Genomic DNA, 144179 nt, shown 5'->3' on the forward strand with positions numbered 1-144179 from the left:
TCTCTCTCACCCCCTCCTGTCTCCTGCTTCCTTTGTTGTATGTTATATGTGTTAGCTATTAGATGAGCCTCGACCAAAACCTCGGTACCTCGGTACCTCGGTATACCAAAAAACAAGACCAAAACTCTAACTGGGTAGCTGGGATTGTAAAATATTATAAACCACAAACACATATGATTAGCTTTTTAAACAGTCGCTAATGCTATTTATAACATTAGACAAATAAATTTGGAGAAATCCCGACATCCGTGAGGTTTACAGAACTGAGCGAAGATCTACTGTTATCTATATACCCCACAAGGGTTGAAGGTGTGCTCATTTACCAAGCAGCTAGCTAGCGCCTGCCAAGCCAGCCGTTCCATGACGGTTTTGAATGGATTGCTTGCTCGAATGCTTAAACCACTTGGCGATCTCTCCACAAGAAACTTGGTAAATGAACACACACCCAATGTTCTTGAGACCCGACCATAGATATACTGTAATCTATATACCCCAAAGAGGAATGACCCTTTCTGCAGCTCCCGTATTGAGCGGGTGTACTTGTAAATTAAAATGTCGTTCGGTGGAGTCAGCCGTCGTAATGACATCATAGACGTAATGACGTAACAGACACAAAACTGCCGCTACTTTAATATGTAGAAGATGATATATTTTAACTTCCAGTCTGTTTGCAGTCACTACGAAGGAATTAGTGTTACGATAAAATTTACTATCATGTTAACGTTACGTTATCATTATTTCGAAAATGATATTACTATAAAAAAAACCGAGGTGAATTCCTTACTTCCTCGTTTATTAATATTAGTGCCGAACACCGCTCATCATTGATTCATGAACCATACACCACTTCAATCCATTAACTTTCCATTCACGACATTTGGATTAAAGTATTATGGTTATATTTACTGTATTATTATTATTATTATTATTACGAAAATGATACTACTGAAACGATACACTACTGTATTAACAAACCTGGGCTTAATTTGTCTGAAGCGGTCCAAAGATGAGGCATAAAGCCTAAGGCCGTATTGTATACGTACCGTATTGTTGGTAGAGACGTAACACCGATGCTTTCGATATTTGATGGTCATTTTAACAATCGGTTTTTTGTGCTTCACACTGAATGAAAAACAACGTAAAGGTAGAGCATGGTGATTGTGATATATGACAGGTTCGACGATATGTTCGGCATGAATGGCATATAAATCAAAATGGCGGCGTGTGGAGAGTCAGCTGCTGTACGCCGTAATGACAGCAGACGTAACCACATTACCCTGTCATGTGACCAAATCCTCAGCTTTGATTGGTATATGTTTGAGGGGACATACATACATACATACATACATACACACATACATACATACGGACGGACAAACACTGTTCTAGACGGCTCTGCCCTAAACACTGTTCTAGACGGCTTTACCACCGTAATAATAAAAAAGAGTGCCTCATTGAATTCGGAAAACAACTATTTTTAAGGTCAAAAGGTCAATTTCCGGCCTACTTCTCAAGGTCAAACTTATAAAAGCATCAATTTTCATCCTAGTAACAGGACAATCAAACAGCAATTACATGGTGCATTAATGAATTGGTCAACCAACTATTTTTGAGGTCAAAAGGTCAACTCAAACTTTTCATCCAAAACGGAAAAACAGAAAACTTCAAAAAATAAATCAATATTCATCCGATTGAACTGAGCTTTGATTAAGATCGTCAATTTTAATCTTAATGGAATGGACAAGTTTATGTATCTATGGCAAGCAACTTTGAGGGGGGGGGGGGCATATACATATAAATTTCACATATAAATATAATTATAAATTAATATAATATAAATTTCGTATATAAATATTTATAAATATAAATACATTTTGTTAAATTTCTACGATTTCCATGAAACTTGACCAAAACCTTCATTATCCATGTTGTACCAAAGTTTGTTCATGTCATAAAAAAATCATGGTCTATGATGGTCAGTGGAGTGAGGGGGGAGGAGGGTTTACCCCACAAAATAGGCATTTTCTCTCCTCTCCAAAACTACGAGTACATACATACACGAGTTTTATGAAACGTGTCCACAACCTTCATCACACGTGATGGATTGAACTTTCTTCACGGCATAAAAAGTCAGAGTCAAAAGGGGCTTAAGGGTGGTCTTATCCCCCCCCTCCCCCCCAAATAGGTATGTGCTTTCTTCTCTGAAACAAGGCATATGAAACTTTGTTCATGCAAAAACAGCCTTATTTTCTTAATAGAAGTGTTATTGACATGAAAGGTTGTTGTTTGTGCACGTTTTCTGTTGCAAGTAAATATTCTGGTTCAGAAACATATGTGTTTCATCGAATAGTGTGTATTTAACTTGTACATGTAAAACAATACATATTAAACAAGAAAAAATATTCATGCAAAAACAGCCTTATTTTCTTAATAGAAGTGTTATTGACATGAATGGTTGTTGTTTGTGCACGTTTTCTGTTGCAAGTAAATATTCTGGTTCAGAAACATGTGTGTTTCATCGAATAGTGTGTATTTTGCTTGTACATGTAAAACAATACATATTAAACAAGAAAATTATTCATGAAAAAACAGCCTTATTTTCTTAATAGAAGTGTTATTGACACAAAAGCTCGTTGTTTGTGCACGTTTTTTTGTTGCAATGAAACGTTTAACCAAACACTGCATTGGAGTCATCAGAAGGAACCTGGATAGGATCATCAGGAGGAACCTGGATAGGATTCGGGTTTCAGCTGCCACTCCGCTACCCTCAAACCCGTCCAGGTGCAGCCAAGTGAACCTTTCAGAAAAAGTTCTGCAATAATTCACTTCTCCTAAGACATACAGATAAAGAAAGGGAGAAATAAAGAAAAAGCAAAAATTAGAATGAATAAAGAGAAATATGAAAAAGTAGAAAGAAATGTGAAAGGAACAAAGCTGTTGGGAAGAACCCAGATAGATAGATTTCAGCAGTTCCTCCTCAGGCAAAAACGCAGGAAGTTACAAATTACCAGAGGACCACTTTGGTCACTTTTGTGCAGAAAAGTTGCTGTCTCCACCTTGTACACAGCAAAGCAAAACATATCACACAACAAACCTGATTCATGCAAAATAGTCGTTTTCTTAATCGAAGAGTTTTTGACACAAAAGCTGGTTGTTTCTGCACGTTTTCTGTTGCAAGTCACTATTTTAGTTAAAACAAGTACAAAAAGTTTTAATTAAAACAAAAGCCGCGTCGATGTTACACAATGCCTAGATGCAGCTGTGCCTATAACGTCGATGTTATAGGCACAGGACATTCCTATTGATTCGATTACTTGATGTTATTTTTGTGCAAAGTGAAAATATATCTCGGCAATTTCCCGTGTGTGGCGACGAATTTTTAATATATCTCGGCATTTTCCCGTCTGTTATTTCAGGCGGTGTATGACTGACCATGCCGTGATTTAAAAAAAAAAATCTCGGCAATTTCTCGTGTGTAGCGACACGTGAACGAAGCTATGCTCCTCTCTCCACATTATTGTGACGACGTATAAATTAAATATTTCATCGTGACGATTGTCATCAAATGGACGAATTTTTAATATATCTCGGCATTTTCCCGTCTGTTATTTTGGGCGGTGTATGACTGAGCATGCCGCGATTTAAACAAAATATATATATATATATCTCGGCATTTTCCCGTCTGTTATTTCGGGCGGTGTATGACTGATCATGCCGCGATTTAAAAAAAAAATCTCAATGGACTTGAAGTTACAGGCCTTTGAGAATTCATTTCGTTCTATAAAGGGCAACTTTCATTGGATTTTCTTCCCCTTTTTTTTCAACCGAGTCTAAAACTATGTTAGCGACTGTGAAAAATGAAATGATATATCGAATTTGATTTTAAATAAAACTGTGTGAGAGAGGAAGACACCACGGGCCTACAAAACAGGCCTCAAAGCTATGCGAGTTAATAAAATGGTGGATATTTGTTTATATGAAGCCTCTCCCAGAATGGGCGGAGCTATGGTTCCCAGAATGGGTGGAGCTTTGAGGTTTTGTCTTCTCTGCAAGAACAGGCAGAAGAAGAAGAAGAAGAAGAAGAACAGCAGAGGGCACTCTATGAGCAGCGTCTGCGACGCGGCTAAAAAAACATGTGTGTTTCATCAAATAATGTGCATATAGCTTGTAATCAATGAAACAACACATATTGCAGAAGAAACCTTATTCATGGTGTTACGTGGTCCCCTCGGTGAATACCTGGTCTCGGTGACCCCCGGACCGTGAGAGGAACTCCGCCAGCAAGCTGTACTATATATGCGCTTTCGCCACGCAACCCCTATGAATTTCACCCCGGAGACAACTGATGTTCAAGGATATATTTCCAATGGTAATGATACCATACAATTCCAATGACACAACCACGGAGATTTTCCCCGAGCAATCAACAATACACAACCATCAACAATATTTCAAGGACACAATCAATTCCCTATGAGTAAGATGGCCATCTTATATATGGGTGTCCCGGTGAGTACTCACACCCCCTTTCGGTCTCTGCTCCTCACAATGTCTCTGGGCCCCTCCTGACCAAGATACTGGTCGGCGTCTCCGCACTCGGGCGGTTGAACGAACCCCGGGTGGACGTTTCTCCACCGGGCAGGTATCGTACCAGGCACCGTGGCTGCAGCCCCTCGTGGCCACGCGGAGCGGGTACGGTAGAGCAAGCCAAACCCCACGCCGCTTGCAAGGCGCGTTAGGCCCCAACGTGCGACCCGCACGCGTCTGTTTAGACGGTGCCGCGACGATACCAGACGCGGGGTCGATGCACGGCCCCACGTCACTTGACGTCTCCACCGGGCAGGTACACGTCCCGGTGACTCCTCTCGCCAGACAGGCTTCGGAACGCCGCTGTTTCACGCAGCGCAAGGTCGATCCCACCTTTTGTCGGAGCGGGGCGAAGAAGAAGAATACCCGTCCTTTTTCCTCGTGTCTTTTTCTCTTCCGTTTCCGGTCACTTCCGTTTCCGGCCACTCCCTCAGAAGGGCTCCTGACCCTCCAACCACAACAACTACACAACAACTTACTATACTACACCCGGATAAGCAAAGACCTGAATGGTAATTCACATACATTCACATAAATATGTAACACTCCCCCCCTTCAAGAAAGAAAGTTTGAACCCAGCGAAAACTTTCTTTGCCGGCCAATTTGGAGAAACAAACCAGATAACTCAACCCCCCCCCCCACATTATCCGTTCCCCCCGGGCACAGTTATCACTTTAAAATAAAGCAACCAAAATTTCACCACAACCCCTCCAGATTACTCCCTCTGGACTAAGTACCAACAACGACCTTGTCCCTGCCAAATCAAACTCCATCTCATGACCCTCTGACTTTGACCGTCAGTTGCTTGGGAATGAAGGTTAAGGGGTTGATCAAAGATCCAAAGTTAAGCAACTCGATAGCACTTTTTCCGGGAGGCCAAGCCGAGTATTCACTACATGGATGCCTTTAGGAACGCGGAGTTCACGGTTAGTCCGTGCAGGAAAGTTCTCTACATGGGCGCCTTGAGGAACGTGGAGTTCACGGTTAGTCCGTGCATGAAAGTTCACTACATGGACGCCTTTAGGAACGGCGTTCACGGTTAATTCGTGTAGGAATCTTGGCTCGGCGGCTCCGCCGCCTTCAGTGCTTCAACTTCTCAGAACTTCCCTAATAATTAGGGTGGGACCACTGGTCCCTGTAGTCCCATGAATAGCGGTCTCCTTCTCGGCCACTACCAAAACTACCGCCCAGTTGTCCTCTCCTGTAGACCTCTCGACGCCTACGAAATGCCTTCCCTACTGTTATGGTCCGACCCTCCAAATCCTTGCCATTCCAATTCTTCTCTGCCTCTCTGGCGTCTTTTGTGCTGGCAAACGTGACAAAGCCGAACCCTCTTGACTGTTGCGTTTCCCAGTCTCTTACCAACCGCACTTCCACCAGCGGCCCATATCTGTTTAAGACAGAGGTCAGAACTTCTTCCTCTGTTTTGAAGTTCAGTCCCCCTACAAATAACTTGGCACTTTTGTCGCCATCCCGAGCTGGTGTGGTGTTATTTTCCCTGCTGGGCTCTTTACCAACCCTCAGGTTACCATAAACTTGACCCCCGGCCAAATCATTCCCGATAACCACAGATACACCCTCTACAGGAAGCGTGGCTTGTAAGCCGACGGTGACCGGTCCTGACACCAAATCGGACTCCAACTGGATGACCTGAAGGGGAGCACTAACACCACCCCCGATCCCCTGTAAACGAACACTATCCCCCGTTGCCGTCTCCTCGGACCATGGCAAAATGCCTTCAAGCATTAAAGATTGATGGGCCCCTGTGTCCCTCAATATCCTAACCGGTCTCCGGTTAGTCGAGGCTCCCTCCAGTGACACAAACCCCTCTGAAATAAATGGTTGGTAACCCTTTTGATGGAGATTTCTTACGCTAGCCATCGCATTCGGAGTTGTAATAGTCGGACTCCGCTCTGGGTTGTCCCTTTTCATGAGGTAACAACTGGACATCAAGTGTCCAGGTTTCTTGCAAAACGCGCAAGTAGGCCCGGAGGAAAAACTCGGGGTCTGCCTCGGGCCCCCCGAACTATAAGTTTGTCTTGGGCCCGCATCCCTCTGATTTCGAACCGGTGGGGTATCATAGTTGTCCCCATAATCATCTCGCGGCCGCCGCCATGTATGGTCGTTCTCCGCACCTGCTGTTCCCCACCTCCCCTGCGGAGATCTAGGCGAGGAGTTAGGTTCGTGGACCCCTATTCGGTGGGTTAAGGCATAATCATCTGCCATGGTGGCTGCGTCCCACAACTTTGGTACCTTCTTTTCCTGCAGGTACACTTTGATGTCCTCGTGGACACACTGCTGGAATTCCTCCACCAGGATCAAGTCCCGCAATGTTTCGAAGTCTTTCCCGACTCCTTTTGACTCACACCACCGATCAAACATATTTTCTTTCACTCTGGCAAACTCCACATGGGTCTCACTCTCCCTCTTCCTGGCATTCCTGAATTTTTGCCTGTAAGCTTCCGGAACCAACTCATAGGCCTTGAGGATGTGCTTCTTCAGTACCTCATAATCTGCACATTGGTCCATTGGTAGCGCCGAATAAATTTCCTGAGCTTTCCCCACCAGCACACTTTGCACGAGTATGGTCCAGGCCTCCTCCGGCCAGTTTAATTGTCGAGCCACTTTCTCAAAGTGTGGAAAAAATTTCGCGACTTCTTTTTCACTGAACGGTGGAACCAGCCTCACATGTCTGCCCACATCCCAGGTTTTCTGGTTAGGTGTCGACCCCGTCAGCAAGGGTGGTGCCTCTCCCCGTTCTCTCATTAACTCCAGCTCCTTGAATTTGATTTCTTGCTGAAGCTCCATGTCACGTTCCTTTAATTCCCTTTCCGCTTTTCTCTCCTCTGCTTCGAGGTCCCTTGCAGCTCTCCTCTCCTCTGCTTTTCTCCCTTCTAACCTTTCCTGGAGTTCTCGTTCCACTCTCCTTTCCTCTGCTTGTTTCTCTTCTCTCCTCGCTTCTGCTTTCCTTTCTTCTTCTGCTAACCTTTCCTGGAGTTCTCGTTCCACTCTCCTTTCCTCTGCTTGTTTCTCTTCTCTCCTCGCTTCTGCTTTCCTTTCTTCTTCTGCTCTTTCCTTTTCTGCTTTCCTTTCTTCTTCTTTTAACCTTTCCTGGAGTTCTCGTTCCACTCTCCTTTCCTCTGCTTGTTTCTCTTCTCTCCTCGCTTCTGCTTTCCTTTCTTCTTCTGCTCTTTCCTTTTCTGCTTTCCTTTCTTCTTCTTTTAACCTTTCCTGGAGTTCTCGTTCCACTCTCCTTTCCTCTGCTTGCTTCTCTTCTCTCCTCTCTTCTGCTTTCCTTTCTTCTTCTGCTCTTTCCTTTTCTGCTTTCCTTTCTTCTTCTTTAATCCGTTCCTGGCTCCGTAATTGCAACTCCAGTTTCCGGAGCTCAACGTCTTCTGGTTCTTCGGGTAGCCACTCCCAGGCTAACTCGTCCCATGTTCCTAATCCCACCATAGATTGTATCACCGTGGCCTGCAACTCTGCCTTCCTCAAATTAGTTCGGACCTCCAAGTTAAAATGTTTGGCCAATTTCAAGAGGTCCGACTTTAGCAACGCTCGGAACTGTGCCTCACTCGGTGTTACCCCAAAGTTCTGTGCCACAAACGCCATGGTGCCTATCGTTAACACCTGTTAACCTTCACCCAAGACTTTACCCCAATTTCTCAAAAAATTTTTTTTTTACCAATTAATAATTAATTAATAAATTTTAATTAATAAAAAATATTATTATTTTATTATTTTATACAATTTTAAATCCCGGACGTAGACCCAATTGCGAAACCGCAAATCGTAATTTGGACGAGCCCCCAATTCTGTTACGTGGTCCCCTCGGTGAATACCTGGTCTCGGTGACCCCCGGACCGTGAGAGGAACTCCGCCAGCAAGCTGTACTATATATGCGCTTTCGCCACGCAACCCCTATGAATTTCACCCCGGAGACAACTGATATTCAAGGATATATTTCCAATGGTAATGATACCATACAATTCCAATGACACAACCACGGAGATTTTCCCCGAGCAATCAACAATACACAACCATCAACAATATTTCAAGGACACAATCAATTCCCTATGAGTAAGATGGCCATCTTATATATGGGTGTCCCGGTGAGTACTCACACCCCCTTTCGGTCTCTGCTCCTCACAATGTCTCTGGGCCCCTCCTGACCAAGATACTGGTCGGCGTCTCCGCACTCGGGCGGTTGAACGAACCCCGGGTGGACGTTTCTCCACCGGGCAGGTATCGTACCAGGCACCGTGGCTGCAGCCCCTCGTGGCCACGCGGAGCGGGTACGGTAGAGCAAGCCAAACCCCACGCCGCTTGCAAGGCGCGTTAGGCCCCAACGTGCGACCCGCACGCGTCTGTTTAGACGGTGCCGCGACGATACCAGATGCGGGGTCGATGCACGGCCCCACGTCACTTGACGTCTCCACCGGGCAGGTACACGTCCCGGTGACTCCTCTCGCCAGACAGGCTTCGGAACGCCGCTGTTTCACGCAGCGCAAGGTCGATCCCACCTTTTGTCGAAGCGGGGCGAAGAAGAAGAATACCCGTCCTTTTTCCTCGTGTCTTTTTCTCTTCCGTTTCCGGTCACTTCCGTTTCCGGCCACTCCCTCAGAAGGGCTCCTGACCCTCCAACCACAACAACTACACAACAACTTACTATACTACACCCGGATAAGCAAAGACCTGAATGGTAATTCACATACATTCACATAAATATGTAACACTCCCCCCCTTCAAGAAAGAAAGTTTGAACCCAGCGAAAACTTTCTTTGCCGGCCAATTTGGAGAAACAAACCAGATAACTCAACCCCCCCCCACATTATCCGTTCCCCCCGGGCACAGTTATCACTTTAAAATAAAGCAACCAAAATTTCACCACAACCCCTCCAGATTACTCCCTCTGGACTAAGTACCAACAACGACCTTGTCCCTGCCAAATCAAACTCCATCTCATGACCCTCTGACTTTGACCGTCAGTTGCTTGGGAATGAAGGTTAAGGGGTTGATCAAAGATCCAAAGTTAAGCAACTCGATAGCACTTTTTCCGGGAGGCCAAGCCGAGTATTCACTACATGGATGCCTTTAGGAACGCGGAGTTCACGGTTAGTCCGTGCAGGAAAGTTCTCTACATGGGCGCCTTGAGGAACGTGGAGTTCACGGTTAGTCCGTGCATGAAAGTTCACTACATGGACGCCTTTAGGAACGGCGTTCACGGTTAATTCGTGTAGGAATCTTGGCTCGGCGGCTCCGCCGCCTTCAGTGCTTCAACTTCTCAGAACTTCCCTAATAATTAGGGTGGGACCACTGGTCCCTGTAGTCCCATGAATAGCGGTCTCCTTCTCGGCCACTACCAAAACTACCGCCCAGTTGTCCTCTCCTGTAGACCTCTCGACGCCTACGAAATGCCTTCCCTACTGTTATGGTCCGACCCTCCAAATCCTTGCCATTCCAATTCTTCTCTGCCTCTCTGGCGTCTTTTGTGCTGGCAAACGTGACAAAGCCGAACCCTCTTGACTGTTGCGTTTCCCAGTCTCTTACCAACCGCACTTCCACCAGCGGCCCATATCTGTTTAAGACAGAGGTCAGAACTTCTTCCTCTGTTTTGAAGTTCAGTCCCCCTACAAATAACTTGGCACTTTTGTCGCCATCCCGAGCTGGTGTGGTGTTATTTTCCCTGCTGGGCTCTTTACCAACCCTCAGGTTACCATAAACTTGACCCCCGGCCAAATCATTCCCGATAACCACAGATACACCCTCTACAGGAAGCGTGGCTTGTAAGCCGACGGTGACCGGTCCTGACACCAAATCGGACTCCAACTGGATGACCTGAAGGGGAGCACTAACACCACCCCCGATCCCCTGTAAACGAACACTATCCCCCGTTGCCGTCTCCTCGGACCATGGCAAAATGCCTTCAAGCATTAAAGATTGATGGGCCCCTGTGTCCCTCAATATCCTAACCGGTCTCCGGTTAGTCGAGGCTCCCTCCAGTGACACAAACCCCTCTGAAATAAATGGTTGGTAACCCTTTTGATGGCGATTTCTTACGCTAGCCATCGCATTCGGAGTTGTAATAGTCGGACTCCGCTCTGGGTTGTCCCTTTTCATGAGGTAACAACTGGACATCAAGTGTCCAGGTTTCTTGCAAAACGCGCAAGTAGGCCCGGAGGAAAAACTCGGGGTCTGCCTCGGGCCCCCCGAACTATAAGTTTGTCTTGGGCCCGCATCCCTCTGATTTCGAACCGGTGGGGTATCATAGTTGTCCCCATAATCATCTCGCGGCCGCCGCCATGTATGGTCGTTCTCCGCACCTGCTGTTCCCCACCTCCCCTGCGGAGATCTAGGCGAGGAGTTAGGTTCGTGGACCCCTATTCGGTGGGTTAAGGCATAATCATCTGCCATGGTGGCTGCGTCCCACAACTTTGGTACCTTCTTTTCCTGCAGGTACACTTTGATGTCCTCGTGGACACACTGCTGGAATTCCTCCACCAGGATCAAGTCCCGCAATGTTTCGAAGTCTTTCCCGACTCCTTTTGACTCACACCACCGATCAAACATATTTTCTTTCACTCTGGCAAACTCCACATGGGTCTCACTCTCCCTCTTCCTGGCATTCCTGAATTTTTGCCTGTAAGCTTCCGGAACCAACTCATAGGCCTTGAGGATGTGCTTCTTCAGTACCTCATAATCTGCACATTGGTCCATTGGTAGCGCCGAATAAATTTCCTGAGCTTTCCCCACCAGCACACTTTGCACGAGTATGGTCCAGGCCTCCTCCGGCCAGTTTAATTGTCGAGCCACTTTCTCAAAGTGTGGAAAAAATTTCGCGACTTCTTTTTCACTGAACGGTGGAACCAGCCTCACATGTCTGCCCACATCCCAGGTTTTCTGGTTAGGTGTCGACCCCGTCAGCAAGGGTGGTGCCTCTCCCCGTTCTCTCATTAACTCCAGCTCCTTGAATTTGATTTCTTGCTGAAGCTCCATGTCACGTTCCTTTAATTCCCTTTCCGCTTTTCTCTCCTCTGCTTCGAGGTCCCTTGCAGCTCTCCTCTCCTCTGCTTTTCTCCCTTCTAACCTTTCCTGGAGTTCTCGTTCCACTCTCCTTTCCTCTGCTTGTTTCTCTTCTCTCCTCGCTTCTGCTTTCCTTTCTTCTTCTGCTAACCTTTCCTGGAGTTCTCGTTCCACTCTCCTTTCCTCTGCTTGTTTCTCTTCTCTCCTCGCTTCTGCTTTCCTTTCTTCTTCTGCTCTTTCCTTTTCTGCTTTCCTTTCTTCTTCTTTTAACCTTTCCTGGAGTTCTCGTTCCACTCTCCTTTCCTCTGCTTGTTTCTCTTCTCTCCTCGCTTCTGCTTTCCTTTCTTCTTCTGCTCTTTCCTTTTCTGCTTTCCTTTCTTCTTCTTTTAACCTTTCCTGGAGTTCTCGTTCCACTCTCCTTTCCTCTGCTTGCTTCTCTTCTCTCCTCTCTTCTGCTTTCCTTTCTTCTTCTGCTCTTTCCTTTTCTGCTTTCCTTTCTTCTTCTTTAATCCGTTCCTGGCTCCGTAATTGCAACTCCAGTTTCCGGAGCTCAACGTCTTCTGGTTCTTCGGGTAGCCACTCCCAGGCTAACTCGTCCCATGTTCCTAATCCCACCATAGATTGTATCACCGTGGCCTGCAACTCTGCCTTCCTCAAATTAGTTCGGACCTCCAAGTTAAAATGTTTGGTCAATTTCAAGAGGTCCGACTTTAGCAACGCTCGGAACTGTGCCTCACTCGGTGTTACCCCAAAGTTCTGTGCCACAAACGCCATGGTGCCTATCGTTAACACCTGTTAACCTTCACCCAAGACTTTACCCCAATTTCTCAAAAAAATTTTTTTTTACCAATTAATAATTAATTAATAAATTTTAATTAATAAAAAATATTATTATTTTATTATTTTATACAATTTTAAATCCCGGACGTAGACCCAATTGCGAAACCGCAAATCGTAATTTGGACGAGCCCCCAATTCTGTTACATGGTCCCCTCGGTGAATACCTGGTCTCGGTGACCCCCGGACCGTGAGAGGAACTCCGCCAGCAAGCTGTACTATATATGCGCTTTCGCCACGCAACCCCTATGAATTTCACCCCGGAGACAACTGATGTTCAAGGATATATTTCCAATGGTAATGATACCATACAATTCCAATGACACAACCACGGAGATTTTCCCCGAGCAATCAACAATACACAACCATCAACAATATTTCAAGGACACAATCAATTCCCTATGAGTAAGATGGCCATCTTATATATGGGTGTCCCGGTGAGTACTCACACCCCCTTTCGGTCTCTGCTCCTCACAATGTCTCTGGGCCCCTCCTGACCAAGATACTGGTCGGCGTCTCCGCACTCGGGCGGTTGAACGAACCCCGGGTGGACGTTTCTCCACCGGGCAGGTATCGTACCAGGCACCGTGGCTGCAGCCCCTCGTGGCCACGCGGAGCGGGTACGGTAGAGCAAGCCAAACCCCACGCCGCTTGCAAGGCGCGTTAGGCCCCAACGTGCGACCCGCACGCGTCTGTTTAGACGGTGCCGCGACGATACCAGACGCGGGGTCGATGCACGGCCCCACGTCACTTGACGTCTCCACCGGGCAGGTACACGTCCCGGTGACTCCTCTCGCCAGACATGCTTCGGAACGCCGCTGTTTCACGCAGCGCAAGGTCGATCCCACCTTTTGTCGGAGCGGGGCGAAGAAGAAGAATACCCGTCCTTTTTCCTCGTGTCTTTTTCTCTTCCGTTTCCGGTCACTTCCGTTTCCGGCCACTCCCTCAGAAGGGCTCCTGACCCTCCAACCACAACAACTACACAACAACTTACTATACTACACCCGGATAAGCAAAGACCTGAATGGTAATTCACATACATTCACATAAATATGTAACAATGGGAGTACAGCCTTGTTTTCTTAATGGAAGTGTTTTTTTGACAAAATGCTTGTTGTTTCTGCATGTTTTCTGTTGCAAGTCATTATTCTTTTTCAGAAACGTGTGTTTCATCAAATAGTGTGCATTTAGCTTGTACACCACACAATAACACATATTACACGAAAAAATATACATGCAAAAAGAGCCTTGTTTGCTTAACAGAAGATTTTTGGACTAAAAAAACTTGTTGTTTCTGCACGTTTTCTGTGGCCAGTCAATATTCTCATGCAGAAACATATGTGTTTCATCAAATAATGTATATTTAGCTTGTACACAGCAAAGCAACACCTATTACACAACAAACCTGATTCATGCAAAAACCGTCTTATTTTCTTAATAGAAGCATTTTTGACAAAAAGCTTGTTGTTTCTGCATGTTTTCTGTTGTAAGTCATTATTCTAGTTCAGAAACGTGTGTTTCATCAAATCGTGTGTATTTATTTAGCATGTACATTGCAAAATAAGACATTCAACAAGAAACCTTATTCATACAAAAACAGGCTTGTTTGCTAAACAAAATGGATTTTGACAAAATGTTGTTTCAGCACGTTTTCTGTTGCATTCACTATTCTTGTGCAAACAAGTGTGTGTCTTAAGCTTGTTGAACACAGCGAAATAATACATATTACCCAAGAAACCTTATTCGGGCAAAAACAGCCTTGTTTTCCTAATGGAATATTTTTTGACAAAAGCTTGTTGTTTCTGCACGTTTTCTCTTGCAAGTCACGATTATAGTGTGGAAACTTATGTGTATCCTTAAATAGTGTGTATTCAGCTTGTACATTGCAAAACAACAATATGACAAGAAAAATGATTCAGGCAAAAATAGTATTGTTTTCTTAATCAAATCATTGTTGACACAAAAGCTTGATGTTTGTGTACGTTTTTGATGCAAATCAATAATTATCTTATTGCATATTTAGAGTGCAGATTTATTGTCTTGTGTGCAGAAATGTGTGTTTCATAAAATAATGCGTATTTAGCTTGTACACAGGGTTACTTGAACACAGGCTTGTACATTTAGCTTGTACACAATACACATTACAAAAGAAACCTTATTTGTGCAAAAACAGCCTTATTTTCTTAATAGAAGCGTTTTTTTGACAAAAAGTTTGTTGTTTCTGCACGTTTTCTGTTGCAAGTAAATATTCTGGTTCAGAAACGTGTGTTTCCTCAATAGTGTGTGTTTAGATAGTGCACTTGTTGCAAAATAACACATGTTGCACAAGAACCCTTATTAAAGGTTATCTTTAATCTTATCAAAACTCTCTGCTCACCTTCACTCCTTAATAATAATAATAATAATACATTTATTTTATATAGCGCTTTTCAAGAAGCCCAAAGACGCTTTGACAGAGTACAAAAAAACAAGTGCAAAAAGACAAAAATCAACAGGTAAATAATCAAAGCAAAAGGAAGGAGAAGGAGAAGAGATAGTCAGGGGTTAAATGCTGTGGGTTAAATGTTGAATGCAGTGTTGAACAGGTGGGTCTTGAGTGATGTTTTGAATGTGGTGAGTGAGGAGGAGTCTCTGATGGTGTGAGGTAGTGAGTTCCAGAGGGTGGGAGCAGCGATGGAGAAGGCCCTGTCCCCCCAGGATCTGAATTTGGTCCGCATGGGGGAGGGGGGGGGGGGTGTCAGGAGGTTGGTACCAGCAGAGCGGAGGTTGCGGGTGGGAGTGTGTCTGGAGAGGAGGTCAGTCAGGTAGGATGGGGCCAGGTTATGGAGGGCTTTGTAGGTCAAGAGGAGGATTTTTTACTGGATTCTCTGGGGGATGGGGAGCCAGTGACGTTTGTAAAGGACGGGGGTGATGTGGTCACGGGTCCGGGAATGGGTGAGTAGACGGGCAGCGGAGTTCCTTCATTCCTCTTTTCTCCCGCCTCTGGAACAAACTCCCTCACTCTCTTCAATCCCACTCCTCCCTCCAGGTCTTTAAAACAGCTGTTCACCACCATCTCTTATCTTCCCCCATCCAAAACCTTGATCTTTTCTACCCCCACTAATTTCACCCCAAACCCACTTTTTTGAAATACCAACTTCTTTCCTGGAAGTCCTTGGTGTCCTTGTGTTTTAGACTTCTCCCATCCCCCTCCCCCTTGCCACGCCTCCTCCCCCCAAGCCCTCCCACACATCTCCCGATGTCCCTGCTCTCAAATGTTGTGTTTGTGTGCTTCCCCTTCTCTCCCCATCTTGTCTACCGCTCCCTCTTTTCATATATTTTGTTTGTCTGTTTGACAAACAGACAAACTTTGTTTTTGTCTGTTTGTCTGTTTTGTTTGTCTGTCTTTGTTTCTGTCTGTTTGATTTTTTTTTTGTGATAAATGTTAGCTCTTTCACGAGCCTCGATTCTGCATACAAAAAAAATAAAAAAATAAAAAATAGTTTTTGACAAAAATATTTTTACCGCCGCTACCAAAGGTGAATGTTTACCTGTTAAGTATTATTATTATTTATTTTGTTAAGTTTTGTTTACCCGTTAAGTTTTGTTTTCTTTTGTTTGTTTGTTTTTACCAAAGATGTTAAGTTTGGGTCTCACTATCAGCTTTTGGGTCTCACGTTCTGCCATGATCTTTCTTGGGAAAACCACATTTCCAAGCTGGCCTCCAAAGCCAGTCGCCAACTGGGCATCCTCCGTCGTGCGAAGTCCTTCCTTGGCACACCTGAGCTCCTCACCACATACATGGCTTTCATCCGCAGGTTAATGGAATACTGTTCCCCCCTCTGGTCTGGTGCTCCTGCCTCACACATAGCTTGGCTTAACGCTGTTGAAACCAAAGTTTTTCAGAATCATTGGAATCTCCTGCGATGAAGCTAACTCCGAGGGCCTTTCACTCACTCACCGCAGGCAGCTTGGTGGTCTTTCTGTCTTCCACCGATTCCTCTCCGGCCTTGCTCCCCCAGCTCTCTCTGTGCTCTGTCCCCCAAATATTCCTACAGGTCGCACAAGATCTGCCAGCAACCCTCTTATGGTTAAACTGCCAAAATCTAGGCTCTCTACTCACCTTCACTCTTTCATTCCCCGTTTCTCCCGCCTCTGTAACAAACTCCGCCACTCCCTTCAATCCCACTCCTCCCTCCAGGTCTTTAAAACAGCTGTCCACCACCATCTCTTATCTTGCCCCATCGAAAACCTTGATCTTTTCTACCCCCGCTAATTCACCCCAGATACACTTTTTTTGAAATTCCAACTTCTTTCCTGGAAGTCCTTGCAGTGGCCATATGTTTTATACCTCTCCCACCTCCCCCAAGCCCTCTCCCTCCCACAGTTCTCTCGATGTCCCTGCTCTCAAGTGTTGTGTTTGTGTCCTTCCCCCTCTCTCCCCATCTTGTCTACCGCTCCCCTTATTTTGTGTTTTATGTGTCGGTTTGACATTTTGTGTGATTAATGTTAGCTCTTTCACGAGCCTCGATCTTGTATACATAAAAAAAGAAGAAAAAAAGGTTTTCGCCCCGTCTGTCTTTGTTCGTTTGTTTGCTTGTGAACAAAATATCTCAAAAAGTAGTGGACAGATTCGAATGAAATTTGGCAGCGATGTAGCATTTGTGACAAGGACAAAATGATTAGATTTTGGTGAAGTTCTGGATTCGGATCCGGCTACTAGAATTTTTAAAGTGATACCGTACTTCACCATTGAGTGGTGTCGGATTGAGTGGTGGAGTGGTAAGTGATACTTCACCATTGAGTGGTGGAGTGGTAAGTGATACTCCACCTTTAGAGTCGGAGTTAAAAAAAATAACCGCACAAACACTGGTCCGTGAATTATAGTATGGATTTTTGGTGAAGATCCGAATTCAGGATGGAGAATTGGTTTAATTGATTTATTCACCATTGAGCGAATGCCTCGTCTTGGTCAGCCGGCTTAACATCTTCGGGTCTTGACTCGAGTTTGGGTCTCTGTTTACCGTTAAATTAACACCACGTGGGTTAACTCAGCCTTTCCTCCTTCCGAGGTCCGTAAACTGTAAAGTGAATACCAGCTCACTGGTAGCAGCGGCACTGCATCAGGGGCACAACCAGATCCATCAAGGGCACAACCTTCCAGAAAATGATGTAACCAGCAGCCCCTGCAGTCCACGAAACAACAACAACCATTGAGAGATAGGCCATAAGGCCAAAAACGATATATAGCACGATATTTCAAAAAGTAATTATTAAAAGTAATTAGGATGAAATTTTAGTTCAGGTTCGGAATCCAGATCCGGCAATATCAGTGGAATACAAAACGTCAACGTTCATCAAATCGTTCGTCCTGGTGGAGATATGCGTTTTCCAAGTGACGTTGAAGTATTTTATTTTGTGCCGAATGGATGGCCTCGCTTCACGAACACATTAAATATGTTTACTTCTCCTCTCAGACTTCTAATTGTTATTTTACTTCCATTGTTCTCGCTAGTTTCTATAGTGTTTTGTTATTTATCACTTGTGTTCTGAGTTCTGCGGCTTTCGTCATTCAAGAAACGGAGAAAAGTAACTGAGGTACATTCACTATTTCCTATTTAGCTTGGCTGGTTTCTCTCTCTCACACCCTTCAAAATTGTATCGAATAGTATATGGAGAATGCAGTATTATATAATATATTAGGCATATAGCTCTAATTTTAATGTTTTAAGGTACAGGATGTCATTCTCCTGGTAGATACAACCATTCCCCATGTCCTTTTTTTTGACTGTGGATTGACGTCATCTCTGCGGATATGACGTACATTTGTCAAGAAGAAGTGACAGGGTTTAGTGTACGTGTTCATGGTACGATATGACGTTGAAGGTGAGTTTTATCTTGGTTTGAGCTTATCTTGATCCTGATCGTAAGGCTGAGGCATTTTAAACGTTTAATTATGGTATGCCACCAATATACAAAAATGTGTGTGTGTGTGTATGTGTGTGTATGTGTATGTGTGTGTGTTTGTCTTTGTATATGTGTGTTTGTCTTTGTGTGTATGTGTTTGTCTTTGTGTGTGTGTGTTTGTCTTTGTGTGTGTGTTTGTCTTTGTGTGTGTGTTTGTCTTTGTGTGTATGTGTTTGTCTTTGTGGGTGTGTGTTTGTCTTTGTGTGTGTGTGTGTGTGTGTGTGTTTGTCTTTGTGTGTGTGTGTGTGTGTGTGTGTGTGTGTTTGTCTTTGTGTGTGTGTGTGTGTTTGTCTTTGTGTGTGTGCATTTGTCTTTTTGTGTGTGTGTGTGTCTTTGTGTGTGTGTGTGTGTCTTTGTGTGTGTGTGTGTGTCTTTGTGTGTGTGTGTTTGTCTTTGTGTGTGTGTGTTTGTCTTTGTGTGTGTGTGTTTGTCTTTGTGTGTGTGTGTGTGTGTTTGTCTTTGTGTGTGTGTGTTTGTCTTTGTGTGTGTGTTTGTTTGTCTTTGTGTGTGTGTGTTTGTCTTTGTGTGTGTGTGTTTGTCTTTGTGTGTGTGTTTGTCTTTGTGTGTGTGTGTGTGTTTGTCTTTGTGTGTGTGTGTGTTTGTCTTTGTGTGTGTGTGTGTGTGTGTGTGTGTGTGTTTGTCTTTGTGTGTGTGTGTGTGTTTGTCTTTGTGTGTTTGTCTTTGTGTGTGTGTGTGTGTTTGTCTTTGTGTGTGTGTGCTTGTCTTTGTGTGTGTGTGTGTGTTTGTCTTTGTGTGTGTGTGTTTGTCTTTGTGTGAGTGTGTTTGTCTTTGTGTGTGTGTGTGTGTTTGTCTTTGTGTGTGTGTGTGTGTTTGTCTTTGTGTGTGTGTGTGTTTGTCTTTGTATATGTGTGTTTGTCTTTGTGTGTGTGTGTGTGTTTGTCTTTGTGTGTGTGTGTGTTCGTCTTCGGTTGTGTGTGTGTGTGTTCGTCTTAGTGTGTGTATGTGTATGTGTGTTGTGTGTTCGTCATAGTGTGTGTTGTGTGTTCGTCATAGTGTGTGTGTGTGTGTGTGTGTGTGTGTGTGTGTGTGTGTGTGTGTGTGTGTGTGTGTGTGTCTTAGTCTTAGTCTTAGTCTTAGTGTGTGTGTCTTAGTCTTAGTGTGTGTGTCTTAGTCTTAGTGTGTATGTATGTGTTCGTCTTAGTGTGTATGTGTTCGTCTTAGTGTGTGTGTGTTCGTGTGTGTTCGCCTTAGTGTGTGTGTGGATGTGTGTGCGTGTGTTTGTCTTAGTGTGTGTGTGGATGTTCGTCTTAGTGTGTGCGGGTGTTCGACTTTGTGTGTGTGCGGGTGTTTGTCTTAGTGTGCGCGTGGGTGTTCGTCTTAGTGTGCACGGGTGTTTGTCTTAGTGTGCACGGGTGTTTGTCTTAGTGTGCCACGCTGTTCGTCTTAGTGTGCCACGCTGTTCGTCTTAGTGTGTGCGGATGCTCGTCTTAGTGTGTGCGGGTGTTCGTCTTCATGTGTGTGCGGCTGTTCGTGTTATTGTGTGCGGGTGTTTGTCTTAGGGCGTGCGGGTGTTCGTCTTGGTGAGGGCTGGTGTTTGTCTTAGTGTGTGCATTTGATCGTCTTTGTTTGTGCGTGTGTTCATCTGGGTGTGTGCGGGTGTTCGTCTATGTCTGTCTGTTTGTGTGTGTGTGTGTATGTATGTGTGTTTGTCTTTGTATATGTGTGTTTGTCTTTGTGTGTGTGTGTGTGTGTGTGTTTGTCTTTGTGTGTGTATGTGTTTGTCTTTGTGTGTATGTGTTTGTCTTTGTGTGTATGTGTTTGTCTTTGTGTGTGTGTGTGTGTGTGTGTTTGTCTTTGTGTGTGTGTGTTTGTCTTTGTGTGTGTGTGTTTGTCTTTGTGTGTGTGTTTGTCTTTGTGTGTGTGTGTGTTTGTCTTTGTGTGTGTGGGTGTGTTTGTCTTTGTGTGTGTGGGTGTGTGTTTGTCTTTGTGTGTGTGTGTTTGTCTTTGTGTGTGTGTGTTTGTCTTTGTGTGTGTGTGTGTGTGTGTGTGTGTGTTTGTCTTTGTGTGTGTGTGTTTGTCTTTGTGTGTGTGTGTTTGTCTTTGTGTGTGTGTGTTTGTCTTTGTGTGTGTGTGTTTGTCTTTGTGTGTGTGTGTTTGTCTTTGTGTGTGTGTGTTTGTCTTTGTGTGTGTGTGTTTGTCTTTGTGTGTGTTTGTCTTTGTGTGTATGTGTTTGTCTTTGTGGGTGTGTGTTTGTCTTTGTGTGTGTGTGTGTGTGTTTGTCTTTGTGTGTGTGTGTGTGTTTGTCTTTGTGTGTGTGCGTTTGTCTTTTTGTGTGTGTGTGTGTCTTTGTGTGTGTGTGTGTGTCTTTGTGTGTGTGTGTTTGTCTTTGTGTGTGTGTGTGTGTGTTTGTCTTTGTGTGTGTGTGTTTGTCTTTGTGTGTGTGTGTTTGTCTTTGTGTGTGTGTGTGTGTGTGTTTGTCTTTGTGTGTGTGTGTTTGTCTTTGTGTGTGTGTGTTTGTTTGTCTTTGTGTGTGTGTGTTTGTCTTTGTGTGTGTGTGTTTGTCTTTGTGTGTGTGTGTTTGTCTTTGTGTGTGTGTGTTTGTCTTTGTGTGTGTGTGTGGGTTTGTCTTTGTGTGTGTGTGTGTGTTTGTCTTTGTGTGTGTGTGTGTGTGTCTTTGTGTGTGTGTGTTTGTCTTTGTGTGTGTGTGTGTGTGTGTTTGTCTTTGTGTGTGTGTGTGTGTTTGTCTTTGTGTGTGTGTGTTTGTCTTTGTGTGTGTGTGTTTGTCTTTGTGTGTGTGTGTGTTTGTCTTTGTGTGTGTGTGTTTGTCTTTGTGTGTGTGTGTTTGTCTTTGTGTGAGTGTGTTTGGCTTTGTGTGTGTGTGTGTGTTTGTCTTTGTGTGTGTGTGTGTTTGTCTTTGTGTGTGTGTGTGTGTGTGTGTGTGTTTGACTTCGTGTGTGTGTGTGTGTGTGTATGTGTGTGTTCATCTATGTGCGATTCTGTGTGCCGCCGTATTCTCTCCATCTCTCCATCTCTCCTCCCCCTCCCACTCCCCCTTTCTTTCTCCCTCTCTTTGCAGTTTTCAATTTTCGGTGTAATTTTAACTTGTTGGTGCAATCTCCTTTTAAATCGGTACCTTTTTAAGTAAAACGAAGTTGGTTTAGCTTTGTTTTCATGCCATAATATTAGGCCCAGGGTTTGGTAATTTATTTTGGATATGTCACCAATTTTGGATATGTTTGATATTTTGGATATTTTGGTTGTTTGTGTTTCAGGTGTAGTTTGAGTTTACCTGAAAGAAGTAGAAAAGAAGAGGACGAGTTGGGGGAGTGGTGAGAAGAGAAGGCCGAGAGGGTGATTGGGAGACGGAGGAGTGTACTGAGGTCTGGTGGGTACATAAAGGTGGTGAGCAAGGAGAGTGGTAAAGAGGTGAGGGTCGGCGGTGAGGACGATGGAGTTGGCCCACAGTCTGCTGCTCAATGAAGAAGCACTCAAGCAAGTCACAGATAGCAAAAAGCCTGTGTTTGTATTCAAATGGCTGCGGTTTCTTGACAAGATTCTGGTGTCCGCTAACAAGGTACGCGCTAGTTGCCTCATTTGTTACAAACTAACTTCTTGGTTCCACCTGTATTTACCTTTCATATATATTTACTCGACTAAACCTTTTTCTTAATGAAATGAATGAAAATATGTTCTCCAATCATGCAGTGCTGCTCTTGCTTCTCATGTGTCTGCACTCTTGAGTCTCTCCTCCTTTAGCCACCTACCATCTGCTTGGACGTGGACAAACGTCGCTCACTCAACTCTGCACATTCTGCTCCGTTTGTCTCGTCAATGTTCAAAAGCCCTAAATCTCAACGAATGCCATGAAAATGTCCCTGGACATATTCCAGGCATTCAACGTAGTTTGGCATCTTGCTCTGCTTGTCAAGATCAAGATCAAGATCAATCTGCTTGTCAACACTGCCTGTGTCATAAAGTCTGTCTTTGTACATAGATTCTCACACAGTCAAGACAGTGTTGGGCCCAGTCTTGTTCCTCATTTCCATGAACGTCGCTTTGGAAAATGTTGTCTTCCTTTTTTAGACATCAGAAGTCAAATAGCAAAGTTAGCCTCGACTGGGCATTCTTTGTCGTTCCAAGTCATTCCTTGAAAAATCAGAAATACTCTTAGCCCACAAGGCCTAAGAGGTCTAATAAGGCTTTTCATAACCTGTTGGTCCATAGTTCAATGGATTACTGCTCTCCCTTATGGGTTGGCTTTTCAGCCTGTTTTCCTTTGATTAATTGTTGTGTCCAACTGTGGCCTCACTGTCAGTGTGTTGCCTTATTGTCCCCCGTCGCACCGCGGAGCGAAAGGGGGACTATGGTTTTCCCCTCCCTCCGTGCGTGCGTGCGTAAGCGAAGGACCGAATTCTAATTTGGTGTGTGGGTGCAACTAGGCATATGGAAGAACCCTATTGAAAATTCGGTCGCCACGTCAAAATCCAAGATGGGCGCCGCCATGTATGTCTGAACCTTGTGAGTGGAATATCTTGAAAAAGAAATGAACTACTAACTTCTAATCTGGTGTGTGGGTGTATCTGGGCATAAGGAAAAACGCTATTGAAAATTGGATCGCCACGTCAAAATCCAAGATGGCCGCCACCATATATGTCTGAACCTTGTGAATTGAAATATCTTGAAAAATAAGCGAAGCACCAACTTCTAATCTGGTGTGTGGGTGTATCCAGGCATAAGGAAGAACGCTACTGAAAATTGCGCTATTGAAATTGCGCTATTGCAATTGGGTCGCCACGTAAAAATCCAAGATGGCCGCCTTGCGTCTTCCCCACTTTGTCGACTCACATCACTTCACCGACGGGGGACCTCGGCGTAACGCTTGTATTTCTCTGTCACCTTGCTGTTCTATGATCCTCAATTTTGCGTACCAAAAAAGTGGTTTCCCTGAAATGATAACTTGTGCTTGTGTTGAAACATATGTGTCACCGCCTCTTAGCTGCTTTTGTTCACACTGCGACAGGCGGATGTGCGAGAGAAGCAGAAGCGTTTGGTGGAACAGTTAACCAACCTATTACTCGATGCTCCGGGCCCTCCTACGCGCCGGTTACTCGCTCGGAACATGGCGGCAATCTACACCATTGGAGACACCTTTACTGTTTTTCAAACTCTTGATCGCTGCAACGACATCATTCGCAGCAAAGATGATTCGCCCAGCTTCCTGCCAACCAAGTTGTGAGTGTCTGTGTTTGTATCGTTTTACAGCTTGCTTTTACATTATATTGTGAATTCAGCATAGGCCGAGTTTGCTCTTCAATCTTAATGCTTGTTTTTGGTCTTTTCTTTCTTTCTTTGATGTCCTCTATCACATAGTCTTGTTCAAATGGTCTTCCTCAAACCAGCTCTTCCTCTCTTTTTATGTTTATGACTTTAGACCTGCTGCTCCATTTTTGTGTGTCCCAGGGCAGCTGTGGCATGCGTGGGTGCACTGTATGAAAGCCTCGGCCGCATGCTGGGCAGTACCTTTGCTGATACCGTCAACAATCTGCTAAAAGCTGTGAAGAATGCAGAGGTACACATTTTCATAGGACTGGATTAATTTATATGATTGGGTGATTAATTTTTCTGTTGATCGAGTTATTATACCATAATTGAGGAAAAAAATGTATTCTAATTTTTATGGTGAAAACAAAGAAGAATGCATTCTTTTTTTTATGCCTCTGCCGACGAAGTCGCCAGAGGAATTTTGTTTCCGAGTTGTCCGTCCGGCTGTCCATCCGTCCCTCTTTGCATCCGTGATAGGCTTTCGTTACCGCGATAACTTTAGAATGGCTGAAGGGATTGAAGTCAAACTTGGTACAGGTATGCATAATGATGTAAAGATGAACTGATTCGATTTTGGGGTTACAAGGTCAAAGGTCAGAAATCCCATTTGGTAAAATTCCTCTTACTGCGCTAACTCGTGAACCAGTGATGGGATTTTGGGAAAACTTGGTATAAGTTTATATTATGATGCAAAGATGAACTGTTTCGATTTCAGCATAAAGGTCAGAGGTCATGTCAGGTAAAAAATATGATACTTGAGAACAGCTGAAGGGATATAAATCAAACTTGGCACAAGTGATGATGTAATAATGTGGGCGGATGCATATTGGTTGATGTCGCGATGTCAAAGAGTGCCGTTCTAGTTTAAATTCAATTAAATTCCACAAAATTGTTAATCTAGGTATTATGGACACAAAATTGTGGGATTTTTGAACCTCTATTCCCACTATGTGCTTCAAACATGATTTTTCTCTCTAATCCCACATTCCTCTACTTTCCTTTGTCTCAACTATCTCTCCTTCTTCTTTTCATTATTTAACTTTTTCCACCCTTACCCCAACATCCATTTTCTAGGATTGTATTCTTGATGTCATGGACATTTTTGGTCATGTGACATTTGATAACAACCATTGATTATAAAGCTGTGGAAGTGGTTATTTCTTCGTCTTTTTTTAAACACTGGCTACTCACCTTTAATCACGTGATGACTGAATTCACTATATTAAGAAGAGATTCCACTTGTTGTATTACAAATGAAGATTTTGTTAGTTACTGAAGGTGGGCAAAAGTTATGCTTCCACCCTTTTCTGTCTGTCTGTCTGTTTGTTCGTCTATGAGAAAGATATCTCAAAAAGGTATGGACGGATGCGGATGAAATTTGTTGGACAGGTTGGGTGTGTGACGAGGATGAATTGATTCGATTTTGTCGTAGATCCAGATCAGGATCCAGATACTATAAAAAAAAATTCTAAATGATTCTTCACCATTGAGAGATAGGGCCATAAACAATATATAGCATGACATCTTAAAAATTTATGGATGGATTATGATAAAATTAGGTCGATGAGTTGGTTAGGTGACAAGAACAAGCCAATTTGGTTTTAGTTCAGGTCTGAATCTAGATCTGGGATACAAAATGTAAACTGTTCAGCCTGGCAGAGGTATGCGCACTATGGAGTGACGTTGGTATTGTACAAGGCATACCCTTTCCAGTGGTTCAATGTTTTGATACTGTGTTGTTTGTTTTCAGTCTCAAGGTCGAAGTGAGATTATGCTGAGCTTGGAGAAGGTTCTGGCTGGGTTGGGTGGTGCTGCTGCTTCTTGTCATCGAGATATCTACAAGATAGCTCGGTCGTGCTTGAGTGACCGCTCGATGGCCGTCCGCTGCGCAGCTGCCAAGGCAAATTTGAGCACATTCCTGGTTCTGCACCTGCAACTGGCACCTGGTTCATCAAGTTTGAAGTTTCTGATTTGACCTGTTTGCTGTTTCCTTCTGAACATGTATCTCATAATGTTGGGTTTTACTGATTCAAATATCAAATACTGTATTTATTTGCCTATTTATGTTAGTGATAATGTTTTTATACTGTATGTAACATGCTGGCTCCTTCACGATAGTTGGTCAATGTGGAAATGAAACAGACGTGGTCCTTATGTCCATTTTGCAGTGCCTGTTGGAGCTGCAGAAGGAGGCGGTTTTTTTGTGGACCACTGAACTGGAAAATGTGGCAACAGTTTGCTTCAAGGCACTTGAGGGTTCCACTTATGATGTTCGTGTTGCAGTTTCTCAACTCCTCGGGACTGTCCTCGCAACTGCTGTTGGTCCAAAGCAGGCCGCTGGTCAGTAGATATTTCATTCGCCTTTAAGCTATCTAGCCTGGGTTTGAATCCCGACCCAGCTATAAGCTGTCATCCTGGCCTTTCACAGGCATGATGATTCATCAATGTGTGTGCCGTCCCTTGGATGGACGTTAAACAGGCGTCCCATCTGCCAGCATTCATTGGTGGACGTTAAAGATCCTATGGTGTTCTTTGCAAACAGTAGATGAGCTATCGTCAGCACCATGGATAAATTACAAATTCCTGCCCCAACTAGCAGACGGCATTGCATCAGCGGCACAGTTGAGCCCTCAACCAATGATGCTACCCCGCAGCCTTGTACTGCATACAAACGAATATCAATGAAAAAGTAGATATTTTACCTGGACAGAGATGGACCAGTAATTGTCTCCGATTAAAATCAAGTTTTTATTGATTTTATTGATGTTCACCTGTTTGATGTATATGATTGTCCATTCAATTTACCAATTTTGTTTTGTTGTTTTACTCATTTATCTTATATTCTATGCGAGCAACCTGTTGTCCATACTTGGACCTCTTTTGAACCCCTAAGATAAAAAAAAAAAAATTCTCACCCCTCTAGTGTGTGTGTGTGTGTGTGTGTGTGTGTGTGTGTGTGTGTGTGTGTGTGTGTGTGTGTGTGTGTGTGTTACGAGCCTTTGCCAGGTATTAAAAAAAGAAGATATCTTGTCTGCTAACCCCAATTTGTTGACATTAAATATCTTACTGCGCCATTTTTTTTGCATAATAAAAAATTGCTGAGGCTCATTTCAAAGCTAAACAACTGAGGGACGAGATGCCGACATACCGGCAAGGAAGCAAAATTGGGCAAGGATTGATGAATTAGACAAATAACAAATAAACACAGGCAGGACAATAAGTTGTGATGTGTGGACAGGACATCGGAACACAGGGGGATAACGAGACAAAGGATGTGGGAGTCGAGAGGAAAAGCTGATAAACAGGATATGTGTGGAAAGGAGTACAGGAGCACTGTCAGAAGATATAGAAAAGATGAAGAATATGGGACATCACAAGATTGCGATGGAATGCAATTTTAAAATGACTGGAATGAAGACCATGACTAACTGACATAGAGATGATTCCACAGTCAGCAGAAGAGGGACACAAGAATGTAGGTGAACTTTGATTTCGGTAGCATAAGCAAGCATGGGAGGCTCTATGAACATGTACGACCTGCCATGTGCTATAGGAGAACAAAGAGCTGAAAAGGGCACAGGGGGCAAGACCAGAGATGAGGTGATAGAATACCAGAAAACTACTACTTTACCTAGATGGCATCCAGAGGTTCTCTAATGCCTCCCAAAGATGTTCTATTCCTGGGTTATGTATTTGTACTCCTCTGCTTTAACAGCTGTAACTGCAGCCAAAGGTTTGGCTTCGCCTGTACAATTACCACACCTTGTGCTTCATTCTTTGTCGGATGGTCCTCATTTATAGAAAATTGGTTTAAAGCTTCAAGATAATTTGATTAAAGTGAGGTACATCAACTTCCACACTCTATTCAATCCCACTCCTCCGTCTAGGTATTCAAAACAGCTGTCCACCACCATCTCTTATCTTTCCCCATATAAAACCTTGATATTTTCTACCCCCATTAATCTACCCTAAATCCACTTCCTTCAAATTCCCATTTCTTTCCTGGAAGTCATTGTAGTGTCCATCTTGTTTATCCCGTGTACCCCGCCCAGCCCTCTCCCTTACACAGATCTCCTGATGTCCTTGGTCCCTACTGGTGTTGTGCTTCCCTCTCTCCCCTCCTCTTGTCTCCTGCTCCCTTTATTATATGTTCTATGTGTTAGCTCTTACACGAGCTTCGACTGAGTACCGAAAAAAAAAATTGAGTGTGGATGAAAGCACTCGAGCTATTTGCCTTCGGCTTTCTTAGTAGGGGATCAGACTTTCTGCGAAGCGGAGGGGAGATATTTAAAAGGGGCACCACCATCAGCCATAACATTCAGATCATATTTTACTTTTCTTCAATAAGTAGATTTTCTTTTATTTCTGTTACCCATGTTCAGCCCAAATTAAATTTATATATGTATAAGGTCTCAATATTTATGAGTTCCTAATGTTTTCTGAATATATATTTTTTGCTAGGGGAGTGGGGACCACAATGCTTGGGGTGGTACACTATCATTAATGGGTTTGAATTCTCTTGGTGTAACAACGTTGTATGAAATCTTGTAGTTTAAACTAATCAAAGTGAAACTACTTGTTCTAATTGTGGGATTATTGTAAATCCTAAATTTATTCGGCAATGTCTTTTGGCAAGCGGAAGTATTCATCTGCTCAAAATGTGACTACATATCTTTTTGAGGTTCAATTTGAACAATTTTAAAGTGTTTTCTAAAGCAAAGTTGATTTTGGGAGTCATTATAAGCACGAGTGTTCTTGTACATAATTGATGTTGTGATTTTTCTTAACGCTCTCTTTCATAATATGTCTCCATTTGCATTTCCAGTGATGCGTCCAAATATGCGTCGTGTAAGTGTGGATGAAGCACTCGAGCTGTTGGCCTTAGGCTTTCTTCGTGGTGGATCAGGCTTTCTGCGAAGTGGAGGGGAGATGTTAAAAGGGGGCACCACCATCAACCGTGACGTTCGAGTTGGAGTCACCCAGGTGCAATACTAGTAGTCGCAGATGTGCCAATATCTACTTTTTTCAAATATTCTGTGTTCTCATTTTGGTGTTCTCTCTTCTCTTTTCTTTGATTGTTTTTTTCTCTCTCCTTTTTTTCATTTATTCACCTCACAATAATTTATCTTTGCCTCTTTTTCTTACCTCCTTGTTTGCTCCATATGCTTTAATTCCATTGCTGCCTGCTCTCTCACCCACTACTTGGTTAAACTGCATTGGGCATCCACCATCAATGTTATCTGTCACATCCATTGAGCAATTTTAGACATTTTGATTATTTGAGTTATGGACCCTTTCTCTCGTTTTTGAACTTACAAAACAAAAAAAAACAAAAATGTCTTGCTGACAAATAAAAATGGAGCACATCAACACAGATATGAGGTACACTATTACTATTACACTAGTAATATGAGGTACACATAAATATCAGTAATACACTATTACTGATATTTATAATACGTAGAAAGAGCTTCATGGGATCTTTTCTGCATTCTCTTGTATTCTAATATTCCTCCATATTTTTTAGGCGTACGTAGTTTTTGTGTCGACTCTGGGAGGTACCTGGTTGGAGCGACACTTTCCTCCATTTCTATCCCATGTGCTTGAACTGGTTGCTCAACCTCGTGCTGCACCCACACATGTTGAGGCAGTGTACTCCCGTCGCTGTGTCTCTTTTGTGCTACACGCCACCGCCGGTGCCCTTCTTGGAGAGAAGGCGCAGGTGGCTGCTGCACTTGAGATCTGCCATGCCATTGGCAAGCAAATGAAGGCTGTCGGTAGGTTTATCAATGCCATTTGGTTTGGTTGGTTGTTGCATGTTGCACAGCTGTAGGTAAAGGTCACTGATATCATGCAGAAATACCTACCCTTGGAAAAGTTTTGTAATCGTTATGTCTTCATCTGAAAAGAGACCAACTTACAAATTTCTAAGCTTTGAAGGACATGTGACACTCTTTCGTATACTACTTCAGCACAACATGAGCAACACCATCTCTAATCAATGAGATTAGTATGTCAAACCAAATACCAAAATGGATCTAGTCTGGAAAACGTAGCTTCGATGAACCAGAAGGAGGAACTGCACGATAAAAATCAAATGCACACAAACCCGATACCGGAAGTTTTTTGTGTGTTTCTTTGTTTAATGCCTTCATTTCCACGGTCCTCATACAACAATCCTTAATTTCCACGGTCCTCATATTTGTCATCTTTATCTGTGCAGCCTTGCACTATTCCAATTTTCTTTGGCTTATTTAGCCCTTTGCTGGTGCTTTTCATATCTTAGCCATTTTCTCTCTCTCTCCCTCTCTTCCTCTCTCCCCCCTCCCTATCTGTGCTCCCTTTTCCTTGATTACCATAATCCTCCTTAAACAAATTAAAACCACCCCTATATTCACTTCTTCTGATTCCTCCCACTCCCCTTCATTAGTTCTTCATGGTGAATGCTTGTTTGTGCTCGCCAGAAGCATTCCTGGGAACCAGATACCACCCCAGTAGCGCTAAGCTATCACATATCGCACTATCTCGATGACACGCATTTGTTTTCCACCTTTATTTCCTCATCTTCTTTTCTCACCCTTTCCATTACCAGTACCCTTCCTTCATGTCCTTTTTGGCCTGAAATCAACGTAACTAAAACTCAAAAATGAAAAGCTATTGGTACTATTGCCCCATCAGTCACCGATTACAGGAACTTGTGTACTCTATTTCCCGTTTCATTCATGAATTCTTGATTTCCACATAAATGACCTTTATTTGCAATGCAAGTCAACATGTAGGATGAAGATATGCAGTGTATGCTTTTAAACAAGTGCCATGCATGGATTTAATTAATGAGTTTGGGTGCTGTGTGCAGATGCCGCAGTGAGTGATAGTAACACAGATGCTCGCGTAGGTACCACTGATGTCTCTGCTTCTCAACACGTGTTGGTCTGTGCACTTCGTGAGCTCGGCTGCCTTCTGCACAGTCTCAGCACCAGTGCCGCTCCACTGGTGCAGGATCCACACAATGGTGTGGTGCTTTCTCTTTATGGTTTAGTTTGTTCAGTTTACTTTTGCTTTATTTCTTTGGTCTCAATGGTCTTAATGGTCTCAATCTCAATGATTTATTCAGTCTCAATTCAGAAATTATTTCTGATTATCAACGATGCATAGCATAGTTCTGCCTTCATTGGCCATTACATATACTTTAGACTCACTGTGTATGACCCATGATGTCACAGCTTGTGAAAGGGGTGTGTGTAAAATGACTCGTGATTCTCACTGGCAGTTGTCATATAATGACACGTGCTTTATTTGGAACCACAAACAACATCTGATCATCTGTAACAGACCCTAATTGTTTGATAAATTTTTGGGTCATTAATAAAAAAAATTCTTATGGTATAGCAAACAAAATAAAACTTTTGTATAATATTAATTTGTATACTTTTTGTATACTTTGTATAATTTAATAATAATACATTTTGTATAATAATAATAGTAATAAATTTTTAATAATAAATAATAATAATAAATAAAGTAAAAAAAAATAAAAAAAATAATAATATATAATTATAATATAATCTTACTATAATTCACCAAATGTCCGTCAGGCCGTCTGTCTGTCCGTTCGAAGGTATCGCAAAAACGGCTGAACCGATCGCAACGATATTTTGGGTGGGTAATCCTAGGACTCCCTGGAGTAAAATAGACTATTGTGGGGGTTACCCCATTGAGACACAATCCACAGGCACAGGACCAGTGGGGCTATTGATGGTATGGGCGTGGCGTACGCTCGGTTGTTGGAGCCACGCCCCCTTAAGAGTGATTTTGTGTTATAAAAGATGCATGAGTTCCGGTCGCGAGTTAGTTCTGTTGGAATAAAGGAGCTTTGAACAAGCTGAGAAGTGTCTCGCCCTCTCGTCATCCGCAACTCCTACATTGGTGACCCCGTCTTGCTCTCGAATGTTTTCGGAGCTTCAAACGAACATGGAGACAAGCGCAGTTTCGATTAAACTGCCGGAGTTTTGGGAACGACAAGCTGCCGTTTGGTTCGCACAAGCTGAGGCCCAATTCGCCATTCGGAGCATTTCTGCTGACGACACGAAGTATTATTATGTCGTGTCTGCGCTCAGCGGCTCCACTGTGACCAGAGTGGTGAGCCTTCTCCAGGATCCTCCGAAGGGCCGCAAGTATGAGACGCTAAAGGTGCTGCTGCTCATAACCTTCGAGCTCACTGAGGCCGAGCGCGCCCGCCAGCTACTTTCTCTACCCGGGCTGGGCCACTCCAAGCCGTCGGAGCTTATGGACCACATGTTGTCTCTCCTGAGCAGCCACCGACCATGTTTCCTCTTCAAAGAACTGTTCCTGCAACAGCTGCCAGGCCAGGTACGGACAGCCTTGGCCAACTCGTCTGTTAAGGATTTCCGCGCCCTGGCCAGGGAAGCAGACAAGTTTTTCTCCGCAGACAAGGCAAGTCCGCAAACAAGACAGCAATGTAGTGCAGCTGCATGGGACCCTGGCCCCGTCGAGCCTACGCCGCTGGCGGACACCGTCGCGGCCGCCAATACGGCCCAGTGGCGGAAGGCCCCAGGCTTGTGCTTTTACCACGCAAGGATTGGGCCCAAGGCCAAGGCATGCCGGCCACTCTGCAGCTTCAGCGAGTCGGGAAATGGGGTGGCCGGCGCTCGTTAACTGCCATGAGCGTCGGCCGTTTGGGCAGTTTGTTGTTCATTTCGGACACCGACTCCGGACGTCGTGTCCTTGGCGACACAGGGGCCCAGGTGAGTGTTCTACCTGTGTCGGCATCGGACTGGGAGGCCGGGAGTCACGGCCCCGCCCTGGAAGCCGCCAACGGCAGTGCTATTCAGACTTTTGGCAAACGGACCGTGGCGGCGTGGCACTGTGCTTTGGCGGGCAGCGGTTTACATGGGATTTTGTCACGGCGAGGGTGTCCATCCCCTTGCTGGGCACTGATTTCCTCTGCACCAGCGGCCTATTGGTGGATGTTAAAAATCGGCGCCTCATTAATGCGGAGACATTCAGTTCACTTCCATGCTCGCTGAGCGGGTCCACCTCGACAAGGCTTGCGTGCACGCTCTCCACCTCTGATGAGTTTGCCCGCCTCCTCACCGAGTTCCCGGCCCTTACATGGCCCACCTTTTCGGCCATTGCCGTCAAGCACGGGGTGGAACATCACATTCCGACCACCGGCCCGCCTGTCTACGCCCAGGCTCGACGCCTCGACCCGGCGAAACTCGCTATCGCAAAGGCGGAGTTCGACATGTTGGAGCGTCTTGGCATCGTGCGACGGTCTGACAGCCCGTGGGCCTCACGTCTCCACATTGCGCCGAAGCCGGGTGGCGGTTGGCGCCCATGCGGGGATTATCGCTGCCTTAACGACGCCACTACGCCCGACCGCTACCCAATTCCGCACATCCAGGATTTTTCTGCCCGCTTGGCCAGTAAAGTTTTTTTTTCTAAGGTGGACCTCGTTCGTGGTTACCACCAGGTCCCCGTCCGGCCGCAGGACGTTCCTAAGACCGCGGTGATTACACCGTTCGGGCTTTTCAAATTCCTCCGTATGCCTTTTGGGCTCAAGAACGCGGCCCAGGCTTTCCAGCGCCTGATGGACAGCGTGTTGCGGGATTTGCCGTTTCTGTTCGTCTACCTGGACGATATTCTTATCGCCAGCGCTTCCAGGACGGAGCACATGCTTCACCTCCGAGCGCTCTTTGAACGCCTCAGTCAGCACGGCCTGATCATTAACCCGGCCAAGTGCTTATTTGGGGTGGCCTCAATTGACTTTCTCGGCCACCGCATCACGAGGGAGGGGGCCGTCCCACTGCCGTCTAAAGTGGAGGCTGGGAAGGATAATACGGTCGCCGATTGTCTCCCCCAGTCCATAGCTGGCGCGGTTCACCTTGGCACCGACTATGCCCGCATAGCGGCCGATCAGATCTCCGACCCGGATGTCCAGGCCTGCAGGGCGGCAGTCACGGGGCTTCGACTGTCTGATGTGCCATTCAAGGAAACGGGCGCTACGCTACTGTGCGACGTATCTTTGGGACAGCCTCGCCCCGTCGTACCCACCAGCTGGAGACGGCTGGTGTTCGATGCCGTCCACGGTCTTTCTCACCCGGGCAGGAAGGCGTCGCAAAATTTGGTGGTGGCGAAGTTCGTTTGGCACGGGCTCAGGAAGGATGTACGCGACTGGGCCAACACCTGCGTCGAGTGCCAACGCTCGAAGGTGCATCGCCATACCCAGGCCCCATTGGCGCCATTCACAGTGCCCGAGCGACGGTTTGACCATGTTAACGTGGACCTGGTAGGGCCCCTCCCCCCCTCGCGGGGATTCACCCACCTCCTCACGATGGTCGATAGGACCACCAGGTGGCCAGAGGCCGTCCCGCTCACATCTACAACGTCCGCCGATGTGGCCCGGGCGTACATCGGCACTTGGGTTGCCCGTTTTGGCGCCCCCTCGGACCTCTCTTCAGACAGGGGGCCCCAGTTCACTTCAGAGCTCTAAGGTGCTGTCGCCCAGGGGTTGGGGGTAAAGCTCCATCGCACCACTGCATATCATCCCCAGGCTAATGGATTGTGTGAGAGGTTCCATCGCTCCATGAAAGCTGCTCTCAGGGCCAGCCTCCGGGATGACAGTTGGGCCGACAGACTCCCGTGGGTCATGTTGGGCCTCAGGACAGCCCCTAAGGAAGACATCCAGTCCTCATCCGCGGAGCTCGTCTATGGCCAGCCGCTGCGGGTTCCCGGGGAGTTCATGCCTGACGCCACAAGCCCCTGGTCCGCTGCCCGTCAGCGGTCGGTTCTCTGGGAGAATGCCAAGATGTTTGCACCAGTGCCCACATCTCAACATGGTTTGCCTCAGGTCCACGTCCCGCCGGATCTCTGTACAGCGGAGTACGTCTTTGTTCGCCATGACGCACACCGGGGGCCGCTTCGGCCGCCTTACGACTGGCCTTGCCACGTTCTGGAGGCCGGGGACAAGTCCTTCGTGGTCGACATCGGCGGCAAACCGGACCTTTCGGTGGACCGCCTCAAGCCGGCTCACTTGGACCTAGACCAGCCCCCTCGGTCGGCTCAACCCTCATGGCGGGGCCGTCCCTCGTCGGGTAAGTCCCCGGTTGGCCCGCCCACCTCCAAGCTAACAGTCCCTGCTCGGGTCATCAGTCGTTTCGGCCGGGTGGTTGAGGCCCCCCGAAAACTGACATTGCCTGTGCGAGTGAATTCTGGGGGGGCGCATGTGGGGGTTACCCCATTGGGACATAATCCACAGGCACGGGACCAGTGGGGCTATTGATGGTATGGGCGTGGCGTGCGCTCGGTTGTTGGAGCCACGCCCCCTTGAGAGTGATTTTGTGTTATAAAAGATGCATGAGTTCCGGTCGCGAGTTAGTTCTGTTGGAATAAAGGAGCTTTGAACAAGCTGAGAAGTGTCTCGCCCTCTCGCCATCCGCAACTCCTACACTATATTGTTTTTCCAATTTTTCCAATTTTCCAATTTTCCAGTTTTTCCAAACACGATGGAATAATATTTACCGATATGAACAGTGATGTGGCTTTTGTTGAAATTCTACGTACCAGGAGAGAGTAGATCGACTCCTAACGAACTCTTCCTATACAGTGCGTATCAAAAAAAAAGGTAATCCGAATTCAAGGGGTTAATATGCAAAGGTTATTTAGTTTGACAATTTACATGTGGTTTACCAATTATGAGGAGATCCTCAGCTTTCCATTGATGCCTTTCATGCATCATTGCTGTCACACATGACGGAGTACATGTTCATTGAAAATGACAAGTTCAAATCGCATTTTAACAAGTTTGGCTAATCGGTGCAAGACGGTTTTTAAATGGATGCATTACTTGTCGACTGCCAAGTTGATTATGTGAAATTGTTAAGCTGGTCTGGTAATCGTCGGTTGCGTCATCCTTTGTACAACTTTGTACATCCTTTAAGATGGGCCTACAGTGTATGGGTTTAGAGACAGTCTGAGTCATTGAAAAGATGGTTCAACTTACGACTGAACAGCGGACTTTTGTGGTTACAACCTTTCACCAAACTGGAAGTTTGCAGCGAACTCGTGATGCGTTCAGGGAACGTTTCCCATAACGGGAGCCTCCAGCAGCCAAAACCATCTGGGCGAATGTTAGAAAATACCAAGAGCATGGCATTAGCCTCAACCGCAACAAGGGGAATTCTGGTAGGAGGCGCACTGGGCGATCGGAAATGAACATTGCAGCAGTAAGGCAGCAAGTTTTGGAGCATCCTATGGATACCAGCGCAAGACGAAATGGGACGGGATTGCCTTTGGCAACATTCAACCGAATCACAAGACTGGACCTCCACCAATATTCATATCGGATTCACATCCGGCATCAACTTACCCCAGGGGATTTTGCCAGGAGGCTGGTGCTTGCCAGATGGTTGATAGCACGTTGCGAAGCAGATGTCAATTTCCTGCGGTATCTCGTTATCGGCGACGAAGCTGCTTTCACCATGGACGGCAAGGTCAATACCCATAATGTTCTTGAATATGTACCGACAGGACAACCCCCGGAATTTAATTTTGACACCAACATGAATCGACAAAAGTGGACTGTTTGGTTGGGACTTTGTGGAAGTGGTCAGGTGATCGGACCATTTTTCTTTCAAAAGAATGTCAATGGTAACAGGTATCTGCAGATGATCAATGATGACGTTTTACCGCAGCTGGAGGAGAACTTTGAGCGACAGGTTCGTGGTGTCTTCAGATATCTCTGGTGGGCCCAAGACTGCACCCCAGCACATCGTCTTATCACTGTCCGAGATCGACTGAGGGAACTCTTCGGAGACCGAGTCATCGCCCTCAACCATGCAGTGGAATGGCCGCCAAGATCACCTGACCTCACACCATGTGATTATTTCCTTTGGGGACATTTAAAGAACAAGGTGTTCATAACTCCTCCCCGTGATCTTGACGAATTGCAGGGCCGTATTCGACATGAAGTGGATGCTTTGCGCAATGACCCGGCTATGGTGAGACGAGCAGTTCAGGGCATGCACCGCTGCTGTGAGCTTTGTGTTGAAAGGGGAGGTGGACATGTTGAAGGTGTGGGTGCATAAAGGCCAATCATTCCTGAGAAAAGTTCACATCTGATGTTCATTTTGCACCAATTATCCTGACTTGCATCGATTAGCCAAACTTGTAAAAATGCCATTTGAACTTGTCATTTTCAATGAACATGTACTCAGTCATGTGTGACAGCAATGATGCATGGAAGGTATCAATGGAAAGCTGAGGATCTCCTCTTAATTGGTAAACTACATGTAAATTGTCAAAATTAATAACCTTTGCATATTAACCCCTTGAATTCGGATTACCTTTTTTTTGATACGCACTTTATAAATGTGCGGCTCCGAAGTAACACGGCAGCATGTGCAAAGTGACTGAGAAACAGGTGTAGCAGCGGCTTCCGTGTTACAGATTCGGCGCGCACTCTTCACACATAAACGTGCGATTGAGAAAGAAGTGTAGCGGCCGCTTCCGTTTTGCAGAATTCAATCATTTTACAAAATGGGCGCCATGTACTGTTTAGATTTTGATGATTTGCGTGTGATATGATTCAACGGATGGTTATATGAATCATTTAAAATAAAAAAAGCCTTCAATTTCTGATATTTTGCCTTTTCATTTGGGCCTCCCAATTGAAGCCCTGCCCGTAGGGTGGGTAATTATAATAAATAATAATTAAAAAAATCATAATATAATGATATTATTAATATATAATAATAATAATATAATAATAATAAATATAATAATATAAATTATAATAATAATTATATTTTGAATAATATATATTTTTTAATAATAACAAATTAATGTAAGTTTTTAATTTTGCAAACAAAAGGAATAAATGATAAATTAAAGCGAGTGCAATAAAACAAAGGGGCTGGTGTGCAAGGTGAGGGGCATGGCAACGAAAAGTGAAATCGTCATGATACAACTACAAGCAAATGTTTAATCGGTATATAACCAATACACACAAGTTGAAGGAGTAATAGGAAAGAAAAAGGTGGAAGAGAAAGGAAAATGAAGCAGTGTAACTCAGTTACACTTCACAAAGAAATTGTAACTGTGCAACAGCCACGGCCTCTGATTCCCTGCCAGAATGAACATTGTGAGATAGGGCTTGCATGTTGCGGTGCAGAGATGACAAAGGAAATGTGAAAAAACATCCCAAGTCTCTCCTTGATGAAACCTCAACTGCACAAAACCACGAAGGTTGCTGAAGGGGAAACTGTTGCATCATCGTCGCATATTGAAATTGCCAAGCAATGGATTAGGATCTGGAGAGGCCGATTGGAATATACTAGACTAGCAAAGGTACCCGGCGTTGCCCGGGTTCCAAATATGTAGAAAGTAAATGACTTGACTTATAGCAAGTTGTTATGTAGTTCATGTTGTATGCAATTATATGTACATAACATAAGAACTTGCTATAAGTTAAGTCATTTAAGTTAAAAAAGAGTGAGTGAGTTGGTGATTTAGGTCCAAGTTCAATCCATTTAGGGACTATATCTCAGAACGGGCCACGTTTGGTGGCTTCACAAATTTTTGCCGCTGCTGGGATTGGAATGCGGATCGTCTGCGTGGCAAGCAAGCACATGATCCACTGGGCCACCAGCGCTGCCTAGGTAAAATATTAACAGACATGTGTTTTAGTCAGCATGAGCTCTGGGGTAGACAACATTTCTTGTTCTGCCGTTTGGTGCTCTGATGAAAAGATGTGTGCTTGCCCCAACACGTGAGCATGCAACGTAGAGTTGACCATGAGAGAAACATGGACTTGTCAGTTCAACTCCAGCAACCTTGAGAGACTGTCCCTGAGACTTGTTGATGGTCATCGCAAAAGATAGTCTCACTGGAAACTGAAGGCGCTTGAACTGAAATGGCATATCTGTTGGGATGATGGGAATCCGTGTAATAAAAACATCCTCTCCCTTGGCACAACCAGTCATAATGGTGGCTTCGATCACATGGGGCATAAGAGTTTTGACAGCGAGTCTTGTACCGTTACAGAGTTTTGGTGCATCCAAATTTCGTAGCAACATAATGGGGGCTCCCACTTTCAGTTGCAGATTGTGAGGTGGAACGCCAGTGAGCTGAAGAGAGTTTGGAAACTCTGTTGGATAGTTGACAGCATCGTCAAGATCAACTACAGTGTCAACTGACTTGTACCATGTGGATTGGTCTGGTAGCTGTTGAATGATGGTGGCATTAATATCCTGCACAATGTAATTTTTGGGAGCAAGGATGGCACGTTCACAAAGCCACTCATGGTTTTTATAATTCTGTGAGAGGCTAGGATAAACCTTTAATAGCATTTCTTCAGATGTGTTGATGATTGTTCCACAATTTGGGGGTATTGTGACATCTCCAGTCTCAGTGTCTACTGGTAGCTGACCATTGCCCAGTTGAAGCAAAACCTTTGGAAACTGGCCTGCTGAGACATCTCTATTAAGTGCAACTCTCATGTTGGTAGAAAGATGGAGTTTTTCCACTCGTCTCCAAATATAGGATTCTTTGAGGCATGCTCTCAACTCATCAGCAGGTGTACCCTTTGGAATGACTGGTAGAGTTTGCCTGAAATCTCCAGAAAGCAAGAGTGTGACTCCACCCATGATTTTAGTGTTACCTCTGAGATCCTGTAAGGTGCGATCGAGAGCCTCAAATGCAAGTCTGTGAGACATTGTGCACTCATCCCATACTATCAGCTTGGCCTGCTTTAGAACCTGTGCCTGTCCAGATCCTTTGCCAATATTGCACACAGGACTCTCATTGTGGGCCAGGTTGAGTGGCAGCTTAAAGGCAGAATGAGCAGTCCTGCCACCTGTGAGCAAAGTTGCAGCAATTCCAGATCAGGCCACTGCCATAGCAATCTGCTGTAGTGAACGAACCTGTGCCAAAATTACGTTGATCAAAAACGTTTTGCCTGTTCCACCAGGGGCATCAAGGAAAACAATTCCACCCGAGTCAGATGTCAACAATTGTTTGATCCTTGTATAAGCTTCTTTTTGATCTGGAACCAAGAGTGGTTCATTTTGGTGGACATACTGTTGCAGCTGTTGAATGTCATAGGTGGTTGCCTGAAGCATCTCTCGACTGAGAGTTGCAGGTTCAGTTCGTACAGGAGCAGGCAGTCCACACTGTTGAAGATCCTTGCCAGCCATGGACTGTACAGTATTTTCAATGAGTACCAGTGCTTGGTTGTACATGGCAGAGGTAAACTGCAGGTTTGGGTTTTTTGACTCTTGTTGTGCTTGATACAGTATCTCTTTTGTCATGCTGTCCTGGTGATTATGCCAAAGTTGCTTAGGATTGGATGGTGAACAGGCACAGATAATGATAGCAAAGAGGCTCCTCATCTTGCTCGGAGAATGCGAGACTGCAGCCTCTTCCAAGGTACTGTTCCAGTGTGCATCATCTTCCAAGAGACCTCTTCTCAGGCAAGCTTCACGGTATGTTGCACAGACCTATCCAGCAACTGTCTTGAGATCCTGGAATGAGGTTGGACCATGAATGTTGTGCAGGAGGAGTCTGAGATAAAAGCACTCAGAGTTTCTGGGATGAACAGTGTTGTAGACACGACCTAACACTTGACTGGATCTGATGTGAGGGTGTCCAGGGATTGTTGCACCTTGCTTTCTTGGCTGAAATGCCTTTTTCCCTTCTTGCCAGGTGTAATATCTGGGCACTTCACAGTAGAGAAGACTTCTAGCAAAGGAATCCTGTTTGCACAAATCAAAGAATGCAGTTAGTTTGGTCCGAGGTGGCTGCTGGGCTCGCTGCAGCGCGGTTTCTTCTGTGAAGTAAACTCTTTCCCCATTTTCCAAAATGGATCTCAAGATGCATAACATTGGGGTGGCGTTCATGAATGGGAAAGTTGAGAATACGCCACACAGCCTCATTACGGCTGATGTAACGACCCATCTGATATGCTGATACCTCATCATTTTTGGTTTCCTCTCTCTGCAGACCAAAGACTGCCTGATCAGTACCTTTGTTGACGTACTTCAAGACATACTTGATAGACTTGACTGAGTAGCATGCCTCAACATTGATGTGTGATTTGAAGATGCGTGAAAGGAGAGGGTTGAAGGGCACCACCCACTGGTTGTCAATGACAATTTCTTGTTGTTTCACTCTGAGAGTAGTGGCGAAGGGGGGGTGGGGGGCGGTGGAATGTTTTGGTTCATCAGTGATTCTGTGGTGCATAGGGAAACCCGTGCCAAATTTTGTGAAGATCCGTTGAGAAATGGCAAATTTGTTCCCCGGGGGGGGGGGGGGGGAGACGGTAGAATTTTTTGGTTCATCAGTGATTCTGTGGTGCATAGGGACCCCAATGCCAAATTTGCTGAAGATCCGTTGAGAAATGGCGACGCTGTTTCAGAACAAGCAAACAAACAAACAAACAGACAACCTTTCACGCTTATAATATAGATAGTGTTGGACATCCATCAGCAAGTGTTTTTAATTTTGAAGAAAAAAAACGTTCCAAACAATCAAAAGACAAAAAAATTTCGTGACTTTTTTTTTCGCTCTGTGCTGGAAGTTTATATCTACTCCAAAATTGTTACACTTGGGAAGGTAATGAAGATATTTTCATCTTTTGTTTTAAAAGTTCTTTTTTAATGATTTGCTTTTGAGCTGACATTATGTTTATTTCCTAAAAAGTGAATTATGTTGCCTGAGGAAGTGGTTTTTTAAAAATCTGAACAATTTTCTCTAAATTTTACTTTTTATATCAGCTACTGTATTCTACTTTGAAAAGAAATATGCAAATGTTTATGTTGTGCTGATGTACTTGCTAGGTGTGCTGGAGACTCTATTGTCCGTATTGGTACACCCCAGTGCATCGGCACGTCTGGCTGCAGCCTGGTGCCTCCGGTCGCTCGCTGTGGCATTGCCAGCCCAGCTTGTGCCCCTTCTCAGCAGCTGCTCAGAGCGCCTTGATGCTCTTCGTGCCTCACCCGACGCAGTCACTGGATTCAGCTGTGCCATTGCCGCATTACTGGGAGGTGTTCAACAATGCCCACTCGGCATACCACACACCTGGGGCAAGGTAAGACCTGCAAGCATCTGTTACTTTCCACATTCCCTCATTAAGTTGTACATCTATTACTAAAAGGGTGTGTGTGTGTGTAGTTGGTTGTTATCTCCATTTGCGGTTTTCAGGAGATGGAACGGAGTCCTCCCAGGACCTAAAGTATCCTCCTCTTCGGTAAGGGATCACTGTTCATGGACCAAGCTGTTCAACTTTTTCAGAGTTTTGCTCCAAGGTCTCTTTTCAGGATCGTCACCGAACCCCGGATTGCCTCCAGTTGTAGTTCATTTGTGGTAATATTCCCGGGGATGGTTTTTTTAAATCTCAGTGAGGTTCTTCTTCACCATTCCTGTTCCTCCAATTAATCACTGGTATAACTTTGCTGCTCTTCAGCTTCCAAGATCTCTTGACCTCATTTTTGAGATCCTGGTATTTGGTCATTTTCTTGATTTCTGTGTTGTTTAGGCCCAAGTCGCTGGGTACTGATATCTGAATCATCAATGATGTATTTTCCTTTTCGTTCCTGAGTACAATGTCCAGACACAATGCTTTGTTTTCTATGTTCACGCTCGATGGAACCATCAGGTCGTACATGAGCATGAAGTTGGCTGTGTGTGTGTGTGTGTGTGTGTGTGTGTGTGTGTGTGTGTGTGTGTGTGTGTGTGTGTGTGTGTGTGTGTGTGTGTGTGTGTGTGTGTGTGTGTGTGTGTGTGTGTTCAATCCCTTAATCTTCTTCAATCCCTTACATCCCTTAATCACATGCTGCCAATGAGAATGATCAAAACTGTACCACCTACAGTCCTTTAACTGAAATTGTTTTGTTACATTGACTCTGAGTTGTGTGGTAGAGTGACCATTTTGAGCCAAGATATCTTGCGTAGCTTATTCTGTCATCGGAGAGGTACTAGGCCACCATAAATCAAAGTGTTTGAAAGATGCAGCTCCAAATCAGACTCGCAGGTTGCTTTGATGAAAACAAGCAGACGTTGGGCAATGTCTAAGCACAAACTCAAAAGAGCAAATGTTAAGACATCAAGATGGTGAAAAATCTGATGCTAAAATTAATGGACTGAAGCTGGAGGATATGCCATCCTGATGTCATTTACTGGAGTTGAATGCTCAGTTATTTTCCTCTTCAGTCAGTGGCTTCAGGAGGATCTGAATCTCAGGCCTTGCAGTCCATCTTACATGAGTTTATGCACTTCAAGAGTGTGGTTGTAATGGTGCCTATACAACAAACTATTGATGGATCCTTTGGCAACAACCTTAGATTCAATTACGATACCCAGTCGATCCGCATCCTTGTAGCATTCCCAATTATTCCAATCAATGCATGCAGGTGTAAAATTATCATCGATTTCAGATGTTTATGTACTGTACCTGGAAACTCCATTTTTGAGTGGAATGTAACAATACTGCAAGGTTTTATATGGAGAACGTTTTATTTCATTCCAAAACTGTGCTAATATTGTGTTTTAGAAATACAAGTCTATAATCACAAGATTGTTGGAACAAAATCAAACATAATATGGAGCAGCTTATGGCCAAATTTGGTGGCAATTCTCGCTGCCGAATCTTTCGCTGAACAGGTTATTTTGCACCATATCCTTTTTAATTTTTAAGCTACCCTGATATATGTTTAAGGAGTCTTTTGACTAATTTGGGTCAAAGTCTATCATATCACACAAAGTAACGCACTCCCAATATCTTGCTGCTAAAGATGCCTGTGCACCAAGTTGCCATCCTGCTCTGTATCTATACATCCCATTAGTTGCCCTCAACAAAGGAGAGGTTATTGCATTTGGGTCTGTATGCCTGCAAATAATGTGCTAACGTAGGCCATAAACATCAACTAATGAGGTCTGGAGTACCTCTATAAAGTGTCTACTATTAGAATGTGAGTACATCTATCTATAAAGTGCAGGGTGTTACACAAAGACCCAGGCAACCTTGGTTGTTAATATATTTAGTACTCCAAACGATACAACAATACCCTTTGGTTCATATGATACAGAAACTCATAAAATTTTCTTTATTTTTAGGTCTGGTGGTTTAATGTAAACGCAAATGGTGACTCCACAGGAGAAAGCTTAGAGCTTCAATTGGTTCATAGAGATGAGATCTGACACGCAGGTTCAGCGTAATTTCCGTACAAGGTATGGAAGGAATCCACCATCACGGAATAGTATTGGAGAGTGGTACAAGATGTTTAAGGAGACTGGAAGTTGTCACAAACAGAAAAGTACCGGTTGACCAAGCACAAGTGCAGCAGCCGTTGAACGAGTGTGTGAATCATTTAACAAAGTCCCAGAAAATCAATCCGACGAGCATCCAGAGAACCGGGACTACCAACCACCACTGCACACAGGACTTTACATGAAAATCTGAACCTTTGTACCTATAAGGTGCAGATTCTGCAGGAACTCAAACCAAATGACGGACCCAAATGCATGGCAGATGTTGAAGATTACCTGAAAAAGGTCATGTTCACAGACGAAGCTTCTTTCATGTATTGGGAAAGGTCAACCAGCACAATGTGAGGATCTGTGGCTGTGAAAACCCCCATGTGGTCATTAAACACATACGCGGTAGTCCAAACTACTCTGGACATGACATGTCCAGTCACTGACATGACATGTCAGTGACTGGACAGTGACATGACAGTCATGACATGTCAAACTACTCTGGACATGTAAAGTCCTGTGGTCACTCTACTCTGGACATGCTGCTTCTGCTTTCTCAACAATGGATGGAGGTCCTCAATGCCAAACAGGAAATTAGAGCTGTCTCCCTTGACATTTCACGTGCCTTCGATACGGTCTGGCACCCTGCTCTGCTCACCAAACTCTCCTCCTTTGGTATCCATGGAAATCTCCATGCATGGCTGGCAGACTTCCTCTCTGGTCGTAGTCAACGTGTGGCCCTGAATGGGTTTCTCTCATCTCTTCCTGTTCAGGCTGGAGTTCCCCAAGGTAGTGTTCTGGGCCCTGTGCTTTTTCTGGTCTTCATCAATGATCTCTCTGACTCTCTTGAAAATCCTCTCTATCTCTTTGCTGATGACTCTACTCTCTGTCGCTCCATTCCTCATCCCTCAGATCGGCAGTCTGCAGCCTCCTCACTCTCTGCAGACCTGGACAAAATCACAGACTGGGCAAACAAATGGAACATGTCTTTCAATCCTGATAAATCTCACACTCTTACGATGTCTCTCCAAAAAGACCGACTGGAAAACCCTCCCATCCACTTTCTGAATAATCCTCTCCAAGAAGTTCTGTCACTCAAGCTTTTGGGTCTCACTATTTGCCATGATCTTTCCTGGGAAAACCACATTTCAAATCTGGCCTCCAAAGCCAGTCGCCGACTGGGCATCCTCCGTCGTGCGAAGTCCTTCCTTGGCACACCTGAGCTCCTCACCACATACAAGGCTTTCATCCGCAGCTCTATGGAATACTGCTCTCCCCTCTGGTCTGGTGATCCTGCCTCACACCTAGCTCGTCTTCACGCTGTTGAAACCAAAGTGTTCAGAATCATTGGAATCTCCCGCGATGAAGCTAACTCCAAGGGCCTTTCACTCACTCACCGCAGGCAGGTTGGTGGTCTTTCCGTCTTCTACCGACTCCTCTCTGGCCTTGCCCCCCCAGCTCTCTCTGGGCTCTGTCCCCCAAATATTCCTACAGGTCGCACAAGATCTGCCTGCAACCCTCTTATGGTTAAACTGCCAAAATCAAGACTTGCTGCTCACCTTCACTCCTTCATTCCTCTTTTCTCCCGCCTCTGGAACAAACTCCCTCACCCTCTTCAATCCCACTCCACCCTCCAGGTCTTTAAAACAGCTGTTCACCACCATCTCTTATCCTCCCCCATCCAAAACCTTGATCTTTTCTACCCCCGCTAATTTCGGTCCCCTTGTGTTTTATACCTCTTCCCACCCCCCCCCCCCCTTCCCATGCCTCCTGCCCCCAAGCCCTCCCCCTCCCACACTTCTCCCTGCTCTCAAATGTTGTGGTTGTGTGCTTCCCCTTCTCTCCCCATCTTGTCTTCCGCTCCCTCTTTTTGTATATTTTGTTTGTCTGGTTGATTTGTTTGTGAAATAAATGTTAGCTCTTTCACGAGCCTCGATTCAGTATACAAACAAACAAACAAACAAACAAAAAAATAAAAAAATAAAAGGCGGTCCGTTTTTCTTTGCGGAGGATACAATGACCTCAACAATTTCCATGAACATTTTGGATTCACCTTCCCACAGATTGAAGATCTACAACCCGATATCATTTTTCAACAGGAAGGTGCTCCCCCTCATTGGGCCTTAGTTGTTCGAGCCATCCTGAATGAAAAATTTCCAGGTCGCTGAATTGGCCAAGACGGACCAACCGCCTGGCCCCCACGATCACCAGATATAACCCCTGTTGAGTTTTTTCTGTGGGGGGTTTGGCAAATATGTTGTCTACAACACCAGGGTGGCAAACCTGCAGGATCTTCATTCTCGGATCACAGCTGCGTGTGCACTGGTGGATGCAATCGTGCTGAGCCAAACATGGCAATAACTCGTTTACCGCCTTGATGTCCTGCACGTGAAAAACGGAACTCTTGTTGAAGCGTATTGATGGCGTGCACAAAACTTTGAGTTTCTCTATCATATAAACCAAAGGGTATTGTTCTATCATTTGCGGTAACAAATATATTAATAACCGAAGTTATCCGGGTCTTTTTGGAACACCCTGTATGTACAGTACATTTAGAATGTGAGTACGTCTGTAAAATACTGTTATGAATTTGGTAATGCAACATCTAGAGCTAGGTAGATCTGAATAGGTAGGTATTCGGCTGTCGTGACAGGGACTCTACATGTAATAAGTTATTGATGTTCAGGCGGTTGTCGGGGTAAGATGTATGAGTGTGGATCTACCTGGAGATTCGAGTGTTAAATAGTGAGGGATTAAAGGTAACGCCCCTGTGAGTATCACCTAGTAATCAAACCTTTGTCCTTTATGGCACTGCAAACCACATAAACATTAGTTAGGTCCTTAGTGCAACATTAAATAATTCCCTTTCCCTGACATTGACTTCGTAATAAATGGGCACCACCAGGCCAAGAACACCGCCACAATACACCGCCACCGTTTACACCTCCAAGGCCTACAAACCTCGCCTGCGCACCTCAAAGGCCTACCAACCTCGCTGGCACGTGTTACACCAGGACCGCGGGGTCACGGACGGGAGATGTCAGGAGTCGCATGCCGCAGAGGGCGTGACCTGGGCGAGTTGGGAGGCTATGATTGGCTGAGGAGCGCGCCAATGTGACGTCATCGGCCACCAATATAGGCGACGGTCGGACGCCATTTCGGAGTTCGAGTGGAGTCCAGAGTTGAGTTGAGTTCAGTTCGAGTGGAGTCCAGAGTTGAGAGAGTTGAGTCGCAGAGTTCGTTGTTACAGTTCCGTACCAGAGTTCGTGGCAGTTGGCACAGGACACGGTTCGTTGCACAGTTCGTCGGAGTTGGCACAGGACACGGTTCGTTGAACATTCGTGATCACAGCTCGTTGCAGTTGGCAGTTGGCACTTGGTTTTGGTTGCTTCGTGCAGCCCTGCGGTGGACCGTTGGAGCAAAGGAGCTCGTGGTGTGTGTGGGCCGTTGGACCGACGAGGCCTGGTGGCGCTTGGAGGCGGACGCAGAGGGCCGTGGAACTTGGAGCGAGGTGTGCGATCGGGCCGAAAGGAGCGGTGTTGGACGGCAGCCACAAAGACGACGAAAGACCAGATAAGCCCGAATCCGCGTACATTTTGAACGACGTGACGTGTTCTTTTCGTAATTAATCTCCCTCGTTTTGTGTTTGATATCAGTCGTGTGGGGACGTCCCGATTTAGTTATTAGTATTACCGGCGCGTGTTTTTTCACTGTTATTACTTTTCAATAATAAATCCTTATATTATTTTCTGTACATATTTGAACGCAGTTTCCTGGGTGTTTCATTTTAATAGATAAGGCTGTGGAGCTCGTTGCGTCTGGCCTCCCGCGCGTTTAACTTTGTGTTGAGCTTGAATCCGCCATTGAGTTTTCGCCTCGGGAGTGTAAAGTCTCGCAATTGGTCATCCGTGTTACCCTACGGTGTTCACCAAGGGTAGTCACGCGACAAGTGGTGTCAGGAGTGTAGGATTTGAACCCGTCGGACAAATTTTTTTGTCCGCGGCGAGACATCGACACGGTCGGACAAATTTTTTTGTCCGCGGGGAGACATCGACACGGTCGGGCGTACATTGCGCCCGACGTTCGAACGCAAAATTTTTATAGTCGAGGCAGAGAAATTTAATAATCAATCGGGCAAACGGAGCGCGATATCGCGTCTTCGTCAAATTTAAATTGTTTCAGGAATTATTAAAATAAATACGCGCGCGGGAAACAATCTTCCGGAAAGCGGATGTCGGAAATTGATGAGATGGAAGTACGCAGCGAGGCCTCCGTCAGCGTCGGGAGTGAGCCGGAAATAGGGGAATTAGATGCAGAGGTGAGCCTTGGAACCTCCCTCGTCCCGAGCACCAACCTATCCCCCTCCCCCACCGGGGAGTCGGGAGCAGTAGGAACGGCCCCGACAACCGACCAGATGTTGGGTCAATTGCTTCGAAAAATTGACGGGCTGGAAAATAAAATGGAGTCCCAGGGGAAGGAATGAAGGGAATGAGTGATCGATTGGAGGAACAAATGGGACAAATGAAAAGTGGGTTGGAAAATAAAATGGAGTCCCAGGGGAAGGAATGGAGGAATGAAATAAAGGAAAGGAATGAACAATTGGAAGGAAAAATTGGGGAAATGGCACAGCAGCTGGGGGAACGAATTGATGGCATAGAAGGGAGAGTGCAAAACCAAATTACGGACAGACTGGGGAAATTTGAGGGTAAAGTAGAAACTCAAATGGGGGCACAGGAGAAGCCAAAGGTGGCAAAAATTGAATCGGAACGGGGGGAAGCTAGATTGGGAACAGGAGAGAGTACGGCCCATGCAGATGTGCGCGGGGCTCAGGAGCCGGGAATGGCAAAATTGGGAATTGCACAGGGAATGGCAATTGAAGTAAATGGGGAGACCGCAGGTCCACAGGTGGATGGGGAATGTCCACAGGTGGATGGGGAATGTCCACAGGTGGATGGGGAATGTGTACAGGTAGAGGGGGAATGCCTGCAGGTAAACGTGGAGAGTCCACAGGTGAGCGGGGAAGGAAATTTGGAATGTGAGAGTTGTAATGGGGAATGTTTCCCACATTCTGGCCTGGTTGTTTATCGGGACCGTGTGGATGTGACAACACCCCAACCGGGGGATGAATTTGGAATTGTGCAGCACCAGGGCGGTGGTGCGGAGCAAGAGGGGGTAGAGTTTTTGGGGGTCCATGCGATAGAGCCGGACCGGGTATTTATTGAGGATGATTTGATCCAGCGGCTGGAGACCTGTGACAGTCCCATGGAGGTAGAGCTTGTTCAGGCCCAAAGGAGCCTGGGACATGAGGTGAGTTGGTCCGAGGAGGTGGTTGGAATGACCGAGGGGACGCTCACTGTACACTGCTATTTGGAAACCGAGGCTCCAAAATTGGACAACCAGTTGGGGGAGTGTGTTGGCTCCGGGCTGGATTTGGATCTTGGAGGATCGGGAGATAGAGCTTCTGGAGATTTGGTCCCTGTAGGGAATTTGGATCAACTGCAGGGAGGGGCAGAACAACCGGTGGTAGAGGTTGTTCCCTGCAGCTGCGGTTTGGCGGTGGGAATGAAAATTTGTAAAATAAAATTTAAAATAAAATTACAATGGGAACTTGATTTGGAGCAGCCATGGTTGGGATTGGTCCCCGGGCTGCGGGATTTGGACATGGAGAGGTCATGGGTGATGGCCTCGGGCAAAAGTTGCCCCTTTCAAAATTTGGGTATGCCGGCCAGCTGGGGGGCTGTGATGGCGAGATTTGGACGTGGGGTCCAGCCTTGGGTGTCGAGGTACGACCTGGGTCCCACGGGGGGTCTGGTGGAGTGTGGCGTCCCCTGTCCGTCGGGGCGCCGTCCGAGCTGGTGGCTCGGGCCGGCAGGGTCACCGGACCCTGGTGGGGGTTAAGACCTCCAGGGAGGTCCGAGGTGGTTTCTCAAGCCTGGGATGGCAAATATTGAGGACCACTAGGGGGAGGTGTTGTGGGTCGCGCTTTGGTGGTGGCACTGCGGACGGCCAACTTGGGACTGATGTGGTGACCACCCGGGCATGCGGCCTGGCACTCTCCTTCAGGGACTCTGGGACAACCAGCATGTGGTGACCTGGCATGGTGGTTGGTCTATGGACGCGGGTCAAACCGAATGGACAGGGATGGAGATAGCCTGCCGGACAACCATTGGGGCATCTGTGGAGCGTGATGGTGTGAGTGACCTTCCACAGATGCTCCGTTGTGATTTATGGACTCTCGGGTTGGGAAGAGAGCCATGGGGATGTGAATCGGGAGATGTGTAACGAGCCGAGCATATGGGCCATGCTCGGCTGGCATGTGTATGGCAAAGCATCCTTCTTTGGTGAGGTGAGTGAAATGTGACAAATGGTTGGCATGGGTAATCTGTGGGTTAGATGCAAATTTAAGGGTGGATTTTGAAATGCCATGGTGGACGCTGTACAGTGACGCCATTATTGATCCAGGTGTGTAGACCAAAGTGTTGGAGGCTGTGATGAAATTAATAGGGTAGCAAGACACAGCTTTCATCTGGTTGCGGGGGCAACTGTGCTGATATTTGGGACGCGGGATGATGGGGATGTAGTTGTGTAGCCTGAGGGTCAACGTGGTGCTGTGCGTGTCCGAGGTGTGTGGACCATGTCTTCTGGGTGAGTCTCCTGGTGGAGCATGGCTGTTGACTGGACCTTGGTGTGGTCAAGTGTGGGTGAGCACTGGGGGGCTGCAGTTCTGTAGTCGGACTGGGGGATGATGGGGAGGTGCAGGGGACGTGGCTGTAGGGATGCCACGCACTGCGACCGTGCCCCCCAGGGCCGAGGTTGTGTGTGCGGTAGTGTGTGTTGTGGCAGCAAGTGCTCACCACATTGGCCAGCTGGGGCTGCTGCAGCTGTGTTCCTCGCAGGGGGGCCGAAGGATGGATGGTGGGTCGCGCCCTTATGGACACTCATGGGCCATGTTGGCGTTTTGACTGCTCACCTTGTCCCGGTGACCCTTGCACGGTAGAGGTGCAGAGCTGTCGTGGCCACAGGTAGTGTAGTGATGATCACCGTTGGATGCGGATCCACATACCTGCCAGTGTAGTGGGGACAAAAGAGAAATTTGGAAGTATTTGGTTGGCCCAATGTGAAATTTTGGGAATTGTATGGGTGGATGGCACCTTTGAACCTGACCAACCTGCAACTACCTGCACTTGAGGTGAGTGTTTTGAGGAGTACTGTCCCAGGCTTCAGGATTTGCTTTGGGAAATTGGGGACATGTAATTTGGAGTTGGGAGGCGGGTGAGAGTGATGACATGGCCGGTGAGGGGATGGAATGGGAGCCACAGTGTCTTGTGGGTGGCGTATGTTTTTGTATTGTGGTTAGGTGTTTTGATGTGGTCGTGAGAGTGGAACCTGGAGAGTGAGTGATGATTATTGGAGATAATGAGGGGCGATAAATTGTGCTTTTTGGAAATGTGCTAATGGAAAGGTGTAAGGATTTAATGATTCGAACTGTGAATGGGATTTCACATTGGCAGGCCATGGCAAGCCTTGTAACACCTTTTACACCATCTATGAATTGTACTGAATTGTGCTGAGTTGTGTGGAGAATTGAATGGCAGCGGGGGAGGAAGTGTGTTTTGGGGACCATGGGTGGGGAAGGTGTGTGTGTCCGCAGGTACAGAGCAAGCTCTGAGGAGCGATGCCTGCGGGCCCCCCTCTGCGGCAATTACCCCTGGCAGCCGGTGGTAACTGGAAATTGGAGCTCGTCGGTGGAGGGTCTGGTTGGGCGCCGCGGGGTGAGGAAGTCCCCCGGTGACCCGTGTTGCTGCGCGAAAGCAGGAGGCAAAGGAGCCTGGTGTGTGTGGAGACCCTCACCGGCGAGGTAACGGCGGAAAGGGGCTGTTGGGCTGTCACGGGGCCAAGAGGTAAAGGGGGGGGGGGCAATGAACTTGTAAGTCGGTTGACTTGTTTTTGGGACTGCGGGCACCACAGCCTGATGTGCCCCCCACCATCTTTTTGTGCGGTACCTCCCCGCTGCCTAGTTGAGGAATGCACACACACGTGAATGACATCAATGCCATGGTCCTGCAGGGGGTGTATTGGGAATAAGTGCTTTGTTGATTTTTGAAATGCCTTGATGACCTATGGAATGAGAATGAGTGGTTAAGGGGTCTGTGTAGCATGAATGTGGGCGAAATCCACCGAGCCGTGTCACTCACCTGTAACATCTGGACAGGGCCCGAGGAAATTTAGGGGGATGCATTGGGGATGGCCCCGCAGGTAAGGTTGAGTCTTGTGGCATCCACCGGGGGACGCGGTCTGTAGACCGGGGTATGTACAAAGGTTAGAGTTTTGAGTTTTGGAAAGATGGTTAAGTTTTGTGGTTAAGTTAGTGTTGTGTGTTGTTGTTTCCTCCCTCCACAGGAACAACGAAGAAGATGTACATACTTGCATGATGGTTAAGGGGTTCAGCATGTTAAGGAAGTGTAGGTAGGTAGTCCGACTCACTTCCCACAGCCCTTCCTGATTTATTTCATAGGTTAATTAAGTGTGTGACAGTAAGTGTTAAGGCTGGAATGGTAGCCCTGCGGTGAACCTTGCAGGAGCTACGGTTCCAGGGGGGGGGCTGTGTTATGAATTTGGTAATGCAACATCTAGAGCTAGGTAGATCTGAATAGGTAGGTATTCGGCTGTCGTGACAGGGACTCTACATGTAATAAGTTATTGATGTTCAGGCGGTTGTCGGGGTAAGATGTATGAGTGTGGATCTACCTGGAGATTCGAGTGTTAAATAGTGAGGGATTAAAGGTAACGCCCCTGTGAGTATCACCTAGTAATCAAACCTTTGTCCTTTATGGCACTGCAAACCACATAAACATTAGTTAGGTCCTTAGTGCAACATTAAATAATTCCCTTTCCCTGACATTGACTTCGTAATAAATGGGCACCACCAGGCCAAGAACACCGCCACAATACACCGCCACCGTTTACACCTCCAAGGCCTACAAACCTCGCCTGCGCACCTCAAAGGCCTACCAACCTCGCTGGCACGTGTTACACCAGGACCGCGGGGTCACGGACGGGAGATGTCAGGAGTCGCATGCCGCAGAGGGCGTGACCTGGGCGAGTTGGGAGGCTATGATTGGCTGAGGAGCGCGCCAATGTGACGTCATCGGCCACCAATATAGGCGACGGTCGGACGCCATTTCGGAGTTCGAGTGGAGTCCAGAGTTGAGTTGAGTTCAGTTCGAGTGGAGTCCAGAGTTGAGAGAGTTGAGTCGCAGAGTTCGTTGTTACAGTTCCGTACCAGAGTTCGTGGCAGTTGGCACAGGACACGGTTCGTTGCACAGTTCGTCGGAGTTGGCACAGGACACGGTTCGTTGAACATTCGTGACCACAGCTCGTTGCAGTTGGCAGTTGGCACTTGGTTTTGGTTGCTTCGTGCAGCCCTGCGGTGGACCGTTGGAGCAAAGGAGCTCGTGGTGTGTGTGGGCCGTTGGACCGACGAGGCCTGGTGGCGCTTGGAGGCGGACGCAGAGGGCCGTGGAACTTGGAGTGAGGTGTGCGATCGGGCCGAAAGGAGCGGTGTTGGATGGCAGCCACAAAGACGACGAAAGACCAGATAAGCCCGAATCCGCGTACATTTTGAACGACGTGACGTGTTCTTTTCGTAATTAATCTCCCTCGTTTTGTGTTTGATATCAGTCGTGTGGGGACGTCCCGATTTAGTTATTAGTATTACCGGCGCGTGTTTTTTCACTGTTATTACTTTTCAATAATAAATCCTTATATTATTTTCTGTACATATTTGAACGCAGTTTCCTGGGTGTTTCATTTTAATAGATAAGGCTGTGGAGCTCGTTGCGTCTGGCCTCCCGCGCGTTTAACTTTGTGTTGAGCTTGAATCCGCCATTGAGTTTTCGCCTCGGGAGTGTAAAGTCTCGCAATTGGTCATCCGTGTTACCCTACGGTGTTCACCAAGGGTAGTCACGCGACAATACGTACCCGAAAGCAGGTAAATAAATGCACAATACAAGTCCGGATGAGGGTATGCAATCTTCGATTGCTCGTTCTATTTATTGATTGAAAATGTATTCCGACTTCTCTGAGCTGCTACTTGATCTTGCTAATTATTTCCGTCCTCCCATTACACCTTTTGCATCTCTAATACAAGTTTCAGGAAAGTATAAAGACATTGCTGTTATTTTGTTTTTCCTGTTTGTATGCAGAAAGTGATGAGCATTGCTGAAGACCTTCTCCGGACGGCCAGCCAGAGCAGTCGACTCTCGCAGCAGCGCACACAGGCTGGCTGGTTGCTCCTCGGTGCACTCATGACCTTAGGTGAACCTGTACATATGGGGTTTGATCATCGTTTCAAAGTAGGGGTAGAAACAATATTTGGAGTGTGAAATTATTGTTACTTGCGAAAATCGACGATTTTTCAAGTATATTGGTTGGTCTTGTGCCAAAACAGACAGAACAGTATATTCTGTCTGTTTGTCTGTCTGTATGTCAGTCACCAACAGTTCACAATTTTCGACCGATTGTCACGAAACTTCACCAATTAGTAGAGCTGGTCATAAGCAAGAGGCCTATTTTTTGGGGGGGGGGGGTCAAAAGGTCAATAGGTCAACGTAGTCCAAAAGTCACCAACTTTGTCAAATTTTTTAAATCCTCAATTTTCATCTAATTGACTTGAAATCTGAAGAGGATTTGCATATATGGTCACTGAATTCAACCACCAAGTATTTTTGAGGTCAACATAGGCCAAAAGGTCAACGTAGGCCAAAAGGTTAGCATAGGCCAGATTTCTAAAATCCTCAATATTCATCCGATTAACTTGAAATTTGAAGAGGATTTGCATATCTGGTCACTGAATTCAACCACCAAGTATTTTAAGGTCAACATAGGCCAAAAGGTCAACATGGGCCACAGTTCTAAAATCCTAAATTTTCATCTGATTGACTTTACATTTTAAGAGGATTTGCATACCAGGTCACTGAATTCAACCAGCAATTATTTTTGAGGTCATCATAGGCGAACAACTTATTTTAGGGATTTCGCAAGTACGGTGTCATGCATTTCTTGTTTATTTCTTTGTTTTGTTTTTTAACAGGGCTTTAATCTTCGTATTTAAGCTTGGATTTCAGTTAGGTTTAAACTCTCACGATATTGGACCAGGCAGAAAATATGCAACTACCTCTGTTTTTCCCTGATGCCCAGGTCCTATGGTGGTGCGTTACCACCTTCCAAAGATGCTGCTTCTATGGAGGAATGTGTTCCCTCGCTCTCCCAAAGAGCTCGAGTCTGAGAGGAGTCGTGGGGATGCTTTTACCTGGCAGGTCACATTGGAGGGAAGAGCAGGTGCTCTCTGTGGTAAGTCTTGATGGACTATCCTGAGAAATGCTTGCTTTTGCTAGAGTATAAAATGTCTCACAAAAGTTGCCTATTTATTCCAGTCGTTTTTCTCAGCAGAATACAGAGGGTGGGAGGATGGCCTAGATGAGAGGTATGCACACTCACCTCTGAGTTCTTTAGCCTGGATTTGAATCTCAGCTCAACAAGAAACTGTCATCCTGGTGTCTCCCAGGCAGTGTAAGAGTTCGGTATCGATGTGTGTGCCGTCCCTTGGATGGACGTTAAACTGGGCGTCCCGTCTGTCGGAATTATTTGGTAGACATTAAAAATCCCACTGCGTTCTTCTTGAAGAGTGGGCGAGTATTTGCCAGGACCATTGCCAAATTCCTGCATTAACCAGCAGGGGGCATTGCATCAGTGACACGGCCACACTCGCAGCAATGATGCAACCCAGCAGCCAGAAACTGCACACAAAATGTTGATGAAGCCTGTTGACAGTTGAGGGAATTGAAAAATGGTTTCACTTCTTAATTTTGGTTGACAAACAAAACCATAAAGTGGCATGTCAGGTTAATTTCTTGCTGCCTTGCATGTATGATGGTTAATGCTTGCTCATGTTTGTTTTTGGACTCGTGCACAGCAATGCGCAGCTTTGTTGCCCACTGCCGAGAGTTACTGAGTGAAGATGTTATGAGACGACTCATGATTCCTATAGAGTGTGCCCTGCTCATGATGACGCAGTAAGTAAACCATGGATGATTTGGATCAAGGAATGTATACTTTATCATTTTAAACTAAAAAAAATTGCTTTATTTATTCACGAAAGTCAATTGCTTTCATTTAGAATATGAAGGTTGTCAACAATGTGAGAGCAAAAAAAAAACAAACATTGTAGTACTGCTACCAATGCCCGGACAATATCTTTGCAAATGGATGCTACATTGTGCCAAGAGGATTAGGACTAGGTTCATGTATTCTGCAGTGCGAAGACCGCACAGGGTTTGATCACATTGGCAGAGCTTGACAGGAGGAAGAAGATGTATGATTCTTTCTTTCTATCCAAAAATTACAATTGTACACCATTCCTAAATTTCTGAACCAATCCGATTCAAATCTGGCATGGAGGTACCTCCGTCCAATATACTCAGACCCTTTTTATTTTTGGGTTCCCGTTTAACAGAGCAAAGGTCAAAACAAGGCCTAGCTGGAAGGCCTAGCGATATGCACACTCACCTCTAAGCTGTCTAGCCTCGTTTTGAATCTTGTACCAGCTATATATAAACTGTCATCCTAGTGTTTCACAGGCAGGCTGATTTATCAATGTGTGTGCCGTCCCTTGGATGAATGCTAAACTGGGTGCGTGTCTGATGCCATTAGTTGGTGGACATTAATGATCCCACGATGTCCTTTGCAGGCGAGGAATCACCAGCACAATGGCCAATTTTTTTTTTTTATTCCTCCCATAGTCTTGCATTCCCTCTGTCCTAAAGGAACAAAGTGCAAAAGGGTCACCCCCCCCCTCCCCCCATCGGGGGTCGCTATGCTCCTTAACGGGGCACGTGCATTAGTAGTATGAGGTCAAAAATGGTCACTAAATTAATGTTTTTGGCTGGCTTAGCATTTATATTTCAACCAATCTGGACAATACCTGCAACATAAATGCCAGATGCACATAAAATACAGCCCCATCAGACTGAAGCAGGTAAACATTAATCTGGGGTTTTCTTTTGCTTGTGTAAGGGTCATTGTGGATTGGGGAAGTGTGATGTGGGTTGGGGAGATCTATTTGCCTTTGCTCGCAAATGTCTACGATTTCAGTTGGAAGCAAATTGTATCATGGGTAGCCGGAACCAGCATTTCTATAAGCCTGCTCAAGTGCAGGCAGCTAAGGGTAAGCTCTACATTTTCTGATTGAGGCCAATGTGCAGAGGAGAAATATTGTGGAGGCTGATAGTTGATTATAGTCTTCTTTTTTACTTCCATTCATACTTGGCAGAACTTAAACCCCAATCAATGGAACTCACACACACACACACACACACACACACACACACACACACACACACACACACACACTGCAATGGCTGCAAATGGAAAAGCCAGTGGCATCACAGTTGCTAAAACTAATCAAACTAGCATGGCACTCGAGAGAGAGCATACCTCCGCCAGGCTGAACAGTTTACGTTTTGTATCCCACCGATAGGCCGGATATGGATCCTGACATGAACCAAAATCGAATATGCTTGTTCTTGTTACCTAGCCAACTCATCCACTTAGTTTTGTTATAAGTCGTCCACTTTTTGAAATATCATGTTATATGTAGTTTTTGGTCCCATCTCTCAATGGTGAGGAATTACTCTAAAAAATTTTTTTTAAATCTCGTATCTTCACGAAAATCTATTCAATTAATCCTTATCACTCACCCAACCCGTCCACCAAATTTCGTCCGAATCCATCCATAGATTTTTGAGATATCCTGTTCAAAAACAGACAAACGAGTGAAAACATAACCTTCGCCCACCTTTGGTGGCAGAGTTAACCTGCTAGCTGCTGTTGTATATGAGCAAATAATTACAAATTAATGTTGAAAATCTCCTTCCATCTTAACTTTACTCAAATAATGGATGTCATCAGTGGCTTATTTTGTTGCATTATCTAGCTATTGTTGCCTCGTGTTTCCTTATTTTGCCTTGGCAGAATGCCAGCTGTAATTAAGATGCACGGCAATCATCTGAAGGCAAGCGTTGCAATGGTCCGTCTCCGTCTTTATGACATCTTGGCTCTGTTGCCACCCAGTACATATGAAGGTAAGGCCAATTGATGTATTAAAACTCCATGATTGCCTTGATTTCTGAGCTTGGCAATGTAGGGCATGTGGGCGACAGGTGAGGGCAATGACTGTGTTTGTTTGCATTCAGGTAGCTTTAACAGCCTCCTGCGTGAGCTGGTGGCCGAATTCACCCTCACTGATAATCCATCAAACACGACAACATCTCTACTGCGCTCATTTTGTCACTACGATGACAGTGTCCTCCTTGGGTCCTGGCTAAAAGAGACTGATCACAAATTCATCGAGGACCAGGTTTGTGTAATTCAATCTTCCTTACCTTGATTGCGCAGTGTAAGCGATTGATGTTTCTCCTTCAACTAACTAACCAGCTCACTAATGTCTTGTCTTTTTCCTTCCTTCCTCTTCCTAAAATGGTGCATGTTCTCCACATAGTTGCAGCCAAATAGTGCTTCAGGCAGTGGTGCATTGGAGCACGACCCCTCATCCATTTATCTCAGGGCCCCTGAGGGTGAAGCCGTGCCAGGTCCTCTGCCCCTTGGTGTAGCAGTCATTGATGCTTCGGTCGCTCTCTTTGGGGTTGTCTTCCCCCATGTTTCCTTCAAACACAGGTGAGATTGGGCAGGCAACATGGATAGGATTATGTTGACTGTGAAGGAGCAATTATTGTTGCTGTTGGGAATGGAATTAAGTTTGGAGAGATTGCATGACACGGATGGTGATAGAACTTGGTCGTGGCAGTGTTTTGGTAGCGGTTAAAGACCGGCTGATTTTGTGAGAAGAGTTTTACCGTGTACACTGACTGGGTACATTAACTTACATGCCAGTTGTCTGCGTGTGCTTACCTAGGCTGCAGATGCTTGAGCACTTTGCCGAGTGCATAAAACAAGCGAAGGGTTCTAGACAGCAGGCTGTTCAGCTGAACATCTTCACGGCTGTCCTAAGTGCCCTCAAGGTCAGCAGGCTCTTTGCTTTGGCCTTGGCTAATTGTGAATTTATAGATAACAGAAAAATAAAACTTACGGACTCAAAACCTACCCACCTATCACTAAACCACCACTATTCCATCTACTTCTATTTTTTTTTAAATTATAACATATTGTGCAACTTCTGTTTCAGGTCTAAATATTTTTCTCCTGACTGAAATAATTGTTTTTTTTCTGCTATATCTTTGCGTCATCCTCTATTTTACCAACCACTCCACCCTACATGAATGTGACTCAGCAGAGGTGTTGTATGGAAGCAAACATCACATGTTCAGATGTGTGATCCAATCAGGTGGTGGTTTATTACCTTGGGAATTTAGGGGTTTTAAAAAATTCTCAGCCTATGGCAGCAGCATCTCACACCAGTATAATCATTTGGCTATTATACTTGAGTAAATATCGTACAAGGATGAACCTTTTTTTACAGGGTTTGGCAGAAAACAAGAGCCCAATGGGTCCGGAGGAAGTACGTCGGGCAGCCCTAGCTCTGGTTTTGGTTGCATTAGATCATTCAAGCCCACTGGTGCGCTGTGCTGCAGGCGAGGCTCTGGGACGCATGGCACAAGCCGTGGATGAGTCTGCTTTCATCACGCGCATGGCACAGACTAGCTTTGACAAGTGCGTAGCAACAAATGCAGTCCTTTTGCCAATGTTAAGCAGACGTATGCGATTTAATAAAATAGCAGAGATGTGTCCAGTCCACTTGTACGAGTGTGCAATGTTGTGATGAAGCTACCGTTTATCTTCGATACCTGAGCTTATCTGAATGCGTGGGGCAGGTTGAAGGTTGCACGTGACGTTGTTTCACGTACTGGGCACTCTCTGGCACTCGGCTGTCTGCATCGCTACGTGGGAGGGATTGGTTGTGGCCATCATGTCAAGACCAGCGTAAGCATTCTGCTCGCCTTGGCTCAGGACAGCACGTCTCCGGAGGTTCAGGTTTGTGCTCTCATCTCCATTATGGGAACGTCATTCATCAATCAGTGTTCACGATGCTATCCACCAATTTACCATGAGTTTCAATGTGATTCTTTGATGGTGTTGTTTAAATGTCGTAAAAGCAACACAACTATTTATGGTGAGATGTTTTTAGATGATACCAGAAATGATATAAGTTTACTTATGTAAACTTCTTCTGCTTCACGTTAGTATGGTAATGAAAAATACAGGGAACCGGACATCTTTTTCACATTCACCTGTACTGCCAGGTCAACTGATGAATGTATTTAGACCAATTCAATTGACTCGGTAGCAGCTTCACAAATCTCTTGGGTTGGATTCCCTTGTGTCTTTCATTCTTTGTTTTGTTTTTTTCCGATGGATTCCTGGCATTCCCTTTTAGAGTGCCATGTATCAACCCCATCCATCTAAAATGGAGCTGATGCATATATGGCTAAATATAGTCTATTATGTACACACGAGTATATGTGGTAGAAATTACGCCCCATTTGGTGGTAGCCGGTATTACAAATCAATTTGCTTTATCTTCTTCATAATATAATATAGTATGGAACCTTCTCAAAATTATATGTTGTGATCAATAAAATTTATTTTTAAAATGATAAAAAATTTTAAAGTGCTTTTCCAAGAAAGTGCCTCTGCACATAGCCCACCATAGTTGGGCCGAGAAGGGGGGAGTGCCTGGTAGTTAAAATAAAAAACAGAATTATCTTTATTTTTGAAAACTACTGTCATTGTGGAAGGCATTTTTAGAATATAACATATTTAGAATATATACATATATATATATATATATATATAATCGGGAGATTGAATAAGAAGCTGATTATTTATTTAATACAAATGAGACGCCCTGCTCGTACTGTGGAGTTTCTACTATTTCTCACAGTTTTATGTATATACTAGCAGAAGTACCCGGCATTGCCGGGCGGGGGAGGGGAGGGGAACGGGGGGGAGGGGAGAAGAGGGGGAGGGGGAGAGGGGAGAAGATGGGGGGATGGGGAGGGGGTGGGAGGGGGGGAGGGGTGGGAGAGGGGGGAGGGAGGGGTGGGAGAGGGGGGAGGGAAGAGGGGGGGATGGGGAGGGTGAGGGATGGGAGGGTGAGGGGGGAGGGGGGGTGGGAGGGTGGAGGGGGGGAGGGACCCGGCAGAAGCACCCGGCATTGCCGGGCGGGGGAGGGGAGGGGAACGGGGGGGGAGGGGAGAAGAGGGGGGGGGAGGGGAGAAGGGTGGGGGAGGGGGAGGGAGAAGGGGAGGGGGGAGGGACCCGGCATTGTCGGGCGGGGGAGGGGAGGGGGAAAAGGGAGGGGGAGGGGGAGGGGGAAAAGGGAGGGGAGGGGAGAAGGTTAGGGTGGAGGGGGTAGGGTGGAGGGGGAACGGAGGGGGGAGGGGTAGGGGGAGGGGGGAAGGGGGGAGGGGAGAAGAGGGGGGATGGGGAGGGTGAGGGATGGGAGGGGCAGGGGGTGGGAGGGGAGGGAGGGGGGAGGGACCCGGCAGAAGCACCCGGCATTGCCGGGCGGAGGAGGGGAGGGGAACGGGGGGGAGGGGAGAAGAGGGGGGGGAGGGGAGAAGGGTGGGGGAGGGTAGGGGGGAGGGACCCGGCATTTCCGGGGAGGGGAGGGGAGGGGGAAAAGGGAGGGGGAGGGGGAGGGAGAAGGGTAGGGGGGAGGGACCCGGCATTGCTGGGCGGGGGAGGGGAGGGGAGGGGGAAAAGGGAGGGGGAGGGGAGAAGGGTAGGGTGGAGGGGGAATGGAGGGGGAGGATGGAGGGGGAGGATGGAGGGGGGAGGGGGAGGGGGAAAGGGAGGGTGAGGGATGGGAGGGGCAGGGGGTGGGAGGGGAGGGAGGGGGAATGGAGGGGGAGGGGGGAGGGACCCGGCAGAAGTACCCGGCATTGCCGGGTGGGGGAGGGGAGGGGAACGGGGGGGGAGGGGAGAAGAGGGGGGGGGAGGGGAGAAGGCTGGGGGGGAGGGGAGAAGGGTGGGGGGGAGGGGGAAAGGGAGGGGGGAGGGGGAAAATGGAGGGGGAGGGGAAAGGGGAGGGGGAAAGGGAGGGGAAAGGGAGGGGGAAAAGGGTGGGGGAGGGGTAGGGTGGAGGGGGAAGGGAGGGGGAGGACGGAGGGGGAAGGGGGGGGGGGAAGGGGAGGGCCAGTCAACAATGACGTTGCAGTTCTCATGGTCGGAGAGCAGCACAACAATCGCGACATAGTCCTGCATATTCGCAACAGCACTAAGCGGATTTTGGAGACTCACCGATCCTGTGACGTCCTCCAGTACCGGCGTTGCCGGGCGGGGGAAGGGAGACCCGTACATTCCCAACCCGTACATTCGCCCTCTCGACTCAAGCTCACTCGGACAAAAGCCTCGCACAAATTACACCGTGAAGGCCCAATGGTCATATCTATGCCACAAATCACGGGCGCACTGAATTGAAAATATATAGAACGCTCATACTCCGTGAAAAGTGAAGCGGCCGTGTCGCCATGTTGGTCAGCACGACTCGACCAACTCGCTTCGCGGATCTCGTTTTGTGCGGCAATAAACTGCTCCAATCGGTTACGGAAGGGTTGTGGAAAGACGCTTCACAGCTGTTTCAAAGACATTTAATTCATATCGCACAAATCGATACAAAACACGATCGCATAAAAGGTGAAAAAACGTGTGACGTGTGACGGGATGGAACATCACGTGATCGCTCTGAGCGAATCAGTCTGGCGGCGGGAATGGAACATCACGTGATCGCTCTGAGCGAATCAGCGCGCTGCTCTGGAACCGGCTGAGATTAGCGGGTACTTCGCTGAAATGCGCTGAGGTAAATATGAATAAAAAAATATGGATCTCGTCAAATATGGTCTCGGCCATGTTCGTCCCAGGCTCAATGGCCATGTCTATGCCAAATATCAAGTACGTGAGCCTCTCCGTTTAGGAGTCTATCGGTAACATTACACACACACACACACACAAACTGTGTTTTATAGATATAGATTTATATATTCGTTGGTGGACATTAAAGAGCCCACGATAACTTTTTGCGGAGAGTAGGCGAATTATCGGCAGCACCTTGAATATATTACTAATCACAATCTCTTATCCTGACTGATTGCTGGAAAGGCAATGGAAAACCACCCAGTTTGAGCCTTGCCAAATAGACTGTTTTGGCAGGAGTGACACTCTGTGCAGAGTATGGTACATTTAATGGATTGCTTCCTCTCTATTTATTTATTTTTACATTCTGTGATTACCTCAGCCACCAAAGGTGGATGGACGTTATGTTTTCATCCCTGTCTGCCCGTTTGTGAACAAAATATCTCAAAAGATGTGGACGGATTCGGACGAAATTTGGCAGAGAGGTAGCGTATGTGACAAGGACGAAATGATTAGATTTTGGTGAAGATCTGGATCTGGCTAGTAGAATTTTTAATTGATTCTTCACCGTTGGGAGATAGGGCCAAAAACGATACATAGCATGATATCTCAAAAAGTGATGGGTGGATTTGGACGAAACTTGTTGGACAGTTTGTGTGTGTGACAAGGAAGAATCGATTCAATTTTGGTGAAGATCCAGATCCGGATCCAGCTAGTAGAATTTCTTAAGTGATTCTTCACCATTGAGTGATATATGGCCAAAAACGAGGGGTAGATCAGGGAATGAAAGACTGGACCTATGATGACTCCTGTGATTGATTTTGATTAAATGTGATTCTGTGATTTTCTGGTCTACTCTGAGATACAAAACCTAAACTGTTCACCAGACGGAGGTATGCTCGCTACTGAGTGCCATTCTAGTTTGATGTCTGTTTATGCCTCAGATTATCCACTAAATAATTCTCATCGATAGCACTACATGTATCCTTATATGTGTACTCTTAACTGCAGTTGGTGCATTTTGTGTTTATTTCCTTGTTTATCTGTTTTATAATATAGGTTTAAGCTTTGCACCAATGCATGTTCCTGATTACAAAAAAATATTTGGAATTCACCAAAATAGATTAATCTTCTGTATGGGGAATTTAAAAAGTTTTTGCATTACAATCATTGAGTACTAGTATCTTTGCCCATCCTTTCTGCATAATGTGACTCTCATAACCCCACAGAAACAAGATGGCACATTGAATGCAGTATAATTTTCCGAACACACTTAGGATGTTCTTACACCAGCCCTTGGCTTTGCATGCTCTTACTTCAACCCACTATGCTTTACTTTGAGAATAAGATACATGAAAGCAAAACTGGCCAGTATGTGGCGAATGTACAATCTTAATTTGTCCTCGGTGTGGAAGAAACGTTATCCCATTCTCCTCCCAGTAGCTTTATACCCTATTTTTTGGAAACTATAACTGACTGTGTTTCCTGATTGTATTCCAGACTTGGGCACTGCACTCGCTTGCACTCATAGTGGATTCAAGCGGTCCAATGTATCGGGCTTATGTGGAGGCAACTCTCTCACTATCGCTCTCTCTCCTGCTGACTGTGCCTCCCTCCCACATGGAGGTTCACCAGTGCCTTGGCCGCTGCCTTGCATCGCTTATCACCACGCTTGGGCCTGAGCTCCAGGGTTGGTCATCATATTTGGATTTTCATTGATTACTGCAAAATTGTCATATATGATAACTGTCAAGCGTAGTGGTTAAAATATGAGGCCTTGGCATGAACTGTGTGTTAGTGTAAGAAAGATCATTTTCACCTTCATGTTTAGGTTCAAAAACATAAATCTAGTACTATATGTGTAATTTAGAAATGTTACACTTCTGTAATAGCGTTTGAACTGTATAACACAGCAATCAATTTCAACACATAGAGTATCAACAAATACACATATGGACTTCATGTTTAGGTTAGGTCATCTGTTTTTGTGCACCATTGAAATGTAGTTTTGTTGGTGTTGGGCCAACATCCCTGGTGTTGGGCTAGCGGTGAGGGTGCCGGCTTAGGATCCTAGGATCCTGGGTTTGAATCCCGGTCGATCGCTGAATTAACGCCAGGGGGGTTGACTCAGCCTGTCATCCTTCCGAGGTCAGCTAATTGAGTACCAGTTCACTGGTAATTCCCTGTTTGTCGTTAAAGGCGACAAAAAGGGTTGGCGTCAGGAAGGGCATCCGGCCGTAAAACATTGCTTCAAAAAGGGGACCGAAAAACAACAACAACCACGGTTCCCGAAAAAGGCCAACCCCCGCTTTGCGGGGAAAAATGGCCTCTAAAGGTGGTTATTTTTTTAAATATTGAAATGTAGCTTTGTGTGTTATATGTTTCCTTAGTTAGATTAAGGGTGCCGTGTGATCTGTTCTTCCTGTCACACCTGTGAAGGCCAGGCAAGGTGAGGTGAAGGGACTCCCGGAAGGATCATGAATATTAGTTGCCCCAGGATGTGGCATGATACGGTTCACTTAGTTTTCCCCCTCCCTCCGGCGCCTGCGTGGGCCTGAGGATGTGATGTCCCTGTTGCTGTAAATGTCGTCACCCTGTGTGGGCCGTAACATGTAATGTAAAAAAACGTAACAATTGGCCTATTTCTCTGCACATGCCACTGTGCTAAATGTTTTATTGTGGGTGGGAGGGATCTGCAATCAGAGGGGACCTGCGCCCAAAATATTTTTGGAATGCAGCGACGTCTCTGATCACACCTATACTATGTTGTGCAGGCCTACAAACTTGGCAACCATTTTAGACGAGTAGCATGTTCTTGTACCGTGATCGATTGCAGTGCCAGTCTGTCTGTATATGTCAGGAAATTATATTCTTTCAAAAGTAATTTTGTTGTCTTCCTATGGAGAATACCTGCAAACAAATAAAACTAGAACGTCAATCAGTCAAGAGCATACCTCCACCTGGTTGGCCATATCACTCAATGGTGAGGTATCACTTAAAAAATTCTACTAGCTGTATCTGGATCAGGATCTTCATCAAAATTGAATCGATTCTTCCTTGTCACACACAGCCTGTCAAACAATTTTCGTTCACATCCATCCTTAACTTTTTGAGATATCCTGCTATGTATCGTTTATGGCCCTATCTCCCAATGGTGAAAGATCACTTTAAAATTCTAGTAGCCGGATCTGGATCCGGATTTTCACCAAAATATAATCATTTCGTCCTTGTCACATACACTACATCTCTGCCAATTTTCGTCCGAATCCGTCCACAACCTTTTGAGATATTTTGTTCACCAACGGACAAACAAACGGACAATCAAATGAAAAATCACTCATAGAGTGGCACTTGGCAAAAGATAACAAAGTATAATGGCACTCAGTAGAGCATCCTTTTGACAAATAATTGGTGGTTGAATTATGTGACCTGAAATGCAAATCTTCTTCAAATAAAGTTAATCAGATGAAAATTGTCAATTTTAGAAATTTGTCCTATGTTGACCTTTTGGCCTATGCTGACCTCAAAAATAGTCGGTGGTTGGTTTCATTATGCTGATATGCAAATCCTATTCAGATTTCAAGTCAATCGGATGAAAATTGAGGATTTTAGAAATCTGGCCTATGTTGACCTTTTGGCCGATGTTGACCTCAAAAATAGTTGGTGAGTGAATTCAGTTAGCGGATATGAAAATCCTATTCAAATTTCAAATCAATCGGATGAAAATTGAGGATTTTATAAATTTGGCCTATGTTGACCTTTTGGGCTATGTTGACCTCAAAAATAGTTGGCGGTTGAATTCAGCGACCAGATATGCATATCGTCTTCAAATTTTAAGTTAATTGGAAGAAAATTGACAATTTTTGAAATTTGACCTATGTTGACCTTTTGGCCTATATCGACCTCAAAAATAGTGGTTGGTTTCATTAAGCTGATATGCAAATCCTATTCAGATTTCATGTTAATCGGATGAAAATTGAGGATTTTAGAAATATGAAAAAAGTGGTTGACCATTGGCCTATGTTGACCTTTTGGCCTATGTTGATCTCAAAAATAGTTATTGGTTGAATTCAGTTAGCTGATATGAAAATCCTATTCAAATTTCATGTTAATCGGATGAAAATTGATGATTTTAGAAATTTGATAAAAAGTGGTTGACCTTTGGCCTATGTTGACCTTTTGGCCTATGTTGATCTCAAAAATAGTTGGTGGTTGAACTTAGGTTGCTGATATGAAAATCCTATTGAAATTTCAAGTAAATCGGATGAAAATGGAGGATTTTAGAAATTTGAAAAAAGTGGTTGACCTTTGGCCTATGTTGATTTGCAAAATAGTTGGTGGTTGAATTCAGTTAGCTGATATGTATATCCTATTCAAATTTCAATACAATCGGATGAAAATTGAGGATTTTAGAAACTTGAAAAAAAGTGGTTGACCTTTGGCCTATGTTGACCTTTTGACCTCAAAAAATATAGGATTTCTTCGGACCACGGACTACCATTTGGAGAAGTTTTGTGAAGATCGGTTTAAATTTGTGACCTGTAGGCAAGTATAAGTGAGTGTAGAGACACACAAATGCACAAACCGGAGTGATCAACATACTTGTCCAAAATTTTTTTTTGGGCCAAGTAACAAACAAACAAACAGACAGATAGGGGTGAAAACATAACCTCCATCCACCTTTGGTGGCAGAGGTAACGAGAAAGCATCTCAAATTGCAAAGCCCGGCCGCATTGGTTTAAAAAAATATATCATAGTCTACGCTCGTGGATGTCCACTCGTGGATATCATGATCCTTTCGGCTCTAGAGCTCGTACACTGAATGGATCAGGACATAACAGGACATAAAACACGCATGCATTGGGTGGACAAAATGGACACAGAGGATCTCCAACTAAACTTGACAAAAACAACAGTCCTTGCCAAGTAAAAAAAAGAAGAAATTATACTGTACATCTTATTACAATAGAGCAAACGTACATGGTTATGTATGTTTATATTTATATGCGACCCAAACGTCTTCTTCTTCTTCAAATATAATGAACACCCAAAACAGTCCGCGAACTCTTAATTACGTTTAGTCTGCTGAGACCCCTCAGACCCTTGACGACCCTTTAAGTCCCCCATGACTCTTAAGACCACCAAGATCCCTGAAGACCGAAAATACCCCGAAGACCCCAAAGACTCCAAAAACCCCAAAGACTCAAAACACCACAAAGATCCAAAATACCCTTAAAGGCCCTGAGGATCCAAAACACCCAAAATACCCCAAAACATCTCAAATACCCAAAACACCCCGAAGACCAAAAACACCCCGAAGACCCAAAACACCCCGAAGACCCAAAACACCCCGAAGACCCAAAACACCCCGAAGACCCAAAACACCCCGAAGACCCTGAAGACTCCAAAGACCCTTAAATACTCTTTAGACCCAAAAGACCCTTATATCCCCCGAAGAACCAAAATACCCTTAAGACCCAAAAGCCCCTGAAGCCCCAAAGACCCCGAAGACCCATAACACTCAAAATACCCTTAAAGGCCCAGAGGATCCAAAAGACCCTGAAGACCCAAATGACCCCGAAGACCAAAAACGCCATGAAGACCCAAAAGACACCGAAATGGTAAAATATGCCTATCCCTCTGAGACGATGTGTGGTGAGGCGCGCGGAGCATGGCGAGTCACACTAGTCTGTATAATCTGCCTTTTGCTGTATTATTTGTAACATTGATTTTCCCAAAAACTTTTCTGTGAGTGCAGGAGTAAGTGGGCTGATTTCAGCAGCGCGTGCTTCATGCCAAGACGCTTGCGCTATCCTGCAGGCCCATACAGGCGCATTGGTACGAGCACAGGCAATCACTTGTCTGCAGCAGCTACACATGTTTGCTCCAAGGCATGTCAATTTGGCTGGACTCGTCCCTGAGCTCTGTGTGAGTAATTGGAGAAACGTGAATGCACACTAGATCAAGTACTAAGGCCTTTTTCTCAGGTTATCATTACTAAGGTATTCTCATTTGTCTTTGCCATTGCATATTGTATTCTGTTTTCTAACAGGGATTATGCACAACCGACCAGTTTACATCAATACTCATGTTTATGTTCACTAATGGGCTGATGCTGAACAAAGTTACTGGCGTTCTTACTCTGCCTACCTACATTACAGGCACATCTCTATAGCTCTCATCTGCTCTTGAGGCGTGCAGCAGTGGCATGTTTGCGGCAGCTGGCACAGCGCGAGGCGGCTGAAGTTTGCGAGCATGCAGCCGGTCTTCCTGTCGGTGCAAATGGCACAGGTAAAGATCCTCCAATCTTTTCTTTGTAAGTCGTCTGACCAGCGAGTTTTACAACATGATTGTATGTCTGTACGACAGCACCCAGTGGGATGGAAAGCTCCTTGGAAGGTGTCCTGTTTTCAATGCTGGACCGGGAGACAGATCGCAAGTTGTGCTTGGACATTCGGGACACAATCGGCCACATGTTGTCTTCACTTGCGGTTGACAAGCTCGCTCACTGGCTGTATCTCTGCAAAGAGGTTCTCACAGCTTCTACAGGTGTGGTTTCCTCCAATGTTGCTCCCTGCTCCAAACAACTATAGGTGCTGTTATTTTCGTTGTATTTTTATTTGTTACTTTTGATGGTATAGCTTATTGGCGGTTACTGTGCAACAGAGTCTGGTGGTATTCCACCCATCGAGCCAACTCAACCTGACGAGGGGGACAAATCGGAAGTCACAGACGATGACACCATGTTTGCGGTGTCTGGACGGAGAGAAGAGCGGGGGTCAGCAATCATTGCTCCTCGCTGGGCGACACGTGTGTTTGCAGTCGAGTGCTTGTGCCGTGTGGTTGCGCTTTGTGCCCAGGGAGACCCAGCACACTTTGATCCAGTGCTTGCCAAGGAGCGATGTTTTGAAGATGAGACAGGTACTGATCGAGTATCTATTTCCTACAAGGTCCAAAAGACTGTTTATTAATTCTGACATTTACTTAAACACTTTGGAAAAAAAAAAAAAAAATTGGATGAAAAAAAATTGCTTTGCAGAAGTGCTCCAATTATACGATTTACTTGAAAAGCCCCATCAAAATGTGGTCAACAGTAATACATAACTTTCCTTTACCCATTCGTCTGTCTCTGACACCCCCTTTTTATTATCATTTCTATGATTCCCGAACGTCAGTTTGTCCAATCGGAAGCCTCAGCCAAGTCAACCCGGATGTTCTGGGAATTGCCATAATTAAGCCTCCTCCTATTAATAGCATAGGGGGAGGTTTATTGCTGTTGTAGGGTTTCGTTCTACAATTAGTGCCCCCAATTTTTTAATGGTATCACAAAGTTTCTTAGACCCCTCAGAGTACTAAACCACCATTTTGAATATACAGTGCATTCAGAAAGTATTCAGACCCCTTCACTTTTTTCACATTTTGTTATGTTGCAGCCTTATGCTGAAATCGTTTAAATTCATTTTTTCCCTCATCAATCTACACTCAATACCCCATAATGACAAAGAGAAAACAGGATTTTAGAAAGTTTTGCAAATTTATTAAAAAGAAAAAACCGAAATATCACATTGACATAAGTATTCAGACCCTTTGCTATGACACTTGAAATTTACGTCAGGTGCCTCCCATTTCTCTTGATAATCTTTGAGATGTTTCTACACCTTGATTGTGGTCCACCTGTGGTAAACTCAATTGATTGGACATGATTTGGAAAGGCACACACCTGTCTATATAAGGTCTCACAGCTGACAATGCATATCAGAGCAAAAACCAAGCCATGAGGTCGAAAGAACTGCCTGCAGAGCTCAGAGACAGGATTGTGTCGAGACACAGATCTGGGGAAGCCTACAAAAAATTTCTGCTGCATTGAAGGTTCCCAAGAGCACAGTGGCCTCCATAATTCTTAAATGGAAGAAGTTTGGAACAACCAGGACTCTTCCTAGAGCTGGCCGCCCGGCCAAACTGAGCAATCGGGGGAGAAGGGCCTTGGTACGAGAGGTGACCAAGAACCCGATAGTCACTCTGGCTGAGCTCCAGAGATCCTGTGTGGAGATGGGAGAAACTTCCAGAAGGACAACCATCACTGCAACACTCCACCGATCTGGGCTTTATGGCAGAGTAGCCACACGGAAGCCTCTCCTCAGTGAAAGACACATGAAAGCCCACAGAATCTTGTTTCTCACAGTCTGAGAGTCCTTTAGGTGCTTTTTTGCAAACTCCAAGTGGGCTTTCATGTGTCTTGTCATGAAGATGCAGTTATATCTTGTGTCTTAATACATATGTTGTACTAAATTAATATAATTAATTGCAGTTTGTAGAAGAACAAGAAAGTGTGCAATTCATTTGATTCCCCAGGGAATGGTATTTCTCCCGCTCAGTTGCTATGCGACTATCTCTTCTCCAGTGGGAGGACGACTGCTTAATCTCATACAAATGTTAACACTTTTTAATGTAACTTCAGAACTACACTATATACTTGTACAAATTTACTTGCAATTAAAGAGGCTTGTTCTATAGTTTAAATCATTGAGTATACGAGTTAAAGTTTTAAAATCCATTGAAAAGTAATACGAATCAAAGGAAAGTCTTTTGGAAAACAAAGTAAGTTTTGTGAAACTTTTAATTATCGGCTCACCAGGTGTGGATCACGTCATGCAACACGGATTTGACCTTCACACCTAATAAGAAAGTTTAAAGAGTTGCAAACGGCGAGAAACTTTTCCCCAACATATATATGTTGAAATCTGAATACACAGCTTATTTTGTTTAATACAATGATTACATACAGTCACGTGAAAAAGTAAGTACACCCCATGTAAAGTTTTGACTTTTTCAACATATTTCAACATACAGCTATTTGATCTTCATTTCAACAATATTGAGAGATAAAGGTGATATAATATAACAAATATCATGAAACATTTACATTTTGTAGTCCATTGTATAATTTAAATAAACAAATGCAAATTTTGCATGTGGAAAAAGTAAGTACACCCTTGGCTCCAATAGGTGGAATTGTCCCCTTTGGCAGAAACAACCTCAAGTAGGCGTTTCTTATAACTGTCTACCAGTCTCTGACATCGACTGGGATAAATTTTTGCCTAGTCATCCATGCAGAATTCTTTCAGCTGTGCGATGTTTGAGGGGTTTCTTGCATGCACAGCTCGTTTCAAATCCCCCCACAACATCTCGATGGGATTTAGATCCGGGCTTTGACTTGGCCATTCCAGAACCCTCCATTTCTTTCTTTTCAGCCATTCCTTGGTGGATTTACTGGTATGTTTAGGGTCATTGTCATGTTGCAAGGTCCACCTTTGGTTGAGCTTCAACTTTCCGACAGATGGCCTCACATTATCCTCAAGCACCCTCTGGTACAATGAAGAATTCATAGTGGATTCTATGATGGTGAGCTGCCCAGGCCCTGATGCAGCAAGGCTGCCCCAAACCATAATATTTTCACCACCATGCTTTACAGTTGGTATCAGGTTCTTGTGGTCAAATGCTGTCTTTGGTTTTCACCAAACATGTCTTCTGCTACTGTGGCCAAATCGCTCTACCTTTGACTCATCTGTCCAGAGCACCTTGTTCCAGAAGTGCTGGTCTTTGCCGTGGTGTTCATTGGCAAACTTTAGTCTTGCCCTGATGTTCTTTCTGGACAGCAAAGGTTTCCTCCTGGCACACCTCCCATGTAGATCAAATTTGTGCAGCCTCTTTCTTCTGGTAGACTCGTGCACTTTGACATCAACAGTGGCAAGAGCAACCTGTAGGTCCCGTGATGACATTCTGGGGTTCTTAGAGACTTCTTTCAGCATCTTGCGGTCTGCTCTCGGGCTGAACTTGCTGGGGCGGCCTGGCCTGAACAAGTTGGCAGTTGTTTGGAATCTTCTCCACTTGTAGATGCTCTTCCGGACAGTCGAATGATTGATTTCAAATTGTTTGGAGATCTCTTTAAATCCCTTCCCAGACTCGTAGGCATCTATAACCTTTTCTGAAGGCCTCAGAGAGCTCTTTTTATCTCGGCATGGTGACGCCGCACACTTCAACAACAAAGAGCAAACCAAACTAAATGTCTGAGGTTTAAATAAGACAGGTTCCTCCAAGATCCTCTCTAACGATGTTCTAATCATTTCTACTTGAGCTGGTGCACCTGATTCTAATTTTAGGTATTTGAATTAGTGATAAATGTAGGGGTGTACTTACTTTTTCCACATGCGAAATTTGCATTTATTTTTATTTAAATTATACAATGGACTACAAAATGTAAATGTTTCATATTTGTTATATTATATCACCTTTATCTATCAACATTGTTGAAATTAAGATCAAATAGCTGTATGTTGAAAGATGTTGAAAAGGTCAAAACTTTACATGGGGTGTACTTACTTTTTCACGTGACTGTATATGTATTATATGAAGAGTACATTTATTTGTGATACAGATGTTAAATGAAAGAAAACTTATTCTTTAGTCTATCACAAATCAAATTGCGAAGCTCTGATAAAACTAACTCAGACGTGCAGGCTGGTCGCCCCGGCAACCGTTTGCACATTAGCCCTGCCTCTAACACAGCCTGATTTACGACTTTTAGTCCAAAGCTCTCAGTAAAAAAGTTAGAACTGGTAGATTTTATAGAATACAATTAACGCTGATGAATATATTATATATATATATATATATATATATATATATATATATATATATATATATATATATATATATATATATATATATATATATATATATATATATATATATATATATATTAACGAAGCTTAACCAAGCAATTAAAACTCGTGTTTGCAGCAAGCAGTTGAGGCTCAAGAAAGTCACTCTGTTCACAAATTTAGTACGCAAATAATTAATTTCACTTCGACAGACTTCATCACTTAATGTGGTGCTGTATCCACCGACCCTTGTTAATAGAAACAATGAAAGAGAGCCAGAAACCTGAAACTTTATCTTCACCTCCTTTCTATCAAGGCCATCTTCTCACCTGTGGAACTGACTTCCAGAGTCTTTCTCGAGCCCTTCCCTGCATAATTCTGTCGCCTACCACTACCTTCTGGTCTCTCCCATTTCCACTACTGGGCTCTACTACACCAACTGCGATCCTGTTCCCACTCTTTTGGAATTCCTCTTTCTGTACTGTGGTGCATTTATTTGTTGTTGTCTCACTGTTTTCCCTTCGCCCCACTTAGTCTGTTTATCCATTGCTCATGTTGTTTTGCTTTTCCATGAACCTCAAACCTGTATCAAAACACCGATGTGCACTATAGTGTGGCTTATCTTAGAAATACTGCTTCTTATCGAATAGGGTAGTTATATATCTTTCCCTAAGTGTGTGACACAAAATATCTATTATACTCGTATATTTGTTATTATTATCATCATTATTGGTCTCATTATTGCCTAACTTTACTTTTTTTTCTCTTGCGTTTACTAAACACAGTGGACTTCCTGGTTCTACATTTGCCGGAGTTGATCCGTATGGCCTTCATGGCAGCGACTGATCAAAGTGAGCAGCTTCGTGCTGCTGGCCTTCACGCCCTGCAAGATATCATCCTGCGATTCGCCACTGTGCCTGAACCCGATTTCCCTGGGCATCTTCTTCTTGAACAGTACCAAGCCAATGTTGGTGCTCATAGTTTAAAAATTTAAACTTTATACGTTGCTTGCTTTTTGCTTTGTAATTATGTTTATTTGAATCACATTTTTGTGTTCATTGATATATTTTTGTGTCTTGTTCAACTTATTCCCAAGGATGATTACTATCACGAATGACTGAAAAGATCACTTTGTTGTTTGCATTTAAAGACCAACTTCACCTCCTTTCAAGAGTTGCATGAATGCCTGGTGCTCCCCTCCATTGTGTTGTCTGATATGGCAATATTCCAGCATAAGAGCTTTCCACGTTTCTGCATATTTCCTTATTTTCTGAATGTCTGAGCAATTTCCGAGATTTGTGTCCAAAAAAAAACTGGTAAAACAGGGTGTTTCAAAAAAGTGGACTATTTGAGCAGCCTGATATTCTGTCATTTCTAATGCTATACCCTCCTCTCTTGCAGGTTATGGTGGTGGTGATGGTGGTATGCCATTTCTAAGAAGTAGTCAGTGGGACCCTATGTCAACTATGGTGTTCACAGTGGAACAAAAAAAAAAATGAAAATCGTGACTTTGTGGTTCGACAAAATCCTACGTGCAGGTGCGCCGACAATACTGTCAGTATTATCATGTTCACACCCATAATGGACCTTCCAATGGGAGCATTCAGCGGCTTGTGGATCACTTCCAAGCACATGGAGGCATGAAATCAAAATAAAGGCAACAATGGCCGCCAACCAAATGTTACCAAGGACCAAGGGAACATTGATCTTGTGAGAGATTCTGCTATCCAAAGACCTAAGAAATCCCACCGTCAGCATTCCCGAGAATTGGCGATCTCAGCCTCATCTATGTGGCAAATTCTCACTTCTGAACTCAAGCTTTACCCCTACATCATATCTGTAAGGCATAAACAAATCTGCATGGCATGGCAAGACAAGTGACAATGTGTGATTGGTTCATTGGTCGAATGGAAGGTACCCAAATTGGATCAACTCCTTGTGGTTCAGTGATGAAGCACACTTCCATTTGAATGTGGCTATCAACCGTCACAACATGTTTTGGGGTCCTGCGCTTCCTGAGGTATCTGAGATGTCTCTCAAGGGCTCCAACTCCACTTGCTTCTGTGCATTGAATGCCAGATGGGATAAGCTGGGACTGTATTGGTTCGAGGAGGCCATTGGTAAGACAGTGACAGTCAACAGCGCATGGTACCATGAGGTCTCGCGCTGATTCCACGCTGATCTCGCTCACTACCGTCTCCAAACCAATTCAGACTTGCATGGTTCATGCAGGACGGTTCCCCACCTCACAATGCAGGTGAAACCATTGACTTGCTCCACCAACTGTTTGGAAGTCATGTCATCAGCCTAGGCACCGCAAATGAATGTGCGTCTCACAGCTCAGATTTGAATCCATTGCATTTTCTTTATTTTGGGGTGCTGCGAAAGGCCAAGTTTATACCAACAATCCTCAATCCCTGGCTGTCCTGAAGCAGGAGGTGGAGGACTACTGTCAGGCAACCACCCCAGCAATTTTGGAGTCAGGATCAAAGCCTGTTTGAACAGAGGCAGAGCACACATTGAAAATGTCAATTACAAGCAGTGTGATGAGTGATTTGAAAATGGCATGGTGTATGCTTTCCAGAAATTTATCACTGAACTTGCTACCTTTTGTTATTTTTCTACAAAGAAACTTTCAAACAGTCCATCTTTTTTGAAACACCCTGTATATTAATGATGGTATGGTATATATATATACTGTATATATATATATATATATATATATATATATATATATATATATATATATATATATATACAGTGGTACCTCGGCTTACGAGTGCCCCAACGTACGAGTTTTTCGGGATACGAGCCGTCGCTCGGGCGGTTTGTTGCTTTGGGATACGAGCCGAGATCCGATGTACGAGCTCAAAAAATTTATTTTTTTGAATTTTCCGGTTGTGGCTTCCGGTTCCGGTCACGCGGTTATCTTGCCGTGAAAGCATCTCTGCTTGGATATAAAACACGCAATCGTCGAAATACATGAGCGAGGAATCTCCTTGCTCCAGCCGGTGACGTCATCGGCGGGGATCCCCGCCTCCAGAGTGGCTGGTCACGTGACCGCCAAAGCGTGTCGCGCGTGCGGTATAATGAGCTACACCTGTGGATCACGTGACCACGGAAGCACGCCTCGCTTGAGAGGCATGGCTTTCGGTTTGCGTTTTGCTTTATAAGGCGCGATAAATGGGCTTTTGAGTGTTAGCGGTTCATGGCGTTGACGGTTCATGGCGGTTCATGGCGGTTGACGGTTCATGACGGTTCATGGCGTTGACGGTCAAAAACCCATTACATCAATTTTACCAGGCACTGTACAGTAAGTACAGTGGACACCAAATGCACGGTGGAAGGCTAGAAGTAGAAGATCGTCCAAGACAAGTGAGAATAAGCCATACTTTGGAGGAGATGACGTCATTCGCTGTTCCGATAACCAAAGATGTGGTATAAAAAACCAGGTGAGCTAACAATGCAGCAATGAAGGAATTCGGCCAAGGCACCGGCACACAACGACCTACCTACATCGAAAGACTCAATGCCAATAGTGACAGAAGCCAAGACGGCCGGCTTAAACACCGCCGAAAGACCACGGTGTACCAACTTACGATGCAGAACATCTTGCACTTAATATGATGACAACAGGTGCCATCCTCTGACGTACCATTACAGGTACAGGTACAGTACACGTGAGCACAGACACAGAGCAAAAGTTCACTGAAACCGAGATTAAGAAAAAAGAAAAAACACCTCGTGGTCCGTGCTCGATATCCGAGTTTCAATCTTTTCAAACACATGATGCTCTCGGTCACGGTATCTCCTGCGAGCTGCTTCTCCTTCAACCACACAAACAACAACTTCTCCATATCTTCATGGATAGAGGTCCGGAGCTTTGAAATAATCGTAACGCCCTTGGCTGGCGTTATAGCCTTTATGGACTCCTTCTGCTTCAAAATCGTACATATCGTAGAAGGAGTACGATCGTACTGCCTCGCCAAGTCGACAACACGCACACCTCACCTGGCATGCTCTTCTCCTCTGCTTAATAAAACCAGTTTATTTCTTTACATTCTCTTGTATTATGTACAGTATATACGAGGTCGTGCTTGTTTATACATTATTTGTTATTTATAAAGTACATTTTTGTTATTTAAAAGCACCTAACAAAAAAAATTGGTGTTTTTTTTTTTGAGGCTGGAACGGATTAATAGCATTTCAATGCATTTGAATGGGAAAATTTGCTTTGACTTACGAGCGATTTGGCTTACGAGCTCCGTCACGGAACGGATTAAACTCGTAAGCCGAGGTACCACTGTATATATATATATATATATATATATATATATATATATATATATATATATATATATATATATATATATATATATATATATATATACATACATACATACATATATATATATATATATATATATATGTATATATATATATATATATATATATATATATATATATATATATATATATATATATATATATATACATACATACATACATGCATACATACATACATACATACATACATACATACATACATACATACATATATATATATATTGTTACGTGCTCTTCCCCGACCCCCTGGTCACGGTGTACCTCCGAGCCCCGAGAGGAGTCACGGCAGAAAAATGTGTTACTCTGTGTCAAAAACAATGATGAAACCACACCAATGGTTACCAACAAACAAATACTGTATTAAAAATCACACAGGAATAACAATACAACAATGATAGCAATCAATAATCTTATGATGGTACCATCAGCTAGGGTAAGATAACTCACTGTGCTCCCAGTGATTGAAAAAGAACACTCCCAAATGTCTCTATAACTCTTGTCTTCGAGCTCAGAGTTGATCCCCTCCAGCGATCGTCAGAACGATGTTGAATCGAAACCCGAATCCCGTTCAGGTGACAGGCCCAGTCACGCCGCCAAAACTGCACAAAGGTGCACGCGGCCAAAGCAGCGCAAATAGTCAAGCGGCCCAAAGCTGCGTCAAAGCGCACTCAAGGCGACTGGGAAATCACACCCTCTGGTATGGAGGTTTTACCACTCCAAATCGGCGAACCTCAGGTTTGCCTTCAAAATCCGCGTTGCACACACACATCCCAGATAGACGTCTGAATTGTGACAACGGCTGATGCGAAGCAAAGACCTTCATGATGAGCAAAGCGCACGAGTCAAAATGGCCGACGGCTCGCACCCGAGACGTAATGACACGACGACGATTCCTCGGAATCCAACGTCAAACCTGACACGCAGGCTGATCAGTCACAGCGATAACACCTCTGTCGAAGGAATCACTGCCCCGGGAAACCTGAAAGTTCACTAGCGACTTTCGTTCGACAACGTTCGCTCAGGACGAAGAAGTGACTGCTTCTTCTCCGACTTCACTCGCTCCGCCTCTTTTCCCCTCTTCTTCCTCTTCATCGCCGTCCGGTTCCTGTTTCATTTTAAAACATTCCTTTTACCTTTTGACAATAATAATTGATATTTCCCTCAAACAACAATACTAATAATACATGGAACCAGAAATCTCTCAAGTGGATGAAAGCCACCACAACGGAAGTGACGAATCCGTAACACTTCCCCCCCTCAAGAAAGAAAGTTTGAACATAGGGAAAACTTTCTTTGCAGGCAAAACATTTTTTTTGAATGAAGGTTAAGGGGTTGTGATCAAAAATCCAAAACAAAGCAAATCTATAGCACTTTTTTAGGGAGGCCGAGCTGAGAGCCAGTTTTCATGGTGGTTGGGTGGTGAGGCCTGGAAGTATTCACTACATGGACGCCTTTAGGAATGTGGAGTTCACGGTTAATCCGTGTAGGAATCTTGGCTCGGCTGCTCCGCAGCATTCAGTGCTTCAAACTCTTTCTAACTTTCATAATAATCACGGTTGGAGTGCTTGTCGCTGTCGTCACGTGAATAGCGGTCTCCTTCTCGGCCACTACCCTGATAATCATCCCTTCGGGAGCTATAGCCACCCCTGACACTACCTCCACGTTTTCCTCCTCTGTAGCCCCCTCGACGCCCATGGCCTGCCTTCTCTACTATTAAGGTTCGACCATCCAAATCCTTGCCATTCCAATCCTTTTCTGCATCTTTGGCATCCTTTGTGTTTTCAAACGTGACAAAGCCAAACCCTCTTGACTTTTGCGTCTCCCTGTCTTTTATCAGCCGCACTTCCAAGAGGGGTCCATATTGGCCGAAGACAGAGTCAAGAACAACTTCCCTGGTTTTGAAGTTCAGTCCACCCACAAAGAGCTTGCCAACATTGCCTCCATCCCTGCCTTGCGTGTGCTGGCACTTAGTTTTTGGGTACCTGACAAGACGTGCCTGTGCAAAGCGTGACGTCAGTACCTTCCTCTTCTCTTCAGAGCGCTTCCTACCCATAGCACGAGTCGCGGCACAGGATGGAAAGATACCCAGAATCTTCTGCTCTAACTGTGCCGTGTTATTTTCCATGCTAGGCTTTTCAACAAACATCGGGTTACCAGAGACTTGACCACCGGCCAAATCATTCCCGATCACAAAAGATATTCCCTCTACACGTCTACAGGTAGAATGGCTTGTAACCCTACGGTGACCGGTCCTGACACCAAATAAGACTTCAAATGGATGACATGAAGTGGAGCTTTAACACAGCCACCCTGTAAAAGAACACTCACACCAGTTGCCGTCTTCTCTGACAATGGCAAAATGCCTTCCAGCATTAAAGATTGATGTGCTCCTGTGTCCCTCAATACCCTAACAGGTCTCTAGTTAGTCAAGTCTCCATCCAGTGACACAAACCCCTCTGAAATAAAAGGTTTGTAACCCTTTTGAGCAAGGTCATTCTGTGATGCCATAACCTTGGCAGGAGAACCTTCACAAGGCACTGTCCTCCAAGGACGATTTCTCGCATTTGCCAATGCATTCGGAGTTGTACTAATCTGACTCCGCTCCTGATTTTTCCTTTTCAGGGCATAACATTGGGACATCAAATGTCCAGGTTTCTTGCAAAAAGCGTAAGTAGGCCCAGCGGGAAAACTCGTGGTCTGCCTCGAGCCCCCCGGAAGATATGTCTGTCTTGGAACTGTAGACTTCTGATCCCTAAGAGTCGCGGTATCAGATTTGTCCCCATAGTCATCTCTAGGCCGCCTCCACTAATATTGGTTCTCCGCCCCTGATTTACCATAACTCCCCTGGCTAACTCTAGGCGGGAAGTTAGGTTTGTGGAACCCCATCCTGTGTGTCAAGGCATAGTCATCTGCCACGGTTGCTGCCTCACACAACTCTGGTACTTTCTTTTCCTCCAGATGTACTTTAATGTTTGCGTGGACCCACTGTTTGAATTCCTCCACCAAGATCAATTGTCGCAACAGGTTGAAGTCTTTCCCAACCCCCTTCGAATCACACCACCGATCAAACATGGTTTCCTTCATTCTGGCAAACTCCACATGGGTCTCACTCTCCCTCTTCCTGGCATTCCGGAATTTTTGCCGGTAAGCTTCAGGGACCAATTCATAGGCTTTGAGAATGGTTTTCTTCACTGTCTCATAACCTGCACATTGGTCAATCGGTAAAGCCGAAAATATATCTTGAGCTTTACCCACCAAAACACTTTGCACTAACATAGTCCAGGACCCCACAGGCCATTTTAGCATTTGAGCCACTTTCTCAAAGTGTAAAAAAAACTTGGCTACCTCCTTTTCATTGAAGGGTGGAACCAGCAGCCTCACATGCTTACCAACATCCCAGGTGTTCTGACTAGTTGTCGAACCAGCCGGCATGGATGCTACCTCTCCCCGTTCTCTCATTAATTCCAGTTCCTTGAGTTTAATTTCTCTCTGACACTCCATGTCACGTTCATCCCTGGTGTTGGCTTAGCGGTTAGGGTGCCGGCGTAGGATCCGAGGATCCTTGGTTCGAATCCCGGTCGATCGCTGAATTAACGCCAGGGGGGTTGACTCAGCCTGTCATCCTTCCGAGGTCGGGAAATTAAGTACCAGCTTGCTGGGATGAATGATCCCGGTGTGTACCCCGGTTTAGAATAGGTACACCGTATCCCTGCGCATCGTAAGAGGCGACCAAGGGTTGTCGTCAGGAAGGGCATCCATCCGGCCATAAAAACATTGCCTCAAACAGGGAACCATGATTGTCATGGGGCCCGCAAGGCTAACCTCCGCTCTAGTGGGGAAAATGGCCTTAAAACGATCATTCATTCATTCATTCACTCCATGTCACGTTCCTTTAACTCCCTTTCGGCTCTTCTTTCCTCTGCTCGTTTCTTCCTCGGGTTCTCGTTCCTGTTCTACTCTTTTTTCCACGAGTTCCCTTTCAACTCTCCTTTCCTCTGCTCTTCTTTCTTCTTCAGCTCTCCTTTCCTCTGCTCTTCTCTCCTCGAGTTCTCTTGCAGCTCTCCTTTCCTCTGCTTTTAACCTTTCCTGGCTCTGCAGTTGCATCTCCGTTTTCCGGAGCTCCACATTTTCTTTTTCCTCGGGTAACCAATCCAAGGCTACCTCTGTCCATGTTCCCTGTCCCACCAGAGATTCTACCACCAATGTCTGCATCTCTGCTTTCTTCATATTCAGTCGGACCTCCAAGTTAAAATGTCTGGCCAATATCAAGAGTTCCGATTTTTTTAATGCTTGGAACTGTGCCTCTTTAGGGGACGCCGCAAACGTTTCTGCGTCAAACACCATGTAATGGTGACTATCAGTTAACACCTGTTAGCCTTCACACCAAAATTTCAAAATTTTTGAAAAATTTGGGAATGTTAGAAAAATTCCAAATTTGGGAATTTTGCGAATGCTAGGGAATTCTATCCCGGACGAATAGTATTAGGGAATTTAATCCCGGACGGATGTTATTTAGGGAATTTAATCCCAGACGAAGACCCAATTTCGAGCCCCCAAGTCAATTGGACGAGCCCCCAATTTCTGTCACGTGCTCTTCCCCGACCCCCTGGTCACGGTGTACCTCCGAGCCCCGAGAGGAGTCATGGCAGAAAAATGTGTTATTCTGTGTCAAAAATCAATGGTGAAACCACACCAATTGTTACCAACAAACAAATATTGGATTAAAAATCACACAAGAATAACAGTACAACAATAATAGCAATCAAAAGTACAATCAATGTATATCTTATGATGGTACCATCAGCTAGTATAAAGTAACTCACTGTGCTCCAAGTGAGTGAAAAAGAACATTCCCCAATGTCTCTATATTCCCGTCTTCGAGCTCAGAGTTGATCCCCTCCAGCGATCGTCCGAACGATGTTGAATCGAAACCCGAATCCCGTTCAGGTGACAGGCCCAGTCACACCGCCAAAACTGCACAAAGGCGCACGCGGCCAAAGCAGCGCAAAGAGTCAAGCGGCCCAAAGCTGTGTCAAAGCGCACTCAAGGCGACTGGGAAATCACACCCTCTGGTATGGAGGTTTTACAGCTCCAAATCGGCGAACCTCAGGTTTGCCTTCAAAATCCGCATCGCACACACACATCCCAGATAGACGTCTGAATGGTGAAAACCGCTGACGCGAAGCAAAGACCTTCACGATGAGCAAAGCGCACGAGTCAAAATGGCCGACGGCTCGCACTCGAGACGTAATGACACGACGATAATTCCTCGGAATCCAACGTCAAACCTGACACGCAGGCTGATCAGTCACAGCGATAATACCTCTGTCAAAGCAATCCCTGCCCCGGGAAACCAGAAAGTGCACTAGCGACTTTCGTTCGACAACGTTCGCTCAGGACGAAGAAGTGACTGCTTCTTCTCCGACTTCACTCGCTCCGCCTCTTTTCCCCTCTTCTTCCTCTTCATCGCCGTCCAGTTCCTGTTTCATTTTAAAACATTCCTTTTACCTTTTGACAATAATAATTGCTATTTCCCTCAAACAACAATACTAATAATACATGGAACTAGAAATGTCTCAAGTGGATGAAGCCACCACAACGGAAGTGACGAATCCGTAACAATATACAGTCACGTGAAAAAGTAAGTACACCCCATGTAAAGTTTTGACTTTTTCAACATATTTCAACATACAGCTATTTGATCTTCATTTCAACAATATTGATGGATAAAGGTGATATAATACAACAAATATCATGAAACATTTACATTTTGTAGTCCATTGTATAATTTAAATAAACATCAATGCAAATTTCGCATGTGGAAAAAGTAAGTACACCCTTGGCTCTAATAGGTGGTATTGCCCCATTTGGCAGAAACAACCTCAAGTAGGCGTTTCTTGTAACTGTCTACCAGTTTCTGACATCGACTGGGAGAAATATTTGCCCACTCCTCCATGCAGAATTCTTTCAGCTGTGCGATGTTTGAGGGGTTTCTTGCATGTACAGCTAGTTTCAAATCCCCCCACAACATCTCGATGGGATTTAGATCCGGGCTTTGACTTGGCCATTCCAGAATCCTCCATTTCTTTCTTTTCAGCCATTCCTTGGTGGATTTACTGGTATGTTTAGGGTCATTGTCATGTTGCAAGGTCCACCTTCAGTTGAGCTTCAACTTTCCGACAGATGGCCTCACATTATCCTCAAGCATCCTCTGGTACAATGAAGAATTCATAGTGGATTCTATGATGGTGAGCTGCCCAGGCCCTGATGCAGCAAAGCTGACCCAAACCATAATATTTCCACCACCATGCTTTACAGTTGGTATCAGGTTCTTTTCGTCAAATGCTGTCTTTGGTTTTCGCTAAACATGTCTTCTGGTACTGTGGCCAAATAGCTCTACCTTTGCCTCATCTGTCCAGAGCACATTGTTCCAGAAGTGCTGGTCTTTGCCTCGGTGTTCATTGGCAAACTTTCGTCTTGCCCTGATGTTCTTTCTGGACAGCAAAGGTTTCCTCCTGGCACACCTCCCAGGTAGATCAAATTTGTGCAACCTCTTTCTAATGGTAGACTCGTGCACTTTGACATCAACAGTGGCAAGAGCTACCTGTAGGTCCCGTGATGACATTCTGGGGTTCTTAGAGACTTCTTTCTGCATCTTGCGGTCTGCTCTCGGGCTGAAGTTGCTGGAGCGCCCTGGCCTGAACAAGTTGGCAGTTGTTTGGAATCTTCTTCACTTGTAGATGATCTTCCAGACAGTCAAATGATTGATTTCAAATTGTTTGGAGATCTTTTTAAATCCCTTCCCAGACTCGTAGGCATCTATAACCTTCTTTCTGAAGGCCTCAGGGAGCTCTTTTGATCTAGGCATGGTGACGCCGACACTTCAACAACAAAGAGAAAACCAAACTAAATGTCTGAGGTTTAAATAAGACAGGTTCCTCCAAGATCCTCTCTGACGATGTTCTTATCATTTGCACCTGAGCTGGTGCACCTGATTCTAATTTTAGGTATTTGAAGTAGTGATAAATGTAGGGTGTACTTACTTTTTCCACATGGGAAATTTGCATTTATTTTTATTTAAATTATACAATAGACTACAAAATGTAAATGTTTCATGATATTTGTTGTATTATATCACCTTTATCAATATTGTTTAAATGAAGATCAAATAGCTGTATGTTGAAATATGTTGAAAAAGTCAAAACTTTACATGGGGTGTACTTACTTTTTCACGTGACTGTCTATATATATATATATTATATAATATATATATACATTTGTTGATGTCTGTTCTATTTACATCTCTTCTTTCTCTTGCACTTTCTCTTATGTGACCTTTATAATAATGAGTTTTCTTGTAAGGAACCTCAACACAGGAGGAGTCAATTGGGCCCATCAAAGCCTGCGCTAGTATTTCCATCATATGGTTGTTTGTCCTTTCAAAAATGTTGATCATCAAGCAAGGAAGCAGCACGTACCATTTTAACATATTTTGTATGATTTGGCCTGGGTTTGAACCACTGACCTCCCATACTCAGAGCAGACACACCCAACCATTACACCACTGAGTATGTTGTGATCAAACGTAACAGTGGGTTCACATATAACCCAGGTGGAGGCATATCCATTGACACATTCACATCAAACTCTATTTTCTAGTTGTTGCATTTGATTTGTAAAACGTCATTTCAGATATGTAAAGCACGTGTTATAAAAGTATACCCATTGATGCCATCATGCGGTTTAGGTGTTCATGCCGCCTCTGTACACTTGAGCAAGTTTAGAATGGTAACCATGAGTTGGTGTCAGTGCACTGTCATTATGTGGTTGCTCATAAGTAGGTGCCGCAAGTTACCCAAATGAATGTATTCATATAAAAGTTTGTGAGGAAAAAGTTACACCTCTGTATCTGTTTCTCTCTCTCTCTCTCTCTCTCTCTCTCTCTCTCTCTCTCTCTCTCTCTCTCTCTCTCTCTCTCTCTCTATCTCTATCTCTATCTCTATCTCTATCTCTTCATCTCTCTCTTTATCTCTCTCTTTATCTCCCTCTCTATCTCCCTCTCTATCTCCTATCTCTTTATCTCTCTCTCTTTATCTCTCTCTCCCTCTTTCTCTATCTCTCTCACACACTTTCTCTCACTCCCTCTCTGTGACAAAGTCTGTCTCCCTCCCTCCTTTAAGTAGGTCCTGAGAAGCTATTGAATTAATGTTGTTCTTCGTAGTACATTGCTCGCTTCCAGCCAGCACCTTATTAGTTTTGTATCTTTGTTTACTTTATAGGTAGGAGCAGCCTTGAGGCCGGCCTTTTCTTCAGACACTCCACCTGACATTACTGCCAAGGCCTGCCAGGTAAGAACTGACTTTGGGTTTTTGGTTCTGTTTATATTAGCTCATCAATGTACTCTGTTTATAAGCTAGACTCAAAGGTTATGGGTTAAAGCAGCCTACATGAATTTTAAATTTGTTAAAAATTTAATTTGATGCACTTGCATGTCACAGGGCTGACTTTACATGAACTCCTTCTACCTGCGCGGCAGGTGTGCAGTGCATGGATTGGTAGCGGGGTGGTTAGTGACCTTGGAGACCTCCGGCGAGTGCATCAGCTGCTGGTTTCAGCCTTGGCGCGTGTTAATGCAGGCCGTGCAACACCAGGGCGTCTATACAGCGATGGCTCAGATACCATGCAGCGCCTGGCTGTCCTTGCTGCCTGGGCCAGGGTGAGCAACTTGCAGGGCTGTGTGTGTGTGTGTGTGTGTGTGTGTGTGTGTGTGTGTGTGTGTGTGTGTGTGTGTGTGTGTGTGTGTGTGTGTGTGTGTGTGTGTGTGTGTGTGTGTGTGTGTGTGTGTGTGTGTGTGTTTTACCAAAATATTAGAAGATATGAAATATGTTAATTTATTTTTCTTTGCCTTCATTTCTTTTAAATACTAAGCTGGTGTGGTGCCATTTATGAACAATCTGTAAGTAGTACATAGGTATGGACGAGATTACAGCAATAGTCAGGCATGCACCGTCTCTATCTATATAGCGATCATCTTTGATGCATAGTGATCAAGACTCAACAACCTCTACATGGTTCACTGATCTCCATCCTCCTGTTCTTGGTGTTTTTTGTGGCCATAAACAGGTGTATATAGCTGCAATGAAGGGCCAGGTGGATGAAACTATGGGAGAATCCACATTTGTTTCATTGGTAGAGGATGACAATGGTTGGGTAAATGAAGATTCCATACCCACACAGCCACCACCACCCAGTAGTCTGCTTTCCCTGGTGGTGCCTGAAGTACCCAGGCTAAGTGGACTGTGGCTGGCAGCTCTGCGAGACCACGCACTGCTCACCTTGCCACTGGAATTTTCTAGCCAGCTTCCTTCTGAAGGTTTGATTTTACGAAACATACATGGGGACGGGGGTACCACTGAGTAACTTCATTTCTGTTTCACAAGTGTCGTCTCTGATTAATTTGTAGTGTCATATGTTTTCAGCAGTGCATGCTGCTTACTGCTTGTGTGGTTGCAGCATGGGTTTCTGGCGCTGATTTGTTAACTGGACAAAATTTGCAGAAGTTTCACAGCGACCCATTAATACAAAAACAACACCCACTGTAATAGATAATAATAATAAGTATTTTGTATCGTGTTTTTGTATTGATAGCAGCAAGCATGGTGGGACCTTGACATGAAGAATCTCTTTTGGAGCAGTCTGTCATGAATATGTTTTACTTTGCATTTTCAGGAGGTGCATTTTACTCTCCAGAGACAATGGAGGCTGCACGGGTGCACTATCGTAGTTGCTGGGCACCTCTGTTACATGCAGCTGCACTGTGGCTGCACACTGCAGGGTTTGACAACACTGACACAAAGGGCCCGGATGAATCTAGGGAACCTGGGACTGATTCCTCAACTGCTGTCCCTGCTCACTCCCCTGAGGATATCAACACTGAGCGCTTCCACCTACTTCTTGGTCGGTGAAACTATATATAAATATATATAGATATATACTGTTGAGTCAGGATTTTTTTCACACTAGACCCATGTGAAATTTTTTTATTATTAAATTATATATGTATGTGTATATTAATGTGTTATCGGCGCAAGAGTGGTGCTACTCACCCGATGATTTACACGCTCATCGGGAGACCAACCATTACCTTGGTACCCATGCTTGCATCGTTCAAAAGATAAAAATTCCACTTTTAAGAGTTATAATATTTAAAGTCTCCAAAACTCACATTTGTTTTGAGAAAGATGATTTTCTCTGCCTTTTCAGATGAAAGAGTTTGTTTTGTTATCTTATGCTGCACGGCAACGGTTGCTCGAGTAAGATGTGCATGGAAGAAGTTTCGGGAACTGAGTGGCGTGCTGATGAGGAGGGGAGTGTCTTTGAGGCTGAAGGGAAAGGTCAATGCTGCATGTGTGAGAAGTGTTATGATTTATGGGAGCGAGACATGGATCATGAATGTAGAGCAGCAACGAAGGCTGGAAAGGGTGGAAATGCGAATGGTTCCGTGGATGTGCGGAGTATCGTTGAGAGAGGAAGACAAATGATGAATTGCGAAAGATGATGGGAATAGAGCCTGTGATTGATGCTGTGAAGAGGAACAGGTTGAGATGGTTTGGTCATGTGTTGAGGAAGGATGAAAGTGAATGGTTGAGAAGAGTGATGAAAATTAATGTAGAAGGAAGTAGAGGACGGGGAAGACCGAGAAAGACATGGCTAAAGATGGTGGAAGAAGAAATGTGGGCAAGGGGGTTAACAAGGGGAGATGCAGAAAATAGGGCAAAATGGAGAAGATTGTCATGGGGACCGCAAGGCTAACCCCCGCTCTAGCAGGGAAAATGGCCTTTAAAATGCATGTTGTTGTTGTTGTTGTTGTTGTTGTTGTTGTTGTTGTTTATGCTGCACAGGCAGCACTGAACAATCTTTCCTTTTAGTTAACATGTTATAATGGGGCTGTTAAAGATTGCATGTGAAATGTGCCCTTTTTGCTTGGGGGCTCAGAACATTGTCAGCCTGCCTTTGAAATGTGAAAAAATATATTTAACTGACGCTTTGATGCACTCATATGACGTCAAGAGTTACTTGGGCAGGAAGGAGGGACAGTATGTTTACCTTTTAACCTCAGCAGTGTATAAGCGATTGCGTTTTCTGTTGTCTTCACATATGTTTCTAAAGCAATTAGTTAATCTATATGAAACAGGTGTGCTTCAGAAAGGTTATGGTGTTTCTCTTTGTAGGTTTCAAAGCAAAATAAATTCGATAACACCCGATTTCCTAGCCGTTTGCCATATTAACATGTTTTCCAAATTACGGAGCCAAATTTATTTCTTGTGATCAAATTTCCGACACTGAAGGATATTGACCAAACACGTGTTCCTCCTTCATTATGGGGCACCTGTGCCCCCAAGGCCTGTGTTGTGTCGACTCCCATTTATGACTTGTGCTTTTAACAGCAGGATCGCCTCCCTTGCATCCCAGACCTGGACCTGAGTGACTATTATCTGTTATCATCTGTTTAAAAATTTGAATCTCCACCTGTATTGGTCGCAGATTGCTGTCAATGAGGAAATGACTGAAGCAAGTGAGAAGTGGCTGAAGGAAGAATCTGTAAACTATTTTACTTGGCATAGACAGTGAATGTGTTCCATGCTCCAAAATGCCATGCTAATATACAAGAAACTCTCTTACCATTAGATCAGAAAGGCTTTTTTCCTCTTCTTTCCCTAATCTCTTTCTCTCAACCTTCCCTCCAACCCAACATACGCAAACATCAAGTGCAAGTGTATGTATGGGCCATTACTCCGTACACACAACGCGAAAGCTGGGTTAAGCAATTGTTTCACGTCTGAATGTCTGTCAACAAACGTCACTTTATGATCGAGGAACAACTTAATTTTGATTGTATGTTATGTTTTTGAAAACTAATTGGAATCTGAATTGTAAAACAAACCTGTCGTTTCGCAGTACTTTGTCTCTGAATTTGTCCCGACCGTACGTGCGCAGAGAGGAGTGAGAAAATATGTTTAGTTTCTCTGCCTGTTGGCTGTTGGGCAATTGCAAATCATTCCAAACAGGAAACTTGCTGTTTTTAAGGACGTCATGAAGGGCACAAAGAACAGGCATGGATAACTAATGTTAATGTGATAAATAAGGTGGTGTAAAAGATGCTGCATCAATGGTGGTAAACTTACGGGAAAAAAACATTTCTACAAACTTTAAAATCGTTATTTTATTTCAATTTAATTATATACTTGAACCTTGCAGAACACAAGTCACCTTTTTGACACTTTCAAAACCCTTCCGTTTAACAGTACTTAGCCAAAATATTACAGCATGTTATGTCATCACGACCAATCAAATTTGCCGCTCGGTGACCCCTCCCATGGTCTTGTTTCTCAATTCTGCATGGGATAAGGTGTTCTATGAACTCTGGTTACAAAGAAGCAGTGGTTACAGGATTAGTCAAATTCTTTCCATATTAGTCAAGAGGATCAATTCTCAATTACAAATCAGAATGAGCGTTTAATTTTTTTACTCATCTTGAAAAAAATTAAGCTGCTTTATAGGTCCACAGGATAGCTCAGAGGTTACATACTTTGAAATGTCATCTCATTTGGGTCTGATTCCCGACTTGACTATAAACTGTCAAGACTAGTTCCTCCTCTTTTACAATATCTTCCCAATGTGTGCACCGTCTTTTTAAGGGTATGTTAAGCTGGTAGTCCCATCTAGCACTTGCTTGTGCATGAAGAGATTCAATAGTACCTTTCAAAATATCAGGCCATTGTGTAGAGGTACCCAAGCCAGATTCTCAAGCCCTGCGGCCTCTGTATTATTAATATATTGGTAGATTATTTACAATGATGTGCTCATGATTATCTTGCTGTGTTAGCTTGCCCAATCACAATATCTAAACACTACTTGTGCATTTTGTGTCCAATAAAGTTGTGCAACTGAAAGGAGCAATTGCAACATGTAAAATTGAGATTCCGATTATCTTGCTTGAATTCAGCCTCTCTGATCCACGGGGGATCTTTTGTCTTGCAGGCATAGGTGTTGAGTTCCTGTGTTCACCGCGGGTCCAGGAGCCAATGGATTGTGTGGTTGAGTGCCTACAAGCCCTTTATACCCTCTTAAACTCTCCTTGGCCTCGTGTAAAGCTTGGTGCTGACCAGGTGCTAATTTCCTTACTTTTCAACTGCATAAGTCTTATTGGGATGAATAAACCACCGTTTAGAGGCCATTTTTCCCCGCAAGGCGGGGGTTGGCCTTTTTCGGGCACCGTGGTTGTTGTTGTTTTTTGGTCCCCTTTTTGAAGCAATGTTTTACGGCCGGATGCCCTTCCTGACGCCAACCCTTTTTGTCGCCTTTTTACGACAAACAGGGAATTACCAGTGAACTGGTACTCAATTAGCCGACCTCGGAAGGATGACAGGCTGAGTCAACCCCCCTGGCGTTAATTCAGCGATCGACCGGGATGAATTACTTGACCGATCTTGACTTACTTGAGCTTACTTACTTGATCTTGAATTACTTGAGCGATAATTACGACCGGAATTATTGGGATGAATAAAGGTGAATAATTTTGGGTCAATTGTGGCTGTACAATTGATTAATAATCTTGATCTTAAAAGTGGTTTGAATTAAAGAAAACGTTATCATTTTATATGCAGTATCCAAGGCAATGGATTTTGCACCTTTTTCATTGAGTTACCCTTGACTATGATTTTGCTGAAGGTGCATTATATATAGTGTCTGTTTTACATACAGTTACTGGGAGTGGAACTGCTGAGTGTTTTGCACCGGCTGCTGCTGACGAGGGACATACCACGGGTTCATTTTCTCATACTCGCTGTCACACGTCAAGCTGTCCGTGCTGCACAGGAACATGTCAGTGAAAAACGTCGCAGCACTGAAGGTACCTGTTACAGTGATACGTAATACTTACCGACTTGCACTCATGACAGTTGCTTGCCTTCCTGTAACTGTCATATTGCAATTTTTGTGTGTTTGCTTTTGGATATGCTTTTTCTGGTCTTCATGAATGATCTCTCCGACTCTCTGGAAAATCCTATCTATCTCTCTGCTGATGACTCCACTCTCTGCCGTTCCATACCTCATCCCTCAGATCGGCAGTCTGCAGCCTCTCCTCACTCTCTGCAGACCTTGACAAAATCACAGACTGGTCAAACAAGTGGAACATGATCCTGACAAATCCTGACAAATTCAATCCTGACAAATCTCACACTCTTACTATGTCTCTCCGAAAAGACCAACTGGACAACCCTCCCATCTTCTTTCTCAGCAATCCTCTCCAAGAAGTTCTGTCACTCAAGCTTTTGGGTCTCACTATCTGCCATGATCTTTCCTGGGAAAACCACATTTCCAAGCTGGCCTCCAAAGCCAGTCGCCGACTGGGCATCCTCCGTCGTGCAAAGTCCTTCCTTGGCACACTTGAGCTCCTCACCACATACAAGGCTTTCATCTGCAGCTCAATGGAATACTGCTCTCCCCTCTGGGCCGGTGCTCCTGCCTCACACTTAGCTCGGCTTCACGCTGTTGAAACCAAAGCTTTCAGAATCATTGGAATCTCCCGTGATGAAGCTAACTCTGAGGGCCTTTCACTCACTCACCGCAGGCAGGTTGGTGGACTTTCTGTCTTCTACCGACTCCTCTCCGTCCTAGCTCCCCCAGCTGTCTGTGCTCTGTCCCCCAAATATTCCTACAGGTCGCACAATATCTGCCAGCAACCCTCTTCTGATGAAACTGCCAAAATCAAGACTCTCTGCTCACCTTCACTCTTTCATTCCTTTTTTGTCCCACCTCTGGAACAAACTCCCCCACTCCCTTCAATCCCACTCCTCCCTCCAGGTCTTTAAAACAGCTGTTCACCACCATCTCTTATCTTCCCCCATCCAAAACCTTGATCTTTTCTACCCCCGTTAATTTCACCCCAGAACCACTTTTTTGAAACACCGACTTTTTTTCCTTAAAGTCCTAGCTGTGTCCATGTGTTTTATACCTCTCCCACCCCCCCCCCCCCCCCCTTCCCATGCCTCTTCCCTCCAAGCCCTCTCCCGCCCACAGATCTCCCGATGCCCCTGTTCTCTACTGTTGTACTTGTGTACTTCGTTCTCTCCCCCCATCTTGTCTGCTGTTCCCTTTATTATATGTTTTTTGATGTGTCCGTTTGTTTTTTTGTGATTAATGTCAGCTCTTACACGAGCCTCGATCTTGTATCCAAAAAAAAAAAAGAAGGGGGTTCGATACAGATACCTGTATGAGGGGAATATATCTTTCTAAACATGTGCTGTCCTTACAGAGTTTACACCACACTTGCAATCACACGTACTATGAAATAACTATTCTAATCTATTCCCCTTTCACTCCCTAGACCAGATCCATAACAATTGTGTTCATAACAATTTTATAATATGCACTGAAAAATTCATTTTCTTTTTGGCCCCTTCTTTTACATGTAATCCATTTACTTCAGCAGCCATCTTCACACCTCTGTGTTTTCCAGGAAATATATACGTGTCACCATTTTTCTGAAGAAAAGAAACTGGTCTGTTTTCCTCTGCTTTTCTCATTTACATTATGTGCTCCCACATCTCTTCTTCTCCCATTCTGCTGTGCAGAGGATGATGGTGCAGCAGAGAAAGAAAGTGTGCCGGAAGTAGGTGAGGGTGAAGAAACGGGTGCTCTCGAGCCTGGCTCCTCGCTTTGTCTTGCGGCCATGGAGCTCTGCCTCTGCGTGTTGGTTCGCCAGCTTCCCCAGCTCAATCCAAAACTTTTGGCCACATCTGGCAAAGGTCCCCGTCCACCACAGCAGCTCCCGTCTTCTGGGGCCCAACTTGTGTGCCAAGCTGTGGACATTTTGGCTGTACTTTCCTCACTCTGCTCTCCAGCAGGTGTGCAAAGAAGAGTTAGGAAACTGATTTGGTGAATTGTACAATAGCCTGGGATACCATGAATATAATGTTGCTTGTGAACAATAATAGATGAAGTTGAATGATCATGTTGCTGCCAAGTTCCAAGCTATTAATCAAAAATAAGCAAAAAAGATAGATGAACAAAATTTACTAGTGTTTTGAGACGTCTTCTCACCTCTGATCTGTTTGGTTGAGGTTTTTTATTCATCTCGTTCCAAGGCAAGTGAAACATCTTTCCTCTATTTCTGAACATCTTAGTTATTTCTTCTTCCGGATACAGCACAAAGCTGCATGGTAACATCATTAGCTGAGTGTGCGACTGTTTTGCTGATACAATGGTATGGGCAGGAATTTGTTTATGGTGTCAGTGATAACTCACCTACTCTTTGCAAAGGGCACCGTGGAATCTTCAATGTCCACCAATTAATTCTGGCAGACAGGATTCCCGTTTAATTTCCATCCAAGGGATGACACACATTGATGAATCAACCTGCCTGAGCCTGTGAAACACCGGGATGGCAGTTTATAGCTGGGTCAGGATTCATACCGAAGCTAGACATCTTAGAAGTGAGTGCGCATACTTCTAGGCCATCATGTTATTTCTGAGATTTGTGGAAATGTTTGATAATACAAATTTTGATCGCGTCATCCTTTGCATGTAACATTATTGTTGCATTTTTGGTTGTAAAACACCAGGTGTGTGAAAGACTGTAAAATACGAGTGTTTTAAAAGGATACTTTAAAAGGACTTTTGTGTGTAGAAAAGATTGTGGATGTGCACGGATGAGTGCATGAGGTAGACGAGGGCAACACATTTGAAAGGCTGAAGTTATGAGGACGAGACAACAGACAATGGAAGATGATTCCACAATCGGGAGAATAACGGGACGAATAAATGCAGGTGGGCAAACAGCCTGGGCTTGGAGAGGGTGAGCAGGTGAGGCTTTCTTGAGGAACATGTGCAACCTGGGGTGCCTTAGGGAAGGTAGAAGTAGGATAGGACATGAATAGCAAGGCCAGATGTAAAATAGAGCACAAAATTGCTGCAGGTAGGAGAGTAACAGTACTTGGGAATCCACCTTCTGTCTTGAGATTTAATTGGTGCAGAAGGAATTGTTTTTGAGCACATCAAGAGAGGAAAGGTGGGAAGCATAAGCACAGAACTGAGAGAATTACTCCATAAGAGTTCCATATAAAAGTCTTGTACACCATAATGAGCTCAGTATGGCTCAGGAATGCCTTAGCCCTACAGAGGCTACCCAGATGGTGGATGCCCTTTGATGATATGATTCTCTCATGAAAGGTTGTGGCAGATACTGAAGCCAAGGAGTTCCAGGGACTGTTCCTCTTCCAGTGGCTGTCCAGAGAAGTGAATAGGATAGTTTGTCAATCTTTGTGGAGAGACGGTGCGAGAGTGTGTGACTTGCCAGCATTGAACGTCATGTTCCTAGCAGCTGTCCATCGGATTATCTTGGCCAGATCTAATGAAAGGGATTCAGCCGTGGCCGGCCAATTGATTGACTTAAAAGTATGAAAAGAAGTTATTGTATGAAAGTCACAGAAAACTTTGTTTCGCCAATCACTTGAATACACTGAAATATGATAATAAAGAGGCCAAAAAAACCAGACAACACAACCAATTACAAACTTCCAGGTAATTAATATGACTTTAATTTTGTCTGCCCAACAATAAAGAGGAAATTCCATGCAAGCAAAATATTCCCATCAAATGAGGTCTCAGTTTTTATAGTGAAAAGGCCACCTCAACTCCCTGTTCCTCCATTCCCACCTCCCCAGCATCTCTGCCCCTTTATATTCTTGTATACGCATTTAACTTGGTAAATTCACAAAGCTTATACTTGCACGTTTCTGGCTTCCTGGGTCACTGAAAAGTAAAAAAAAAAAAAAAAAAAAAAAAAAAAAAAAATTCCTCTTTTTAATTTTTTTCAAGCTGGAGCTTGTACTTATAGACTGTACTTATAGACTTATACATCACTATAAGTACAGTGTAGCACTTATACAAACTAATGCCTGTCTCAGGCTCATAGTGGACATTGTATGAGGGTCAGTATGAAAGTAACATGCCTTATTTTTTCAGTTTGTAACCAAAGCATCTTAGGAAAGCTACGCGAGATCACAATGAAAGGTGTTTATCTCCCACCCATTTTAAGTTAAGTGGCACTGTGATCGGTCACGTGCCAACATCACACCACACTTTCAAATTGACTGCCCCGCTAGATGCGTGCGTATGAAGCAGAAAACAGTTATAGAAGAGGTTCCTCCAGTAGGCATTTCAAGAATGTGGACAGCGACTCCACCATTGATGTGAGCACCGTTAGGTGTTGGGCAAAGCATTTTAAGAGCGGGCAAATTTACATCGACAACAAGCCTCGAAGTGGTTGCCTGCAAACACAGTGACACCAGAAAACAAGAATCATATTGATGCACTCATTAAAGTGCATTGCAGTTGATGGAGACTACCTGTAAAAAAAAACTTAATATTGTCACATACGTATGTGCATCTTCCCTGTAATTTTAATTGTAATTATAATTATATTTGGTGAGAAATAAAATAAGAGGCCTTACTTTCATACTGACCCTTGTACATGAATCACATGCAGGAACAAGGACATCAGCAAATGTCAGTGTACCTCTATATGAATTGCAAAGACTGTAGACAACGAACAAATTTACAGAGTAGATGGGATTCAAATGTGGGATTAATTGAGTGACAATCCTGTTGGATATATATTAAGATGTTGCTGATTATGTGGATTATGCAAAGAAGGTATCCTGCTTCTCTCCGCTTGTGGGTGTCTCCATTATGTGGTGTTAAGGAGTATACCGGTTACCCTATGAAATATGCATTTGAAGGTGATTCTGTCTTTCTGTTGATATCTGTAAGCAGAAACGCGTCCCCAAGATCGTTGCTTATATTGCTCGAGATTGCAAGTACTAACCCCTTGAGGTTGTAAATTTGTGGAGGTTTATAGTAAGGTGTATGAGTTGTGGAGGTGTATTATATATTATATATATAATCTGTCAGAATGGTGCGACAGTGCTGTGTGCATGTGTTGTGTGCAGGGGCAGTGTCTATGCTGCCAACAGTGCTATTCCTGATAACAGGTGTACTACAGGGAACCGCCGTGCGCCTTGCTGATTCATCACTCCCTACACCGGTCCCCGCCACCCTACAGGCCTTGAAGGTTCTTGTCTCCTCGACGTTCGGCCAGAATCCTAAGAGCTGTGTGCAGTGGTCACACTTCCTTCGCAGTTCCCTTGCCACCATCCTTGACTTTCCCACTCCTGGTCAGTGTCGTAATGCTAAATCGTCGATCCTCCAGTTTCATCGTCAAATAAAAACTTTCACTTCTTTTTTCTCGAACAACTTTTATAGCATTGCAAAATATTCAGTTCTTAAAAAAAGAAAGAAAAAGATTACAACCCAATAAAAAGAACAATATTCAATCAGTTACACTAATTTTCTTACATTAACCTTCGACTCATGGAAGAGTTTGTATGTAAATCACATGCAGGACAAAGACGTTAGTAAACATTAGTGTATTTTTTCATTAATTACAATGACGTTGGTAAACTAGAGAGTTATTAGGGCAAGATACCCCGCACAGTGCTTAAGAATCCTTACTATTAGTGACGGACCAGTGTGCGTTTGTTTGTAGCGTTACTGCTCCTACAGTACTTGGCCGATACATCCAGACTTGCTACATAGGATCAGCATGACCCCAGTTAGTGTATAGAGGTGTTTTTATTTTTTGCTGGTGGTCTGGGGGGAGTAGAGGAGGAAGGGGACAGGATACAAAATCTGTTTGTAAATGTGTATCGTGTAGCACCTTTTGGGGGGGGGGGGGGGGGGGGTGAAGGATTTTGCCCGTCACAAAGCCGACAAGACCACTCGAGGTGGGGGGCTACGCAAAGGAAAGAAAAGTATAGATATTAGACAGAAAGGAGGAATCTATTGACATTCCTCTTGAATTGAGGTAGGTTGGCGTAGAGGGGAATGCAAGTTGGCGTAGAGGTAAACTGTTATAGAGTGATGCAGTACGGGGGAAAAAAAACGAGAAGAATACCTCAAAGTCTTACACCTCGGGACAGACACAGTGTATGAATGGGAAACAACTGCCAAACGTGAAGAGCGACTGAAAATATGTGCAGGTGGAACAACCTGTGAAAGACCCTCAGAGCACATTCCATTATAGTATCGATAGAAAAGGCTCAAGGAAGCAACAGAGTGGCGGACTGAGAGAGGTCCCGGGAATGATGTCAACTTCTGTCCCACCAGAATGGCGGCATGCTGCTGGATTCTGTCAAGAAGAGAGAGGTGACAGGCTAGGGCACCAGCCCAATATGGCAATGATACTCCATAACAGGTCATAGAGTGACCTTGTATAGATGGAGAATAGCAGCTTGAGAAAGGTATCGCCGAGCACGAAATAAGCAGCCAAGGCACTGGGAAGCTCTTTTAGCGATACCAGATATGTACTTTTCCCAGCTGAGGTTTGATCTGTTGTCCAATCCAAGCAGACGGATAACAGGAAGTTCCTGCAAAGGTGAAGAATCCATAGACAGGATTGGAAAACAAGGTGATCTTGAACAGGACACAGACAACAAGGGGGTCCTTTTTTGGTTTAAAGTAACAAGCCAGTCTTTTGCCCAGTTCATCACACTCTCTAGATCCTGATTGAGAGTGATAGTCACGGGTAGGGGGAGACAAGGTTCCTCGGTAGGTAGTATACAGTGTTGAGTCATCTGCGTAAATGCATAACTGAGAAAGAATCCAGTCAGGCAGATCATTGATGTACAACAAGAACAATATTGGACCCAACACAGACCACTGAGGAACACCAGCATTAGTATTATGGACAGGGGACGACTGTCCTTCATGTACCACAAAGATTTGGCGATTTTTAAGGAAATCAGAGATTATATCGAGCAATCTTCCAGAAATACCGTACGATATTAGTTTATGGATGAGGCCGTTGTGCCTCCAGGTGTGAAAGGGTATTCACTTTCTCTATTTTTTATTTTTATTTTTTTTCTATACAGGATCAAGGCTCGTGTAAGAGATAGCATTAATGCCAAAAAAACAAACAGACACATAAGACGAAATAAAGGGAGCGGGAGACAAGATGGGGAGAGATGGGGAAGCACACAAGTACAACATTTGAGAGCAGGGACATTAGGAGATCTGTAGGAGGCAGAGGGCTTGGGGGGGAGGAGGTGTGGGAAGGGGGGAGAGGTAAAAAAAAAATAACACATGCACACAGCTAGGACTTCCAGGAAAGAAGTCGGTATTTAAATTACAAGTAAGTTGATTGCAATTAATTGCAAGTAATTACTTTTTAAAAAGTAAAGATAAAGAAAGGGTAATTGCAAGTCCTTTACAGCACAGTATTCCTGTCCCCATGTTTTTCATGGCAGTGGGATGTTTTGAATGACAAAGCGAGAGGGATTTTACATTAAACATTTGAATTAGGATAATAATATTACCCACCTGGCAGGAGCAAGCGCTTATAGTCAGAGATGGGGACTCGAGTCAGACTCGAGTCGCAAATTTTGTGACTTGCGACTTGATTTGAGACTAATTTTCTTTTGACGTTTGGTAGGATGTGATTATATTTAGAAACAAAGACCGTCGGAGTTGTGCATCAAAGGGAGCACAACCTTGGTAAGTAGATCGCACCGAGCTTAGAAAAAAGGTATTGGTTATACAGCGCCCAAAGTGCCGCTGAGCTCCGATCCTCTGATCACACATGCATGTGTCTCGTGGAGTAAAAGGAGGTAAATTACAGCGAAAAGCAATTAAACTTTGTCATTTTTATTTTAACATCTCATTTATTTTACAGAGTACACACGCCCAAAAAAACCCGTCAAACTCAAATAAACAACTAGCTCATGACTCATGTAAACCTTTTGACTATTAAAGGCGTACACGTAACCAAGGTCTATGATATGACATTATAACGTGACCCTTGACTTGAGACTTTCCCTCAGACTTGAGACTTACTTGGGACTTGGCTCAGGTGACTTGTTGACATCTCTGTTTCTTGTATACTTCAATTTTAATAAAATAATAATTTCGAAGTATTTTTAAAATCTAAAAGTTTGCATTAGCACTACTGAAGCAGACTTGTACATCACCATTATAATGAAGGAACTGCGCTCCAACGCGAGTCGAAAGAATTGACGCGACCAAAGACGGAATTCGTCCGAGTTGCTTTATTAAAACAAAACAGCTCAGGTATTCTGACAAGCCCGTTTATCGGGCAGCAATATATATACACATTTATGTCGGGAAGTTTTCCCGGCAAAAGCTATACCGGGCATGCCCGGGTGTCAAGGGCGAGCCTTGGAAAGGCGAGTCTGGACCTGCCCGGGCGTGTTTGGCTGCGGCCTGGCAAGTCGAGGCTGGGCGTGCCCGGGCGCTTTGGGCGAGCCCTGGAAAGGCGAGAGCGGGCATGCCCGGACGCTCTGGGCGAGCCCTGGAAAGGCGATAGCGGGCATGCCCGGACGCTCTGGGCGAGCCCTGGAAAGGCGAGAGCGGGCATGCCCGGGTGTCAAGGGCGAGCCTTGGAAAGGCGAGTCTGGACCTGCCCGGGCGTGTTTGGCTGCGGCCTGGCAAGTCGAGGCTGGGCGTGCCCGGGCGCTCTGGGCGAGCCCTGAAAAGGCGATAGCGGGCATGCCCGGACGCTCTGGGCGAGCCCTGGAAAGGCGATAGCGGGCATGCCCGGGTGTCAAGGGCGAGCCTTGGAAAGGCGAGTCTGGACCTGCCCGGGCGTGTTTGGCTGCGGCCTGGCAAGTCGAGGCTGGGCGTGCCCGGGCGCTTTGGGCGAGCCCTGGAAAGGCGAGAGCGGGCATGCCCGGACGCTCTGGGCGAGCCCTGGAAAGGCGATAGCGGGCATGCCCGGACGCTCTGGGCGAGCCCTGGAAAGGCGAGAGCGGGCATGCCCGGGTGTCAAGGGCGAGCCTTGGAAAGGCGAGTCTGGACCTGCCCGGGCGTGTTTGGCTGCGGCCTGGCAAGTCGAGGCTGGGCGTGCCCTGGCGCTCTGGGCGAGCCCTGAAAAGGCGATAGCGGGCATGCCCGGACGCTCTGGGCGAGCCCTGGAAAGGCGATAGCGGGCATGCCCGGACGCTCTGGGCGAGCCCTGGAAAGGCGAGAGCGGGCATGCCCGGGAAAGACGAGACCGGGCGTGCCCGGGAGGTTCGGGCGTGCCCGGGAACAGTGAGTCCGGGCATGTCCGGGAGAGGCGCGTCTGGCCGTGTTCTGGCCGGTGCAAGGCGATTGTGTGCATCCAGCGGTAACCGCTACAATATACTGTAATAAGATGATGTTGAGTTGCTGTTTAGGAGATGGAGGCTTTATTGTTCACCATAGAACATAGCGCCAATCTTCATCATACATAGCCATATTGACGGCCTCTTCTTCACTCCAATATTGCTCCCACTCACATGCCAGATATCGATATATATGGTTCTTGGAAGTATTAAGAAGGCATTTGTGTTCCACTGCATTCAAGTATATAATTCAATTTAAATAAAGGTTTAAAGAGATTTAAAGGAATAAAAATAAATAAATTCTGGGTTTCACCGTCGTTTTACCCACTGTCTATTTTTGTCCACTGTCTATGTAAACTGACGATCATAAAGTGATCAGATGGACGGACGGACATGAACCAATTGCTTAACCCCAACTTTCACTTTGCTTGCGCGGGGTAATAATGGACAAACACAAAGTACATGGGATTTGAACCTGAGTTTATGTCATGAGCCAGGAGCTCAGATGGTAACGCAGAGGCAAGCACTTTGTACAAATGTGTATTTTCATTTTCTCAAGGTAACATTCACAACTGGATTTGCAGCAAGGTTGTTGGTACGATCTACAGCTAGTTAGCCGTTGTGTCACACACAAAACATCCTGACATCATGTGGTCTTTTGGCAGCATTTCTGGAGAGTTTCAGTTTTGCGACTATTAGTATAGAGGTCTCAATGGATGTTTAGCTGCTCAAATATTGATATTTTCAACAATGCCAGTTTTCTTAGAATTGCACAGGCATACCTTGTACTGAAACATCCTTTGGGTGATGAGGAATATTAGATGCAACTAGAATGGCACTCAGTAGAGAACATACCTCCGCCATGTGAACAGTATACGTTTTGCATCCTGGAGTAGACCAGAAAATCGCAATACAGAATTACATTTGATCAAAATCATACGGCCACAACTTTTTGAGATATCCTGCATTGTATCGTTTTTGGCCAAATCACTCAATGGTGAAGAATCGCTTTTAAAATTCTACCAGCTGGATCCGGATCCGGATCTTCACCAAAATTGAATCGATTCTTCCTTGTCACACAACACAACCTGTCCACCAAGTTTCGTCCAAATCCGTTTGTAACTTTTTGAGATATCTTGCTATATGTTGGTTTTAGCCCTATCACTCAATGGTGAAGAATCACTTCAAAAATTAAATAATTCTCATATCCGAATCCATATTCAGATCTTCACCAAAATTGAATCGATTAGTCCTCGTTACATACACAACCTCTCCACCAAGCTTCGTCAAAATCCGTCCACAACTTTATGAGATATCCTGCTATGTATCGTTTTTGGCCCTATCTCCCAATGGTGAAGAATCAACACAACAACAACATGCATTTTAAAGGCCATTTTCCCTGCTAGAGCGGGGGTTAGCCTTGCGGTCCCCATGACAATCTTCTCCATTTTGCCCTATTTTCTGCATCTCTCCTTGTTAACCCCCTTGCCCGCATTTCTTCTTCCACCATCTTTAGCCAAGTCTTTCTCGGTCTTCCCCGTCTTCTACTTCCTTCTACATTCATTTCCATCACTCTTCTCAACCAGTCACTTTCATCCTTCCTCAACACATGACCAAACCATCTCAACCTGTTCCTCTTCACAGCATCAATCACAGGCTCTATTCCCATCATCTTTCGCAATTCATCATTTGTCTTCCTCTCTCTCAACGATACTCCGCACATCCGTCGAACCATTCGCATTTCCACCCTTTCCAACCTTCGTTGCTGCTCTACGTTCATTACCCATGTCTCGCTCCCATAAATCATAACACTTCTCACACATGCAGCATACACCTTTCCCTTCAGCTTCAACGACACTCCCCTCATCATCAGCACGCCACTCAATTCCCGAAACTTCTTCCATGCACATCTCACTCGAGCAACCGTTGCCGAGTCTGATCCACCTTCTCCATTCAGCATGTCTCCGAGGTAGCAAAATGTTTTCACACCTTCCAGCTTCACGCCGTCTCCAAGATCCAACTCAACATTTCCTCCATCTGCAGCTCCCTCTGTGCACACCTTACATTTGAATGTAGCTGCCACACTGGTTAATGACCCTCTCAGACCACTACATTTTTGATGAACCCACTCAGCGCACATTGTACACTGAATGGAGTTCACTCCGACACCCTTCCTACACACAGCACAGGGCCACTTCCCAGTTCTTTCCACCTCACCACATGCTTTACCACTTGCCATCACCTTCGTCTTTCCGATATTCACCTTCAGACCTTTTGTCTCCATACATTCCTTCCACGTGTTCATCTTTTCCTTCAGTCCATCCATACTTTCCGCAATCAACACCAGATCATCTGCATACAACAACTCCCACGGTAAACCCTCCTTTACGTTCTGAGCCAGCACCTCCATCACAGCTACAAATAGTAGTGGACTTAGTACCGACCCCGGATGCACTCCCACCTTCACCTCAAACTCACCACTGTTCCCGTCCTTCGTCCTTACAGCTGTGCGCGCTCTTTTGTACATTGCCATCACTACTCTGATCAACCATTCCTCCACTCCTAACTTCCTCAATGCCCATGTCAATACTTTGCATGGAACCCGATCGAATGCTTTCTCCAGATCAACAAACCCAAGAAACAACTTCTTCCTCTTCTCCATGTACTTCTCCTGCAACTGCCTCACAATGAAAAGCGCGTCTGTCGTTCCTCTTCCTGGCATGAATCCAAACTGCATTTCGTCGATCTTCACTTTCTTCCTTATCCTCCTCTCCAACGCCCTTTCCAATACCTTCATTCCATGCTCCAATAACTTTATCGCTCGGTACGAGCCACACTCCAGAGGGTCACCTTTCCCCTTGTATAGAGGGACGAGGGTACTCAGTTCCCAATCCACTGGAATGCGGCCTTCTTTCACCACCAGATTACAGATCTCTGTCATTCTCTTCACACCCCAACTTCCTGCTGCCTTCAACATATCTCCCACAACTCCCGTCGGCCCTCCCGCTTTTCTACCCTTCATTGCTTTTATCGCTTCCTCAACGTCCTTCTCAGTTATCTTCTCTGCCGGTCCTAAAACTGGGTTACTCTCTATGTTGCCATCCCATTCATTCTCTGTATTCAACAGCATTTTCATATATCTTTTCCATCTTCCTTTAATTCCATCTGGGTCGACAACGATTTGTCCCACTTCATCCTTCAAGCAACTCACCCCCATCACATCACACCTCTCTTTCGCTATCTGCTTTGCAATCCTGAATACTGCTTTCTGACCCTCTTCCGAATCCAAGCGTTCTCCGAATATTTTCCTACATGCCTCCTGCGCCTTTGCTACCTCTTTCTTTGCAGCCTTCCTGGCTGCCTTATAACTTTCATGCTCTGCTGTTTCTGCTCCCGTACCTTTCGCCTTCTGCCACTCCTTGAACTTCTTCCTCTTCTCGTCAATCCTCTTTCCAACTTCATCATCCCACCACCATGTTTCCGAGTGCCTCGGTGGTCCTTTTGTCCATCCACATACCTCACCAACGGCTCCCAACAGACTAGCTTTCATTGACATCCAACCACTTTCAAGCTCAACCACATCATCCTCGACCCTACTCAGCCTCTCTTTTAATGCCTCCCTTACTGTCACCTCTTTCAACCTCCACACCTTCATTCTCGGTTGGTACTTCACCCTCGCACCTCGCACCACCTTCAAGCTCTCCTCGCACCTTTCACCCTTACGTCGCAGACAACCAAGTGGTGCTGTGAAACAGCCTCCTCCCCCGGGATCACCTTTGTGTCCCGGAGGTGCCCCCTATCTCGCCTACGCACCATCAGGTAGTCAACGGTTGTCGTCGACCCACCTGACGTGTATGTAACAAGCTTATTATCCTCTTTCTGGAACTGAGTATTACAAATCAACAAATCAGCTCCATCAGCAAACTTCAAAATCCTTTCACCTTCTCCATTTCTCACACCATATCCGTAACCCCCATGAACTCCGTCAAAACCATCCATACTCCTTCCCACATGTCCATTTAGGTCTCCTCCTACCACAACAACCTCCTCATCTTTCACGTTTTCCATCAGCTTCTCTATCGCATACCAGAACTTGTCCTTCTCTTCATCGCTTCGACCAACCTGCAGAGCATATCCCGAGATGACGTTCATCAAGAGCTTTCCAATCATCATTTTCACCATCATCAACCTATCACTCACTCTAGTCACACTCACCACACTGTCTACAAACTCCTCAGAAAACAGGGCACCAACACCATTCACGCCCTCCAGGCACCCTTGCCACACAAACTTGTATTTCTGTCCCTGCCTACCCTTCACCATTCTCACACCACTTCCCTTCCATCTCGTCTCTTGCACACAACATATGTCCACTCTTCTTCTGACCAATACTTCCACCACTTCTCCTGATCTCCCTGTCATTGTCCCTACATTCCATGTCCCAAACCTCAGAAACCGATCTCCACTTCGGGCTGTACCCTGCCCACATGTAGTTGTAATTGTCATGGTTCTCTTTTTGAGGCAATGTTTTTATGGCCGGATGCCCTTCCTGACGCCAACCCTCTTAGTCGCCTCTTACGACACGCAGGGATACGGCGTACCTATTCTTATCCAGGGTACACACTGGGAAACGTTTAAAACATGGAAATTCTGGGGAGTGGGGGGGGGGGGGGGGGTGGGCGGCGTCAGCATCACGGCTGCGGTTTAAACATATTTAAATAATATTTAAACAAAACCATGAAAAACAATCTGGGAAAAGTCTCTAAGTGAGAACGTGGATTTGAGAAAGCAGGAGCAGAGGTGAAAGAAAAACGAGATATAGGGGGCGGGGCACAAGTCGAGACGAGGAGGCCGCACGAGACACCGAGGCGCACGAGGCGGCGAACAAAGAAACGACAAATTACACACAAATTTGCAACAACTACAAAACCAAAACCAAATAGAAACACACAATAACACATACACAACAAAATACGCAGTGGAAATTTGACAAAGAAACGAACGGGAAAACACTCAAACTTTGATGCCGTGGAGAGATTGAAGCAAGCCCCGTCGCTCGAGGGACCGGAAGTCTCCCAATGGTGAAGAATCACTGAAAAAAATTCTACTAGCCGGATCCGTATCCGGATCTTCACCAATATCTAATCATTTCGTCCTTGTCACATACGCTACCTCTCTGCCAAATTTCGTCCGAATTCGTCCACAACTTTTTGAGATATTTTGTTCACAAACAGACAGACAGGGGTGAAAACATACAGTGCATTCAGAAAGTATTCAGACCCCCTCCCTTTTTCACATTTTGTTATGTTGCAGCCTTATGCTGAAATCGTTTAAATTCATTTTTTCCCTCATCAATCTACACTCAATACCCCATAATGGCAAAGAGAATACAGGATTTTAGAAAGTTTTGCAAAATTATTAAAAAGAAAAAACCGAAATATCACATTGACATAAGTATTCAGACCCTTTGCTATGACACTTGAAATTTAGCTCAGGTGCCTCCCATTTCTCTTGATCATCTTTGAGATGTTTCTGCACCTTGATTGGAGTCCACCTGTGGTAAATTCAATTGATTGGACATGATTTGGAAAGGCACACACCTGTCTATATACGGTCTCACAGGTGACAATGCATATCAGAGCAAAAACCAAGCCATGAGGTCGAAGGAACTGCCTGCAGAGCTCAGAGACAGGATTGTGTCGAGGCACAGATCTGGGGAAGCCTACAAAAAAAATTTCTGCTGCATTGAAGGTTCCCAAGAGCACAGTGGCCTCCATTATTCTTAAATGGAAGAAGTTTGGAACAACCAGGACTCTTCCTAGAGCTGGCCGCCCGGCCAAACTGAGCAATCGGGGGAGAAGGGCCTTGGTAAGAGAGGTGACCAAGAACCCGATGGTCACTCTGGCTGAGTTTCAGAGATCCTGTGTGGAGATGGGAGAACCTTCCAGAAGGACAACCATCACTGCAACACTCCACCGATCTGGGCTTTATGGCAGAGTGGCCAGACGGAAGCCTCTCCTCAGTGAAAGACACATGAAAGCCCGCTTGGAGTTTGCAAAAAACGCACCAAAGGACTCTCAGACTGTGAGAAACAAGATTCTGTGGTCGGATGAAACCAAGATTGAACTGTTTGGCACTGGGAAATCTACTTCCAGAGTGTAGATTGATGAGGGAAAAAATTAATTTGAACGATTTCAGCATCAGGCTGCAACATAACAAAATGTGAAAAAGGGGTCTGAATACTTTTTGAATGCATTGTAACCTCCATCCACCTTTGGTGGTGGAGGTAATAAAGTCGTGTGTGTGTGTGTGTGTGTGTGTGTGTGTGTGTGTGTGTGTGTGTGTGTGTGTGTGTGTGTGTGTGTGTGTGTCAAAAACAGGTTACAACTCCACCTGCAGAGAAAGATATTTGACGGACGTAAGAGCAATAATTTCCAGCTTGAGCTATAGTTTGGTGTTGCGGCAAACGGACGTTCACTTTTGGAAGTTGATTCCTGGTGGTGTTTTAGTACAACAGCATGCTCTGTCAGAACAATGCCAGCTCAGACACTCAGTGTATGATGCATTGTGCTTGCAGAGAGCTGCGGGGTGCTTGACGAAGGCTGCATACTAACCGCACTTGCGATCTTCCTTCGGTCTGCCCCACTCGATGTGATTGCTGTCACGACCCTACGTGACCGTTGCATGGACCGCTTTCGTGCTGCACTCGACTCGAATGAACCCCACGTGAGCTCTGAACACTTTTTTTTCTCTTTTTTTGTATACAAGATCGTGGCTCGTGTAACTTAGAGTTTGAAGTCCCCAATTACTACACCCATAGGTGGCGTTAGGGCCCTACAACACCATCCAATTGCACGGTGCCCCAAGGCAACAAGGGCCCCACACAACTTGTCATGGTACACAATCTTTCGAGATGGGGCCCCCGAAGGTGGTGTTGAATCTCACTTTGCTGACAAAACACATCACCTTGTGAGTGATTAAAAAACAAACAAAAAAAAACCTGAGGAAAGATCCTAATTTTTGTTGACTGTTGTTTTGGAAATTGTTGAACAGTCGGTTTGACGACAACACTGTGCTTCACGTACAACGGAACCATAGCAAACACCAGCTGCTATGATTCATCCGGAATGTATACTAACATCACATGCCATGACCGTCCACATTCAGGTGCAGCTACGTTGCTGTCAACTATTGCACTCGTTATTCCAGCACCCAGAGCGGGCACTCGCCGCGGCCTATATCCAATCTCTAGCTCCGAGACTTGTTCGCCGGCTGCAAGCTACCGAGGCCACCGCACCAGACGGACAGGTGCGGCTGCAGTCGGTGCAGGAGGGACTGCGCCTTCTCGAGCTGCTGGTGTCACTTGCCGAGGAACAGAACAGTAAGTTTGCCAAATGGCAAGAAGCAAAGAGAGACTTTTTATTAGTCTCCTTTGGGTACTTCACTGTTCCCTGGGTTTGAGTTTGACTCTGGGTCCTGGGTTTGACTGGGAAACTGGGTTTGAGTACCAGTTCACTGGTAATTCCCTGCTTGTCGTTAAAGGCGGCAAAAAGGGTTGGCGTCAGGAAGGGCATCCGGCCGTAAAACATTGCTTCAAAAAGGGGACCGAAAAACAACAACAACCACGGTTCCCGAAAAAGGCCAACCCCCGCTTGCGGGGAAAAATGGCCTCTAAAGGTGGGTTTTTTTTTTGTTTTTTTTTGGGTACTTAAAACCATGCCCATATGTACATTCGGTTGAAGAGCCTTCAACTCTACTTCCATGAATGTGTTATGATATCTATTGATGGAATAACCAGACTCGGTGGTGCAATGGTTAGGTCATGTGCTCTGCAATCTGGGAGGTTGGTGGTTCGAACCCCTGCCAAGTCCTACCAAAGACTTTAAAATGCTACGTGCTGCTTCCTTGCTTGATGCTTGGCATTTAGAAAGGACACATGGGCAACCAACTCTGGGAAGGCAGTGGCAAACTACCCAGTATAACCATTGCCAACAAAGTTGATCTTTATTAGAACTTTCTTTATGTATGTATTAGAACTTTCTTTCTTTTGTACTTTATTAGAATGTAAGCTTTTGCTTATTAGAACTGTTTGGTAAGCTGCCTTGTGATTGGCCAAAACGTAATAACGTACTAACCAATCCGCGCGGGTTTATAGCACGCTTTTAGACCACCAAACTGAATATGTCATAAAATCAAAATGAGTAGAATATCGTACAAACTGTTGCACACGTTAGCAACATTCAAAGGTTAGAATGCCATTCAAAAAGCGTGCGAAAACCTGCAGGATTACAATTTAGTAGTAATTTAGTACCGTCCATACGAGTGCATCAAACGGCCCGTTTTTGAAAAATATTCTCATATTGATCTCGTCATACTTTTGTTTTGTTGCACTAACCCGATATAGCATTTCTGTAAAATCTTTCGGATTTTCAATTTCGTTTAGACCCCCACCAGGATCAGGTAAAAAATTGGGTACCCCCACTAATGGGTTGCTTTGGCTAAATTTGAGATTTTTTGAATTTTATAAAAGTAAGAATACTTTATTAAAGTAATTCAGGGTCACCGATCCCATAAATAGCCTCTAAAAGGTGGTGGGATCAAAATTGGGAAAAATTTAGTTTAATGTTTTTAAGGCTTAGGTAAGCAACAAACCAAAAAAAAGAATAATTGGTATTTAGATAATTATAAAATACGTACTTATATTTAGAAATTATATGCATAAGGTGGATAGATACTTGATGGAGATTATGTGTTATTGTAATATATACATGATATATATATATATACACACAGTCACATGAAAAAGTAAGTACACCCCATGTAAACTTTTGACTTTTTCAACATACATATTTCAACATACTGCTATTTGATCTTCATTTAAACAGTATCTATAGATAAAGGTGATCTAACTGAACAAAAAACAATGAAAAATTGACTTTGCAATAATTTATTCAACAAAAAATTAACAGAGATGCCATTTCCTTCTGTGGAAAAAGTAAGTACACCCTTGGCTCTAATAGGTGGTATTGCCCCCTTTGGCAGAAACAACCTCAAGTAGGCGTTTCTTATAACTGTCTGTCCACCAGTCTCTGACATCGACTGTGAGAAATTTTTGCCCACTCCTCCGTGCAGAATTCTTTCAGCTGTGCGATGTTTGAGGGGTTTCTTGCATGCACAGCTCCTTTCAAATCCCCCCACAACATCTCGATGGGATTTAGATCCGGGCTTTGACTTGGCCATTCCAGAACCGGCCATTTCTTTCTTTTCAGCCATTCCTTGGTGGATTTACTGGTATGTTTAGGGTCATTGTCATGTTGCAAGGTCCACCTTCGGTTGAGCTTCAACTTTCCGACAGATGGCCTCACATTATCCTCAAGCACCCTCTGGTACAATTAAGAATTCATAGTGGATTCTATGATGGTGAGCTGCCCAGGCCCTGATGCAGCAAAGCTGCCCCAAACCATAATAATTCCATCACCATGCTTTACAGTTGGTATCAGGTTCTTGTGGTCAAATGCTGTCTTTGGTTTTCGCTAAACATGTCTTCTGGTACTGTGGCCAAATAGCTCTACCTTTGACTCATCTGTCCAGAGCACATTGTTCCAGAAGTGCTGATCTTTGCCTCGGTGTTCATTGGCAAACTTTAGTCTTGCCCTGATGTTCTTTCTGGACAGCAAAGGTTTCTTCCTGGCACACCTCCCATGTAGATCAAATTTGTGCAGCCTCTTTCTAATGGCAGACTCATGCACTTTGACATCAACAGTGGCAAGAGCTACCTGTAGGTCCCGTGATGACATTCTGGGGTTCTTAGAGACTTCTTTCAGCATCTTGCGGTCTGCTCTCGGGCTGAACTTGCAGGGGCGGCCTGGCCTGAACAAGTTGGCAGTTGTTTGGAATCTTCTCCACTTGTAGATGATCTTCCGGACAGTCGAATGATTGATTTCAAATTGTTTGGAGACCTTTTTAAATCCCTTCCCAGACTCGTAGGCATCTATAACCTTCTTTCTGAATGCCTCAGAGAGCTCTTTTGATCTAGGCATGGTGACGCCGCACACTTCAACAACAAAGAGCAAACCAAACGAAATGTCTGAGGTTTAAATAAGACAGGTTCCTCCAAGATCCTCTCTGACGATGTTCTAATCATTTGCGCCTGAGCTGGTGCACCTGATTCTAATTTTAGGTATTTGAAGTAGTGATAAATGTAGGGGTGTACTTACCTTTTCCACATGTGAAATTTGCATTTATGTTTATTTAAATTATACAATGGACTACAAAATGTAAATGTTTCATGACATTTGTTATATTATATCTCCTTTATCTATCAATATTGTTGAAATGAAGATCAAATAACTGTATGTTGAAATATGTTGAAAAAGTCAAAACTTTACATGGGGTGTACTTACTTTTTCACGTGTGTGTGTGTGTGTGTGTGTATATACATATATATATATATATATATATACAGGAAGTTACCTAACCTGTATATATATATACAGGTTAGGTAACTTCCTAACCTGTGTGTGTGTGTGTGTGTATATATATATATATATATATATATATATATACACACCCGATTCTGATGTAGCATGCTCTGTTAGAGCATCGGTGCTGCCGAAGCAGTTTCTCGGCAAGGGTTATCATGGGTGGTTTGCCATTGACTTCCAAGCAGTAAGGGTAGGAATTTGTTCATGGTGCCAGGTCATAGCTTGCCTACTCCTTGTGAAGGACACCGTGTGATCTTTAACATCCGCTGACTAATGCCGGCAGCTGGGACACAGGTTTGCCATTCATCCGAGGAACATCATGCCTTGATGAATTACCCTGCCTGTGAAACACCAGCGGTTTATAGCTGTGTCAGGATTCAAACCGTGGCTAAGACAGCTTAGAGGTGAGTGTGTGTACCTCTAGGTCTAGGCCATCTTGTATATACAGCCGTGGCCAAAAATATTGGCACCCTTGCACTTTTTAAAATAATCCACCATTTATTCCAGAAAATTGTTGAAATAAAAAATATATTTTGGTATCCACATATGTATTTCTTTGGTTTGCAGTGGAACAAAACAAAATAAGCTGAAAAAAATTACGAAATCTTACCTTATTCCGCAGAAATCCTAAAATGGCCCGGACAATATTATTGGCACCTTTTAGAAGTTGTGAGAAATAACGAGATTTCAAGCAGGTGATTCTCCTTTACTTTGGAAATGAACTCACCTATGGTTCACATATGGTGAGTTGCAGGTGCCTGCAATGTAAAAATCGCTCATTCAACCAGTTTAAATGGAGAAAGGGAGTCATTCTGCTGTTTTGTTTCACTGTGTGTACCGCAATGAGCATGGAGAAGAGAAAGAAAACCAGAGAATTGTCTGAGGAGGTCTGACACAAGATTGTAGCCAAGCTTGGACAATCTCAAGGCTACAAGTCCAGCTCCAGAGACCTTGATGTTCCTTTGTCCACCATACGCATTACGCAATGTTATCAGGAATTTTAAGGCCCATGGCACTGTAGTCAACCTCCCTGGACGTGGCCGCAAGAGAAAACTTGATTGAAGATTGAAGCGAAGGATTGTTTGAATGGTGGAGAAAGCACCTCAATCAACTGCCAAACAGATGCAAACTGACCTTCAGACACAAGGTACGACAGTTTCAACTCGCACCATCCGTCGCCAACTCGATGAAAAGGGGTTCTTTGGTAGGAGACCCAGGACGACCCCACTGCTAAGAGAGAGAGACATAAGAAAGCCCGACTGGAGTTTGCCAAAACTCACCTGAACAAGCCAAACTCCTTCTGGGAGAATGTCCTGTGGACAGATGAGACCAAATTATAAAAATTTTAAAAACCACCTTTTAGAGGCCATTTTGCCCCTCAAAGCGGGGGTTGGCCTGGTTGTTTTTGTTGGTCCCCTTTTTGAAGCAATGTTTTACGGCCGGATGCCCTTCCTGCCGCCAACCCTGTTTGTCGCCTTTTACGACAAACAGGGAATTACCAGTGAACTGGTACTCAATTAGCCGACCTCGGAAGGATGACAGGCTGAGTCAACCCCCCTGGCGTTAATTCAAGATCGACCGGGATTCGAACCCAGGATCCTAGGATCCTAAGCTGGCACCCTAGCCGCTAGCCCAACACCAGGCTTATGAGACCAAATTATAGCTGTTTGGTAAAGCAGATCATCTCTATGTTTACAGAAAACAAAATGAAGCCTTCAAACAAAAGAACACCTGCCCTACAGTCAAACATGGAGGAGGTTCAGTGATGTTTTGGGGTTGCTGTGCTGCCTCTGGCACTGGATGCCTTGAAGGTGTGCATGGCATCATTAAATCAGGAGATTACCAAGGAATTTTGGAGCACAATGTTCAACCCAGTGTCAGAAAGCTGGGTCTCAGGACAATGACCCCAAACACACTTCAAAAAGCACCCAGGAATGCTTTTAAGACAAAACGCAGGACTGTTCAGAAGTGGCCACGATTGGGTCCAGATCTAAATCCCATTGAACACCTGTGGGGAGATCTGAAAACAGAAGTTGGGAGAAGGCACCCTTCAAATCTGGGAGAACTGGAGCAGTTTGCACAAGAAGAGTGGCCAAACTACCAGTGGAGAGGTGGAGGAAGCTCATTCATGGCTATAGGAAGCGCTTGACTAGTTATTTTGTCCAAAGGCCGTGATACCAAATATTAAGTCTTGGGTATCAATAATTTTGTTCATGCTATTTATTTTTATTTTCTGATTTAAAAGGATATATTAAGTTCTGAATTAAAAGCAACGGTTCTGTAATATTTACAGTGAAATAAAGAATTGTGGAGACCAAATATTTTTGTCAATTTCAACTTATTTTTGGAGAAAATTGTGAGTTATTCGAAAAGGTGCAAGGGTGCCAATATTTTTGGCCACAACTGTATACTTGTATTTGAGCATGAGGGTCAATTAGCACTGAACCATCAAACATGCAGGATCACTATTGACTATTCTCTGTCTTACCATTACCCCATTACCCATTGAATGACCTGCAGGAGTACAACTTCTTGCCCTTCTTGTGCCTTTATTGATACGAAACCTTCTTGACGAAGATTCTCTCATCTCAACAACAGTCCCATGCCGTGCACTTCATCATTTTGCACTTGACGCTCTCATGCGTATTGGCCCGCTGCACCCAGCAGCCTTCAAGACGATCATGAGTACATCCCAGGCACTGAAAGCTCGCCTTGAGGCAGCTATTCGGACAAGACAGAACAATACTAAGAATCAAAACAGTACTTTCTCCACTGCAGCTCAACCCAGGCCAACTGGCCCCATTAAGCCAACAATCGAGTTGAAAACCAGCTTTGGAAATTTCTAAAACAAATTAAACAGGATGGGAGGGAGAGTAATGTAAATGTGGATGAGGGGAAAGGGGTGAGAATGAAGGGTATAGAGGATATAGAATTGGGGAGAAGGTGGGTAAGAGAGAATGGCATGAATGCAGAGATCTGATTATGATTAATTCATAGTGAGACTTAACTTGTAATTAGCTTATTTGTAGGATTACTAAATCTTACAACAATGACAATAAATGATTTCTTGATTTTGATTGAATCTTGTTTTCCTGATTTTTACTTTTTTCTGGCTTACTTTTCAGGTTTATTTATGGTGGTTAGGGGAATTTGGGGTACCCTTTCCTTTTTTATTAGCTGGAAGCCCGTGGTAAAATACCACAATAGAAAAAAAAGGTCTCTTTTTATTCTTGCCCTGATTTAAATGTATTCTTCTTGTCCTCATCCCCTCCCAGACCATCACTCCATGCTCCCAGACCCCCACACTCCATCCACCTCCACACCACATCTTCCCCCTCTGAGACCTTCCCACCCCTCCCAGACCATCAACACCCCTCCCCAAACAATCACTCCACACCCCTCTTCCCATTACCTCACATCAAGGGTCTCTTCAATTCTCCCGCATTTTCTTCTCTCAATGTTGACAACAATGCAAACGGTTTAATCGGAACAGTGTCCGCGCAGATCAAACATCGCATCCGGTGTTGTGCTTGCCAGGCTCGAATCGCCATTTGCGTGGTCCAAGAGAATTGCAGAACGTCACATAGCTGGCTCAGAAGGTCCCCGTTGCCTGGTGGCGCCTGCCTCGGTAACTTCCTTTATACACATTGTTAAAAGTAAATAATAAGATTTTTTTCACAGTACAGTCGCGAGATTCCCCAAATAAAATTACTTGGACAAAGACCTTGTAATCGTTAATGACGGGTTTTCTGGTGTGGTCCCTGTCGAGTTTTTAAAAAGAAAATGGTCTGAAACATATGACTGACTTGATCACTTCTAAATACTAACCTGTGTAGAGTTTGAAGCAAAAACATGCTCACTGCATATGTGTTTATATAACACATGGATCATGGTGGTTATAAAGCTCGGATAGATTCCAAATGCACTTTATTGCAGATGCCTCCCTGAAGACTGAGGTCCATACCGTTACAAAGGCCCATGACACAATCGTTACAAGCTTGGCATTTTTCATACAGGTGTTTAACTGACTATTTTGATTTTTTATTTTTTATTTTTTATTTTTGTATGCAAGATCGAGGCTCGTGTAAGAGCTAACATTGATCACAAAAAGACAAACCGACACATAAAACACATGATAAAGGGAGCGGGAGACAAGATGGAGAGCAGGGACATTGGGAGATCTGTGGGAGGGAGAGGGCTTGGGGGAGGAGGCATGGGAAGGGGGGCGGGGGTGGGAGAGGCAATAAAACACATGGACACTGCTAGGACTTCCAGGAATAAAGTCGGAATTTCAAAAAAGTGGATCTAGGGTGAATTAACGGGGGTAAAAAAGATCAAGGTTTTGGATGGGGGTTGGATGAGATGGTGGTGAACAGCTGTTTTAAAGACCTGGAGGGAGGAGTGGGATTGAAGTGAGTGGGGGAGTTTGTTCCAGAGGCGGGAGAAAAGAGGAATGAAAGAGGAGTTGTATTATGATTGGCAAGAAATGTATGGTGATCATAATACAAAGAAAACTTTGTATTATGATCAACACATGGCAAGAAGGTGTAAGAGCAGTGTTATTTTGGGGTGAGGTCAAGAGTCAAATACCAAAAAATTCAACATTTTAATTTTTAAAACATTTTAATGAAACTTTGTATATGCAAACACCATTGGGGGATGCATGAAATTTGTAACGATAATTTGGATTTGACCCCCAATTCATGCCCAAGGGGTGGGGAGGTCACAGGGGTCATAATGGGGAAAATATCACTCAAAATGTGATATTGGGTCATTGCTGCTGGTGGAACTTTTTGACATCTTTCAACCTTGCTATAGGTGGGAAATGTGGGGATTTGCGATGGTGTGCCATCGACTTCATTGTAGTTGTTGTTGTTTACAGTGTTGAGGCTTGCAGAGGAGCTAGAACATAGAACAGATCAGGACAAAAGCACAAAACAGCACAAAAGGAACAGTAGAAAGAGAGAGGGGGGTGAACACACCAACAGCATGGCCGAGGGACAAAATATCGCAATATTTGGAGAAATATGGGATGTGGGGAAGAATGTATCTGCTCTGTGAACGTGATGGGCCCATAAACTCAGTTTCATCGATGCAACAAAACGTTGAGTCACGTAGTCCAACCACCATACTGCCGCCGTCTAACGCAGGCGTTACTTCCTCTTTACCGTTCGCCAAATTGAGGGAGTATTATAAATTTCCGCGTGTGTTTGTATTACAGTTTTTCTTCATTGTTTACACACTGGAACAGGTGTTATGAACCAAATGTGCAAAACCTTAAGTTAATGTGTAAACAAATAATTTGTTCAAAACTATAAGCACATTTCACTTGATTTTTACACAAATTTCAGTCTCATTTAACCCTCTTCCAAAATACCTCACACAATTCCCCTCGTCAGCACAATCTTCATAAAGGAAATGTCTTGCCTTCACATGGAAAGCATTGCCATTCAAAATGCTAAACTTCAATTATCACTTGAACACACTCACTCCTCAAGCGCTGGTGTTGCTTAGCGGTTAGGGTGCTGGCTTGGGATCCCAGGATCCTGAGTTTGAATCCGGGTCGATTGTTAAATTAATGCCAGGGAGGTTCACTCACCCTTTCATCCTGAGGTGGCAAATTGAGTACCAGCAAATTGAGTACCAGCAAATTGAGTACCAGCAAATTGAGTACCAGCTCACTGGTAATTGGGGCATGCATCAGTGGCACAAACGTGCTCCCAGAGAAATGATGCAACCAGCAACCACAGGCTGCATACGAAACCAACAACTCACTCCCCCACAGGTCAAACACTAGTTCCTTTAATTATTCAATCAGCATTCAGAGCTTTAGCACAAATAATAGGGCTACAGGTGAGCTCTCCTGTGTTGGAGAACAATGGCTGACAACATTGCAGCAAGAGGGAGAAGAAGGGTGAGAATGAGAGGAGGTGGAGGAAGAAGAGCAAGGTGGGAAAATATCTCAGGTGAGATCCGGGCGACTTTGGTTAAGCATGTGGCCAACCATGGTTTGACCCTGTGGGAGGTCGGCCCAGAGAATTCAGCCAAAACTGAGCCGCTTCACTGTTGCCTCTGCCCTCCTCCAACCCCGTATACCTCCTCAGACCCCAATTTTTCTAATGCCAGGAACAAACATTGGCACATCACGGTTGATGAAGGTTGTGGTCAAGTTTCATCGGAATTGTGTGTGTAGTTTCAGAGAAGAAAGCAAATACCTATTTTAGGGGTTCAAACCTGGACCCACTTTGACCCTCCCGCCCGCCCCCCTTCCCCATAACCCGTAAAGGGGCAGATTTTTTTTTTAATGCTGTGAATAAACTTTAGTACATCACGGGTGATGAAGGTTGTGGTCAAGTTTCATCGGAATAGTGTGTGTAGTTTGAGAAGAAAGCAAATATCCATTTGGGGGGGGGGTCAAACCTGGATACAATTTGACCCCTGTTAACCCCCTCAGACCCCGATTTTTTTTTTTAATGCCGTGAACAAACTTTAGTCACAATACAACAAATATCATTTGTACCAGGTTTGGTCGCAATCCCATCAGCGGTTTTGGAGAAGAAGTTTCAAGTGTTTACAGACAGACGGACTGACGTGCCATCTCTAGTTAGGCAGCTTAGCAATTTTTGGGGGTTTTTTGGACCTTACAAAAGTACAATTTTTATTTTAGTGGTTCATTGGACCATATGCAATAATTCGGACCGGAGGCAAGACATATACAGTGTTTGACTTTTGCGCAAATACGACTCGCACAGCATAATATCGAGCAATACATTTATGCAAATAAATCATCAGCTCTTGGAGTTAGACTAAAATCGTAAATACATAAATTGCTGGACAAATTACCTTGAACAACATGTTGTCTGTTCTAAAGCTATATTGTCATTACATCCTTGTAGTTGCGTACATGTTAGATATATGAGAGGTGCGCGAGTCACAAGTATAACACATTGGTATAAACACTCGGTATTATATTACTAATTATTATTACATGGAAGCGTAAGATTTATTATGCAGGCATGCATAAGTTTTACAAATAACACTGCATGTGATGAAATAAAATTTAGCCTCCTTGTTGAAAATATATACATAATTGGTTTTTGTCCAATAAAAAGGTGAAGAACACTGTATATTTCTTGCCTCCGGTCCTAAATCTATTGTATATGGTCTAATGGACCAGCAAAATTAAAATGGCGCTTTTGTCAAGCCGTTCCCCATTTTCGATAAATATGCTGCGAAGCTGCCTGACTATCAGGGGACGTGGGTTTGACGACGGCGACATCGATTTTTGTGGGGGGGTTTTTTTTTTTTTTTTTTTTTTTAATTACAGGATCGAGGCTCGTGGAAGAGGCAACATTTATCACACAAGAAATCAAACAGACATACAAATCATATAATAAGGGGAGCGGTAGACAAGATAGGGGAGAGGAGGCGAAGACCCCAAAGTACCCTTAAAGGCCCAGAGGATCCAAAACACTCTGAAGACCCAAATGGCCCTGAAGACCCAAAACACCATGAAGACCCAAAAGCCACCGAAATGGTCAAAGATGCCTATCCGTCTGAAACAACGTGTGGTGAGGCGTGCGGAGCGCGCCGATTCACACGTCTTTACAATTAGCCAATGCCAATTTTTGCCATGGAGTCGTGTTGAAGAAAAGAGGTGCCGTTTTTCCAAAATGGTGGCCGTACCACGTGATCTATGACGTCAGTTATCATTTTAAAAATCTACAGGAGGTTCTCCGATGGTGAACATTACGTGTACATCGGACCAAGAGTTGCAGAGAAATTTTTTTTCGTGCTGATCAGATCAAGCATTGTACTTGTCGAATTATGACGTCATAATGAAGGCAACGATGACATCATCATTGACATATCTTATTCCCCATGGGGAGGACTTGACAATGAACCATGTTCATCCGTCAAACTAACACATCCGCCAAACTAACACGTCCGCCAAACTAACACGTCCGCCAAACTAACACGTCCGCCAAAGTAACACGTCCGCCAAAGTAACACGTCCGCCAAACTCACACGTCCGCCAAACTAACACGTCCGCAAAACTAACACGTCCGCCAAACCAACACGTCCGCCAAACCAACACATCCGCCAAACCAACACATCCGCCAAACCAACACATCCGCCAAACCAACACATCCGCCAAACCAACACATCCGCCAAACTAACACATCCGCCAAACTAACACATCCGCCAAACCAACACATCCGCCAAACCAACACATCCGCCAAACAAACACATCCGCCAAACAAACACATCCTCCAAACAAACACATCCGCCAAACAAACACATCCGCCAAACAAACACACGTGCCAAACAAACACATCCGCCAAACTAACACATCCGCCAAACTAACACATCCACAAAACTAACACATCCACAAAACTAACACATCCGCCAAACTAACACATCCGCCAAACTAACACATCCGCCAAACTAACACATCCGCCAAACTAACACATCCACAAAACTAACACATCCACAAAACTAAGACATCCACCAAACTATCACATCCGTCAAACTAACACATCCGCCAAACTAACACATCCGCCAAACTAACACATCCGCCAAACTAACACATCCGCCAAACTAACACATCCGCCAAACTAACACATCCACAAAATGAACACATCCACAAAACTAACACATCCGCCAAACTAACACATCCGCCAAACTAACACATCCGCCAAACTAACACATCCGCCAAACTAACACATCCGTCAAACTAACACATCCGCCAAACTAACACATCCGCCAAACTAACACATCCGCCAAACTAACACATCCGCCAAACTAACACATCCACAAAACTAACACATCCACAAAACTAACACATCCTCCAAACTATCACATCCGCCAAACAAACACATCCGCCAAACAAACACATCCGCCAAACAAACACATCCGCCAAACTAACACATCCGCCAAACCAACACATCCGCCAAACCAACACATCCGCCAAACAAACACATCCTCCAAACAAACACATCCGCGAAACAAACACATCCGCCAAACAAACACATCCGCCAAACAAACACATCCGCCAAACAAACACATGCGCCAAACAAACACATCTGCCAAACAAACACAAACACATGCGCCAAACAAACACATCCGCCAAACTAACACATCCGCCAAATAAAACACACACATCCGCCAAACAAACACATCCGACAAAATAACACATCCGCCAAACTAACACATCCGCCAAACTAACACATCCGCCAAACTAACACATCCGCCAAACTAACACATCCGCCAAACTAACACATCCGCCAAACTAACACATCCGCCAAACTAACACATCCGCCAAAGAAACACATCCGCCAAAGAAACACATCCGCCAAACTAACACATCCGCCAAACTAACACATCCGCCAAACTAACACATCCGCCAAACTAACACATCCGCCAAACTAACACATCCGCCAAACTAACACATCCGCCAAACTAACACATCCGCCAAACTAACACATCCGCCAAACTAACACATCCGCCAAACTAACACATCCGCCAAACTAGCACATCCGCCAAACAAACACATCCGCCAAACTAACACATCCGCCAAACTAACACATCCGCCAAACTAACACATCCGCCAAATTAACACATCCGCCAAACTAACACATCCGCCAAACAAACACATGCACCAAACAAACACATGCGCCAAACTAACACATGCGCCAAACTAACACATCCGCCAAACAAACACATCTGCCAAACTAACACATAGCCAAACAAAAACACATCCGCAAAACAAACACATTCGCAAAACAAACACATCCGCCAAACAAACATCCGCCAGACTACCACGTCCGCCACTCCAACACATCCACCAAACTAACACAACCGCAAAACAAACATCCGACAAACAAACACATCCGCCAAACAAACACATCCGCCAAACAAACACATCCGCCAAACTAACACATCCGCCAAACAAACATCCGCCAAACAACCACGTCCGCCACTCCAACACATCCGCCAAACAAACACATCCGCCAAACAAACACATCCGCCAAACTAACACATCCGCCAAACAAACACATCCGCCAAACAAACACATCCTCCAAACCAACACATCCGCCAAACTAACACATCCGCCAAACAAACACACGTGCCAAACAAACACATCCACCAAACTAACACATCCACCAAACTAACACATCCACCAAACTAACACATCCGCCAAACAAACATCTGTGCAAAACAAACACATCCACAAAACAAACATCCACCAAACAAACACATCCGCCACTCCAACACATCCACCAAACAAACACCTACGCCAAACAAACACATGCGCCTAATGAACACATCCACCAAACAAACATCCGCCAAACCAACACATCCGCCAAACTAACACATCCGCCAAACTAAAACATCTGCCAAACAAACACATCCGCAAAACTAACACATCCGCCAAACTAACACATCCGCCAAACTAACACATCCACAAAACTAACACATCCACAAAACTAACACATCCGCCAAACTAACACATCCGCCAAACTAACACATCCGCCAAACTAACACATCCGCCAAACTAACACATCCACAAAACTAACACATCCACAAACTAAGACATCCACCAAACTATCACATCCGTCAAACTAACACATCCGCCAAACTAACACATCCGCCAAACTAACACATCCGCCAAACTAACACATCCGCCAAACTAACACATCCACAAAACGAACACATCCACAAAACTAACACATCCGCCAAACTAACACATCCGCCAAACTAACACATCCGCCAAACTAACACATCCGCCAAACTAACACATCCGCCAAACTAACACATCCGCCAAACTAACACATCCGCCAAACTAACACATCCACAAAACTAACACATCCACAAAACTAACACATCCTCCAAACTATCACATCCGCCAAACAAACACATCCGCCAAACAAACACATCCGCCAAACAAACACATCCGCCAAACTAACACATCCGCCAAACCAACACATCCGCCAAACCAACACATCCGCCAAACAAACACATCCTCCAAACAAACACATCCGCGAAACAAACACATCCGCCAAACAAACACATCCGCCAAACAAACACATCCACCAAACTAACACATCCGCCAAACAAACACATCCGCCAAACTAACACATCCGCCAAACCAACACATCCGCCAAACCAACACATCCGCCAAACAAACACATCCGCCAAACAAACACATCCTCCAAACAAACACATCCGCCAAACAAACACATCCGCCAAACAAACACACGTGCCAAACAAACACATCCACCAAACTAACACATCCACCAAACTAACACATCCACCAAACTAACACATCCGCCAAACAAACATCTGTGCAAAACAAACACATCCACAAAACAAACATCCACCAAACAAACACATCCGCCACTCCAACACATCCACCAAACAAACACCTACGCCAAACAAACACATGCGCCTAATGAACACATCCACCAAACAAACATCCGCCAAACCAACACATCCGCCAAACTAACACATCCGCCAAACTAAAACATCCGTCAAACAAACACATCCGCCAAACTAACACATCCGCCAAACTAACACATCCGCCAAACTAACACATCCACAAAACTAACACATCCACAAAACTAACACATCCGCCAAACTAACACATCCGCCAAACTAACACATCCGCCAAACTAACACATCCGCCAAACTAACACATCCACAAAACTAACACAGCCACAAAACTAAGACATCCACCAAACTATCACATCCGTCAAACTAACACATCCGCCAAACTAACACATCCGCCAAACTAACACATCCGCCAAACTAACACATCCGCCAAACTAACACATCCGCCAAACTAACACATCCACAAAACGAACACATCCACAAAACTAACACATCCGCCAAACTAACACATCCGCCAAACTAACACATCCGCCAAACTAACACATCCGCCAAACTAACACATCCGCCAAACTAACACATCCGTCAAACTAACACATCCGCCAAACTAACACATCCGCCAAACTAACACATCCGCCAAACTAACACATCCGCCAAACTAACACATCCACAAAACTAACACATCCACAAAACTAACACATCCTCCAAACTATCACATCCGCCAAACAAACACATCCGCCAAACAAACACATCCGCCAAACAAACACATCCGCCAAACTAACACATCCGCCAAACCAACACATCCGCCAAACCAACACATCCGCCAAACAAACACATCCTCCAAACAAACACATCCGCGAAACAAACACATCCGCCAAACAAACACATCCGCCAAACAAACACATCCGCCCAACAAACACATGCGCCAAACAAACACATCCGCCAAACTAACACATCCGCCAAACACACACATCCGCCAAACAAACACATCCGACAAAATAACACATCCGCCAAACTAACACATCCGCCAAACTAACACATCCGCCAAACTAACACCTCCGCCAAACTAACACATCCGCCAAACTAACACATCCGCCAAACTAACACATCCGCCAAAGAAACACATCCGCCAAAGAAACACATCCGCCAAACTAACACATCCGCCAAACTAACACATCCGCCAAACTAACACATCCGCCAAACTAACACATCCGCCAAACTAACACATCCGCCAAACTAACACATCCGCCAAACTAACACATCCGCCAAACTAACACATCCGCCAAACTAACACATCCGCCAAACTAACACATCCGCCAAACTAGCACATCCGCCAAACTAGCACATCCGCCAAACAAACACATCCGCCAAACTAACACATCCGGCAAACTAACACATCCGCCAAACTAACACATCCGCCAAATTAACACATCCGCCAAACTAACACATCCGCCAAACAAACACATGCACCAAACAAACACATGCGCCAAACTAACACATGCGCCAAACTAACACATCCGCCAAACAAACACATCTGCCAAACTAACACATAGCCAAACAAAAACACATCCGCAAAACAAACACATTCGCAAAACAAACACATCCGCCAAACAAACATCCGCCAGACTACCACGTCCGCCACTCCAACACATCCACCAAACTAACACAACCGCAAAACAAACATCCGACAAACAAACACATCCGCCAAACAAACACATCCGCCAAACAAACACATCCGCCAAACTAACACATCCGCCAAACAAACATCCGCCAAACAACCACGTCCGCCACTCCAACACATCCGCCAAACAAACACATCCGCCAAACAAACACATCCGCCAAACTAACACATCCGCCAAACAAACACATCCGCCAAACTAACACATCCGCCAAACCAACACATCCGCCAAACCAACACATCCGCCAAACCAACACATCCGCCAAACAAACACATCCGCCAAACAAACACATCTGCAAAACAAACATCTGCAAAACAGACACATCCGCCAAACAAACACATGCGCCAAACTAACACATCCGCCAAACAAACATCCGCCAAACTCCCACGTCTGCCAAACTAACACGTCCGCCAAACTAACACATCCGCCAAACTAACACATCCGCAAAACAAACACATCCGCCACTCCAACACATCCGCCAAACTAACACATCCAACAAACTAACACATCCGCAAAACAAACACATCCGCCACTCCAACACATCCACCAAACTAACACGTCCGCAAAACTAACACATCCGCCAAATTAACACATCCGCCAAACTAACACATCCGCCACTCCAACACATCCGCCAAACTAACACATCCAACAAACTAACACATCCGCAAAACAAACATCCGCCACTCCAACACATCCGCCAAACTAACACGTCCGCCAAACTAACACATCCGCCAAATTAACACATCCGCCAAACTAACACATCCGCCACTCCAACACATCCGCCAAACTAACACATCCAACAAACTAACACATCTGCCAAACAAACACATTCGCCAAACAAACACATGCGCCAAACAAACACATCTGCCAAACAAACACATCTGCCAAACAAACACAAACACATCCGCCAAACTAACACATCCACGGCTCACAGTGTGAGACCTACCTCAGGAGACTCGGGCGATTGGGGGGGAGAGGGGAAGAGTTCTGCCCAGATGGCTCACAGTGAGACCTACCGAAGGAGACTCGGGCAATTGGGGAGGCGGGCGTGGGGAGGGGAGGAAGAGTTCTGCCCAGATGGCTCACAGTGAGACCTACCGAAGGAGACTCGGACGATTGGAGGGGGAGGGGGGTGTGGGGAGAAGGGAAGAGTTCTGCCTGGATGGCGCAGTGTGAGACCTACCGAAGGAGACTCGGGTTATTGGAGGGGAGGGGGGTGAGGGGGGAAGAGTCATGCCTCGATGGCTCAGTGTGAGACCTACCTCAGGAGACTTGGATGATTGGGGGGAGGGAGGAGGGAAGAGTTCTGCCTCGATGGCTCACAGTGCGACACCTACCGAAGGAGACTCGGGCGATTGGGGGGGAGGGGGAAGAGTTCTGCCCAGATGGCTCACAGCGAGTTCTACCTGTGGGACCTTCACCAACCGGCGGCTGTCTCTGCCACGTACCCACAAATTTGGATGGCGCGCTCGCAGGATTGCACACCGCACACCCGCACCCTCGCACTCAGGCACACACACACCCCACGTTCGTGTCATTGCCAGGGTCTGCCAGCCGAGCCTCCGCTTCCATTTTTGCTGTTCGAGCCTCCCTTTCCGCTCGCATCGCCTGTATTCCCCTGCTCACCGCCTCATCCACCTCATGCCTTATTTCGCTCCTCATCGCGTTCAAATCGCTTTTAATTATTTGCACTCGTGCTACCAATTGTTCAGAGAACAGTTTCACCTCGGGTTGGTGCACCAGTGCCAATCCACCATTTTGCAGCTGATGAAGATGGGTGCCAGCCCGATGGCCTGAATTCAACCAAATCTTTGTTCAAAAGAATTGAAGTTCTCTGAATCGAAGAATCAAGATGGCAAAACAACCAACGCAACGTCAAGAAAAACGCACAAAGCGCAAGATACCTGGAAGCTGCACTGACGAGAAGACGTCACAGATGCGACTCATGAACAGGATTCAGTGTTTACAACATTCACGTGAACGAGTACTATTGTCATGCAAATGAGGGAGATGAAAATAACGCCGATAAAGAACCAGGCCTTGGAGACCTGTTTGGTGAGAATAGTGTTGTGAATTCAACTTTTTTCTCAAAACCGAAAGAATTATTATATATATATATATTGCTGCAGTTTTGAGATTGGTACAGTAAAGGTTAATAAAGGTTAAAGGTTTGCCCCCCATAGGTAGTCACACGAGCAACATATAGGCCCATTTGTAGTATAGTTATGTCTTAGTATGTGTAAGAATAGGCCATTTCCTCTCTTAGTACCTGCATTGTGTAAAGGCAGGAGAATAGGCCCTACAATCATTTTGCTTCGACCACCATTCTACCTCTATGGGCGCAATCCATCCCGCATCCCATTTGGCTGTCCACTAGTCAAGTTAACACGAGGCAGGGCCTCGAAAGGTGAAGGAGGGTTGAGCTCGGCGCGGCAGCAGTGGGGACGGTAAGAATATACCAGCCAATCAGAGCTCGAGCGGCATGGCGTGAGAGGGCGTGGTGAAGAGCGGCTGGTGAGTTCCAGAGGGTTTGAAGGGCGTGGCATATATAAACCCGATGCGAAAAGCCCTCAGAAGGACTCGTGGAGAAAAGGACTCGTGGAGAGAAGGACTCGCAGAGGAAAGGACTTGATTTATCGAGGGAGGTGCGCTGAGCTGGTGCAGAGTTTATGAAAGGATTCTAAGGAGACGCGCTTGGGAAGGATCCTTCGCACTGTTTGAACTTTGTTACGTGGAATACGTGGGTGCAGACAGGGCGTTGATAACTCACGCGGTTTGGCCAAAGCGAGTGAACGCGGCTGAGTAACCGCCAGCCGCGCAAAGTCCGCCCCCCTACCGTTCGCCCCGAGATAACCCGTTCCGTTCGAGCGACACGATATGCGGTCCTGCCTTCTCCTACCTCCATCTTCATGGGACGTGCCGGGGACCGTGGAGAGCCGGACCGGGCCGATCCTGGACGACCAAGCCGGCGCGTTTGGCCGGAACAGCATCCTGCCCATCTGCAATCCCCGTGTGTGTGTGTGTCAGACGGGCCCGTTGTCCTGGGGTATTAAACTGTATCAGACTGTATAAGGATTGCTCTGTCTCTTCCTCCTGTGCTGTAAATACTTGCGTAATAATTAAACCAATTTATTCTTCCTTTTCTTTCCAATCCGATCGCCTTTGTGATTTCTCCATTGACTAAGCGTGGTACGAATAAGATCGCTCCAATCGGTCTAGTAATTATAAATAGCGCGGATCACGTGTACGCAAACCGCTCGGCGTATCACCATCACACGTGGTTCGGGCGAGGCTTATTCCCGAGTACTTAGGTAACAGCGAATTTGGTCCCGAAACCCTATTTAGCGCTGTCCGGAAGGGACGTAATAGGGCTCGGGTCGCGCCAGGTCAGTAAAGACAAAGGGGGATTAATCCCCCCTTGATAAGGGGAGAAGGCCGCGACAGATCTGCAACAATGTTTTTTTTTGTTTGTTTGTTTTTTACAAACAACACAGGAATATGTGTCACCAACTTATAGGAGCTTCCAGGAAAGGTCATGCAGATCAACGTTTTCATAATAAAGTTATTCCAAAGCAAAAAGCTGCAGGGCCTCCCAGGCCCATATAGTGCATTATCAGGTTAATGGAATTTTATCCTAAGTTTATTTCAGACAATATAAAACAACAATTATAATAGTTTCGAAACACTAAAATTATCCACCGTGTTTGCCACAATATTATAAATTTCTGACAAAAACAAAAGAAATAAATGAAACTTTCATATGCCAGAGACGAACCAAAGCATTTATCTTCAGTTAAAATAAGATCGAATTCACTGAAATTTTTTTTTGCATTTATTGACAGATTCACACATGAAAGAAATTAAAAAAGAAAAATAAAGAAGGAAGGAAGGAAGGAAGGAAGGACCCAAAATAGTACATGTAGTAAAGAGTATGATTGTACAGGCCACCCAACCTCAAAATTAAAGTGGGTGGAATATAAACACCCATCCCCATTCCTCCCCCTATACGGACCATCGGGCCCCTTTTTTCTTTTTCGGACCATCGGCCGGACACCATGAGGATGGGGGGATATTCATTGTACAGAGCACCTCTCGTTTCCTGGTCCTGGATCGTCCATTCCTTATCCATATTCACATTACCAAGGCCCATCCGCGTTGGTCAGCCATTGTTTAAACCAATAAATTAAATTTTTTCCAAACTGCTCGTAATATTTCGCACACCTCGGGTCCAATCCCACTCCTGACGCCAATTGTGTTACGGTCTCTGGAGGTTCGAAACCGCACTCCTGATCACCAATTGTGTTATGGTTGAACATGCCGTACGTACCCTCCGGCGGTGTACCAAATTAATTTTGTTCCTGGGTGGAAATTGAGACGGCCGAGCAACCGTTGCTACATGCCGGGTTAATGCTAATTTTGTTAAGGCCGATCGCTACGCTAGGTGCGAGCAATGGCGGACCAATGGAAGAGAAGACATTCACCGACAGAGAGAAAAGGAAACGTTTAACGATTTGATTTATGTACAAATATTTACAGTGAAATTTATCGATAGGAATGAAAAAGGGACAAGAAGCAGGAACTTTTCTTATTTTATGCCTTTTACGATCACGACGAACAAACACAACAAGGCACCAGCACACATTCATGGGGGAGGGGAGGGGAAAACAAATGTTGAGACCCTGTTGCAAAATGGTTACAAGGTTACCCGATGATTCTCCTCGTGACGCCTTTTGTTTCGACCCCACCAACGAACACCAGGCCGGCAAATGGCACTCCCGAAGATGAGCCGGTGAAAAGTGTCGGGAACCGTGCAGAGCGAGTGCGTCGGGAACCGTGCAGAGCGAGTGCGTCGGGAACCGTGCAGAGCGAGTGCGTCGGGAACCGTGCAGAGCGAGTGCGTCGGGAACCGTGCAGAGCGAGTGCGTCGGGAACCGTGCAGAGCGAGTGCGTCGGGAACCGTGCAGAGCGAGTGCGTCGGGAACCGTGCAGAGCGAGTGCGTCGGGAACCGTGCAGAGCGAGTGCGTCGGGAACCGTGCAGAGCGAGTGCGTCGGGAACCGTGCAGAGCGAGTGCGTCGGGAACCGTGCAGAGCGAGTGCGTCGGGAACCGTGCAGAGCGAGTGCGTCGGGAACCGTGCAGAGCGAGTGCGTCGGGAACCGTGCAGAGCGAGTGCGTCGGGAACCGTGCAGAGCGAGTGCGTCGGGAACCGTGCAGAGCGAGTGCGTCGGGAACCGTGCAGAGCGAGATTGCGTCGGGAACCGTGCAGAGCGAGTGCGTCGGGAACCGTGCAGAGCGAGTGCGTCGGGAACCGTGCAGAGCGAGTGCGTCGGGAACCGTGCAGAGCGAGTGCGTCGGGAACCGTGCAGAGCGAGTGCGTCGGGAACCGTGCAGAGCGAGTGCGTCGGGAACCGTGCAGAGCGAGTGCGTCGGGAACCGTGCAGAGCGAGTGCGTCGGGAACCGTGCAGAGCGAGTGCGTCGGGAACCGTGCAGAGCGAGTGCGTCGGGAACCGTGCAGAGCGAGTGCGTCGGGAACCGTGCAGAGCGAGTGCGTCGGGAACCGTGCAGAGCGAGTGCGTCGGGAACCGTGCAGAGCGAGTGCGTCGGGAACCGTGCAGAGCGAGTGCGTCGGGAATCGTGCAGAGCGAGTGCGTCGGGAACCGTGCAGAGCGAGTGCGTCGGGAACCGTGCAGAGCGAGTGCGTCGGGAACCGTGCAGAGCGAGTGCGTCGGGAACCGTGCAGAGCGAGTGCGTCGGGAACCGTGCAGAGCGAGGGCGTCGGGAACCGTGCAGAGCGAGGGCGTCGGGAACCGTGCAGAGCGAGGGCGTCGGGAACCGTGCAGAGCGAGGGCGTCGGGAACCGTGCAGAGCGAGGGCGTCGGGAACCGTGCAGAGCGAGGGCGTCGGGAACCGTGCAGAGCGAGGGCGTCGGGAACCGTGCAGAGCGAGGGCGTCGGGAACCGTGCAGAGCGAGGGCGTCCGGAACCGTGCAGAGCGAGGGCGTCCGGAACCGTGCAGAGCGAGGTCGTCGGGAACCGTGCAGAGCGAGGGCGTCGGGAACCGTGCAGAGCGAGGGCGTCGGGAACCGTGCAGAGCGAGGGCGTCGGGAACCGTGCAGAGCGAGGGCGTCGGGAACCGTGCAGAGCGAGGGCGTCGGGAACCGTGCAGAGCGAGGGCGTCGGGAACCGTGCAGAGCGAGGGCGTCGGGAACCGTGCAGAGCGAGGGCGTCGGGAACCGTGCAGAGCGAGGGCGTCGGGAACCGTGCAGAGCGAGGGCGTCGGGAACCGTGCAGAGCGAGGGCGTCGGGAACCGTGCAGAGCGAGGGCGTCGGGAACCGTGCAGAGCGAGGGCGTCGGGGGACATGTGGAGTAAGCATGTCGAGATGTGGAGTAAGCATGTCGAGATGTCGTGCAAGGTAAAGGGAGTTTCGTGCGCACATGCAAGAATGAAACTGGCCGTGCAAGAAACGTGCAAGAATCATGTGCAGATGCAAGGTGAACAATGTCCCAGGCCGAAGAGAGAGTCCAAAAACACTGTACAGCCAGATGGAATCCAAGGTGAGGAGTAATGCAGGCACGTACTGAGGGCCGATGAGAAGGTCTGACCAAGAAGGGAGCACATATCCTCAGTGAAACCGGCAAAGAGAGAGAGAGAGTAACACGTGTAGAGGCCTGTGAGAGGCTCCGGCCTAGAGCGGACGCATACGTGCTGGGTGAAACTGGCAAAGAGGGAGAGAGTAATCATGCAGGCACGTGCTGAGTGAACCGGGGGAGAAAGAGAAAGAGAAAGATGTCCCGAGCCGTTTTCACGCCAGCACTCAAAAAACGTTGCACAAAAGCACGTGAGTGAGGAATAGCAGGAAAAAGGCCATTGTAGAAAAGGGGTTCCCGGAGGAACCTTTCACTGTTGTACGTCCCCATTTGCCGAGTTACTGAAATGGACCGCCAGACGTGCAAGACATCTTGGTAAAAGTCAGGAAGCAGAGAAGCATCGACATGTTGCAGCTCCATGAAAGAGTTCACAATTGTAGCTGAGCATGCCGGCTTGTTTTAATATAGTTTGCAGTAGATTTCCAGGGCAAGGCCTCCAGAAATATAAAACGACGAGCTGTAGAGACTCGGAAGGCCATCACCCGACAAGGAATGTCCACAAGTCCATGACCCCCTTCCGCCAGTGGGAGGCAAATAATCTCTGGCTTTAGCCAGTGTTTGCCATTCCAAAAGAAGTCAAGTAAGCATTTTTGGATTGACACCAACATTGCAGGTGGCTGCAAGGCAATCATTTTATGCCATAAGAGAGGGGCCACCAGGTTGTTAATGACCAGGGCACGACCTCGAAAAGACAAGGTCGACAAAATTCCTCTCCATCTGTTTAATTTATTGCTAATTTTGTGGAGCAAACCATCCCAATTCCTTTTGACAAAACCATGGGTTCCAAGATAAACACCGAGGTATTTCGCACCTTCTTTTCCCCATGTCAAATTCATAGGGAGAATTGGAAGGGCAGAAGGTGGCGTACCGCCGACCCAAACTGCTTTGCATTTCGACCAATTAATTTGCGTTGTACATGCCTGAGAGTAGACCCGTCGGCACTCAAATAGCAGAGCAATGTCATTACTGCTGCGAACAGCAACACATACATCATCAGCAAAGGCCGAAATGATAACAGGCTTTTCTGATGGTCACTGAAAAGCCCATAAGAGAAGATTGTAAACGAATCAAAAGGGGCTCAATGCAAAGAGAGTACAAGATTCCAGATAAGGGACAGCCTTGCCGAATTCCCCTCCCAATCCGCAAAGGTGAACAGAGACCATCATTGATTTTGATCAAGCTAAAAATGTGATTGTACAATAAGGATACATAAGAAATAAAAGATGCCCCAAAACCAAATTCTCATGATTAACAGAGTCAAAAGCCTTTTCTTGGTCAATAAAAAAGAGACCGGTATGTTGTTGTTGAAATGCACACACATCCCACAGGTCTCGTACCAAAAAAATGTTATCACGCATAGATCTGTGCATAACACAGTACGATTGATCCTGATGTATAACTGTGCTTAAAACAGTCTTTACACGGTTAGCTAGCGCTTTGGCAAAAATCTTGTAATCTGTGCAGAGAAGAGAAATTGGGCGCCAGTTCTGTATCAATTGCAGGTCGTTTTCCTTAGGGATAAGGCAAACAACTGCACGTCGACAACTAAGGGGTAACAATCCCTCACGCAGACTGTATAAAAACACTGAGTGCAAAGCAGGACCAAACATGTCCCAAAAGGTTTTATAAAATTCAGCTGGTAGCCCATCAAAACCAGGAGCCTTATGATCAGCAAGGCCATCTAGCGCAGTTTTAAGTTCACCGAGAGTAATGTTCTCATCCAAGACATGGCGCTGATGCTCATCTATCTGCGGTAAATTGGTCGTAATATTCTGCATTGCAGGCACATCATTAGGCTGAAAGGAAAACACATTCTCAAAGTAAGACCGAACAAAATGAACAATCTCCGTATTATCACTAAGAATATGCCCATCACTAGCCCGAAGACGAAGCATTTGCTGGCTCGCCTTGGTCGTCTTCTCAAACTTAAAGAAGTCTTTACAACATGTGTCTGACGACAGTAAACCATTCACTCTCAGCCTGACTAAGGCACCAATACCATTTTCTTGAATTAATTCCTTAAGCAGAGTTTGTTTTTCAAAGAGGAGTTGACACCGTCTTTCATCACTGAGGACCTCAGCACCTTCCTGCAATCGTAGAATTTCTTGTTTCAAGGCATCAATACATAATTGTTTACTTTGAGAGCAATTGGTTTTGTATTGCTGACAGAAAACACGGATCTGCGCTTTAGCATAGTCCCACCACTGACAGATTTAGGAAACGATGTTGGAAGTACACAACCTTGTCCCAAAAAACCACAAAGGATGATTTAAAGAAAGGATCGCTCAGAAGTGAGGTGTTAAAGGACCAATACAGGGTGCGGCGTTTGAAACGAGGAAAAGAAAAGCACAGTTTTACCAAAGAATGATCAGAGAAACCAGAAGGGACAATAGCCGTATATGTCACAAGGTTGATAGCAGAGTTAGGAATATAAAAATTTATCAAGACGAGCAAGTGAAAGATGATTTAGTAAAACCCGACACCAGCTAAATTGCTGCAGGTTTGGGTGTTGTTGCCGCCATACATCGTTGAAGTCATGCCCTGAAATTATATTTGAAAGAGGCCTACTTGAAGCTGGATGTGGCTCTGCACTGTTCCTATCTAAAGTTGGGTTTTAAGTACAGTTAAAGTCACCCCCTTTAGCACAACAACGTATCAGAAGAGAGTTGTCTCAGGAAATTAAAGGACTGATTAAAAAAAGTTCCTCTATCTGTACTATCGCTTGGAGCATAGACGTTAACAAACATAAAACGTTGCTGATTGTATTCAAACTCTACAGAGGCTAGATAGCCTGGTACGATTTCCTTAAAGATAGGGGGCGGGGGGGGGGGGGGGGGGGGAAGAGACAGACAAACGTGTACTGACCAAAAAAGCAATACCCACACTCACAGAATCTGTATTACTAAAAAACCAAGTGCCAATCAGCTGTTGCTGCCAATCAGCCACGGTCTGCAGTGGCACGAGTTTCTTGCAAAAAAAGTACATCAGTCTTTTCCCTCCTGGCTAATTGCACAGTCTGGGACCTACGCAGCTGACTGCGCCCACCATTAATGTTCAAGCTTGCTATGTTCATAGAAACATAGGCAGCAACACAGCCATTACAGGTTTAATTCTTTCCTTGCTGTGACAAGGTACCTCTTCAGTCTTTTCAGTGATTGATCAGAAATATGAAGGGCCGCAGATTGTTGTACAACTTCCTGAGCCCCACTAATGAAGGCGTGAGTGTCAACGAAGAAATCGCAAATTTTCACGCGCCTTTTACGCGAAGTTTTTTGTAGGAAATCCACAATTTCAGCAGGGGGGACAGAGTCTCCAGAGACATGCTCCGATGAGAAGTCGGCCTCTCCATCACTCAGTGAGGCCATGGAAGAACCCCCATCAGTCACAATCATTGCATTGAGAGTCCATTGCCGAGGCAACGGGCTCATCAACACGACAATCTTAGGCTTCAGCACTATCACCCTGCTGCCCATGAGCTTGACAAGGCTCAGCTGCCTCAATGGAGGATTCGATCACAGACGGATCACTAGTTCCGACACACCACTCCCCACAGAGGGAGGGGTGGCACAATCAACACAAGCTTCAGCAAGGGACACACATGGAGGCTCAACCTCACATGCAGGTTTACCCTCAGAACACCGGAGAGACTCAGGTGCTGTCTGGCCAACACATAAATTTTCAGCATTTATCACATTACCCTCAGAATATTCTGAAGGCAGAGGAGGCTGAGGGGTTACCTCAACTGGAGAGGAGGAGGTCGCGCTCCACCATTACCTTCACGAACCACTTGAGCGAAGGTTGGAGGACCGGCCAAGACCTTATTTTCAGGCTCGTTGAGGTTGCTAGAAGGTGGGAGGGTTCTTTTCCTGGTTCTCTGTTTGTCTACAATGGGGTTTGCATCAGCAGCATCCATATTGTTTACATCATCGACAGCAATCTCAGTAGAGCCCTGCTGTTCATCACCATTCAGGCTAGTGACTATCTGTGGACTTTTTCGGGCATGAGTCCTTTAAATGACCATATTGACCACACTCAAAACAGACTAGAGACTCTGTGGAGACAAAGACACGATAAGTGTGACCTTCGACCTTGAAGGGCAATACCGCATTTAAAGAGGTTACACCACGTGGTAAAATCATATAAACAAAACGACGAAAGGACATGACGTCTTTTAAACGGTTATTTTTCCCTCGTACAGGAACCATAGTAACTGAAGAGACGACAGAACGAAGTTTGTTTAGTTCAGCAACCAGGTCTTTGTTCTTAAGGAACGGAGGAGCGTTAGAGAGAGAAACCCAAACTGCCGGCGTGTCGAGTGGACAAACCTGAACAAACACGTCGGGAGCAAAAAAAAGCCCGTGCTCGACTATTTGAGCAACCATGGGCACTGTGGAAACAAAGATTACCACGCGTTTATTCATGCGAGAAGCCGCTTTTACATTATCCAAACCGATCATCTCTCCAACGGCAAGGATAATGGCCTCGACGTCGTATCCCGACGGCTGTGAACAAACTAACCCATGCTTCTGGGTTAGCGCTTCAAGGGACGTGTAACGAGAGCTATCCGCCATCGTTTCCACGTTTAAACAAAGGATAAATGTATAAAGGGTTAATGAAGCCAAAAAGCTCTAGTAAACTAGCGAAAAATAAAAAATATTTACGAAAAAAGAAACGTAAAAAGTATTATGATTTGTAACAACACGAAGCGAAAAAAACCCAGAGGGAACCGCCCTAAGGGGGAACCTTTACCGGTCTCACGACATGTGCTCTCTCACTTTCTCACTCTCAAGAGGGGGGGGAGGGATGATAACGTGGAAGGGTGATACACAAAAGACGGCACAAAGGTGAGAAGAGGTGAGGGGAGGGTAAAGATACAAATCACGAGCACGGAGCTACAATGCCAAAACACGAGCAGACGCCATGACACCGCACCCAACGCACCGACAGCCAACAGGTGGCGACAGAGAGAGAGAGAGAGAGAGAGAGAGAGAGAGAGAGAGAACACGTGTGGCAAGGCCTTTTGTCAGGGCTCTGGCGGAGGAGTAGGGGTGGGGGAGGGCGTGTTTGAGGGTGTCCTGGCTCCAGATTGATGGAGCCCTTAATTCTGCCCCTACTAGCTCTCTCGAAGGGACTCAGGTCCTGATTGGTGCATATCCCATTGGTCTTTGGTCTGTCTTCTGTCCTTCAAGAATTTAAATCATTCTGTGGATTCAATCTTTGTCGATCTGCCTGGTATATTATCCCTTTATGAGTGGAGGGCCTGTCTTTCCTTTCCCCAACGCATAAAAAACATACTATCCCAAAGGGGAAGGGGCTAAGATAATGGTCTGCTATGAAATAACTATTCCAAGGGACCTGTGTGGTGGTTGCCATTATTTCTCAGTGGTTTCCCAAAACGGCAACAATACGAACTCTTATTACGTTCACTATTTTAACAACTAAGCAAAAATAGTCAGAACGTACCATTTCCTCGCTTTTATTTCACATATATGACACGGAATTCAAGAAAATCGTCATTCCTGGGAGGAGGAAAATAATACGAGTGTTCAAATCCCAAGACACCGAGGGAAGGGGAAGGAGATCCTTCAAACAAGCCAATGCTGACAATCGAGGTACTTACCAGTGCTACATTTGTTCCCCAGAGCAGCAAACCATACAAGATGAAAACGATTTATCTTGTCGACAGACAATAAAGGTCCATTTTTCACACGAAAGGGAATGTACATTTTGCTTGGAAACAAAACCAACTTTTCAAGATACAAGACGATACACGCTACGTCTTGAAAATCAAGGAAAATGATGAGTTGCAAATAACATCAACACAATAATAATATAGTGAGAAATGGGAATAGTCAGCAGATATTGAAAGGTTAAATAAAAAATAATATAAAGAAAATGTCCCAAACGTGCCAGATGGTGCCCAATACATCAAAATCACGTGACTCGTGGCGAACGAGTCAAACGCTCACTTGTGTTGACTCCACAGAGGATCCAAGTCACTGAGAGGGTCATCATTATCAGGATGGGTTGCTAAACCATGAGGTTGGGGCTGCAAAAAGCTTTGTTTTGTGATTTTAGATCGACCACCACCCAGCGTAAATGTCTCAGGAGTAAGTGAAGCCAGAAGATCCAACCCGAGAGGGCCTTCCTGTGGTCTGGGGCTTTTATGATCGGAGGATCCCGGAGGCAAGGATGCATTTTGCTCATTCGACGTCGAAGCTTCTCCGGTCATTTGCGGTGCAAAGTCTGGTGAGGGTGTAGGATTTGCATCAGGTACACTCGTGCCGTTAGACGATGACAAAACAATTTCACTTCTCTTGGGTTCATCAAGTGTAACCAATGCCAGTTTGGTGTCCTGTGGATCAGGTAAAGATGGTAGTTCCTCAAAGTCAGCATCTCCAACATTTTCGGTCGAGAAACAATCGTCGTCTGTGGAAGGAGGCTTCAACTTTGCAGCCTGGGACACGTTGTCACTCGGCAAAGAGGCAGATGGAGTCTTCACACTCAAACGAGCGACTGTTGCTTTAATGGAGCTGAAGGAGAGGTCACCACCCAATACAATGTCCTGCAAGTCCTGCCAGCTGTGCCCCTGTAGATAGAGTAACGACAGCAACTTGATTATGGAAAGTTTCAAACATAGAAGCATTTGGATACGATATTTAGTTTCAACTGTGCCTGTCATCCTTCCGAGGTCGGCAAATTGAGTACCAGTTCACTGGTAATTCCATGCGTGTCACAAGAGGCGACTAAACAGGGTTGTTGGCAGAAAGGGCATCCGGCCATAAAACATTGCTTCAAAAAGGGGAACACGGTTCCCAAAAAAGGCCAACCTGCTCTGCGGGGAAAAATGGCCTCTAACGGTGGTTCTATTTAGTTTCAACTATGGAAAGCTAAGAAATAAATTTAAAATGTTTATGATCACATTAAGCAATAATCGATGCAAATGAGTTGTTAAAAAACAAGACCGAAAGTCTAACAGCGGCGTAGCCGGGCTTGTAATATATTATAAACCACAAACACACATGATTAACTTTTTAAACAGTCGCTAATGCTGTTTATAGCATTAAACAAAGAAATTTGGAGGAATCCCAACATCCATGAGGTAAGTTTTACCTTCAGAACTGAGGGAAGATCGACTGTAATCGAGATTATACCCCACATGGGTTGGGTATGCACCGTTATTCTTGGAAGAGACATAACGCCGATGCTTTCGATATTTGATGGTCATTTTAGCAATCGGTTTGTTTGTGTTTCACACTGAATGGAAAACGTAAAGGCAGAGCATGGCAATTGTGATATACACAGGTTCGACGATATGTTCGGCATGAACTAAATTGGAATCAAAATGGCGGAGTGTGGAGAGTCAGCTGCCGTACTGCCGTAATGACATCAGATGGAATCACATCACCCTGTCATGTGACGAGATTCTCAGCTGATTGGTATACGTTCAAGGGGACATACACACCACACACACACACACACACACACACACACACACACACACACACACACACACACACACACACACACACACACACACACACACACACACACACACACACACACACACACACACACACACACACACACACACACACACACTACTGTGTTCAAAAAGTATCCGACCTTTATTTTTCGTGCGTAAAAAAAGAAGAAGCTAGGGAGGCGTTGGTTGGTGCACGTATGTAGGCGATCCTAATGCGCACGCGTGAATTTTTTCCCACCTGCAGAAGCTGTCATTCGACGGCAGACCGCCGATGAGTGAGGACATGTAAGTGAGCGCCGTCGGATTTTTCGTTTTTGACAAAATGACGGCAAAACCTGAACAACGCTACTGCATCAAATTTTGTGTAAAGCTTGGCGATTCCCAAGTGGAAACGATCCGCAAGATTCAACACCGTTCATTCCATTATGAAGGAGGATTTGGGCTTCAGGAGAATCTCAGCGAAGTTCGTACCAAAGCTGCTAACGATTGAGCAGAAGCAACTCCGTTTGGAGATCGCACAGGACATGCTGGAGACTGTGAACAGCGATCCCAGCTTCCTCAACACAGTAATCACTGGCGATGAGTCCTGGGTTTATGGGTACGACCCAGAAACCAAGTTGCAGTCATCACAATGGAAGCATCCAACATCCCCGAGGCCAAAAAACACAAAATTTGATGCAGTAGCGTTGTTCAAGTTTTTCCGTCATTTTGTCAAAAACGAAAATCCGACGGCGCTCACTTACATGTCCTCACTCATCGGCGGTCTGCCGTCGAATGACAGCTTCTGCAGGTGGGAAAAAATTCACGCATGTGCAATAGGATCGCCTACATACGTGCACCAATCAACGCCTCCCTAGCTTCTTCTTTTTTACGCACGAAAAATAAAGGTCGGATACTTTTTGAACACACTACGTACATACATACACAGACGGACAAATGCTATTCTAGGCAGCTTTGCCCTTTGGGCTGCGCCGTAAAAAAATTAATGCAGACACAGAAGTTATTGTTTCAGCTTGGTAAATGCATCCTAAAATGTTTTGGCATCATCACCTCAGCCCAGAAGATGTGCGCTGGTCTTTATTACCTCCGACACCGAAGGTGGATGGAGATTATCTTTTCACCCGTCTGTCTGTCTGTCTCTTTGTTTGTTTGTGAACAAGATATCTCAAAAAGTTGTAGACATATTCAGACAAAATTTGGTGGATTGGTAGTGTATGTGACGAGGACGAAATGATTAGATTTTGGTGAAGATCCGGATTCGGATACGGCTAGTAGAATTTTTAAAGTGATTCTTCACCACTGGAGATAGGGCCAAAAACTATACATAGCAGAATATCTCAAAAAGTTATGGACGGATTTGAACGAAACTTGTTGGACAGGTTGTGTGTGCGACAAGGAAGAATTGATTCAATTTTGGTGAAGATTCGAATCCGGATCCAGATCAGATAATTTTTAAAGCGATTCTTCACCATTGAGTGATAGGGCTAAAACTGATACATGGCACGATATCTCAAAGTTAATGACATCATATTTGGACGAAACTTGGACCGATTGGGTGTGTGACAAGACTGAATCGATTCGATTTTGGTGATCTGAATATGGATTCGGATACGATAATTATTTAATTTTTCAGTGATTCTTCACCATTGGGAGATCGGGCGAAAAGTGATATATAACATGATATTCAAAAAAGTTATGCACGAGTTATTACTAAACATGGGGGATGAGTTGGTTAGGTGACAAGAACAAGCTGATAAAATTTTGGTTCAGGACGAGATCCAGATCTGGCCTATCAGTGGATAGAAAACATAAACTGTTCAGCCTGGCGGAGGAATGCTCTCTACCGAGTGCCGTTCTAGTTGGGGTTTTGTACTGGTGGAACCCATTCTCTCACTCCAATCCCACAATGAATAACACACCTGGTACACATGCTACTGTCCACTGGAACCATTTTGTTTCATAAAATATCTAATCTCAAACAAGTTCGACAGCAAATGGGAAATAGCTGACGTGCACAAATTCCTTTTTGCAAATCACGTGGAAGTAATTTAAATAATTTAATCAAATCAATCACCAAATTAAGGCAAAAGCACAAAGAATAGTGTAGTTTCATGTAATACTTGGGCTCGTCCGTTCACTAAAGGACATTGTAATCCGTCAATTATTCTTTGTCAACGTGTGAGAGTCGGCATGCAGATCTACTGTAATCTATAGACATGCCATGGAATGGCTGTGGCGTATTAAATGCTCCGACTTGTTCGACGTTAGGTTGGATACTAATAAAAACTGCTGTGTGTGTAAACAACACTATTTTAATTTCACCATTAAGATATGATGCACAGCGGGCTCTTACCAATTTGAAATTGTGCTGTCCAGAGACAAAAATATGTGAAACCGAATTAACGAGATTTGTTTGCTTGTTCTTTCATTCATTCATTCATTTCACCACTTTTGCTGCAAGACCTGAGGAACCTGCAGCCTTTCCCATCTTCATCTTTCCAATAGCTTCCTTGACCATCTCAAAACCTATCTGAGGAAATGGATCAGGTAGTGGTTCAGCACCGACTAGGCCATCCTTATCCCAGTCAAATTATTCATTCAAAAGGTTCTTGAAGTGTTCCTTTATGACATTCTTATTCTTCACTCCAAGTATTTCGAATGTCAACATCTTAAAACAAGTTCCCTTTTCTGGTCTCCAACACATTGGCCACCAACATCTTGATTTTCATGAATCATCTGTTCGGCAATTTTGAAAATCTGGTCCCTAGGCTCCTTGCTGTCGAGGTCACCAAATCTTTCCTTCTGCACCAATTTATTTGCTGTATAGACTGCTTCCTTTGCCTGAAAATAATCTTATTTATCTCCACCCTTCATCCATGCCTTCAGAGCTTCCTTTTCTTCATGATGGCAATACCGACTTCCATATCCCAACACCATGTCTCCTCACTTTATGTAGAAACTTTTGTCCAACCACATATCTTAGCTACATTGACAAGTGTCCTTCATCAACGTCCATATACTAATGACACCAGCTGCTGCCTTTTCGTTACGTTCGATTTATTGAGTAATATTCTCAAGAAATTCCTGCTTTGCTTCAAACTCTCTTAGCCCCGACATTTTCATTTAAGGTATGAAGGAAGGCCTTCTTCCTTGCAAAACATCTTTGTAAAGAGAGAGCACGGACAAGGAGCTTATGGTCAGAAATACACTCCTCTCCTGCAATTACTTTGGCATCAGTAACAGGCTGTCAGTTTTCCTCATCATAAAGTCGTCAATTTGACTAAAATAGGTGACTGACACACACACACACACACACACACACACACACACACACACACACACACACACACACACACACACACACACACACACACACACACACACACACACACACACACACACACACACACACACACACACACAACGAAGTCGGTTCAGAAAACTCAGCTACAGTAAGTTTTGACGATTTTCTTGAATTCCATGTCATACACAGACTTGGCATTTAATATGGATTATATTTTTTTCTTGACTTGGGTTTACTTTCTGAACTCAGTATATCAATCTGGTGAGTTTCTTTTATGCTTCGGTGATGTCTTTGTTGAAAGAACCATGTCACTGATTGTCTTTCGCAGCAAGAAGTCAATAACAGGATTATATCACAGGTGGCGTGACAAAATGTAAGGACAGGTACATTTGACGATTGGCTTCACAATCGGGTATATAAGGGTTGTTGCGTTCTGTATTAGTGGAAAACAACTGCTGCACGTCTACAAAGGTTATTTCCGCTTCCTCTGGAGATGGTCCGTCAACGTGACAATGCTGTTTGTCATGGAGTAGTGGCTTTACGAAATTCTGGCATGAAACAGCGTGCTATTGCTCGGAAGTATGGCTTCACTCAAGGTCAGGTGTCAAAGATCCTGAAACGAAATGCTCAGAGGGGTGTCCCTACTCCAATACCGAGGCCAGGATGTCCACGCAGAACCACAAGGAGAGATGATCGCCAGTTGCACCGGTTAGTCTGCAATGGCCGTACCAAGTCAGCTAATCGGCTTAGGGCTGAGGGCTGAGTGGCAGCAACTGACAAATGTGCCTGTATCCAGAAGGCTAGTCAACCAACGACTGGTTCAAGCAGGCTATCGTGCCAGGCGTCCCCTGAGAAAGCCACGCCTGACCAGACAACACAGCCAGCGCCGATTGCAGTGGGCCAGCGAGCACCGTCAATGGCAGCCAGGAAACTGGAATCACGTGACCTTCAGTGACGAGTCTAGATTTCTGGTCTATCGTCAAGATGGCCACGTCCGAGTGCGCAGACAAGTGCATGAAGCCCACAACGAAGATTGTATAGTGCCAAGAGTCCAAGCTGGAGGTGGTGGGGTGACCGTTTGGGCTGCTTTTCATGCAGGGGGAAAAACTGACCTGGTTGTTCTGAATGGAAACCTGAACCAGTTCAAGTACAGGGCCATTCTGGAAGAAACATTGCTTCCATTTGCTCGTGCAGCCTTTCGAGGAAACTTTGTCTTCCAAGATGACAATGCACGGCCTCATCATGCTCGCATGATCCAACACTTTCTTGCTGACCGTGGTGTCGAGCATATGGAGTGGCCTGCCATGTCCCCGGATATGAATCCGATAGAGAACTTGTGGGCAGAATTAACGCGTCAAATCGACAACTTGGACCAGCAGCCTGCCTCTGTGCATGAATTGCAGCAGGCTATTGTCACTGCATGGCAAGCGATTCCTGTCCAAACCTTGGCAAATCTCATGAACAGCATGCCTCGACGTGTACGTGCTCTCCTGAATGCTCGTGGGGGTTACACGAAGTACTGAACTGTAATTTTACTGTCCGTAATCCCAGTCATAATTTAGCTTTTGATTTTGTTGAAAAAAAAATTGGCTAATGTGCAAAATAAAGAGATACTTCTGGAAAATGCACAGAAGTTTAACACAGTACTGTCCGTGAGTTGAGTTCGATATCAGTTTTCATCACTTTCAAGGATCAATTTATTTGCTTCAAAATGTCAAATGTGGTTTTTGTTTATTTTAAAGGTCACATTAACAAAATCTAGAATAATGTCAACATAATTCCAATGAACTTTTGGTTCTAAGTCATCTTGAAAAGTAAGTTCACCCCCACAAAAAAAAGATTCCATATTAAATGCCAAGTCTGTATGAAGCTGTATTCAAACAGTGCTCAAAACTTCCTGTCCTTTGACCCAGATTGAGGTGTAGTCTCACATGCCCATCTTGCCTGTGCCCTGTGAAGATGTCAATCCATCACCATCCTCCACAACCATGTGATCTCAATCACAATCAAGTCCATCAGTATCATACATTGCAGGTAAACAATGTTAGATTTTCATTTCATCGAATATTCAAACAGAATATA

At 45.1% G+C, this 144179-nt stretch overlaps 2 protein-coding genes across 6 annotated transcripts in view; one reads left to right on the forward strand and one right to left on the reverse strand.

Annotated features, from left to right (window-relative positions):
- The first annotated feature begins 18195 nt into the window (after positions 1 to 18195).
- HEATR5B (HEAT repeat containing 5B) lies at positions 18196 to 114665 on the forward strand. 3 transcript variants are annotated; one of them, XM_078781728.1, is made up of 37 exons: positions 18196 to 18309; positions 21624 to 21925; positions 23372 to 23583; positions 23812 to 23920; positions 25424 to 25573; positions 25842 to 26013; positions 28499 to 28656; positions 29201 to 29450; positions 30530 to 30685; positions 41529 to 41779; positions 41863 to 41938; positions 54150 to 54261; positions 55144 to 55296; positions 55919 to 56018; positions 57976 to 58085; positions 58197 to 58360; positions 58502 to 58677; positions 58916 to 59021; positions 59480 to 59670; positions 59832 to 59991; positions 64375 to 64564; positions 68633 to 68802; positions 69036 to 69165; positions 69244 to 69423; positions 69541 to 69795; positions 74321 to 74502; positions 86162 to 86230; positions 86419 to 86598; positions 87006 to 87255; positions 87612 to 87839; positions 90924 to 91051; positions 91647 to 91794; positions 93518 to 93790; positions 96896 to 97120; positions 107682 to 107830; positions 108272 to 108485; positions 114109 to 114665. In XM_078781728.1, exons 9-37 carry the CDS (start codon positions 30578 to 30580, stop codon positions 114432 to 114434), a joined length of 5004 nt encoding a protein of 1667 aa, XP_078637854.1. In that variant the 5' UTR covers positions 18196 to 18309; positions 21624 to 21925; positions 23372 to 23583; positions 23812 to 23920; positions 25424 to 25573; positions 25842 to 26013; positions 28499 to 28656; positions 29201 to 29450; positions 30530 to 30577; the 3' UTR covers positions 114435 to 114665. The 3 variants fall into 3 exon arrangements, with proteins under 3 accessions (XP_078637854.1, XP_078637855.1, XP_067980488.2); XM_078781729.1 differs by having other exon boundaries at positions 41893 to 41938; XM_068124387.2 differs by lacking the exon at positions 41863 to 41938.
- Positions 114666 to 136767: 22102 nt separating this feature from the next.
- PTPN23 (protein tyrosine phosphatase non-receptor type 23) overlaps positions 136768 to 144179 on the reverse strand; it is a 198878-nt gene continuing 191466 nt past the window's right edge. For all 3 annotated transcript variants that reach the window (XM_078781746.1, XM_078781737.1, XM_078781750.1), the window contains exon 26: positions 136768 to 137896. In XM_078781746.1, the coding sequence (XP_078637872.1) occupies positions 137273 to 137896 (624 nt within the window). In that variant the 3' untranslated portion in view covers positions 136768 to 137272. The remainder of the gene's footprint in view (positions 137897 to 144179) is intronic.

This window comes from Myxine glutinosa, chromosome 1, assembly GCF_964187855.1.
Source record: "Myxine glutinosa chromosome 1, kmMyxGlut1.1, whole genome shotgun sequence".
In the NCBI taxonomy this organism is placed as follows: domain Eukaryota; kingdom Metazoa; phylum Chordata; class Myxini; order Myxiniformes; family Myxinidae; genus Myxine; species Myxine glutinosa.

Bases quoted from the DNA above. Each gene is read 5' to 3' on its own strand.
- HEATR5B (XM_068124387.2), top strand. From the start codon at position 21,800: ATGGAGTTGGCCCACAGTCTGCTGCTCAATGAAGAAGCACTCAAGCAA. The intron at 59,992-64,374 runs GTTTGTGCTCTC...ATTGTATTCCAG, and splicing joins GCACGTCTCCGGAGGTTCAG to ACTTGGGCACTGCACTCGCT. The intron at 93,791-96,895 runs GTGTGCAAAGAA...TGTTGTGTGCAG, and splicing joins CTCACTCTGCTCTCCAGCAG to GGGCAGTGTCTATGCTGCCA.